The sequence below is a fragment of the Ambystoma mexicanum genome, chromosome 12 (assembly GCF_040938575.1).
Source record: "Ambystoma mexicanum isolate Mex_15411 chromosome 12, UKY_AmexF1_1, whole genome shotgun sequence".
Classification (NCBI taxonomy): Eukaryota; Metazoa; Chordata; class Amphibia; order Caudata; family Ambystomatidae; genus Ambystoma; species Ambystoma mexicanum.
The window spans coordinates 675,304,761-675,448,939 of record NC_090936.1 but is presented as its reverse complement, the minus strand read 5'-3'; the positions used below and the strand labels follow the sequence as shown (position 1 = coordinate 675,448,939).

General features: G+C 46.3%; 1 long non-coding RNA gene across 1 annotated transcript; it reads right to left on the bottom strand.

Annotated features, from left to right (window-relative positions):
- Positions 1–59,454: 59,454 nt before the first annotated feature.
- Positions 59,455–140,130, bottom strand: LOC138513042 (uncharacterized). Its single transcript, XR_011281667.1, has 3 exons — positions 140,041–140,130; positions 106,057–106,198; positions 59,455–61,508 (listed from the first exon to the last, which is right to left on the bottom strand). It is a non-coding gene; the product is annotated as an uncharacterized lncRNA (long non-coding RNA).
- Between the last annotated feature and the right edge of the window lie 4,049 nt (positions 140,131–144,179).

Below are 144,179 nucleotides of genomic sequence, written 5' to 3'. Positions count from 1 at the left end.
ATGGATTATGAATGTGTAAAGCTAGCCTTAATAGCTAGATTTGGGAAGACTCCTTCCCAGTACCTTAAGAGGTTTAGGACCCTCAAAAAGCATGATAGTTCCCCTTGGGCTACTTCGGGGAATGAATGTTTGAAGAACTTAGAGGGATGGATTAAGGGTTATAGAGTTAACACTTATGAAGGAATGAGAAGTCTTGTTATGATGGAGTCTATCTATGATGCCTGCTCTCCTGAGCTCAGACAGCACTTGGCTGATTCAAAGGAATTAGATTCCAAGAAACTAGCTAAGGCTGCTGACTTGTGGGTTGCCAACAGGGCCAATCACAAGGATTCAGGGGTAACTCAGAAAAAGGATGAGAGAAAGTAGCCTAAGAAAGACACCAAGGAGAATTCAAATAATTCCAATTCCAAAGAGGGCCACAAACAGAATCCTAAGGATAAGCCACAGGAGAAACCAAATCAGGCTAGTGTACCTTCTGGTCCCAGACCAGAAGGAGGTCAGAACAAGCCACCATTCATAAAGACATTTGGGAAATGTTATGTTTATGGCTCTACTGATCATGTGAAAGGGGATCCCAGATGTAAGGGTAAACCTTCAGGGGTCCACACTGTCTCCTTAGCCTTCGCTCCAGAGGAGGAAGTACATGTGGTCAGTGGAAACTTTCAACTACTGGCTGATGACCCCATTGGAGTCTCAGCTAGTGTATCTTTAGTATCTCTTGGGTTGTGGGAACAATAGAATTTAGATGTGTATAATTCTATCCCTCCTAATACTAAAGAGTATTTTAAAGACAGTGTCATAGTCAATGGTCGGGAGACCCCTGCCATTAGAGACTCTGGGGCCAGTATAACTGTGGTGGACAAATCTTTTTTCAAGGTGGAGGATGTTGCTAAGGCATCCACACACCTCACCAAGTTAGCTGGAGGGCCTGTGCAGATGCTTCCCCAATTACCAGCTCTCATCCAGTGCAATGAAATGACTGTCAGGATACCTGTGAGTGTATAATCTGAAGTACCAGGAAGGGTGCTGTTGGGCAATGAAAGATCTGGGAATAGTGTCAAGTACCCCCAGACCTCCTAGTAAGAGATTACAAGAGCTTACCAGACCTGCCAGGGAGAGGACCTTAAGAGGCTCTCCTGAGGAGATGATGGAAATCACTCCTTCCCCACTGGAGTTACTAACTGATATTTCCAAGCAAACTGAAGCAAAGGGGAAACCTAAGACTTCAAAGAAAAAGACAACAGAAAGCACTCCAGTGCTGCCAACCAGGAAATCTCCTAGGTTAGCAAAAATCACACCTGTGATTCCTTCGCCAGCTGAGGCTGAGAGTGAGGTGCAACCCTGTGTGGTTGAACTAGAGCCTGAGGACACAGATCTAGTAGGAGGCCGGGAACTCATTGGAGATCTTGACCCTGTGGACCATCCTGAGCTGCAGGATTTACTGGCAGAAGGGGGACCCCAAAGGGCAGACTTCAGTAAGGGCCAAAGAGAATGTCCAACTCTGGAAGGTCTTCACCACCAGGCAGCTTCTCAGCTTGAAGGGCAAGAGCCTGGGAGGTATAGGTTACACTGGGAAAATGGCCTCTTCTACAGTGAACCGACAGAGTCAACCCCTGGAGACTACAAGAGGCTTGTAGTGCCCCAAGCAAACAGACTCCAATTCTTGCAACTAGCCCATGAGATACCTTTGGCTGGTCACTTGAGCTTCAAGAAGACCAAGGAAAGGCTCTCTCTCTACTTTTATTGGCCTAAAATGGGGGCTGGGGTAGAGAAGTATTGCAAGAGTTGCCACACTTGTCAAACTTCTGGTAAAAGTGGCTCCAAGAACGTGGCACGTCTAGTGCCTCTCCCTGTGGTGGAAGTACCATTTGAGAGGGTAGGAATCGACATTGTTGGTCCCCTTGATCCTCCAACTTCTTCAGGCAACAGGTTTATCCTTGTTGTAGTAGACCATGCTACTAGGTTCCCTGAAGCAATTCCTAGGACGACTGTTACAGCTCTGGCTGTGGCTAAGGCCCTCCTTGGTATTTTTTACCAGGGTTGGGTTTCCTAAGGAGGTAATATCCGACAGGGAGTCAAATTTTATGTCCCACTACATGAAGGCCATGTGGAAAAACTGTGGAGTTACCTACAAGTTCTCAACCGCACACCACCCTCAGACAAATGGGTTGGTAGAAAGGTTTAACAGAACCATGAAGAGCATGATAGGAGCTTTAGAAGACCCTCTTAAAAAGAAGTGGGATCTTTTACTGCCATGCCTTCTCTTTGCATATAGGGAAGTTCCTCAGGAGGGAGTGGGTTACAGTCCCTTTGAACTTCTCTATGGCCATCTGGTTAGCGGTCCATTGACCCTGATCAAGGAAGGGTTGGAGAGTGCTCCTTCCCCCACCCCAGTCAGAGTCACTGACTATGTGATAGGACTCCGGAGGAGAATGTCACACATGATGGCTGAGGCAAGTGATAACTTGAAAGCAGGTCAGGCTCTGGTCAAACATTGGCATGAGCAGAAGGCCAACATGGTTGAGTTTGCTCAAGACCAGCTAGTTCTTGTTATGGTCCCCACAAGGCAGAGGGCCTTGCAGGACAAATGGATGGGACCCTTCAAGGTTGTGGGAAAACTTGGAGAGGTAAACTATCTGGTGGACTTAGGCAATCCTAAGGAGGCTCCTAGAGTCTTTCACATCAACTGTCTAAAAGCTTATGTCTCGAGACCAGAACTGGGAGAATTGCTTCTAGCTTCAGCTCAAGAGGAGGACGAGAGTGAACCTCTGCCTGACCTCATCAGAGGCAAAACTTTTGTCATGATTCCTGCACCTCATGTCCCCAGCCCTCCAAGATGTCATGCTGGAGCCAGGCCACGATCACCTACATGGCCCTCAAGGGGCTCTCCATCCCTCCAAAGACCTACTTGGAGTCAGACTTTGCGCTTGTGGCACCAGACTCACTCACTCCCATAGGATAACATTGGGGATTGGACTTGTAGTGCATTGATGGGGACAAGATGGATGCCCCCACATATTTCTGTTCCCAGAACTGCATGTGCGGTCTAGTCTTTTGGGTATGGTTCAGCCCAGAGACACCTGGGATACCCAGAGACTATTTAAGCCTCACCCAGGCTGAGAAACGTGCTTTGCGTTTTCTGCACCTGCAGCATGACACTCATCGTGTTTGGATCGGTCTCCAGTAGGCCTGCATCTTTCTTCTGCGCTCAGCTCCTGCAAGAACAAGAACACTGTTAGGAACAGCCTTACCTTGTGGCGCTTCTGCCCATCATTCATTGCTCCTTCTGTTCTACGGGCATCTTCGGCGGTGTCATTCCCATCCCGGCACGCCGCTTCCTAAGGAAAAGGGAAAAGAACAGAAAAAAGGCATTAGTAAGCATTCTGCAAATCTTCGCTTATTTTTAAATACTGTACGAGCTTCAAGCGCTTACCTGAATCCCAGCCGCTCTGGGGGAACTCTGTCTCCGGAACTTCTCATCCATCTGCAAGAGGGAAAAGACACTCCAGGTTAGCGTGGAAACATCTAGAGGCACCGCATACCGCGCTTTCCCACCGCATTTGTTCTTCACAACCGGCATCCACGCTGAAAACGTCGCAGCACCTAAAAGACATAGAAAAAGAACAATGCAAATACGAAAGGGGTGCATCGCGCATCGCGCTCTCACTCACCTTCAGCGCTACCCATCTCAGCAGCACGCCGCCATCCCCGGACGCCGGCCATCATCTAAGGAAGCAAAGGAACAAAGTTATAGAACTGTTCAAAAGACTCATTATACTTACCTGTCGGACTCTTGCCAGTGAAGTAACTAGGCAGCAATGAGCCTGCATCAATCAACGCACCCCTGCGCTGAAAGCAGGATGGAGAACACACTATCCAAGAAAACAAGGTGAGCTTTGGATCAAAGGGAAGGGTTTGACCCCAGGGAAGAAGGGTTCAAGCACACAAAGACAATAGGGAGTTAAACTCTACCAATCCTGTGTTTCAGGCCCAGTCTCCAGTCGAATAGCCTCCAGGGAAGGGTTTGAGGTCATAAGAGGTCAGAACGGACTGAGTGACGTCCCCGTGGATACCAGGTGAGCGTTACAGAACGCTAAGCATCACATCAAAATCCACTTGGGCGTCATGGAAACGTCAGAAACCGACCAGTTAGCCCACATGTTGGGGCAGCTACGTTCTGAAGTACATGCAGCCAGGCAGGAGACCAACACCCTGAGGAGAGAGCTGATAGTAGCCAAAGAACGCACTGATGATTTAAGCCGGCAACTTCTCCAGTCACAAGCAGGGCATGCACCATTGCCGGGAAGCTTGCCCTCGATGCCAGCGCCATCAGCCAATCCCATTCAGATAACCCTTCCTGTGGCAGTTCCCTTGTCCCCGCCTGAACGATTTACGGGGGATCCCAAGAGGTTTGCAATGTTCATGAACCAGTGCCGCCTGCATTTGTAGGCCGAATGACCAATCACAGGTCGCTTTTTTGCTATCCTACCTGAGTGGTAGCACCGCAGACTAGTCTGTACCCTTTGTGGCCCAAGACGATCCTTTGCTGCAGGACTTCAGGGGCTTTCAGAAGGAGATGGAAAAGCTGTTTGCCTGTCGTACTCATGGGCAGGCATTAGACAACGAAATTCTGTCCCTACGCCAAGGGAATCAAGACCTATTAACATACATAGCCACGTTCAATAGACTCGTAGTTGAAGCAGAATGGCCAGTGGAGAAGAGAACCACGTTATTTCATCAGGGGTTGCGGGGGGAGCTCAAGGATGTTCTCGCACAAGTAGTGAACCCCTGAAAGACTGCTCAGAATTCATTGACCTTGTTGTTCAACTGGATCATAGGTTGCACGACCGAAGAGCAGATCGAACCAGACCGGACCCTCGCTCTATGTATGTGCGTTCAAAGGACACTACTGTCCGAACAACGGAAGGTTCAGGAGAACCAATGCAAATCGGAGGGGTCAGAACCCCCTTGACTAAAGCGGAAAGGGATAAAAGGAGACAGCAGCAGTTATGTCTGTACTGTGGAAGGTCAGGTCATTTCCTTAAAGAGTGCCCTGTGAAGCCACCGAGGAGGACGGTAGGGGCCACGGACAAGGAAGATACCATCAAGGAATTGGAAAACTCCCCAGCCCGGCAAGTGTAGGGGTCCACTTGTCGAGCGAAGAAAGTGAACTACAGACCTCCCATTTTGCACTATCTGTGGTCTTGATCAATCACCAACAACTATCTCGGGTGCATGCAGTAGGAGCGTACATAGACAGTCGAGCCGTTGGGAATTACATCGACCAGGATCTTGCCGCAAAGATGGGGCTTCCGTTACGCCCTAAATCAACCACTGACACTGTTACCACTGTCGACGGTACAGAAATAGCTTCTGGTCCAGTATCCCAATGCACTGCAGCTTTAACCCTTCTGTGCCAGGATGGACACCAAGAATCTCTCGTTTTCGACCTCATTAAGGCACTACAGTTCCGGTTGATTTTGGGAATGCCATGGTTGGTAGCTCACAATCCTCGAATCAATTGGCGAGCAAAAGAATTGGCCTTTCCCGAGACTTGCGCCCACACATGTTATCGCCAAGAGAAACAACCAATAGACACCAGAACCTCCCTGCTTGCGACTGTGGCAATCGGCACCCTACCAAGTGAATACCAGGACTTTCAAGATGTCTTTCAGAAAGAACAGGCTAATACCCTGCCACCTCATAGACCATACGATTGCCAAATCAACCTGATACCCGGCGCACAAATCCCTTGTGGGCGAATTTACACACTCACGGAACCAGAAAACCAGCACCTGAAGGCCTATCTTGACCAATACCTGGCCAACGGGTTCATCCGTCCCTCGAAGTCTCCAGCAGCCAGTCCTCTATTCTTCGTACCGAAAAAGGAGGGGGACTTGAGAACGTGCATCAACGATCGCGCACTGAACCAGATTACCGTAAAACATTGCTACTCCCTGCCACTGATCCCTGAATTGCTTGATCAAGTAAAAGATGCCTACATCTACACAAAACTAGACCTGAGGGCGGCATATCACCTTGTTCGCGTAAAACAGGGGGACGAAAGGAAAACCGCTTTTCTCATCAAATATGGCTTGTACGAATATCAAGTAATGCCCTTTGGCCTTTGCAACGTGCCTGCTGCATTTCAATACTTCATGAACGATGTCCTACGGGAATTGATTGATGTCTGTGCTCTAGTGTACATCGACGATATCTTTGTATATTCCGCATCAAAGCAGGACCATGTTAAACACGTTCGATCCGTATTGGCGAGACTCCGTCAACACCAGCTCTACGCCAAGCTCGAAAAGTGCTCATTCCACGTCTCCAAGGTGGAATTCCTGGGCTTTATTCTCAGCCCGAATGGAATCCGAATGGATGTACACAAGGTAGATGCTATCCTGAACTGGCCATCCCAAATTCATTCAAGGGGGTTCAAAGTATGCTGGGTTTTGCAAACTTCTACCGCCGGTTCATCCCAGGATTTTCCCAAATCGTGCATCCCATCACGTCATTACTAAGAAAAAGCAACAGAAAGTTCCAGTGGACAACAGAAGCCGAGGAGGCTTTCCAGGAACTCAAAGCAAGATTCATATCTGCCCCAATCTTACTCCACCCTCACCCTGATCTCCCAAATCTGGTGGAAACGGACGCCTCAAGCATGGCTATGGGAGCTGTCCTCTCACAAAAGGACCCCAAAACAGGCCAGTTACACCCTGTTGCCTTCTGGTCGTGTAAATTCACACCCCCTGAACTCAATTACGCTATCATAAACAAAGAACTCCTGGCCATTAAGTCAGCCTTTAAGTTTTTCGCGGCACTACCTCTTCGGTGCCAGACACACAATCACCGTAATAACGGACCACCGGAACCTCCAGTACATAAAAACGGCAAAGGCCCAATCCTCACGACAACTACATTGGGCTCTTTTTTTTGCTGAATATGACTACGTGATTACATTTTGACCAGGGGTGAAAAACGGGAAGGCTGATGCCCTTTTCCGTATGGGGGTGGAAGAGCAAGGGTATCAGACCCCTGACCCAATAGCAATCATCCCGAGTGACAAGCTCCTAAGAATCACAGCAACCATAACTCAGAAAGAATTACATGAAGAAATCCAAAACCGGATGAGTCCGGAGCAATTACAAGCGTGGAGTGCACAAGGAGAACATTACATGATAAAAGATCAGTTACCCTACTTCAGGAATCGTTTATTCTTACCAAACCAAGAGCTACGAGAACAAGTCATGTCCGGTTATCATGATTCCTTGATCAAGGGGAACCCCGGAATTGCTAAAAGCCTAGCCAAGGTATAACGACATTATTGGTGGCCCACGTGGCGTAAAGACATTATCCAATTCATCCTATCTTGTGGAGTGTGTGCTCAAAACAAGTCATCCAAGCAGAAACTGGCTGGGTTATTACAACCATTGGAAATCCCACCAGAACCCTGGCAAACGTTGTCCCTCGATTTTATTACTGACTTACCACCCAGTCAAGGGTTTAACACTATTCTTATGGTCGTGGACCTATTTTCAAAAGTGGCACATTTCATTCCTGTGAAGGGGCTCCCAAATGCTTCCACGCTGGCAAAGGTATTTCTTGAAGGCGTTGTACGGCTCCATGGGTTTCCTTCAGTTTTGGTCTCAGACCGAGGTACTCAATTCATATCTAACTTTTGGAGAAATGCTGCTCTATGGCCCAGATCGACATCCGGCTATCCACCAGTCACCATCCCCAAACGGATGGTAAAACTGAGAGGACAAATCAGACGCCCGAGCAGTATCTGCGTTGCATGCTACACCAAGCTGAAGGAAGCTGGTTCAACCTATTATGGATAGCTGAATATGCTTATAATAATTCCCTACACACCAGCACTGGGCAGACACCCTTTTATACCATGTATGGCAGGCACCCACATACTTAGGAGTTGGACGTTCCTACAACCCTGGAAATGCCAGCAGTCAAAACCTTGCACCCGACCATTTCTCAAACCTTTAAAAGGGCAGCTGAACACCTACTTCAAGCTAAGAATCGCCAAAAGAAGTTTGCTGATCAACACCGAGCAAAGGCCCCCAACTACCAAGTGGGAGACAAAGTCTGGCTGGCATCTAAACAAGTGTCCATTAAAGGAGCCCGAACTTTCCGTCTAAAATACCTGGGTCCATTCACCGTCACCTCTGTGATAAATCCTGTGGCGGTCAGACTAGCTTTGCCTTCAAACATGCAGATTCATCCTGTGTTCCAAGTGTCTCTCTTGAAACCTGTTCAACCTGGGACCCGGGTAGCCACGCCACCGCAGCCAGTAGTAGTCGCTGACAAGCCAGAATTCGAAGTCAAGGACATTCTAGATTCAAAGTATGTCAGATCCAAATTATACTACTTAGTAGACTGGAAGAGGTATGGTCCACAAGACAGGACATGGGAGCCTTGTGAGTACATCCATGCACCTCGCTTGCTTAGACGATTTCATCAAAACCATCCAACCAAACCAGGACCAGACAGAAGAGCCACCTTGAGAGGGGCCTTGGGGGGGAGTGCTGTCATGATTCCTGCCCCTCATGTCCCCAGCCCTCCAAGATGAAAGGCTGGAGCCAGGCCACGATCACCTACATGGCCCTCAAGGGCCTCTCCATCCTTCCAAAGACCCACTTGGAATCAGGCTTGGCGCTTGTGGCACCAGACTCACTCAGTCCCATAGGATAACATTGGGGATTGGACTTGTAGTGCATTGATGGGGACAAGATGGATGCCCCCACATATTTTGGTTCCCAGAACTGCATGTGCGGTCTAGTCTTTTGGGTGTGGCTCAGGCCAGACACACCTGGGATACCCAGAGACCATTTAAGCCACACCCAGGCTGAGAAACATGTTTTGCGTTTTCTGCACCTGCACCGTGACACTCACTGTGTTCGGATCAGTCTCCAGTAGGCATGCATCTTTCTTCTGTGCTCAGCTCCTGCAAGAACAAGAACACTGTTAGGAATAGCCTTTTCTTGCGGCGCTTCTGCCCATCTTTCATCGCTCCTTCTGTTCTGCGGGCATCTTCGGCGGTGTCATTCCCATCTCGGCACGCCGCTTCCTAAGGAAAAGGGAAAAGAACAGAAAAAAGGCATTAGTAAGCATTCTGAAAATCTTCGCTTATTTTTAAATACTGTACGAGCTTCAAACGCTTACCTGAATCCCAGTCGCTCTGGGGGAACTCTGTCTCCGGAACTTCTCATCCATCTGCAAGAGGGAAAAGACACTCCAGGTTAGCGTGGATATATCTAGAGGCGCCGCATACCGCGCTTACCCACCGCATTTGTTCTTCATAACTGGCATCCACGCTGAAAACGTTGCGGCACCTAAAAGACACAGAAAAAGAACTCAGTTCAATGCAAATCCAAAAGGGGTGCATTGCGCATCGCGCTCTTACTCATCTTCAGCTCTACTCATCTCAGCAGCACGCCGCCATCCCCGGACGCAGGCCATCATCTAAGGAAGGAAAGGAACGAAGTTAGAGAACTGTCCAAAAGACTCATTATACTTACCTGTCGGACTCTTGCCAGTGAAGTAACTAGGCAGCAACAAGCCTGCATTAATCAACGCGCCCATGCGCTGAAAGCAGGACGGAGAGCACACTATCCAAGAAAACAAGGTGAGCTGTGGATCAAAGGGAAGGGTTGGACCCCGGGGAAGAGCACACAGAGACAATAGGGAGTTAAACTCTACCAATCCTGTGTTTCAGGCCCAGTCTCCAGTCGAATATCCTCCAGGGAAGGGTTCAAGGTCGTAAGAGGTCAGAACAGGCTGAGTGACGTCCCCGTGGATACCAGGTGAGTGTTACACCTTTAGATGAGAAAATAGAAGGAGTCAATCTCTCTTCTAATCTGACACCTGAGAAACAGGAGGAGTGCAAACTTTTGTTGAATCAATTTGCCCCCCTGTTCTGTCTGACACTAGGTTTGACCCCTTGGGGCCAGCATGATATCCAATCTGGTGACTGTTTACCTGTCTGTCAAAAGCAGGTGCTACAGGATGTCAGAAAATGTAAGAACCCACATCAAAGGAGAAGTCAATAAGATGCTTGATCTCAGGGTAATAGATCCCTCTACTAGTCCATGGTCTAGCCCAGTTGTGTTAGTACCAAAGGAAGGATCCAAAGAGTTGAGATTCTGTGTGGACTATAGAGCTCTAAATGCAGTCACTAAGACTGATGCCCATCCTTTGCCAAGGACAGATGAGCTGGTGGATAGGCTTGCTTCAGCCAAGTTCCTCAGCCATTTGATCTCACGTCAGGCTATTGGCAAATAGCCCTGACTGACCATGCCAAGGAGAAACCTGCATTCTCCACCCCATTGGCTTATACCAGTTTAAGGTTATGCCTTTTGGATTAAAGAATGCACCTGTTACATTCCAAAGGATGGTTAATCAGGTTCTGAATGGGATGGAGGACTTCTGCATGGCATTCTCATGATCTCTGCTTCCAAAAGGTCAGGACTTACCCAACTCCCTTGGAAGCAGACTCATAACCCAGGTTCTGAGTGCCAACCAGTCCCAATTGGGACCTTTTGGACCCTGTCCTGGCGCCAGTGGCACCAGGCTCATAAATATGCCCAGTCCCAGCACTGGAAGCGCCGGGCTCATAATGCTTGGGTGGACTTACCTGCAGCAGACCATGCTGCTTACTTACCTGCCAGTTGAGCCTCTAATCCTCTTCTGTGTGGGACTACTTTTCCTGTTGGGTGGGGCAGGAGCCACTCCCTAGGTTCAGAACACTGGAACTCTTCTGGAAAGCAGGAACTCTTTTCTTACCTAGGCGAGGCTGTGGAAGGAGACACCTAAGCACTACAGGAGGCTATTTAAACCACACCCGATGGATGAATCTTGCTTTGCGTTATTCTGCATCCCCTGCAGAAGAACGCTCATCGTGTCTTCTGCATCTGATCCTGGGCTTAAGGGAAAAGGCTTACCATCCTGAATCCAGTCTTCAGCAACACCTAAAAAGACAAGAAAGAACAGGTTAGCATTACGGTCTTCAGTGACAGCGTTTCTCTTACCTGGTCCATCGGCTGTCACCAACGCCTCGCGCTGCATTCCGGCATCAGAAAGACAAAGGCTTACCTACTCTTCGCGTGCTCCGGAGGTCTTCGCACTGCATTCCGGCATCTGAAAGACAAAAGCTTACCAACGCTTCGCACGCTCCGGAGGCCTTCGGCGCTCCGGAGGCCTTCGGCGCTGCATCCCGCATCTGAAAGACAAAGAAGGTGCGTTTAAAGACATTGGGTAATTTTATTACTCACGTGCCATTACTCTGTCCCACGCCGAACCCAGTGGGTATTCCGGCACTCTTCAGCAGCTCCGAACTTGTACCTGCAAGATAAAAGGACAGTTAGTGCGCATCGTGAAGCAGGCAACAAGCGCTTACTTACGTGCTTCCAGGCGCTTCTATTCCTCACACGGGTTCCATCCTCAACTCACTTCAGCCCGTCATCCGCCATCGCCGGAACCCTGCAAAACAAGAGACATCATTACAAAAGACTTTTAAAGACATTTGAAATACTCGGAACTTACCGTTCGTGCAGTAAATGACGGACAGCAGTCCTCTGAGGTCAAGAGGCCTGCACCCTTATCCAGTGAAGAAACTGGTTACGGCACCCTGCCCCGAGGCAGATGGAGAGCTCGGCGTTCACTTACCTAAGGTGAGAGCGTTAACCTTTGGGGTTCTACAGGAGAAGAGAAGGGGAAGAAGAGAGAGACACCCAATAACCCCAGTTCATTAATCCCATATTTTCTATCTGCAGACATCTTACTCTTCGAGTCAGACATACAGTGCACAGAGGTCCAGCCCAAAGAGCCAACCGTGTGTTACACATCACCTTTGAAGATACGGTACTCGCCCAGTCAAGACTGGTGCCTCTGCGGGAATCAGGTGAGCGTTACAGAACGCAAAGCCTACCGCAAAACTCCCGCCCAGGCGCTATGGAAACCTCGGATACCGACCAGCTAGCCCAGTTACTTGGGGAACTAAGAGCAGAAGTGCATGCGGCCCGTCAGGAAACGAACGCTCTAAGAAGGGAACTGATTATTTCCAAGGAGCGAACAGACGATCTCGCTAGACAATTGCTACAGTCACAAGCCGGACAGACCCCATTACCCGCATCAGGGGCAAATCTTCCTTCAACATCCTCTATGAATCCAGTGCAAATCAACCTACCTGGGAATGTACCTCTGGCTCCGCCCGAACGATTTTCTGGTGACCCAAGGAGGTTTGCAGTATTTATTAATCAGTGCCGGTTGCATTTCTTATGCCGGCCAGCAGCCTTTCCAACTGATCAAGCTAAAGTAGCATTCGTGCTTTCGTACCTTAGTGGCAATGCGGCAGACTGGTCGATCCCTCTAGTTAATCAAGATGATCCGGTTCTCCATGATTTACAAGCTTTTCAGCTCATTATGGAAAAACTGTTCGCAAGACATTCACAGGGGCAGGCCTTGGACAATGAGCTTCTTTCGTTGCGACAGGGTAATCAAAACCTTTTGGCTTATATTGCGTCTTTCAACAGACTGATAGTGGAAACTCAATGGCCTGAGGACAAAAGGATTACGCTGTTTTATAGAGGTCTACGTGGAGAGCTCAAAGATGTGTTAGCCCAAGTAGTGAATCCCCCGCAAGACTGTTCGGACTATATAGACTTAGTCGTTCAAATAGATCACAGACTGCAGAACAGGAAGGCCGATCGTTCCAAGTTTGATGCTCGAGTATTTTCCAAACCACCAACTCCTTCCAAAGGAGTAGACTCCGGGGAACCCATGCAAATAGGGGGCCTGAAAGGACCACTAACACAAAAGGAGCGGGAAAGGAGAAAACAGTTGCAATTATGCCTCTATTGCGGAAACTCAGGGCACTTTCTTCGAGACTGTCCGGTGAAACCAGCCAAGAAGGCAGTTGGAGCTGCAGTTACCAAGGTCACAAACTCTGAGCAGGGAAACGACCTCGCCCGACAAGAATAGAGGTCCTCTTGCCGAGCGTTAAAACCAGTTCCGTGACCTCGCATTTCGTGCTACCTATGGTCCTCATTAGCCCTGATCATCCGGATCGATTACATGCGATTGAAGCTTACGTCGACAGCGGTGCCATCGGTAATTATGTGGATCATGAAATGGTTTTGAGGATGAATCTAACTCTTTGTCCCAAGGCTGTAAAGGACGTCATTACTACGGTGGATGGTACGGAGATAGCCTCCGGACCAGTAACGCATACCACTCAAGAAGTGACGCTAGTAAGTCAAGATGGACACCATGAGAAGATCGTGTTCGACGTGATCAAGGCCCCTCAGTTCCAGATTATTCTAGGAATACCTTGGTTAGAGAAACACAATCCTCAGATCGATTGGCGAGCAAGAACGGTTCAGTTTCCAGAATGTGTCTCTACTTGTCACCCTCCACCTGGCATTGCACTGGCAGCAATTTCTTCGGAGACTCCCCAGTTACCTCCCGAATACCTAGAATTCCAAGATGTTTTCCGGAAGGATCAGGCTAACTCTCTACCTCCTCATAGGTCTTATGACTGCCAGATAGACCGGATACCTGGATCTACTCCTCCTTGTAGTAGAATTTATGCCCTCACCGAGCCTGAGAACCTTCACCTCCGACAATACCTGGATCAATACCTAGCGAATGGGTTTATTCGTCCTTCCAAGTCCCCTGCTTCTTCAGCTTTGTTCTTCGTTCCAAAAAAAGAAGGGGACCTTAGAACTTGTATAGATTATCGTGCCCTGAACCAGATCACCGTTAAGAATAGATATCCGTTACCTTTGATCCCTGAACTCCTGGACCAAGTCAGAAAAGCATGCATATATACAAAGCTGGATCTTAGAGGAGCCTACCACTTGGTACGAGTAAAAGAGGGCGATGAATGGAAGACGGCCTTCCGCACCAAGTATGGGCTATTTGAATATCAGGTCATGCCCTTCGGACTTTGCAATGCCCCGGCCGCCTTTCAATATTTTATGAACGATGTCCTTAGAGAGCTCATAGATGTGTGTGTTGTTGTTTACATTGACGACATCCTCGTTTATTCTTCATCGGAATCTGAACATCGGAAACACGTGAAAATGGTCCTCGAGAGATTGCGTCAACACAAACTTTTCGCCAAGTTGGAAAAATGTGTTTTCAACGTGACTGAAGTTGAGTTCTTGGGATTCATATTATCACCTAGCGGAGTGCGTATGGATTCAAAGAAGGTCGATGCAATTCTTAAATGGCCATCACCATCCTCCGTAAAAGGTGTTCAAAGCATGTTAGGCTTCGCTAAGTTTTACCGCAGGTTTATCCCCGAATTCTCTCGAATAGTCCAGCCCATCACCGCCTTGTTAAAGAAAAACAAACGTTTTGAATGGTCTACCGAGGCGGAGCAAGCTTTCCAGAATTTGAAGACTAAATTTATCTCTGCACCAATTTTAAAACATCCTCGCCCCGAACTCCCCTACATCGTTGAAACTGATGCTTCGAGCCTTGCCATGGGGGCAGTTCTATCACAAAAGGACCCAGTAACCAATCAGTTGCATCCCGTGGCATTTTGGTCCCGCAAATTCTCACCTCCTGAAATCAATTACACTATTACTGATAAGGAACTTCTGGCTATCAAGTCTGCCTTTAAGGCTTTGCGGCATTATCTTCTGGGGGCCCGACACACCGTTACTGTGATTACGGATCACCGAAACCTGCAATATTTGAAAACCGCAAAAGCCCAATCCCCTAGACAACTCCGCTGGGCACTATTCTTTGCTGAGTTTGACTTCATAATTACCTATCGACCTGGTACAAAAAACGGTAAAGCTGATGCCCTTTCTCGGATGGGAGTGGAAGAACACTTGATCAACCCTAAACCTGTACCTATCATTCCCGAACAAAGAATTCTGGGTGTAATTGCCACACAATCCATAGAGGAAGTTAAGGATAAAGCCAGGCAACTTGTAACTCCAGCAGACATACAAAATTGGCATCTGCAGGGAAAGGACTTTGCAGTGAAGGACGACTTATTGTATTTCCAAGAACGATTATACCTGCCCAGCACAGATTTACAGAAAAAGGTAATCTCTTGTTATCACGATTCCTTAATGGAAGGACATCCAGGTATGGCCAAAACCTCAGAAAAGATCAAGCGCTACTTCTGGTGGCCGTCTTGGAAAAAAGATATCAGAGACTTTATAATGTCCTGTGGAGTATGCGCCCAAAACAAGAGTCAAAAGGAAAAACCAGCCGGCCTCTTACGCCCTATTGACATCCCACCTCGCCCTTGGCATATGCTTTCTATGGACTTCATCACCGATCTACCTCCATGCTCCGGATACAATACGATCCTAGTAATCGTGGACTTATTCTCCAAGATGGCGCATTTCATTCCACTTAAAGGCTTGCCAACAGCAACAACTCTGGCCCGAGAATTTCTCGAAAACATCGTCCGACTGCACGGTTTTCCTTCAGTTCTAATTTCGGATCGAGGGAGTCAATTTATTTCTCATTTTTGGTGAAGTTGCTGTCGGTCGGCTCAAATTGATGTGAGGCTATCGACCAGTCACCACCCTCAAACCGACGGACAAACCGAGAGGACCAATCAAACTCTGGAACAGTATTTACGCTGCATGCTGCAACAAACTGAAAAAACTTGGAAAGATATCCTTTGGATAGCCGAATATGCCTACAATAACTCTGTCCACTCGGGAACTGGGAAAACCCCGTTTTTTCTTCTATACGGCAGTCACCCTCGAACCTCGGAGTTGGATCCACTCCAAGATCTTGGAACACCAGCAGTAGACTACCTGCATTCTACAATCACCCAAGCCTTTAAGGAAGCCGTTTCTCACCTTCAAAGGGCTAAGGAACAATACAAGAAAGGAGCAGATCAACATCGGAAGGAAGCCCCCCAATATCAAGTAGGAGATCAAGTCTGGTTATCCACCAAATATCTACCTCTAAAAGGACCACGCACATTCAACCCAAGATACCCTGGTCCCTATTCCATCACTACCATAGTAAACCCAGTAGCGGTCAAGTTGGACTTGCCCCCTCACATGAAGATACATCCGGTCTTCCACGTCTCTCTATTAAAACCCGTGCAACCTCAAACCCGACTAACTAAATCTCCAAAACCTATCCTAGTTGATGGAGAACTCGAGTTTGAAGTCAAAAGCATCCTGGACTCCAAGATCTCCAAATCTAAACTATTTTACCTAATTGACTGGAAAGGCTACAGCCCCCAAGAAAGATCCTGGGAACCTGCAGAATATGTCCACGGTCCTCGTCTAATCAAAAGATTCCATTGAACATTTCCTGACAAGCCCAAACCCCCGGAGAAGCCCGGTTTGGGAGGGGCCTTGAGGGGGGGGTGCTGTCATGATCTCTGCTTCCAAATGGTCAGGACTTACCCAACTCCCTTGGAAGCAGACCCATAACCCAGGTTCTGAGTGCCAACCAGTCCCAATTGGGACCTTTTGGACCCTGTCCTGGCGCCAGTGGCACCAGGCTCATAAATATGCCCAGTCCCAGCGCTGGAAGCGCCGGGCTCATAATTCTTGGGTGGACTTACCTGCAGCAGACCATGCTGCTTACTTACCTGCCAGTTGAGCCTCTAATCCTCTTCTGTTTGGGACTACTTTTCCTGTTGGGTGGGGCAGGAGCCACTCCCTAGGTTCGGAACACTGGAACTCTTCTGGAAAGCAGGAACTCTTTTCTTACCTAGGCGAGGCTGTGGAAGGAGACACCTAAGCACTACAGGAGGCTATTTAAACCACACCCGATGGATGAATCTTGCTTTGCGTTATTCTGCATCCTGTGCAGCAGAACGCTCATCGTGTCTTCTGCATCTGATCCTGGGCCTAAGGGAAAAGGCTTACCATCCTGAATCCAGTCTTCAGCAACACCTAAAAAGACAAGAAAGAACAGGTTAGCATTACGGTCTTCAGTGACAGCGCTTCTCTTACCTGGTCCATCGGCTGTCACCAACGCCACGCGCTGCATTCCGGCATCAGAAAGACAAAGGCCTACCTACTCTTTGCGTGCTCCGGAGGTCTTTGCACTGCATTCCGGCATCTGAAAGACAAAAGCTTACCAACGCTTCGCACGCTCCGGAGGCCTTCGGCGCTGCATCCCGCATCTGAAAGACAAAGAAGGTGTGTTTAAAGACATTGGGTAATTTTATTACTCACGTGCCATTACTCTGTCCCACGCCGAACCCAGTGGGTATTCCGGCACTCTTCAGCAGCTCCGAACTTGTACCTGCAAGATAAAAGGACAGTTAGTGCGCATCGTGAAGCAGGCAACAAGCGCTTACTTACGTGCTTCCAGGCGCTTCTATTCCTCACACGGGTTCCATCCTCAACTCACTTCAGCCCGTCATCCGTCATCGCCGGAACCCTGCAAAACAAGAGACATCATTACAAAAGACTTTTAAAGACATTTGAAATACTCGGAACTTACCGTTCGTGCAGTAAACGACGGACAGCAGTCCTCTGAGGTCAAGAGGCCTGCACCCTTATCCAGTGAAGAAACTGGTTACGGCACCCTGCCCCGAGGCAGATGGAGAGCTCGGCGTTCACTTACCTAAGGTGAGAGCGTTAACCTTTGGGATTCTACAGGAGAAGAGAAGGGGAAGAAGAGAGAGACACCCAATAACCCCAGTTCATTAATCCCATATTTTCTATCTGCAGACATCTTACTCTTCGAGTCAGACATACAGTGCACAGAGGTCCAGCCCAAAGAGCCAACCATGTGTTACACATCACCTTTGAAGATACGGTACTCGCCCAGTCAAGACTGGCGCCTCTGCGGGAATCTGGTGAGCGTTACAGGCATACTTGGGTGACATTGCAGTGTTCAGCCCTACTTGGAAAGAACATGTTGACCACTTACGATATGTTTTGCAGGCTGTGGAATAGGCCCATCTGACCATAAAGGCAAGCAAATGTCAAATTGGTCAGAGTAAAGTGGTCTACATTGGGCATGAGGTGGGAGGTGGTGAATCAGGCCTTTGCTCAGCAAGATTGAAGCTGTGCAAAATTGGACAACCCCTTCTACTCAAACCCAGGTGAGAGCCTTCCTAGGCCTCACTGGGTATTACAGGAATTTCATTGAGAACTATGGGTCCATAGCTTCTCCACTGAATGTAATCTCCTCTCCCAAATTCCCTAAAAAGATCAAATGGAATGAGGAGTGCAATCAGGCCTTTGAAAGCCTGAAGAAAGCCCTTTGCCAAGCTCCAGTTCTCAGAGCTCCTGACTACCACCAACCATTCATTGTACAGACAGATGCTTCCAATATAGGTATAGGTGCAGTACTCAGTCAACTGGATGAGAAAGGTAGGGAGCACCCCATTTGCTTCATCAGTAGGAAACTGAAGGAACCTGAGACAAGGTGGGCAACTATTGAGAGAGAATGTTTTGCCATTGTGTGGGCTTTGAAGAAGTTTAGACCATACATATATGGATCTACTTTCACCATTCAAACAGACCACCAACCCTTGAGATGGTTGATACAAATGAAAGGGGAAAACCCAAAACTGCTAAAATGGTCAATCTGCCTCCAAGGGTTTGATTTTACCGTTGAGCACAGGTCAGGATGTCACCACCAAAATGCTGATGGCCTCTCTAGGATGTTTATAACCGACTAGAGGTATGAAACTCATCCAGGAGTGGATTAGATCCTCCTATCCCTTAGTCTGGGGGCGGCGTGTGTTAGGGAGATTTCTCACTTATGGCTAATTTCCCTTACCTAAAGTCCCCCAGCAGCTTTGCTGGATTTGAAGGGTTTGTTTCTTTTTACTTAAGAGTGAGACTCTTTTTCCCACTCTTAGGCATCTTTGCTATGTGTGTTCTAGGCTATTTTTGTGTTTAATGCCTATGGGATCTTTTCTCTCACCCATAGGAACCATCTTTATACACATGTATTACACAGCACCCTCTGTGCTGTGACACAGGGGTGTCGTAGCGACCCCCAAACATAGACTCCATACCCTGGGACTGACTACTGTCTCCCGGGGCATGTAAAGTCCCCATTGACTTTACTAGTCGATCTCTATGAACTAAACCAGTACACCCCATCTTAATATGGAAGTACTGGAAGGGGTTAATAGTTTTTCCCCTATGTTCATTTTCGAGAGGGTACCTTAAAGTCCCCCTCTACAAAGTTTCTGGCTGGTGGCAGTGGTTACTACCTTTTATATTCGATCGCGAATATTTCCCTATAGGATTTTCCCATTGTTCAAGGCTAACACTTTTACTGACAGCCTCTAACATACCGCCAGTTTATTTTATTATTAACTTTACTCTGGTAGGTTTTATTTGCCAGAACTTTGATATAATTTGTTTCTCGTGTCTTACTCTAAACTCCTAACCCAGGTCGAGGATCCTTTGTTCGCTCTTTTGGCGGGCTTCTGCCAAGAAGCCCTCCTTTCGGCGCCTCTGAGTCTGGGGTGGGTCTGTTGTTTTGGAGGGGGAGTAGAACCCCTGGACAGAGTTGCCGCAGCAACTCAGGTTGCACTCAAACCTGATAGACTGGAGGGTCTCCCGCCAAGAAGACCACTCCACTGTGTGAGTGACAGCTAGGCTGTGTGAATGGGTCTCTTTCTGCATAAAAGCAGGGTCCTGAGGACTGGAAGAATAAGACGTCGCCAATGGAACTATGGAACCGAAGGGGAGAGAAGCCACAGACATCTTCAGCATCTACACCACCGGTGAAGCCCTGCCGGATCGTCTCACCACTTTTCTTCCACACGACGAGAGGAGATCTTCAGCGAAAGAGCCTCCTTCCCTTGTGCTGGCGGGGTCAATCAGTTCACCTATCGCTTTGTCGGACCTGTCTTGGTCGAATCGACAGTGCCCAGCACTTGAAGACCGGATAGCCAGGCAGGTATCGACCCGGACCGCGATTAAAAGGAGCAAACCTTTTTAACTTCGTTTGGCAGCACCGCGGTTGGTTTCATCCCTGGGTAGTGCAGCGACTCGAACCTTCCTCCATGACGAGAGCCTCTCTTCCTCTGCTGGACCCCTCGACCTGCAGGAACTACCAGGAACAACCGCAACCGCAGGAGCCACTTCTTCACGTTTAAGGTACATTGTTCCGCCAGGCCGCCCTTTCTCTGTGGTAGCCCTAAAGTTGTTTTAAATCCTTTATCTACTTGTGGGGTCGGCCGCCCTCTCTCTTAACATTGTCTTTCGCCTCGCATCTACCTCTTCAATATTTTTCTACTAAAGAATTGACTGCAGCTACAAGAACATTTTTGCTCCTAAGCTCTTGGTCCTTTACCACTGACTCTGGCTCAGGCCTATTAACTCTGGCTGATTTGTTAGATCTGCTCTCACTAGATTGGTTTTCAATGAGAAATGTGTTGATGCACCTACATCTTCTAAACCCCTCTTCCTTCCTACTGTTTTAACTTGTGGAGTGCCATTTTGCTCAGTTTTCATTCACTTATCTTTCTGCTAAAGTGTTACTGTGCATTAATTGTTCACACAACTTCAGGGAAGTGTTGCTAGGGGGTGCCTGAAGATATTTCGGTTTAACTTGTGCTTTCCCTCCCTTTCGTTAAATTGTTAGAGTGCCATTTGTAGTTGGTTTTCACTGTGCCGTTTTGCTCAGTTTTCACTCTACCGCAAACTTGTCTGCAATTGAATAGGGAGCTGTATTTACTTTTCCTTGACTGAATTTTAACTTACTTTACCAATTGTGATTATGTGTTGACTTAGAAGTGTATAAAATAAATATATATTCTCTTTTTGATACAAAGCTTTGGTCAGTGTTTCCTTGCTCCATAATACTGTACTACCTATTGTGTAAACCCTGAATACTGCTCATCTCCCTCTTGAGATAAGTCTGACTGCTCAGCAACAGCTACCAACTAAATCTTTGTGGTGCGGACTGATACCAAAGGGGATTTATTGCTCTCACCTGTAGTCCTAATCTGGTGTATTGCTCCCTAAGGGAACTGCACTAGATTCTGCCTAACACTGGTGTACAGCGGTGAGGATCAAAGTATTGGATTTACATTTTAGTGTGCTACTAGTACCTTGGTGCAACTAACCACAAGGTTAGCAATCACAAAAAGTTATTTTAACAAAGTCAAGAATGGAAAGTTATAGTCAGGAGACCCTCCTTGCAAAAACTGCTTATTATCTTAAAGATTTGTGCAGACAGAAAGGTCTTCCTGTCAAAGGCAAGAAAACAGAAATGATTGATAGACTGTTAGAGAAACAAAGTCTGGATAGTGGTGCTGTAGGCCCCACTACTCCAGCAAATGTGGCAAACAGTAATGAGGATAATGTTGAAAATGTTATTGTTGAGTCAGATGAGGAAGATGAGGATAACAATGTCGTCACCCCCTCTAGTCCTCTGCCTGCTCAAGGACCTCAACCTGTAGCTACTGGACCCTTACCAGCTCCCACATTAAGTCCTGAATTTATATCTCTAGAAAAAATGAGACTTGAACTTGAATTCAAAAGAATTAGTGCCCAAACTGAACAGAGACATCAAGAACTAAGGCTCAAAGAAATGGAGCTCAACCATGAGCTAGAGATGAAGAAATTGTCTTTGGAAAATGCTTCTCTCCCCGAATCCTCTAGATCTTCCAGTCCAAAAAGACCTTGGATGCCTAAAGAGATTGTGGGTATGTGTGAACCTAAGTTGGATGTATTAGATTGGCTTTCTATGTTTGAATACAATCATGGGCTCCAGGATATCACAGGGAATCAGTTGATCCCCTGGTTATTCTCTAGGCTCCCTCCTGTTGCATCTGATGTGGTAATGGAGTTGGGGGAGGTGGATAGGACGGATTATGAATGTGTAAAGCTAGCCTTAATAGCTAGATTTGGGAAGACTCCTTCCCAGTACCTTAAGAGGTTTAGGACCCTCAAAAAGCATGATAGTACCCCTTGGGCTACTTGGGGGAATGAATGTTTGAAGATGGATGGATTAAGGGTTACAGAGTTAACACTTATGAAGGAATGAGAAATCTTGTTATGATGGAGTCTATCTATGATGCCTGCTCTCCTGAGCTCAGACAGCACTTGGCTGATTCAAAGGAATTAGATTCCAAGAAACTAGCTAAGGCTGCTGACTTTTGGGTTGCCAACAGGGCCACTCACAAGGATTCAGGGGTAACTCAGAAAAAGGATGAGGGAAAGTAGCCTAAGAAAGACACCAAAGAGAATTCAAATAATTCCAATTCCAAAGAGGGCCACAAACAGAATCCTAAGGGTAAGCCACAAGGGAAACCAAATCAGGCTAGTGTACCTTCTGGTCCCAGACCAGAAGGAGGTCAGAACAAGCCACCATTCATAAAGACATTTGGGAAATGTTATGTTTATGGCTCTACTGATCATGTGAAAGGGGATCCCAGATGTAAGAGTAAACCTTCAGGGGTCCACACTGTCTCCTTAGCCTAAGCTCCAGAGGAGGAAGTACATGTGGTCAGTGGAAACTTTCAACTACTGGGTGATGACCACATTGGAGTCTCAGCTAGTGTATCTTTAGTATCCCTTGGGTTGTGGGAACAATATCATTTAGATGTGTATAATTCTATCCCTCCTAATACTAAAGAGTATTATAAAGACAGTGTCATAGTCAATGGTCAGGAGACCCCTGCCATTAGAGACACTGGGGCCAGTGTAACTGTGGTGGACAAATCTTTTTTCAAGGTGGAAGATGTTGCTAAGGCATCCAAACACCTCACCAAGTTAGCTGGAGGGCCTGTGCAGATGCTTCCCCAATTACCAGCTCTCATCCAGTGCAATGAAATGACTGTCAGGATACCTGTGAGTGTACAATCTGAAGTACCAGGAAGGGTGCTGTTGGGCAATGAAAGATCTGGGAGTAGTGTCAAGTACCCCCAGACCTCCTAGTAAGAGATTACAAGAGCTTACCAGGCCTGCCAGGGAGAGGACCTTAAGAGGCTCTCCTGAGGAGATGATGGAAATCACTCCTACCCCACTGGAGTTACTAACTGATATTTCCAAGCTAACTGAAGCAAAGGGGAAACCTAAGACTTCAAAGAAAAAGACAGCAGAAAGCACTCCAGTGCTGCCAACCAGGAAATCTCCTAGGTTAGCAAAAATCACACCTGTGATTCCTTCTCCAGCTGAGGCTGAGAGTGAGGTACAACCCTGTGTGGTTGAACTAGAGCCTGAGGACACAGATCTAGTAGGAGGCCAGGAACTCATTGGAGATCTTGACCCTGTGGACCATCCTGAGCTGCAGGATTTACTGGCAGAAGGGGGACCCCAAAGGGCAGACTTCAGTAAGGGACAAAGAGAATGTCCAACTATGGAAGGTCTTCACCACCAGGCAGCTTCTCAGCTTGAAGGGCAAGAGCCTTGGAAGTATAGGTTACACTTGGAAAATGGCCTCTTCTATAGTGAACTGACAGAGTCAACCCCTGGAGACTACAAGAGGCGTGTATTGCCCCAAGCAAACAGACTCCAATTCTTGCAACTAGCCCATGAGATACCTTTGGCTGGTCACTTGAGCTTCAAGAAGACCAAGGAAAGGCTCTCTCTCTACTTTTATTGGCCTAAAATGGGGGCTGAGGTAGAGAAGTATTGCAAGAGTTGCCACACTTGTCAAACTTCTGGTAAAAGTGGCTCCAAGAACGTGGCACCTCTAGTGCCTCTCCCTGTGGTGGGAGTACCATTTGAGAGGGTAGGAATCGACATTGTTGGTCCCCTTGATCCTCCAACTTCTTCAGGCAACAGGTTTATCCTTGTTGTAGTAGACCATGCTACTAGGTTCCCTGAAGCAATTCATATGACGACTGTTACAGCTCCGGCTGTGGCTAAGGCCCTCCTTGGTATTTTTACCAGGGTTGGGTTTCCTAAGGAGGTAATATCCGACAGGGAGTCAAATTTTATGTCCCACTACATGAAGGCCATGTGGAAAAACTGTGGAGTTACCTACAAGTTCTCAACCGCACACCACCCTCAGACAAATGGGTTGGTAGAAAGGTTTAACAGAACCATGAAGAGCATGATAGGAGCTTTAGAAGACCCTCTTAAAAAGAAGTGGGATCTTTTACTGCCATGCCTTCTCTTTGCATATAGGGAAGTTCCTCAGGAGAGAGTGGGTTACAGTCCCTTTGAACTTCTCTATGGCCATCTGATTAGCGGTCCATTGACCCTGATCAAGGAAGGGTTGGAGAGTGCTCCTTCCCCCATCCCAGTCAGAGTCACTGACTATGTGATAGGACACCGGAGGAGAATGTCACACATGATGGCTGAGGCAAGTGATAACTTGAAAGCAGGTCAGGCTCTGGTCAAACATTGGCATGAGCAGAAGGCCAACATGGGTGAGTTTGCTCAAGACCAGCTAGTTCTTGTTATGGTCCCCACAAGGCAGAGGGCCTTGCAGGACAAATGGATGGGACCCTTCAAGGTTGTGGGAAAACTTGGAGAGGTAAACTATCTGGTGGTTTTAGACAATCCTAAGGAGGCTCCTAGAGTCTTTCACATCAACCGTCTAAAAGCTTATGTCCCGAGACCAGAACTGGAAGCATTGCTTCTAGCTTCAGCTCAAGAGGAGGACGAGAGTAAACCTCCTCAGAGGCAAACCTTTTGTCATGATTCCTGCACCTCATGTCCCCAGCCCTCCAAGATGTCATACTGGAGCCAGGCCACGATCACCTACATGGCCCTCAAGGGCCTCTCCATCCCTCCAAAGACCTACTTGGAGTCAGACTTTGCGCTTGTGGCACCAGACTCACTCACTCCCATAGGATAACATTGGGGATTGGACTTGTAGTGCATTGATGGGGACAAGATGGATGCCCCCACATATTTCGGTTCCCAGAACTGCATGTGCGGTCTAGTCTTTTGGGTGTGGTTCAGCCCAGAGACACCTGGGATACCCAGAGACTATTTGAGCCTCACCCAGGCTGAGAAACGTGCTTTGCGTTTTCTGCACCTGCAGCGTGACACTCATCGTGTTCGGATCGGTCTCCAGTAGGCCTGCATCTTTCTTCTGCGCTCAGCTCCTGCAAGAACAAGAACACTGTTAGGAACAGCCTTACCTTGTGGCGCTTCTGCCCATCATTCATTGCTCCTTCTGTTCTGCGGGCATTCCCATCCCGACACGCCGCTTCCTAAGGAAAAGGGAAAAGAGCAGAAAAAAGGCATTAGTAATCATTCTGCAAATCTTCGCTTATTTTTAAATACTGTACGAGCTTCAAACGCTTACCTGAATACCAGCCGCTCTGGGGTAACTCTGTCTCTGGAACTTCTCATCCATCTGCAAGAGGGAAAAGACACTCCAGGTTAGCGTGGAAACATCTAGAGGCACCGCATACCGCGCTTACCCACCGCATTTGTTCTTCACAACCGGCATCCACGCTGAAAACGTTGCAGCACCTAAAAGACATAGAAAAAGAACAATGCAAATACGAAAGAGGTGCATCGCGCATCGCGCTCTCACTCACCTTCAGCGCTACCCATCTCAGCAGCACGCCGCCATCCCCGGACGCCGGCCATCATCTAAGGAAGCAAAGGAACAAAGTTAGAGAACTGTTCAAAAGACTCATTATACTTACCTGTCGGACTCTTGCCAGTGAAGTAACTAGGCAGCAATGAGCCCGCATCAATCAACGCACCCCTGCGCTGAAAGCAGGATGAAGAGCACACTATCCAAGAAAACAAGGTGAGCTGTGGATCAAAGGGAAGGGTTTGACCCCAGGGAAGAAGGGGTTCAAGCACACAGAGACAATAAGGAGTTAAACTCTACCAATCCTGTGTTTCAGGCCCAGTCTCCAGTCGAATAGCCTCCATGGAAGGGTTCGAGGTCATAAGAGGTCAGAACAGACTGAGTGACGTCCCCGTGGATACCAGGTGAGCGTTACAGAACGCAAAGCCTCACATCAAAATCCACCTGGGCGTCATGGAAACGTCAGAAACCGACCAGTTAGCCCACATTTTGGGGCAGCTACGTTCTGAAGTAGATGCAGCCAGGCAGGAGACCAACATCCTGAGGAGAGAGCTGATAGTAGCCAAAGAACGCACTGATGATTTAAGCCGGCAACTTCTCCAGTCACAAGCAGGGCATGCACCATTGCCGGGAAGCTTGCCCTCGATGCCAGTGCCATCAGCCAATCCCGTTCAGATAACCCTTCTTGGGGCAGTTCCCTTGGCCCCGCCTGAACGATTTACGGGGGATCCCAAGAGGTTTGCAATGTTCATGAACCAGTGCCGCCTGCATTTGTAGGCCGAATGACCAATCACAGGTCGCTTTTTTGCTATCCTACCTGAGTGGACTGGTCTGTACCCCTTGTGGCCCAAGACGATCCTTTGCTGCATGACTTCAGGGGCTTTCAGAAGGAGATGGAAAAGCTGTTCGCCCGTCGTACTCATGGGCAGGCATTAGACAACGAACTTCTGTCCCTACACCAAGGTAATGACGACCTATTAACATACATAGCCACGTTCAATAGACTCGTAGTTGAAGCAGAATGGCCAGTGGAGAAGAGAACCACGTTATTTCATCAGGGGTTGCGGGGGGAGCTCAAGGATGTTCTCACACAAGTAGTGAACCCCTGAAAGACTGCTCAGAATTCATTGACCTTGTTGTTCAACTGGATCATAGGTTGCACGACCGAAGAGCAGATCGAACCAGACCGGACCCTCGCCCTATGTATGTGCGTGCAAAGGACAATAGTGTCCGAACAACGGAAGGTTCAGGAGAACCAATGCAAATCGGGGGGGTCAGAACCCCCTTGACTAAAGCGGAAAGGGATAAAAGGAGACAGCAGCAGTTATGTCTGTACTGTGGAAGGTCAGGTCATTTCCTTAAAAGGTGCCCTGTGAAGCCACCGAGGAGGACGGTAGGGGCCACGGACAAGGAAGATACCATCAAGGAATCGGAAAACTCCCCAGCCCGGTAAGTGTAGGGGTCCACTTGTCGAGCGAAGAAAGTGAACTACAGACCTCCCATTTTGCACTATCTGTGGTCTTGATCAATCACCAACAACCATCTCGGATGCATGCAGTAGGAGCATACATAGACAGTGGAGCCGTTGGGAATTACATCGACCAGGATCTTGCCGCAAAGATGGGGCTTCCGTTACGCCCTAAATCAACCACTGACACTGTTACCACTGTCGACGGCACAGAAATAGCTTCTGGTCCAGTATCCCAATGCAGTGCAGCTTTAAACCTTCTGTGCCAGGATGGACACCAAGAATCTATCGTTTTCGACCTCATTAAGGCACCACAGTTCCGGTTGATTTTGGGAATGCCATGGTTGTAGCTCACAATCCTCGAATCAATTGGCGAGCAAAAGAATTGGCCTTTCCCGAGACTTGCGCCCACACATGTTATCGCCAAGAGAAACAACCAATAGACACCAGAACCTCCATGCTTGCAACTGTGGCAATCGGCACCCTACCAAGTGAATACCAGGACTTTCAAGATGTCTTTCAGAAAGAACAGGCTAATACCCTGCCACCTCATAGACCATATGATTGCCAAATCAACCTGATACCCGGCGCACAAATCCCTTGTGGGCGAATTTACACACTCACGGAACCAGAAAACCAGCACCTGAAGGCCTATCTTGACCAATACCTGGCCAACGGGTTAATCCGTCCCTCGAAGTCTCCAGCAGCCAGTCCTCTATTCTTCGTACCGAAAAAGGAGGGGGACTTGAGAACGTGCATCGACGATCGCGCACTGAACCAGATTACCGTAAAACATTGCTACCCCCTGCCACTGATCCCTGAATTGCTTGATCAAGTAAAAGATGCCTACATCTACACAAAACTAGACCTGAGGGGGGCATATCACCTTGTTCGCGTAAAGCAGGGGGACGAAAGGAAAACCGCTTTTCTCATCAAATATGGCTTGTACGAATATCAAGTAATGCCCTTTGGCCTTTGCAACGTGCCTGCTGCATTTCAATACTTCATGAACGATGTCCTACGGGAATTGATTGATGTCTGTGCTCTAGTGTACATCGACGATATCCTTGTATATTCCGCATCAAAGCAGGACCATGTTAAACACGTCCGATCCGTATTGGCGAAACTCCGTCAACACCAGCTCTACCCCAAGCTCGAAAAGTGCTCATTCCACGTCTCCGAGGTGGAATTCCTGGGCTTTATTCTCAGCCCGAATGGAATCCGAATGGATGTACACAAGGTAGATGCTATCCTGAACTGGCCATCCCAAATTCATTCAAGGGGGTTCAAAGTATGCTGGATTTTGCAAACTTCTACCGCCGGTTCATCCCAGGATTTTCCCAAATCGTGCATCCCATCACGTCATTACTAAGAAAAAGCAACAGAAAGTTCCAGTGAACAACAGAAGCCGAGGAGGCTTTCCAGGAACACAAAGCAAGATTCACATCTGCCCCAATCTTACTCCACCCTCACCCTGATCTCCCAAATCTGGTGGAAACGGGCGCCTCAAGCACGGCTATGGGAGCTGTCCGCTCACAAAAGGACCCCAAAACGGGCCAGTTACACCCTGTTGCCTTCTGGTCGTGTAAATTCACATCCCCTGAACTCAATTATGTTATCATAAACAAAGAACTCCTGGCCATTAAGTCAGCCTTTTAAGGTTTTCCCGGCACTACCTCTTGGGGGCCAGACACACAATCACTGTAATAACTGACCACCGGAACCTCCAGTACCTAAAAACGGCAAAGGCCCAATCCTCACGACAACTACGTTGGACTCTTTTTTTTGCTGAATATGACTACGTGATTACATTTTGACCAGGGGTGAAAAACGGGAAGGCTGATGCCCTTTTCCGTATGGGGGTGGAAGAGCAAGGGTATCAGACCCCTGACCCAATAGCAATCATCCCGAGTGACAAGCTCCTAAGAATCACAGCAACCATAACTCAGAAAGAATTACATGAAGAAATCCAAAACCTGATGAGTCCGGAGCAATTACAAGCGTAGAGTGCACAAGGAGAACATTACATGATAAAAGATCAGTTGCCCTACTTCAGGAATCGTTTATTCTTACCAAACCAAGAACTACGAGAACAAGTCATGTCCGGTTATCATGATTCCTTGATCAAGGGGCACCCCAGAATCGCTAAAACCCTAGCCAAGGTATAACGACATTATTGGTGGCCCACGTGGCGTAAAGACATTATCCAATTCATCCTATCTTGTGGAGTGTGTGCTCAAAACAAGTCATCCAAGCAGAAACTGGCTGGGTTATTACAACCATTGGAAATCCCACCAGCACCCTGGCAAACGTTGTCCCTCGATTTTATTACTGACTTACCACCCAGTCAAGGGTTTAACACTATTCTTGTGGTCGTGGACCTATTTTCAAAAATGGCACATTTCATTCCTCTTAAGGGGCTCCCAAATGCTTCCACTCTGGCAAAGGTATTTCTTGAAGGCATTGTACGGCTCCATGGGTTTCCTTCAATTTTGGTCTCAGACCGAGGTACTCAATTCATATCTAACTTTTGGAGAAATGCTGCTCTATGGCCCAGATCGACATCCGGCTATCCACCAGTCACCATCCCCAAACGGATGGTAAAACTGAGAGGACAAATCAGACGCCCGAGCAGTATCTGCGTTGCATGCTACACCAAGCTGAAGGAAGCTGGTTCAACCTATTATGAATAGCTGAATATGCTTATAATAATTCCCTACACACCAGCACTGGGCAGACACCCTTTTATACCATGTATGGCAGGCACCCACGTACTTCTGAGTTGGACGTTCCTACAACCCTGAAAATGCCAGCAGTCAAAACCTTGCACCCGACCATTTCTCAAACCTTTAAAAGGGCAGCTGAACACCTACTTCAAGCTAAGAATCGCCAAAAGAAGTTTGCTGATCAACACCGAGCAAAGGCCCCCAACTACCAAGTGGGAGACAAAGTCTGGCTGGCATCTAAACACGTGTCCATTTAAGGAGCCCAAACTTTCCGTCTAAGATACCTGGGTCCATTCACCGTCACCTCCGTGATAAACCCTGTGGCGGTCAGACTAGCTTTGCCGTCAAACATGCAGATTCATCCTGTGTTCCAAGTGTCTCTCTTGAAACCTGTTCAACCTGGGACCCGGGTAGCAACGCCACCGCAGCCAGTAGTAGTCGCCGTGGAGCCAGAATTCGAAGTCAAGGACATCCTAGATTCAAAGTATGTCAGATCCAAATTATACTACTTAGTAGACTGGAAGGGTTATGGTCCACAAGACAGGACATGGGAGCCTTGTGAGTACATCCATGCACCTCGCTTGCTTAGACGATTTCATCAAAACCATCCAACCAAACCAGGACCAGACAGAAGAGCCACCTTGAGAGGGGCCTTGGGGGGGGAGTGCTGTCATGATTCCTGCCCCTCATGTCCCCAGCCCTCCAAGATGTCAGGCTGGAGCCAGGCCACGATCACCTACATGGCCCTCAAGGGCCTCTCCATCCTTCCAAAGACCCACTTGGAGTCAGGCTTGGCGTTTGTGGCACCAGACTCACTCACTCCCATAGGATAACATTGGGGATTGGACTTGTAGTGCATTGATGGGGACAAGATGGATGCCCCCACATATTTCGGTTCCCAGAACTGCATGTGCGGTCTAGTCTTTTGGGTGTGGTTCAGCCCAGACACACCTGGGATACCCAGAGACTATTTAAGCCACACCCAGGCTGAGAAACATGCTTTGTGTTTTCTGCACCTGCAGCGTGACACTCACTGTGTTCGGATCGGTCTCCAGTAGGCCTGCATCTTTCTTCTGTGCTCAGCTCCTGCAAGAACAAGAACAGCGTTAGGAACAGCCTTTTCTTGCGGCGCTTCTGCCCATCTTTCATTGCTCCTTCTGTTCTGCGGGCATCTTCGGCGGTGTCATTCCCATCCCGGCACGCTGCTTCCTAAGGAAAAGGGAAAAGAACAGAAAAAAGGCATTAGTAAGCATTCTGAAAATCTTCGCTTATTTTTAAATACTGTACGAGCTTCAAACGCTTACCTGAATCCCAGTCGCTCTGGGGGAACGCTGTCTCCGGAACTTCTCATCCATTTGCAAGAGGGAAAAGACACTCCAGGTTAGCGTGGATATATCTAGAGGCGCCGCATACCGCGCTTACCCACCGCATTTGTTCTTCATAACTGGCATCCACGCTGCAAACGTTGCGGCACCTAAAAGACTCCGAAAAATAACTCAGTTCAATGCAAATACAAAAGGGGTGCATTGCGCATCGCGCTCTTACTCATCTTCAGCGCTACTCATCTCAGCAGCACGCCGCCATCCCCGGACGCTGGCCATCATCTAAGGAAGGAAAGGAACGAAGTTAGAGAACTGTCCAAAAGACTCATTATACTTACCTGTCGGACTCTTGCCAGTGAAGTAACTAGGCAGCAACAAGCCTGCATTAATCAACGCGCCCATGCGCTGAAAGCAGGACGGAGAGCACACTATCCAAGAAAACAAGGTGAGCTGTGGATCAAAGGGAAGGGTTGGACCCCGGGGAAGAGCACACAGAGACAATAGGGAGTTAAACTCTACCAATCCTGTGTTTCAGGCCCAGTCTCCAGTCGAATAGCCTCCAGGGAAGGGTTCAAGGTCGTAAGAGGTCAGAACAGGCTGAGTGACATCCCCGTGGATACCAGGTGAGTGTTACACCTTTAGATGAGAAAATAGAAGGAGTCAATCTCTCTTCTAATCTGACACCTGAGAAACAGGAGGAGTGCAAACTTTTGTTAAATCAATTTGCCCCCCTGTTCTGTCTGACACTAGGTTTGACCCCTTGGGGCCAGCATGATATCCAATCTGGTGAATGTTTACCTGTCAAAAGCAGGTGCTACAGGATGTCAGAAAATTTAAGAACCCACATCAAGGGAGAGGTCAATAAGATGCTTGATCTCAGGGTAATAGATCCCTCTACTAGTCCATGGTCTAGCCCAGTTGTGTTAGTACCAAAGGCAGGATCCAAAGAGTTGATATTCTGTGTGGACTATAGAGCTCTAAATGCAGTCACTAAGACTGATGCCCATCCTTTGCCAAGGACAGATGAGCTGGTGGATAGGCTTGCTTCAGCCAAGTTCCTCAGCACATTTGATCTCACGTCAGGCTATTGGCAAATACCCCTGACTGACCATGCCAAGGAGAAACCTGCATTCTCCACCCCATTGGCTTATACCAGTTTAAGGTTATGCCTTTTGGATTAAAGAATGCACCTGCTACATTCCAAAGGATGGTTAATCAGGTTCTGAATAAGATGGAGGACTTCTGCATGGCATACTTGGATGACATTGCAGTGTTCAGCCCTACTTGGAAAGAACATGTTGACCACTTAGGATATGTTTTGAAGGCTCTGGAATAGGCCCATCTGACCATAAAGGCAAGCAAATGTCAAATTGGTCAGAGTAAAGTGGTCTACATTGGGCATGAGGTAGGAGGTAGTGAATCAGGCCTTTGCTCAGCAAGATTGAAGCTGTGCAAAATTGGACAACCCCTTCTACTCAAACCCAGGTGAGAGCCTTCCTAGGCCTCACTGGGTATTACAGGAATTTAATTGAGAACTATGGGTCCATAGCTTCTCCACTGAATGTAATCTCCTCTCCTAAATTCCCTAAAAATATCAAATGGAATGAGGAGTACAATCAGGCCTTTGAAAGCCTGAAGAAAGCCATTTGCCAAGCCCCAGTTCTCAGAGCTCCTGACTACCACCAACCATTCATTGTACAGACAGATGCTTCCAATATAGGTATAGGTGCAGTACTCAGTCAACTGGATGAGAAAGGTAGGGAGCACCCCATTTGCTTCATCAGTAGGAAACTGAAGGAACCTGAGACAAGGTGGGCAACTATTGAGAGAGAATGTTTTGCCATTGTGTGGGCTTTGAAGAAGTTTAGACCATACGTATATGGATCTACTTTCAGCATTCAAACAGACCACCAACCCTTGAGATGGTTGATACAAATGAAAGGGGAAAACCCAAAACTGCTAAAATGGTCAATCTGCCTCCAAGGGTATGATTTTACCATTGAGCACAGGTCAGGATGTCACCACGAAAATGCTGATGGCCTCTATAGGATGTTTATAACCGACTAGAGGTATGAAACTCATCCAGGAGTGGATTAGATCCTCCTGTCCCTTAGTCTGGGGGCGGCGAGTGTTAGGGAGATTTCTCACTTATGGCTAATTTCCCTTACCTAAAGTCCCCCAGCAGCTTTGCTGGATTTGAAGGGTTTGTTTCTTTTTACTTAAGAGTGAGACTCTTTTTCCCACTCTTAGGCATCTTTGCTATGCGTGTTCTAGGCTATTTTTGTGTTTAATTCCTATGGGATCTTTTCTCTCACCCATAGGAACCATCTTTATGCACATGTATTACACAGCACCCTCTGTGCCGTGACACAGGGGTGTCGTAGCGACCCCCAAACATAGACTCCATACCCTGGGACTGACTACTGTCTCCCAGAGCATGTAAAGTCCCCATTGACTTTTCTAGTCGATCTCTATGAACTAAACCAGTACACCCCATCTTAATATGGAAGTACTGGAAGGGGTTAATAGTTTTTCCCCTATGTTCATTTTCGAGAGGGTACCTTAAAGTCCCGCTCTACAAAGTTTCTGGCTGGTGGCAGTGGTTACTACCTTTTATATTCGATCACGAATATTTCCCTATGGGATTTTCCCATTGTTCGAGGCTAACACTTTTACTGACAGCCTCTAACATACCGCCAGTTTATTTTATTATTAACTTTACTCCGGTAGGTTTTATTTGCCAGAACTTTGATATAATTTGTTTCTCGTGTCTTACTCTAAACTCCTAACCCAGGTCGAGGTTCCTTTGTTTGCTCTTTTGGCGTGCTTCTGCCAAGAAGCCCTCCTTTCGGCGCCTCTGAGTCTGGGGTGGGTCTGTTGTTTTGGAGGGGGAGTAGAACCCCTGGACAGAGTTGCCGCAGCAACTCAGGTTGCACTCAAACCTGATAGACTGGAGGGTCTCCCGCCAAGAAGACCACTCCACTGTGAGTGACAGCTAGGCTGTATGAATGGGTCTCTTTCTGCATAAAAGCAGCGTCCTGAGGACTGGAAGAATAAGACGTCGCCACTGGAACTATGGAAACAAAGGGGAGAGAAGCCACAGACATCTTCAGCATCTACACCACCAGTGAAGCCCTGCCGGATCGTCTCACCACTTTTCTTCCACACGACGAGAGGAGATCTTCAGCGAAAGAGCCTCCTTCCCTTGAGCTGGTGGGGTCAATCAGTTCACCTATCGTTTCCTCGGACCTGTCTTGGTCGAATCGACAGTGCCCAGCACTTGAAGACCGGATAACCAGGCAGGTATCGACCCGGACCGCGATTAAAAGGAGCAAACCTTTTTAACTTCGTTTGGCAGCACCGCGGCTGGTTTCATCCCTGGGTACTGCAGCGACTCGAACCTTCCTCCATGACGAGAGCCTCTCTTCCTCTGCTGGACCCCTCGACCTGCAGGAACTACCAGGAACAACCGCAACCGCAGGAGCCACTTCTTCACGTTTAAGGTACATTGTTCCGCCAGGCCGCCCTTTCTCTGTGGTAGCCCCAAAGGTGTTTTAAATCCTTTATCTACTTGTGGGGTCGGCCGTCCTCTCTCTTAACATTGTCTTTCGCCTCGCATCTACCTCTTCAATATTTTTCTACTAAAGACTTGACTGCAGCTACAAGAACATTTTTGCTCCTAAGCTCTTGGTCCTGTACCACTGACTCTGGCTCAGGTCTATTGACTCTGGCTGATTTGTTAGATCTGCTCTCACTAGATTGGTTTTCAATGAGAAATGTGTTGATGCACCTAAATCTTCTAAACCCCTCTTCCTTCCTACTGTTTTAACCTGTGGAGTGCCATTTTGCTCAGTTTTCATTCACTTATCTTTCTGCTAAAGTGTTACTGTGCATTAATTGTTCACACAACTTCAGGGAAGTGTTGCTAGGGGGTGCCTGAAGATATTTCGGTTTAACTTGTGCTTTCCCTCCCTTTCGTTAAATTGTTAGAGTGCCATTTGTAGTTGGTTTTCACTGTGCCGTTTTGCTCAGTTTTCACTCTACCGCAAACTTGTCTGCAATTGAATAGGGAGTTGTATTTACTTTCCCTCGACTGAATTTTAACTAACTTTACCAATTGTGATTATGTGTTGACTTAGAAGTGTATAAAATAAATATATATTCTCTTTTTGCGACAAAGCTTTGGTCAGTGTTTCCTTGCTCCATAATACTGTACTACCTATTGTGTAAACCCTGAATACTGCTCATCTCCCTCTTGAGATAAGTCTGACTGCTCAGCCACAGCTACCAACTAAATCTTTGTGGTGCGGACGGATAACAAAGGGTATTTATTGCTCTCACCTGTAGTCCTAATCTGGTGTAGTGCTCCCTAAGGGAATTATATGATATGATATGATATGGCATTTGTAACGCGCCTATAAACAAGTGTTTCAAGGCGCAACGAGGCGGGGGGGGGACAAGGGGAGACAGACAACGATCCTACTAGGCCAGGTGTCATTCAGATCGCGCAAGTAAAAGGGTAGGGGGACTGGGAAAAGTGCAGGGGAAGGGGATAGGGGAAAGTTCAGTACATGGTTAGTAGAATACAAAATAAATAATAGGGCCAGCTGGTGGCAAGTGCAAGGAAAGTGCAGTACATGGTTAGTAGAATACAAGATAAATAATAGGGACAGCTGGTGGCAAGTGCAAGGTAAGTGCCGGGAGAAGGGGCTGTAGGATACAGAGACAGTCCCGTAGTGCAGGTAGGCAGTGCAGGGAAGAGTGGCTGGGCCAAGGACCGAGATCGGTGAGTGGCCCAGTTGCAGATTCAGTGCAGGTTCAGTGATTTTAGCAGGGGAGAGAGGGAGAGAAAGCGGAGGCAAAGAGGAAGGTTTTGAGGTGCTTCCGGAACCGGAGATGGTTCTCCTCAAGCTTCAGGGAGGCAGGAAGGCTGTTCCAGAGGGAGAACCCTGATGCGGAGAGAGATCTACCCCCAGCTTGTTGTTTGGAGAAGCGGCTGACCCTGAGGTAGTTGGAGGTGGATGAGCAAAGAGTTCGAGAAGGAAGATATTTAGGAAGAGAGAGTTGAAGGTATTTTGGCCCAAGGCCCCAGAAGGCCTTGTGGACAATGCAGAGGGTTTTGAACTTAATCCTTGCAGCCACTGGGAGCCAGTGTAATGATTTCAGTCCTGGAGAGATACGGTCCCTGGGCTTGAGGCTAGAGCTTGACCAGTGATACCCAGGTTATCACGGAGACGGTTGAGCAGGATGGTGTGGTTGACAGTGTCAAAGGCAGAAGAGAGGTCGAGCAAAATGAGAACACAAGGGGTGTTAGAGTCAAGGTTTGAGAGCAGGTCCTCACGGATGTTCAGGAGAGCAGTTTCCGTGCTTCTGGCAGCTCTGAAGCCAGACTGATGGTCATGAAGACTACCAACAGATTCAGCATGGAGATTAAGCTGGGAGATGGCCAGTTTCTCCAGGAGCTTGCCCAGGAAGGGAGTGATAGAGATTGGGCGATAGTTAGCTGGGCAGGAGGGATCGGAGGAGGGTTTCTTAAGAAGGGGGTGCACAAGGGAGTGCTTGAGGGGGGATGGGAAGACTCCAGAGGTGAAGGAGCGATTGCAGAAGTCAGACCGGGCAGCCGCCAGGGAGTCGATGTGGTCCTTGATAGTTTTGGAGGAACAGGGGTGGACCTGTTTTGACGAGACTTTCATAGATCGGACTTGTCTCGAAACCTCGTCAGCAGAAAAAAGGGGAAAGGCAGAGAAGGAGGGAGGAGGGGTGGCTGCAGAAGGGCCAGAGGGAGAGCAGGGAATAGAGAGGGGAGGTGATAGGAGGAGAGTGAGGACACAATGTCCTGAGTTTTTGAAATGAAGTGAGAGGCCAGTGCCGTGCAGAGGGCCTGGGAGGGGACAGGAGAGGTGGAGACTGCAGCAGGGTTGGCCAGCTCCTTGCAGATTTTAAACAGTTCGGCCGAATTGTTAGATGCCGCAGAGATGCAGGCTTGAATAAGGGCTCTCTTCTTAGTGAGAACGGAGAGCCGGTATTGCCTTTGGAGAAGGCGGCAGGCCAGTTTGTCAGAGGATGAACATGAAGGACGCCATTTCCTCTCTGCCACCCTGCACTTGCCTTTAAGGGTGACGAGATCCGATTCATACCAGGAGTTACATTTGGCTTTGGGCTTCAGGCAGATTCTCATGACAGGGGCAAGGATATCCAGGGTATCAGATATAGCAGAGTGGAGAGTGGAGAGGGCTGTGTCAGGGTGGGAGTCAGCCGAATGGGGAGGGGGGGCGAGAAGGTGGTAGCGAAAGCCTCAACTGACACGCCCTTCATGGGTTGGATGACCGTGAAGGTGGGTGGCAGTGATGAGGGTGGCTTTGCCTGTGGAGTAGGGAAGGTGAGGTGGGAGGATAGGAGAAAGTGATCACTCCAGGAGAGAGGAGTGGAGAGAGGGACAGAGAGGGGAAGGTCAGAAGAGATCAGAGCATCAAGAGTGTGCCCTTCAGAATGGGTCGGTGCAGACGGGAGAATAGAGAGTGAGAGAGAGTCGCAGAGGTCGCAAAAAAGTCCAGAGGGAGGACAGGAGGCATCGAGGTGGATATTGAAGTCTCCAAGAAAGAGGAGTTGAGTGGTTGAGGACAGGAGTGAGGAGGAGAGGTCAGCCCACTCAGAGAGGAAGGAGGAAATTTGATATCAGAGGAATGTTTGACGGCAGAGCGAGAGTTGAGAGTGGCAATGTGGAGAAGGTTGCCATCCTTGAAGGACTTCCGGGGAGGGATACAGATCAGAGGTACGACCTGTGGAGGTGAAGAAGAAGGAGCCAGAGAGAGGGCAGGGTGAGAGGGTGGAGGCAAGGTAGCCGAGGACAGAGAAGAGAGGACAGCAGGAGAGGAAAGGAAGTTGATGAGGCGCGGGATGCGTCTATCAAAGAGGTGGAGGTTGGCCTGAGGGCCTTGGACCAAGACGGTCCCATTAGCGTAGACATTAATGATGGCCTTAGAGGAGCGGAAGGGGGCCAAGAGGACATCCCAACGGGTGCCACCATTAATGGGAGAAGAGGAAAAGGGAGAGAGCACAGAGACCATATGAAGGGTCCATTGGTCAGGGGAAGGCACGAAAAAGAGGATGTCAGTAAGAGTTTCCTTGGAGGAGGCATTAGTGTAGGTTTCAGCGATAGGGAGGCCTGGGTTGGAGACCAGGATATCCTTTTTAAACTTTTTCCTACCAGATTTAGCGAGGAGAGCAGGATAGTCAATGGAGAAGCAGTTAGAGAAGGTAGGAGAGATAGAGAGCACCATGGAATAAGGAGGGAGTGGGGGGGGGACAGACGAGAGCAAGCAGACAGGAATGAAGCGGCAAGCCCTAGTTTACCACATTTCAGAGCAACAGTAACACAGTAAATACGAATTAGGTTCCCAGTGTAGAGGCCACCTAAGTTTGAGAGTCCTGCAAGGGGAGAAAAAGCCCTAGTTTACCACAATTACAGAGCAACAGTAACACAGTAAATACGAATTAGGTACCCAGTGTAGAGGCCACCTAAGTTTGAGAGTCCTGCGAGGGGAGAAAAAGCCCTAGTTTACCACAATTACAACTGCACTGGATTCTGCCTAACAGGAAGTATGGCCCTGAAGTCAGCAAATGCCACGTACACCTTGGCTAAGTTGACTTATACCCTTTGAGAGTGTATATCTATGGCAGCTGACAATATCCCCGAAGGGGAAGAACGAGACAGGTTTTTGGGCATAGTCAAGGATGGAAAGGATGCTATGTGTAAATCCCTCCAGACTGGTCTCGACTCTGCTGACAGTATCAGCAGAGCAGTGGTGGCTAGTACAGTTATGCACAGGTTTGTCTGGTTGAGGAAGTCAGGATTTGCTCCAGATGTACAATCCAGACGGCTTAACATGCCCTTTGACGGCACTCATTTGTCTGGTAGCAAGGCTGATGAAAGTCTGGAGAAACTTCAAAGGCAGCAGCCAAATCCCTTGGTGCTGCGATTAGACAACCCCCAAATTGCCCCACAGGTACGCCCTGGAGGGGTAGGTCCTTTCGTGACTACTCCACATTTGGAAGAGGCAGAGGACAGCCAGTTCAATGAGGCCAAAGAAGATTCCCCTGTGGTGGACGGGGAATAGGAACTAAAACCGCCTCAGCATCGTCTACTTTGCCATCATCCACTGCGTCAACCACCCCAAAACCTCTCTGAGGACTTAGTTCACAAGACTGCAGTGGAAGGCAGACTATCACAGCATCTGACAGAATGGCAGGCTATTACGTCAGATGCATGGGCATTGAAAACAGTTGCCCAAGGTTGCTGCCTTCCTTTTCTAACAAAAAACCTCAGAGTCATCCACCGGGGAACAGCTCTTTCAAAGTTCCAGATCCGCTCCTCATGCAGGAAATATTAACCCTGCTAGAGAAAGGTGCTATAGAACCAGTACATGTAAAAGGAGGAACAGGGTTGGTACTCCCGGTACTTTTCTTTTTTTTACTTTATTTAATACTGGCAAATCATATCACAGGAATCATCACAGTATCACCAAGACACAGAACATGTATGAATGAAGCAGGTATAGATTTGATTATGGCTTGCTAATCACAGGGTATGGAAAAGAAGGGAGGAGGAGAGAAACACAACATAGAGGGTTAATTAGACATTGGTTCGACTGCTTCTTTCTTTTTGTGCATCTTCTGTGTTCTGTAGGTATGCTCTGAGGGGGCCCCATAAGTCATTGGGTCTAGAAGTGGTTTGGATACCCCGTATATAGGTCTCTTCACATTCCTGGGCGTTTATCAAGTCTCGGAGCCAGCCTTTGTGTCTGGGATGGGTTTTGGATTTCCATCTCTTGAGAATGTTCCGCTTGGCCACGGCTCCCCCCACTGCAAATAGTCTGCGGGTCCTTACAGATGCTTTCCCAACATCCCCCAGTTAGTATTTCAGCGGCGTAACCAGAATATGGGTATTCAATATGTCGTTCATAGTTTCTGTTACTTCCTCCCAGAACTGCCTAATTGATGGGCACTTCCAGTACATATGAAACGCGTTTGCAGCAGTTGTGCTGCACTTGGGGCATGCTGTTTGCTTAGAGGGGTCAAATTTGGAGATCTTGCTAGGAGTGACATGCAGGTGGTTTAAGATTTTGAAGTGGATAAGCCTTAAGTTAGCGCATTGGGAGATAGATTTGGTGTATTTGCAGTAGGATTGTCCAGTGTTGCTCATCGATCTCAATGTTCAGATCTTTCTCCCATTTGCTTTTCATCCCATTCTTAGATGGGGTGTTGCCTTGTACTATTCTGTATAATGTAAAGACGCTGTTGGTGAAGCCATCTTGTGTCCGGATGTCGGATAGGAATTTGTGCACAGGCTGTGCCATCGGGAAAGATGGCCATTTCTTCATGCAGGCTGCCTTTAGACGCTGGTGTTGTAGTGTTGTGAATAGTCCGGCTCCCGCCCTGTTCTGGATCTCTGCAGCTGTAAAAAATCGTCCCTCTAGGAAGAGGTCCCCCACCCTGGCCTGCTTTTCCAGAACCCACCTCATTTGTATCGTTCGGTCCATAGTAGGTTCAAGTTCGGGTAGTGCCATAGAGGTAGATCTGGCCAATACGGCATGTCACATCCCACTCTCTTTAGGATCTGTGCCCATGCCCGCACTGTCCATGACATCAGATCCGCCAGTGTCCTTTCTTCTGCTACCATGGCAAATATCATACTCTTAAGGTTCAGGGGAGATGCCGCAAACCCTTCCGCACGTATGTGTGCGAATTGTTCTGCAATATTGTTCCAGTACTTCGCCAAGTGTGCAGAGTGATAGTATAGAAGAAAGTCAGGAGCTGCTAGTCCACCAGTATCAGAACTTTCGCATAGTTTAGGCCAACTAATTCTGGCCGTGCATCCTCCCCAGACAAATCGAGAGGTCAGCTTCTGTAGTGTGTCAAAAATGTTTCCACCTGGCCAGATCGGAATGCTGCTGAATAGATATAGTAGTTTCGGTACCATCAGCATTTTCAGCAGGGAAATACGCCCATACAGGGATAGTGGTAATTCAACCCATGAGTTAAGCTTGTATTCCAGATATAACAAGAATGGATCGTAGTTATTGGCGTATAAAGTACGCTTATCTGGTGCCATTATGATGCCCAGGTATCGAGCTGTGGTGGGGGACCAACGAAAGCCATTCATTGCTGCAGTTTGGATTGTGGAGCCGGTCAGAGGTATTATTTCGGACTTGGCCTCGTTTATCTTGTATCCTTAGTGTTTTGTGAATTCCACAATGTCCCGCATCACAGGTGGTAAGTGAGCATCCGGGTCTCTGATGTATAGCATTGTGTCATCCGCATAGAGAGAGAGGAACTGCTGGAATCCCATGATACGAATCCCTCTCCAGGCATGTCTGCAACGCAGGTATGCTGCCATTCCTTCTATCGTTAGTGCAATAATTAGATGGGAAAGTGGGCACCCTTTCCTAGTGTGTCTCTGTGGATTGAAGCAGGGTGACGGAGTCCTGTTGGTCTGTACTCTGGCAACAGGATTATGGTACAGTAGTCTTATGAGTCGGAGAAATCCTAGGCAGAATCCCATTTTTTCTTGTATTGCGTACATGAACTTCCATGAGATGGAATCAAACGCTTTCTCAGCGTCTAAAATAACTGCCACCGTCTTTGCCCGGGGGTCCAACTGGAAGGCAATGGCAAAGAATCGTTGCAGATTCAGGGCGGTGGAATGGCCTGGAATAAAGCCGGATTGATCCGGGTGCACAAGTTTGGACATATATGGGTTCAGCTTGTTGACTATGGGTTTAGCGAAGATTTTGCTGTCGACATTGATAATAGACAATGGTCTATACGAGGAAGCATCGTAAGGAGGTTTGTGCGGTTTCAATAAGACAGTGATAATGGCTTCTCTCATTGATGGCGGCAGCATTTCCCTCTCCATGGATTCCTCCCACACTTCCAGCAGCTGTGTGGCAAGCTCTTCGATGAGGATTTTGTAGAGGTCTGCAGACAGACCGTCCGAACATGGTGCCTTGCCCGCTTTGAGGTCTTTGATTGCTTGTGTTAAGTCTTCTAGGTTCAGAGGGAGGTCGATGACAGTTCTTTCCTCCGGCGTCAGTGCGGGGAGTGGAAAGGAGTCCAGATAGCTTTGTAACTCTTCTGTTGTCACCTGATCTGTATTCGTGTAGGGCTTGGTGTTAAAACTCAGGAACACCTCATTCACTTTCAGGTGGTCTTCATGTGTTATGTCCAGCTCATCAGTGATACTGGTAATTTGTCGAGGCTCTGTTCAGACTTGATTAGATTGGCCAGCATCTTGCCAGATTTATAACACTCTCCATATTTTCTGGCTTTGGTCGGTTGCGTCACGTACCAGACCTTCCATTCTGCCAGTGTCGTAAATTCAGCCAGGGCGCTATGTAGCGGGGTCAGAGTTCTTGGCCCTGGTGATTCTGTGTATGCTTCTTCTGCTTCTTTGATGCAACCCTCGACCAGGGCTAATTGGGTACGTATTTGGACCTTGGATATCAGGTGTCCTCTCAGCCACACTTTGAAGGTTTCCCAGATCGTGATGTGTGAACTGACTGTGTCTGGGTTATGCTCGAAGAACTCAGCCACCTCAATCCGGAGCGGCTCCAGGAGCGAGTCATCTCGCAGGAGGTCTGGGGGCATTCTCCATAGGCAGTGGTCTGGCAAGGGTGTCCCTATCTGGATATCCAGTACAACCGGGGAGTGATCCGAAAGGGTTCGGGGTAGTATAGTGCATTCACTCAAGTCTGGAATACAGTCGGTGGAGCAGAGCCAGAAGTCGATTCGGGAGCTTGACCCATGAACATATGAGTGAAATGTGTAGTCTCTGGCAAGGGGGTGTAGTTCCCTCCATGCATCGGAGAGTGGTAGTAAGGACATGGCCTATTTTATGGTGAGTGCTGCCTTTGAGTCTGTCCATTGAGCCGTGGATGTTCTGTCGAGTGAAGGGTCCAGGATGGTGTTAAAATCTCCCCCCCCCCATATCACTCTTGCTTCACCTGCTGGCATTATTAGTGTGATGATCTGTTGATAGAATTCTGGCGTATCGATGTTGGGTCTGTAAGTATTGACGGTAATTATGTCTTGTCCTTTTATTGACCCCCATAATATTACGTATCTGCCATCTGTGTCCACTTTGGTTCTAGTCACCAGGAACCCAAGTCGGCGGGGGACCAACGTCAGTACCCCCCTCGACTGTGATGAGTAGTTAGTAGCAACCCCAGGAGCGTCCAAATGAGCCAGAAATGTGTTTAGTGGTGTGAGTCTCCTGTAGCCGAAGAATATCAATTCTGTGCCTATTGGCATAGGCTAGAATTTTTCTGACTTTGATTGGGTTGATCAACCCCCTGACATTCCAGGAGAGGAGTCTAGTGCTTTTAGTTACTTGCTGTGATGCCATTTATTGTACTTGTTAGCAAGGAAACTGCGCCTTTGGTGCTGTAATGCTCTTCTTCCCACTGTGTTGATGCCAGATTTTTCTTATTATAACAACAACCATTAACTGTAAAAACTCCCCCAAACGTGATACTTTGCCAGTAATTATGGATGCATATATATATGAGTCTTAGTGGTCTCAGTTCTATTCAGGCAACTGGCCTACATCCCCTCCCACCACACACCCTCACCATCCCCCCAAACGGGTGGTGTCCCTCCCTCACCATCCCCCCAATCGGGTGGTGTGTCCCTCATAACCAACTGCAACTTTGTAACAATGGGGGCTGTTGGGCCGAGCCCTCCTTCCGGAGCGGTAGCCTCCATAGCGGTTGGAGTTGGCGCAATGTCCTCTCATTCTTGACGTAATGTATAAGTATCTGTCAAACATTTTTTGGCCGCCATCATGGGAGCCGCCAGTCAGGTATCACCCGGGACTGCAGGGATGTGTTGTTCGATGCATGTCATGGCTTCCTCGGGTGTTTCAAAAAATGGGTCTGCCGGCATGCAGGATACGTAGTTTAGATGGAAATAGCATAGCACAAAGTATCTTTCTTTCTCTCAGTGCCCTCTTCACATGATCAAATGAAAGTCTGGCACGTCTGGACTCCAGTGGAGAAGTCTGGATATATGTGGATTCGATTGGAGTCGTAGGATAAGGAGCCTTTTTCACATGCTAGGCGTAGGATGACGTCACGGTCTCGGTAGCTGCGCAGGCGAGCTATAATTGTGCGGGAGGATCCCCAGGTTTGGGCGGGGGAACCAGTGATCTATGTGCTCTTTCCACTAGGAATTGATTCAAAAATTGTGTGTCCGGGAATAATGAGCAGAGGATTTCTTTGAGGAACTGTTCCATGGGGATGTTTGGTTTGCTCTCGGCCACCCCGACCACTCTTATGTTGTTGCGCTGTGATCGGGATTATAGATCTTCACATTTGTCACATAGGGTCTTGATGTTTTTATGTATCTCTTCAATAGCTTTGCCCTGCATGGTGGACGCATCCTCCAGGGTACTCACACTTTCTTCCTCCTCAGAGACCCTGGCATTCACTTTTTTAATATCTGCTCGTATGGAGGCTATATTGTATCCTATGTCATCAAGTTTATTATTGATCGCAGCAAATCCTTTTTCCATAGCCGCCATGTAGGGGGAAATAAATTGCTCCGACTGCGCCGGCGTGGGTCCTGAGGGAGAGCAGGTCGGGTCAGTTGCGGTCTCCATATTGGTCGTGTTGGCAAATGCGTCCATCGGCCCCCTTTTTTTGCCCTTAGCACTTCCTGTCATAGCTGAGTAATGCCGGTAGGTTATTCTGTGTTGAGACCAGGTGTGTGATCCTTAACATGCTTAGACTGTGACTGCGTACAGGATGTGCACACCTGCTGGCCGTGGTCGAGGGGCCCGCAAGCGAGTGCAACGAGGAGTTGTAGGTCGAGGAGATAGGATGTCTAACAGATATGTGTTGATCCTCCCGGGCCAAATTCGTCCCAGTCGGTTATGGGTATGTCCTCTGACAGCTATACAAACTTTTATTAACCACTCCCAGGCGTGATAGCTTTGTTGCGATCCCTGTTGATTCTGACTGCTGTGTTTATCCAGTTATGTGCCCAGGGATGCGGGATCCAAGGTGCCAGTTGAAAGGTATCCTAGATGTATTTCATTGTCTGTATGGGCCCCTACAGCCAGCCACGATGATTGGAGTGTGCTCTGAATGTTTACAATGGTGCAGAGGGTTAGCAGCTGCCCCCAGGGCCTCCCCTGTAGCAGCGTCAGGACGCTGCTCCCCCAGGTGCGGCCTCGCAGGGTAGGGATACCGCTGCGACAGCAGGGCTTCAATTGCAGTTAGAGGGCAGCCGGAGCTATGCCTTTGTGTGTCCCGTCGAGGGGTCAATGGGCAGGAAGTACAGTGTTGGGGTAAGATGTAGGTTGTCACGACTGCCAGCCTGCATGTTGTCTGGGCCCACGCAGCTTGGTGCTGGGCGTACGCACCTTTGTGGTGTTGCGTTCCTTCACGGGCAGCACGGTCCCTCGCTGGTGGGGCAGCCGGCCTGCCCGATGTCTCGTGTCCCCAGGGGCCTCAGGGTCTCCCTGTCCTTAAGCCGACAAGTGATTTGGCCGTAGCCAGGGAGTGGGATGGGCCGAGCACAGCCGATGCGCCCCAACTCTTCAGATGCCCGCTGCAACCCGGATCAGGTGTCCGCGGCAGTGCCAGTTGATTTTGCCATCAGTTGTAGTGGCCGTTCTCCTCTCCTCCCGGGGTTCTGGTTATGCAGCTCCGGGAGTGCGAAGTGTAGATAGACCCTGATCGGATGAAGCTTGGGGTGATTCTATGCGACCCCTCTACCTCCGGCACCACAGCCCACCGTCCTACAGGTATGGATGGTGGAATGTTATTCAGCTGCTGCCTCTTCTACATCCAATCAGAATTTTACAGCAGCAGGGACAGTTTTGGTGCGCAGTGCGCCCGCCACTGTTCCAAGCGTATTATGTCTATGGTAGTTTCTTGCTGGGAACGGTGGCACGGTTTCTCCCCAAAATCACTCAGCCTGATTCCGGGAGAATCACCTCATTGATTTCATGCTCAAATCTGCTGGTGACATCGCTGATCCGCAGGAGTTATTGAAACAGAATCTTGTGAGCCACAGAGCTCTCCGATTAGGCGGTCATCTTTGTCAGCGCACAACAGCGCCCCTCCTCCCCGTACTTTCTAATTCCAAAAAAGGACAGAGGATTGAGGCCCATGTTGGACTTAAGAAACTTGAACAAGTTACTCAAGAAGGACAAGTTCAAGATGGTTACCCTTTCTCATATCCTTCATGCCCTCCGGCTTCAGGACTGGATGGTATCATTGGACCTTCAGGGTGCTTACTTTCATGTGCCAATCCATCACAAGCACAGACAGTACCTGGGTTCACCGTTGGTGGTTCTCATTATCAGTTTTGAGTTCTGTCATTTGGGCTGACCTCCGCCTGAGGGTTTTCACCAAGTTAATGGCAGTGGTGGTAGCGAGTCTCAGGAGAGAGGGGATTCACATCCACCCCTACCTGGACGATTGGCTGATCAGGGCCAGTTCTCCCGAACAGGCCCTGGATCATCTCAGCTCCACCTGTCACTGCCTTCACAGACTGGGCTTCTCCCTTAACTTTAAGAAGTCTCACATGATACCATCTCAAAGGCTCCAATTCATTGCAGCAGTCCTGGATGCATCCCTGGGAAAAGCCTCGCCACCAGAGGTGAGGGCTCAAGACATTCTGCAGATTATCACCAAATTCCAGAGTACCCAACATCTCCCAGCCTTCGAATTTCTAAGGTTTCTCTGCCTCATGGCATCCTGCATTCTTCTGGTGCCAGAGGCTCACCTGAGAATGAGATCTCTCCAGTGGGCTCTCAGGACTCAGTGGTCCCAATTCTCAGGAAGGATGTCAGACCTCCCTCAGATTCCGAGCAGAGTCTCACAGGACCTTCGGTGGCGGGCCTGCCAGTAGAACATTCTGAAAGGAGAACCTTTTTGGCAAGCATGGCTGGAGATAACAGTAGTGACGGATGCCTCACTCATGGGTTGGGGAGCCCACGCCAACGATCTGACAATCAGCGGTCGTTGCTCTCCATTGGAGTCCAAACTACACATCAACCTTTTGGAGCTGCGGGCAATCAGACTAGTGCTGAAGGCCTTTCTGCCCTCTGTACGAGGAAAGAAGGCCCTGATAACAACAGACAACAAAGTGGCCATGTACTACCTCAACAAAAGAGGAGGTGTAGGGTCACTACCACTGTGCAGAGAGGCAATGCAGCTCTGGTACTGGACAATCCAAGAAGGGATCTCCCTATCACCAGTTCACCTAGCCGGAGTGGAGAATATAGTGGCGGACGCTCTGAGCACACAGAGCACAGCCTCCCATGAGTGGGAACAAGCTCAGGAAGTCGATTGGGCCAGAAGGACGTGGTACCCGGACCTTCTGGACATGTCCATCTGCCCTCCAATTTGTCTTCCACAAAGAGAGGACCTACTCTCGCGAGAGGAGGGTCGGGTTCTCCGTCCAGAGATCAAGACACTCAGCCTTCACACATGGTTTCTGAGAGGCTGAGATACAAGGATTGGGACCTCCCGGATGATGCAAGGAAGATTTTGCTTTCGGCCAGAAGGCCAGCAACTAAGTCTTTGAACCACTGCCATTGGAACAAATTCTGCAGCTGGTGTAGAGATAAGAATGTTGATCCATTTAAATGTAATAAATCTATGGAGTTATCCTTTTTGCTACACCTTGCTAAATTGGGGCTCTGGATTGGTACTATTAAAGGATATCTTGCGGCGCTTTCTATATTTAAGCGCACTCTGAAGAAGGTATCTTACTTCAAAATCCCTCTAATAATACAATTCTTAAAAGGATTGACAAATGTTTTCCCTCCGATCCCTTTTCTAGTCCCGGGTTTGGGATCTGAACTTGGTGTTGAAATTCATGATGTGTGCTCCTTTCGAGCCTATACGCTCCTGTCCTTTGAGGCTGCTAACGCTAAAACCCATCTTCTTAGTAGCCATTACATCTGGCTGAAGGGGGAGTGAGCTTCAGGCTTTATCCTGCAAGCCTCCATACACTGTTTTTTTATAAGGAAGGTGAAACCCACCTTTTTACCCAAAATTGTATCTGAATTCCATCTGACTCCGAAAATAACATTACCATCATTTTACCCTCCTCCTGTACGCTGGGAAGGAAGAGGAGAGGGTACACAGGCTTGATCCTAAACGTGCACTTAGCTTTTATATCACCAGAATGGCAAAAATAAGACAAGATGACCAACTGTTTGTTGGCTACTCAGGCCACAAGTTGGGTATGGCTATCACTAAACAGACATTATCCAGATGGATAATACTAGCAATATCTGAATGCTAAAAATTGGTGGGAAAAGATCCTCCAGAAGGCCTTCGGACTCAATCGACCAGAGGCATGGCGACTTCATCTGCATTACATAGGGGAGTTCCAGTAAAAGAAATGTGTGTGGCTGCCACATGATCCTCCATACATACTTTCACCAAACATTACAGCTTGGACTCTTCTTCAAGCTGGGAAGGCTTATTTGGTAAGATAGTGTTGTATTCTGTGCACACAGACCCATGAGAAGTGCTAAATTGTCATAGAAATTCTGACTCTTCTCCAGAGATACTAGAAACTGCTTTGGGATTCTATCATAATATAAGGAATACGTGGGAGGACACAATCCATTCGAAGAACAAGTTACTTACCCCTGGTAACATTCTTTCGACTGGATGTTACTCCCACGTATTCCTTATCGCCCCCCCCAACCTACCCTGCAGTAGAATTTCCTTTGCTATTGCAATCTGCGCTCTCTCAGGAGGAGTAACTGTCCATTATGGGATAGATCCTACATTTGTAAAAATGGAACTGAAGCAAGCGAACGCTGCGCAGGCTATATATACCTTCGGTGACATCGAGACGGAGGCCTCTGAGGGACATCGAGTCGACAGCCATCAATGTGCAGCGCCCTCTGCTGAAAAAAGAATTCCGAAGCAGCTAAGCTGGATATTGGAAATATCATAAAATAAGGAATATGTGGGAGGAACATCCAGTTGAAAGAACGTTACCAGGGGTAAGTAACTTGTTCATCTAACTTGGTTAGTGTTAAGGGTTTTCAGATCCTACTTTGGTGAGAGTTTCTGAGAAGCCAACTTAGTGGACCAGGCAAGGTTTACACTAAAGTCCAGCCAGACTCTCAATGATAGCATGGCAGTGCAATAGGGGCAAGCCTGTGGAGGAGGTGGGCATGGTGCAGAGTACAATTATTTTATTTCTTTATTTATATACAGCGAGGAACAATGCTCTTTTGCTCACAAAATAATGTAGAATATATTAGAAATCAGATTTGACAGAAAGCAGTGAGCTTCTTACAGTGGGTGAGTTTGAGTGACATTCTGACCAGGTTGTGCATGGAAGTAAATGGAACGGTCATCGGGGACAATACATAGGTGAACTTGCATAGATTAAGGACAATCAACATTGGACATTTTTAAGTGCAGGTAGGCGGTATGGCCAACTGTGCTAGGGATGTGACCATGATGGATGAAATACTAGAGTGAAGCCAGAGAAATTGAGGGACAGAGGCAGTTTAGAGATGAGGGAAACGTTTTAGCTAGAAGGCAGATGAGAGGTAGGTAAAGATGGTAACACAGGTGAGGGGGTAGGGTTTTAGTTTGGTTTTGAACAAATCGGTGTGGACTGTGTCTTGGATGTCTGGATGAAGATAATTTCTTGCAAGTGGAGAAAGAAGAGAGAAAGAGCAGAAGTGAGAGGAAGTTAAGGGAGGGCAATGTGCCACAAGGGTAGTCGAGGAGGCAGAGTAGAGATTACAAGAAGGCTGGTAGAGTTGATAGAAGACAATAGATATGGTGGTACCTTACCATGGATAGATTTGTGAACCAGAAGAAGACATTTAAATCTGGCCCTGTTTTGCATCGTCAGCCATCCAGCCTGGTGACGGTGCGAGGAAGTAGGTGTGAAGTGAGGGAGTTCAAAGAAAGTCCTGGTAGTGAAGTTAATAATGTTGTCGAGAGGACAGAAAGCATAGTTGGGGAGACCAAAGAGAATACTGGCATAGTAGTCCAGTTTAGAGAAGACAAGGGTGGTTAAGAGATTCTTGGTGGTGTTAAAAGGAAGGAGCTGCCTGATTTTCTAAATATTTAGGAGGTTGAGGCGAGTTACCATTGCAGTTTTGGAGATTAAAGTAGAAAAGGTGTGAGAAGAGTCATAGAGGATGCTGAGGTTTCCAGCTGGAGAAGAGTAAGGGAGAGTGTCAGTTGGGAACTGGATAGGCAGGGGAAGAGATGAGAGAGAGTATTTGGCAGGGAAGAAGACCACCTCTGTTTTGGTAGAGTTTAACAGCAGAGAGTGCAAAGCCATCCAATATTTAATAGCAGAGATATATTAGAATTTTTTTTCTTTTAAATAAATTATTTTTATTGATTATAACAACAAAGGACAGGCATACCCATTGCACCAACACAGAAGCAACAAAATATTATTCAGTAGGTCAGAGCCAAACAAGGAGCAGACATTAAATTAAGTGCAAGTATTAATTAAGTGCAATTGAACAAATAAGGCCAAGTGAAGTACATTACATTACTTTACATATCTTGTGGGCGTTCTCAGTCCATGACAGGAAGAAGAAGCAGGGAGCACCGTAAGAGGTAGGGTCTGGGGCGCAAGCAGCTAAGTCCAGTCTCCTACCCATGGTTGCTCTGACTATGCCGTGCTTGTCCATTTACCCCATACCTTGAATGTTTTTTTAGGGCAGCCCCTGGCAGTGTATATGCCTTTTTCCAGCGACGCACACCTGTCCATCTCATTGTTCAACCTACTCAGGGCTGGACCTTCAGACACCCCCCACCATGGTGGCCACAAGTCTTTTGGTTAGACCCAATGCGACAGCTAGGAATGTTTTTTCGGCACGTGTATGGTCCCCATCCCCCACATCCCCAACAGAGCGGCCTTAGGTTCCAGCTGAAGCAGAGTGTTCGGGAACACGTAGATTTCGTGAATACACTTACCCCAGAATTCCTTTATGACCTTGCACTCCCATAGCATATGGTAGTAAAATGTGCCCGGAACCCTTCGGCATTTTAAACATTCAGCGTCCTCCGCCAGCACCCCATTTAGCCATTGCGGGCCGGGAATGATAGGACTGGTGAAGTATTCTGACTTGAATAAGCCTAAGTTTAGCATCTAGGCCTGTTTTGCGTGGGAACATTAGTGCCTCCACTCACTCCTCCGATTCCAGGGGACCCACCAAAGTCTCCCATTTCTCCAGCAGGCGGGTTAAGTCCCGGGCCCCGAATCCAGTGATCACTTGGTACAGTGCTGACGTGGGTTTTACCAGGATCCTCGCGTGAAGGACATTCACCTCAAGGGGGGAGCTTTTTGGGACATCTGGGACCACAGGGAATTGGGCACGTAGGGCATGTGTCAGTTGTATGTATCTGTATATGTCTCCGGGAGGGAGACCAAACTCCTCTTGTATTGCCGCAAACTACTTCAGGTGTCCATCCTGTAGGACCTGCGTTAAGGTCTGTATCCCCCGCTCCTCCCAGCCAGGAAAACGGCCCATTGTCAGGACCTCCGGTATATACCGATTATCCCATATAGGTTGACCCAAGGTCAGCCTCACCCTCCACCCGATGTGCTGGAGCACCTCCTCCCACACCATGCGGATCTGCCGTATCATCCCTGGGAGGTCAGCAACTACAGTGTCCGGTCCGTACAATACCCAGAGGAGCGTTTTTCTCACCCATGTATCTGGTCACATTCACAATATGTGGGAGTGTCGGGTCTGTGTGGAGCCAGTCATTCAAGACCCCCAGCTGAGCTGCCCAATAATATGCTCTGAGACTGGGTATGCCCAGACCCCCCTCCCAGACTGACCGCTGTTACATGGTCAGGGCGATACAGGGTTTATTCCCCCCCATAGGAGTTTTCGGAGGGTAGAGTCTATGGTCAAAAGGGTTGTGTGGGGACGGTGGGTGGGGGCGTTCTGAAGGACGTAAAGGAACCTCGGGAGGAAGAGCATTTTGAAGAGGGCAGCCCTCACCAGCAAACCTAGCGGGAGGGATTGCCAGTGAGTAACATCTGCCTCAAATCTTCTGACCACAGTGGAGGTTAAGCCGGAGGAAGTCATCAAGTTTGGGGGAACTCTAATGCCAAGGTAGTCATGGAGACCGGGTAGGGTCAGTGCTACGGGATTGCGTTGTCTCCAGCCTGAAGTGGAAAGAAAATTGTCTTGAGCCCACAGAACTCCTGGTATTCTGTAAGGATTCTGATGATTTCAGGGCACGAGATTCTAGGGTTACTCATGCAGATGAGCAGGTCATCCGCGTATAGTGAGACCCGGTCCTCCTCCCCCCAAGGCCACACAAACCCAGACCACCCGCGAGCCGTCTTGAGCCGGATTGCAAGGGAATCTATGGCCAATATGAGTAGAAGGGGGGAGAAGGCGCACCCCTGCCTGGTTCCCCTGCTCAGTGGGAAGGGTCTAGATGAGGTCCCGTTCACCCACACTACCCCTTTGGGGGCGGTGTATAGTATCTTAACCCACGACATAAAGTTGTGCCCAAACCCCATGCGGTCCACGATATCCCATAGGGCAATCCACCCGACGGAGTCGAAAGCTTTTCCGAAGTCTACTGCGAGTAGGGCAGGTGGCTCCTTGATCATTGAGGCTTGGCTAATTGCAAAGTGGACCCTCCGCAGGTTCATCCTGGTGGACTTCGCCGGTATGAACCCACATTGGTCCAGGTGGACTAAGGAACAAATGACTTCCAGCATTCTGTTGGCCAGGACCCAGGCTAGGATTTTGGCCTCCCCGTTGATGAGTGAGATAGGCCTGTACGAGGCACAGAGGTCCGGGGTCTTCCCAGGGTTGGGGATTACAACTATGGTAGCCTGCCTAAGGTTGTGTGGGAGCATTCCATCTGTCCGGGATTGCAGTAGCATGCTGTGCATATGTCCCACCACAGAGTCGCCCATTCGCCTCCAGGTTTCCACTGAGAAGCCATTCGGACCCAGGGTTTTCCCAGACTGGAGCTGGGACGGAGCCGTGGCCACCTCCTCCTCGGTGACCTCTGCCTCCCGCTTTTCAGTTGTTAAGGAGCTTGTCGGTTAGTGGGGTGGGGGTAAGCTGCCACGATACCCCAGGAGACCCTCCCGATATCACAGGTGATCACCACAAAGCGCCCCATACTGTCCGTGTGGAGCCCTTTCAGTTGGAATGCGACCCACATTTGCAGGAGGATCATGGTGCCCCGAGACCTGCTGGAGAACCCTGCATGAAAGGTGGTTGCGTAATTGGACCTCTTGAAGAATTTATACTCCGTGCCCATGAGGTGTGTCTCGGTCAAGAGAGCAATGTCAGGTGAGTGTTTATTCAATTGTTGGAGGACTAGTTGCCTCTTCACCCCAGAGCCCAGCCCATTCACGTTCCACGTGAGTATTGTTAGTTGGCTATTCTGTGCCATCGGTATATGTGTGGTGGTTGTGTTTACCTCGGAGGTGGAGTTCATCCCCCTGTCGTGTTCTGGGACTGCGGTTGCCCCAAAGAGCGGTGTCCGCCCGCTTCGATCACATTCCTTACCCTGTTGTACCTTGATCTGACCGCACGTAAGCCAGACGCACCCATGTTCCTGAGTGGTAAGAACGATTGCTTTGAAAACCTTAGAGAAAACATCTTCCCTATCCCCCCACCCCGTACTTCCCCCCAACCAGAAGCACCTGTAACCCGAACCAAGAGCCAACTGGGCCCATAACACAAACATAAACCATTATGGGGTTGTTCTCCCGGCTGTAGGGGTGAAGGTCACCTCTTGTAGGCGGAGGCCACCAGTGTCAATCCTCTTTGGTTAGTTGGTCCATCTCAGTGCGCGGGTTGTGGAGTGATTGTGTTCACCCATTCTCTGTGGTTTTCTCCCCGGAATGTACTGCGGTCTCTGTTTCAGGGTCCGCAGGAGTCGAGAACAGTGGGGACCGTTCCGACCTTGGCCTCTATCCAGTTGGTCCCTGTGGAGATCAACGAGACACATTTTGATTGACGATTTGAGTTTCCAGCCATTCCCATGCTTCCTTAGCTGTATAGAACAGATGAGGGGCCCCACCATGGTGGACTTTCAGCAGCGCCGGGAAGAAGAGCGCATATTTAATCGACAGCGGGTGCAGTTTCTTCTTCATGGAGTCAAAGAATTGTCGGGCCTTCTGCACCTCTTTAGTGTAGTCTGGATAAAAGCCGATACGGTAGCCATTGTAAGTGACAGTGCCAGTGGCGCTGGCCTTCTGGAGGATAGCGTCTCTGTCTCGGAAATTTAGGAGACCTGCAATGATTGTCCGTGGTGGTGCCCCAGGGACAGGGCATCCTGTAGGGACCCTGTGCGCACGTTCTATAGAAAAGAACTTGGAGAGTTTTTTAGGAGCGAAGAGATGTGCAAGCCAGTCCTCGAGGAAAAGTTCAACACTGGGGCCATCTTCTTTTTCCGGGATCCCAAGAATCCTTCGGTTGTTCCATTGCCCTTCTCTATCTTCAGTGCGATAATAAAGTTGGTCGACCTTTTTTGAAATTGCGGCTAGTTGCTTCTCCATCTGTCGGACTGTGTCCTCAGTGTTAGAGATCCTTTGCTCAGTCTCGCCCAACCTGGACGGCAAGTTGTGGAGGTCCTGATGGATAAAGAACACTTCTGCAGATAAGCCCCCAATCTTCAATTCCAGCGACATCCTCGAGTCCCCAATCGCCTTCATAACATCCATGAGAGAGAGAGACGGGTCCTGGGATTAATCGTTCTGTTCTTCGCCGCCCAGGGTTTGTGTCGTGGATCTGGGGGATGCAGAAACCGTGAATAGGTCCATCTTACGTTGGAAGGCCTGCTGTTCAGCTTTGTCTTTGACCATCGTGATTATCTGCGTGATTCGGCAGTGGGACTCCTAATTATGGTGGCAAAATCCCAGTTGATTTAGTTGCTAGAGTTGATCAAGACCCATCCCCTGTCCTGTGAGCTATCTGCGTTGCAGGGTGTAAGAGTCCCCGTAGTCGCGTTGTTGGCTGCAGCCAAGCGATAATTCTAGCGCCTCGTGCACCTCGTTTCTTGAAAGTCAAGGTTTTCCCAAAGATGTTGTGGCGTTAAACAATGTTAGTTTTCTTAGGGTTAGACTGTATGTCTAGAGGGCCAAAATGCTCTCCCCTCTCAGGTCGTACCTGACCCCCTCTGGTGCCACTGTAGCACGGTGGGCCTGTGCCGAGTTTGCCCCCTCACTTTGCAGGTCTGAGTCTCCTGGGGGATGGGGGGGTGACAGTTGTGTCCTCGTGGGATAGGGTCAGCAGACCTGTGCAGGTGGGGCAAGGTCTCTCACACAGCCTGTGTTTCTTGGCAACAGGCATTTACCATGCCTCAGCTTGTATTATGATGGGAGGCCTGCAGAGGGGCCAGGAGCGAGGTGCCAAGTGTGGTGGGTCGATCTGAATAGTGCATTTGCAGGGGCCAGACTTCTCCTGGACCGGCTCTGCTCCCCTCCGGTAGTGCAGTATCCCTGCCCAGGGCCTGTGGTAACATGGGGTGTATAATCTATAGACCGGGAGCGGGTCCTGCGTGTTTGACGACCTATATCGTCCGCGAGGGGTGGCCCTCCTACGGTGCAGGGGCCATTCACTTGTCTGGTCAAGACCATAGTATGAGCGGTGGGCCTTGTACCTTGTCGCGTATCCACGTAGTGCAGGGACAACCCTGCTTGCTCTGGGCCTCTTTCTGGTCTGGTCCACTTTGGCTGATCCAATCTTCACTCGTTGCCTGTGTTGTCCGGGGTTTAAGGGCGTGCCTTATCTGGAGGACAGGCCCCAGTCTGGTCCCAGACCCTGGGCAGGATAGTGTCCTATGATGGAAGCTAGGCCAGGGACCGTTTAGTCGCTGCAATCCTGGATTTATGCACCTCAAGAGATGGTGTGTGCGGAAGGGCCGCACGCGTTGGCGTGTCACACTACAGGTATGGGGGGTGTCCAATGACCACTGGGCCGTCACCAGTATAGCAGCGGTAAAATATTTGAGGGTGTAGCAGCATCTCTCTGGGGCTGCCAGCGGGGGGAGGAAAGTTGCAATTTCTCCCGCAAAGTTCAGGGCCGTTGAGGGTGGGGGATCACCAGTGCCAGTGGAGTGGGTGTATGCACCGCAGTTGTCGGTGCTCCGGGAGAGGGATCCTTCAGCTGGCACTCCATCGCTCACCGAGGTCCCTCCCGGCAGTAGAAGGGATCCGTATTGGCCTCGTCCTATTCTGTCACCGCTATGAGTCCAGGGTGGGGGGAGGCGAAGTCTCTGCTTGTCTGCCCCAGCCAGTTAGGCTGCCTCTGAGGCAAACGCTGCAGCGCTGGCGAGATGGCGCCCAGCACTCCCCGGCAGGTCGCTCCGCTGTTTACGTTCTTCTCCGGCTCCGATTACAGTCGGAAATGGCTTCAGTCCGTGGAGCACAGCTTCCTCCAGCACTGGATGGGGTTTACGCCGCAAAATAAAGCGGTGGGTGGGAGGGGTTCAGGATATATGCCCAGGATATTGGCGGCCCCTGGGTGCTAACGTTCTTAGGACCTCATCCGACTTCGCGCATGCGCGGCCTTATATTAGAAATGTTGATTGAGAGATAGAGGAGAGTTAGGAAAAGAGAAGAAACATTTAGTGCCATCTGTGTTTTGTGGAGAGTCTGAGGTGCTGTCTTTGACTCCAGCTCCAACTACCTCATGGCGCCCCCTACCTTCAAAGAGAACACGGGCATGGAGCTATCATACACATGTCTTTATTCCTCCTCTCTTCTCTCCCTACTCCCCTTTTCTGCCTTGCCCCCATCACTTGCCCTTCTCACAGGCTCCCCGTTGATAATCCCACTCTCCCACATAACAATGTCACCGGGTACAACACTACAACCTGCCCCTCATTTCAACAGCAGATATACTCTTAACCCATTTCTTCAATATTTTGCTGAAGTCGAGTCTTGCTCGTTGAGGTCGCTCCTTTCAGTCACTTCCTGACAGCCCTAATGACTTGACTTTGTGTGTCTCCTGAGAGCCACTTTCCCATTCTTCACTATCCCCTTGATAGGTGACATCTGGTTCACCCAGATCAATGTTACTATCCCTTGCTACTCTCACTATGTTCACTTTCATTGCCTTGAAATGCGAAGAGTTCTGAGTGACTTCACAGCAGTTATCATGGGCTCTTTCTTCTGAGTAATCATCATTAGGTCAGGCTGGAATGCGGAGGAGTGTTTGTGCAACCTGGGTTGTCACCACATCTCCCACTGTAAAACTAGATGTCCTAGCATGCCGTTTAGCATCTGCATATGTCATCTTTTCATTGTCCTTCTCATCTCGATGTTTCATGCTTCCGTCACATTGATAAAACTCGTCCGGCTTGGTGAAGAGGAGTATTCTTGTTCGTACATTGCGCCCTAACATTAATTCAGATGGGGCCTTCCGCGTGGTGCTATTAGGCGTGATCCTTTAGTCCCTCAGTAAATGGTATTATAGCAAGTGTTCAAATGGCTTCCCTGTCAGGTGTGGTATTTGTAGCGCTCTTAAGTTGCACATGAATCATTCCGCTATTACGTTGGCCTGAGGCCACAATGGAGTAACTCGTCTGTGTTTGAAACCCATGTATTCAGCAAATGTTCTGAACTCTTGACTGGGAAAATGGGGTCCATGCTCTGACTTAACCACCCAGGGAATTCTGTTCGCCGTGAACATCTTGTCTATGGCTGGAATGACGCGGTGTGCAGCGGTGGAACCTACTAGGTGGGCTTCAGGAAATGAATATCAATCTACTGCCACCAACATATTGTGCCCTGTCGATTGGGCCAAAAAAAGTCAATGGCCACCTCGCTCCATACCCTTTCAGGCAGTCATCTGTAGCGGCTCGGGTGGGTGTATGCTGTGTTGATGCTACAGGTGGCACACAATTTCAGTAATCCTTCTACCTGGCTATTGTGAGGAACCAGGATTGAGACACGGACACAAGTTAGACATGGTTTTGGCTAAAGACTTTTATTTAAAATAAAAGGGGTTGAAAGAATGCCTCACTATCTCTAATCTAAGAGGAGTTTCCCATCCTCAACAAAAAGCTAATGGGTCTGTCAATGTCAAGATGTCCAAATAAAAGTAAATCCTGTGTCCATAATCCTATTCTGGCCCTCACACTCTAAAATAACTCTAAGGTGCAAAGGGTAATGTTCCTTGTCTTCCTCAAGTGTTAAAAAATGGTCAAAGGTCAACAGAAGTGTTCAAAAACAAAAAGATTTTCCCTTATGGAAAAAAATGCACAGCACTAGAAAGAACCTCGTTCCGTAGGTGCTTTGTATTTATCTTCCAGTTTCACAAGAATCACCAAGTTTCCAAGAGGACTTCCTTTCTCCCCAGGGACCTTTCCTTCTCTTTATACACTTTAGTTCGCAGTTCACAATGTTACTGTTTTCCTTTAACCTCTTCTGTTAATATGTCACAACCATAGCTCAAGGTCTCTAAGACATGATTTTCCCTTGAACCACATCATTAAAGTTCATAAATGGCTTTTCCTTTTCACAGTTTATACAACAGACACATTTCTATTTTCCTGGTATCTTGACAGGACCTCTATATCTAAAACTTTCAACGGTTCAGTATCAGGGGGAAACGACTCCCTTCCCCATAAGTTTGACAGGATGAGTTTACTAACCTGTCCAACACCATCACTTGTCTTGACAAAAGTTCACAAGGCCAAACAGGATATTTTCTTCCCTTGGCCTCTCACAGGCTTTGTCATCCCCTTCATGTATTTTGTGTTTTTCACAAGCTTCCCTTGTGTATATTTCTTTCCTTTTGTTCTATTTATAAGTATCGGCATCAGTGCACCGGCCACCCGGTAACCCATTCACTTTTCGTGGGTTTACCGGTTGCCTTTGGCATCGCCTCTTCTCTGTATGCTGCATAGAACTGGCTTGTTTGTGCCCTGCTAAGCGCAGTCTTGCCACCGTGCCTCTCTCCTCTATGTGCGGTTACCGCAGCATTTTTCTTGCTCCCGTTAAACTGCTAGCACCTCCTCCTCGCCTTGGTGAGGTTGGGTTGGCCTTCGTGCTGTCGGCCACAGCGTTCTTCCCCCATCATGGTGTTCAGCTGTGTTACCGACTGGCAGAAAGACCTGCGACTGCAGCTTTCTCCCTTCCTGCTGCTTCTCCCTCTCCTTCTCTCTGTTGACTCTAATGAGCCTGACCCCTGCAGGGTAAGGCAACAAACTCTCCTTCCAGTCTGGCGAACTCAATAGACTGGGAACCCCAGCTTTCCTCCTGTTAAGGATTTCAATCTGACGACACACACCTTGGTCTCGGCCGAGTATGTAGCGCACAAAGAGATGCCTTTCTCCTTATTTTATGCAGATTCAATTTGAGATGGTACACAACTCGTATCACACCCCCTTTTTCAAATACCCCAGGTCACAATGGACCATGAACCAGGCCGGTTGGTGAAAAGGCAATATTTTATTTATTTTTAAAATTCAAAAGAAATCAGACAATTTTAATATGGGGCAGCAATCACCAATGGGGTGATAATTACAATCAGAATGAAAGCAATGCACTTGGTTAACCTTCCCCTATAACATACACGCAGAAAAATTGAATAGGAGCATTTTTTAATTTAGCAAAGATAGCACCCAAGTTAAGGTTTCCCCTTGCAATGTTCCCTCAACCCACAAATAATCGAATTCTGAGTGGATAGAAAGAAGCAGCAGGTAATCCGGAATAAGAGGCAGAAGACAGAACCTTCCCTCACAGAAGAAGAGGCAAAAACGGACTTTAAACCCTTAGCAAAGGCCTAAAATAACACTCAAATTTTACAAAGAATTAATTAATGTGTGGTTAAATTATAATATACATATGTTTTATCACAATAGCATGTATGTTATATCACTGCCAATCACAAGGCAATGGATCAGGAAAAGGCAGACAATTCGAAAATGAGTGGAAAGTTTAGAGTATGCTGCAGCCGAATGACACAGGGGAAAACTTGCAATTTTCTCAATTCCCGCTTTAAATTACCCAAAAATTACCCAAACGGTTTTTAATAAAAATACTAATTTGGAGTGTGGTTTTGGGGCTGGGGGATAGGTATATATATCACAGGTAAAATACAGAGGTGACAATAGGTCTCTAGCTATGAAACTGGATGAGATATGCAAGAAATAAAAAGGCTCGATTTGTGTAAAATGAAGCCGTGAAATAGGAAAGGAAATCAGTTGTGACAAGAACGGTTTATCTTTAAACTAGAGTATTCAGACTAGACCACCAAAGATGGACACAGTAAGATCAAGGTTGATTCGCAAGTTCAACCCTGTCACCCCAGCGTCCAACCCTGGCGGAAACCAGTCCGATCACTCAAAATATGACTAATGGTTTAGGATTACACAAGACAAAATTGAAAAGAGATGGCGCTAGCACTTAAACATTAAGGACAGGATACGGGGCTAATTCTAACAGTTTCAACAAGTTACCAGGGTAAAAATAGGATTGCTTAGGTAGTGGGATAGAGAAAAAGGCAAGACAATGTAGGCTATGTATTTCTATGGGGTAGGGATTATACTCACAGTCCACTTTTGAGTTTTGGGATTTTTGGACAGTCAACAGGGTCTGGTCACCTCACGGCTGCGCACCTGGCAAACGTCAGCTGGGCAAAAGACAGCTGGGCAAGGTTTGGGCACCGGGTAGCTGGATGGCACAGGTACCGCTGGATACAGTTAGTGGGCAAGCAGTTAGTGGGCAGCAAGCCAAGCTGGTTCAGGATGCTTCCCCAAAAGACTACCACAGCTTTCCCCTTTGGTTATTTGGGATATTAGTGGGATTTCAGAATTGAGGCCTTGCTGGGATAGGATCAGGAATACCTAGGCCTTGTATTTGGGATCAGCAAGATGGATGGAGCAGATCAGGAACGCAGCGCAGGAACTTCAGGAAGAGTGTCTGTCTGGAGTCTTGTCAGGGACTCTTATTTATAATGCATAGTGACATCATCAAAGTATGTGGCTGGGCAGGCTTAACTAAGCCCACCTCTAACTGACTGGATTGGCCAGGGGTGCTAGTCCTCTCCTCGCTCTCAACTGGTTGAATTGCAAGGCAGAATGTCAGATTTATGATGCGAGTTTTACAATCTTCAAAAACCTCCCACAGTTACTTTAGCTAAAATCTGATTTTTCCACAAAAGGTACGTTTATACAGTTGAAGTCTCTTAGCAATTTACATAAACAAGTTACATATTTTATGCAGACCATTCCACTCCAACTCTGAACTATGTGAGACATTGTGTCGCCCTTCTAATACTTTTTGGTAATTTTGAGTATAAAAGATTTGGCCTAAAGTTCTGTAATTTTATACACGTGTGTGGATTATCATAAGGGATGTAAGTATTAAAATTTGCAATGGCATCATGGATACTTTCCTTATAATCCCCAATTTTTTGCCATTTCTGTCTCCAAGGTGTCAGTGAATTTTTTGTTGTGCCGCATTCTTGCAACCCTGAATCAAGCCTTCATCCATGTCCTTTCACAGCGCCTCGATGCCCAAGGGCTGTAGTGCGCTCTATAAATTTAAATAAATAAAAAAATAAAAAATCACAAACCACAAAATCACTTTTAGAATGAGATATTCACATTTTTACAGAGTCCTACTGCAAAGATAAAAGTATTTGCATTTTTATCAATAAATAGTCTTTCGAAACAAATGTCAGTATTGTCTCCATGTATGGGCATGCCTTTCCAAGGCTAACCCCCTTCAGGGGCAGGGTCCTCATGGAGATTCCCTTGAAGCTTCCTGTAGAAATCACAAGGGAGTGTGACTTTCTTTTTACATGTCCTGGAAGTTCCATTGCCAGAGGGTTTAGCCCAGACCAGATCCTGTCCAACCCAGTAATTATCACAGAGGTGTTAGTATCTACTGAGAGACCCTTTTGTTTCAGTCATCCTCTCAGCAGAAACCTGAACGTTTATTGTGGTTACCTTTCTTTTGGGGAAGCCTTAGCTCTGCCAACTGGAATAACCTGTTTTTGGTAGCTTGCAAAATCTGTCCAAATCAGTTTAAAACCTTTATTTTCTTTTATTTGGTCCTGAATAAAAAAAACAAGCCTGTTGAATAAACACCCGATATGTGTTTCCCAGCAGCCAACCCCTTCACATTGCTAGGCACAGACAAGCTTTCATTCAACAATTTACTTTTTAAAATGGGTATTTTTTTTCTTTAGTTTGCACAAGCCCATTTTGACACATGGGGTGAAAGCTGGTATTTCTTTTTAAGTTCGGTTTTTGCATCTGCCTTTCCAATATGGTTCTGTAGCTGTAGCCAGCTTGTTTTACACACCAGTCTGTACAAGGCAAAGGTCTCCATGAAATTGAAATGTGCACAGAAAGCTATGATTTCTTTTCAAACAGTGATTTTGATGCTTGATAGCAAATGTTAAGCGCTTTTCCGTGCTGCTGAAATAAAGCTTTTGTGGATTTTTCTTAGATTTGGTTTGACAGGGCCTGTCATTCAGAAGTCATGCTTGTCTGCTGGAGCGCAATGTGAATGTGAACAAGCATAGCTGGGTCTTATTAATAACATGTTGTGATAAGGAATCAGAGGAAAAGAGCAGCAGAGCGGCATCATTTTTAAATGTGAATAATTCCCTTTTTCTATGGAACTTTGGGCTGGCAGCAAAACAGTTCTGCTTTTTCACTCTATTTCCTTTGTATATGTAAGAACACACTCTCATGCTCCCTCAGTGTGCCCCCTTGTTCCACCCGGCCCAATGTGTGCTTGGCAAGATGGTGCAGCCATCTTTTTGTTGCTGCAAAACGCAGTTTTGGTGCAATGGTGCTTACTGGAGCCAGCACAGCCATTTTGTTGTGTCTGGAGAGCTCAGTACACTGTGAGCCCCAGCTTTGGGCAAAGACTATACAGCTGATAGTGGTTGTCATTAGGAGTGAGCATCATTGCTCCTCGCCTCTTTCGCGTCCCAGTTGTTAGAAAGAGACTAGACTGCTGACAGTGGTTCCCAATAGGAGCGATCATCATTCCTCCATTCCTATCCCTTGTCACAGTACTGAGAAAGTGATCTTCATTGGAGTGACTCTTATTCTTCCTCGTTCCAGTACTTTTTAGGGGAATGATAAGAGGGGTACAATTTATGAGTCTATTAGGGGAGGGACTGTTTGTAGGGTTATAGGGCAGTGGTTTTAGGTTTTTTGACTAGCGGGAATACAGTCTTCCATCTAGCAAGTCCAGTTTACTCCTATTAGGAGGGTCTCCCCCACATGGTCCTCCCTCAACCAGCCACTCCCAGGGTCTGGATCAGGTATTGGCTTCCCTTCCCTGGCCATGTGGGGAGAGACTTTCCCTGGGCAAATAGTGGTAACGACCCTAGATTCAGCACACTGTCTATCTGTGAGAACCACACTTTCTGTCTTAGCAGGCGCTTGGTTGATAAAAGGCCCGTGCCAGTTTGACCACTCAGCGTCTTAAGGTGTCTGGATGATGAGCTTATTTCCTTTTAGCAGTAAGCTATCTTTTGACCGTGATAGCTCTTCTTTCACGAACAACAGACTCCGGATATCATTATGAACCTCTTGGGAGGCCTCTTCCATCACTTTTGCGTGTTTCCAGCGGCCTGTCTTTAGAGAGACTCCTTCTTGTACAGGACACAATGGGCCTCATTATGAGTTGGGCGGTGCAGTAGAAACATGTGGTGGTCACACCATTACTGTTTCATTACTGCACTGCCCAAATTTGAGTTTGCCGGTAAGTGGAGTCCTATGGAAAGGCTTGAATTGGGCCATAGGGCACCCATGGCCGAACCAAAAACTGAAAATGCTGGTTTTGGCCTGTTTTTGTGGTCAAAGTGGGCCACTTTTTTGGCCAATGTGGGCCAGTTTGATGAGCTACTTCACTATGCAGCTAGTAGTTTTGTCCAGTGTTGTTGAACAAATCTTCTTTAAAATACACAATTTACATCACATTGCATCAAGAAACTCCACCTTGGGTACTATTCGAACAGTGTCACTCATAAAATGAATGGCCATTTGCAGCTGTGGGCCCCTTTTTCATTGGTGCCCGAGACAATTTTATGACCCAGTTCGACTCTGCCTATGGACTACAATTAAATGGGGACTAACACCGGTACCACCACTTGCAATCTGGCAGTAATACTCCCGGACCAAGTGGCGCTAACAGTATTTCAGTTGGGTGGTATATGATACTACTGAACTTTTAATGAGCCCCGCAGTGTCTCTTTTGGGATGCATCTTCATCGATTTGCACAAGGATGTCACCCATCCCCACTGGGATGGCATCTACCGTCAGTTCCGTGTATCTGGCTGCATCATAGTAGCCCATGGTTTCTGCTGGTGAAATTTACCTCCTGATAAGCTCAAAGGAGTCCTGAAAGTCCTTCGACCATTGGAACGAGACCTGCTGCTTCATCAAGGCTCTCAAGGGCTCCCTTCCTGATGCAAAGTCTTGGATGTATCTGGTGAAATAGCTGGCTAGTCATAAAAATGACTGCAGCTCTGACACATTTGTGGGCGGGGGTGTGTTGTTGACAGCTACCACTTTTTCCGTGTTTAGGGTCATCCCTTATGCCGAGAATATGTGTAAAAGAAACCTGAGCATGCCTTTCAGAAACACACATTTGTCCTTATTGTGCATAAGGTGAGCCACCTCCAGCGCCATGCACACTCTTGCTAGGGTATTATCATGTTGTTCCGTGTCTTTGCTGAAGACCAGGATGTCATAACCGTAGTTAAGACAGTGTGGGGCGTGCTTTATTACATTGTGAATCTCGGCCTGAAATATTTCAAATGCTGACGTAATACCAAAGCTGAGCCGTTTGTATCTCTATAAGCCCAGGTGAGTCACAAGCGTGGTGATATATCGCAATTTTGGACTCAGCTCCAGCTAATTATATCCCTTATTGGGATCTAGTTTTGAAAGGACTTGGCCCCTTTGAGTAGGTGTATCATGTCCGTAATCCATTGGGCCTGATATCCTTCCCTCAGGATGGCCTGATTTGTTCACCTCATGTCCACGCAAAGCCTGATGGTGCCGGATCCTTTCTGCGGCACAGGTACAATAGGTGATACCCATGGTGTGGGGCCCGTTGTAGGCTCTTTTATGTCATGCTCCAGCAGGCTGTGTAGCTCTTCGACTTCGCACTGTATGTTCATTGGTATGTCTTGATAGTGTTAGGCCACCGGCTGAACGGATGGATCAATGTGCATGTGGATCGGCTTGTGTTACAGTTTTCCGAGCCGCTTGAACAATGGCGGGAACAGCTGTTCCCTCCCCTCCACTGTATCTATATACTTATGAGCCAGCAAGCAAAATAGCACGTGTATGAGTCTCATGTCTAAGGCTGCCTTGAAGCTCAGGATGCATCCACTTTCTGCAGCTGCCTCCAGAACATGCATAGCTAGTTTTCTGGACTGCGCCATGTTTGGCAGGTGGCTTTAAAGTATCCATTGTATAGTAGGGGCATTTTGGATTCTTAGGGATATATATCTACATCAAATGGCCGTAGACATGGAGCTTTGGGTATGTTCCTATAGATTTCCTCACTAATTACATTGACTGTGGCCCTTGTGTCTACCAGGAATTTGGCTTGTATGTCCTTTACTTGTAGCAGTAGGGTCGGCCTTTGGTCTTTCAATTGTTGGTTTCCTAGCCCGTAAGTTTAACCCTTGCGTCGTAGTTCTTCTGTGGACGATCTCGACCCACTGTCAGAGGGTGGCTGCTGGATGAGGTATCTTATGTGGCGTTGCACCCTTCGAGTGTGTCGAACCTTCGGATCGAGCCATTTGCCATTGTGGCGTTTTCATTTCTTTCGGTGACTTCTCTTCGCTCTGTGTGCATTCTTTGTAATGTCCCGCTGTGTTCTAGCGAAAGAGCGCCACTGCTGTCAGAGTTGTAGCCGGCCATTTCTTTCATTCTGGGTGCCAAGAAACCCATTCCCTCACCTCTTGTGGCACTGCGTGACATGCAAGATACTGCGTTGGAGTGATTTCCCCCTCCGCAAGATGAACCTAGTTGTCCCATTACCAGGCATGTTCCTTCGTGTGGGAATTCATAGCTGCAGCTGAAGCAGAATTGATCTGTCTGGCCAAATGGGTGCACTGCTGTCAGCATCTTGTTTGCCTGGGGAGGGGGTGCTGATCCTGCCATTTTCAGCTTGTTCATCACTTCTGCTTGGTTTTCCACTGCCTTTTCCGAGCGTGCTAGTATCAGGATCTCTTTCAGCGATCTGCGTTTTTGAAGCAACTGCTTCCTGAATTGCATTGGCTCACACTGCACGATTATCCGGGTTCCCAAAGCTTATTTGTTGGAATAATTATTGAACCCACAATGTTTCATACTTATTTTCAGACGCATCACAAATGCATCCATGATGTTCCCTTTGTTTTGCGTCGTTATGTGGAAGACATGCCTTACATAGACCACGTTGGTGTGTGGAGTGAAGTATTCAATCAGCGCCATCCTGAGGCCTCTATGGGCCTGATCACGAGCTGGCCGTTAGACCTTAAATGCGGCGGTAACAGTGTTACCGCCGTATTTAAGGGCTGCCCTATCACAAGTCGGGTGTGTTTAGTCAGAGCTGGGGGTAACACGCTGAGAAAATGCCAATTTTCGGCAAAATTACCGCTGACGGTATTACTGCGCGGTAATTGCACCAAAAATGGACCGAATGGGGATTTACAGTTAGCACCCAACCCGTGATCCGGTGGTAAAACCACTGGACGGGTGGGTGCTAACGCTAATAAAGTTGGCCGGTATCCCATCCGGGATACCGCCTAACTCGTGATCAGACCCTATATATGTCCAGTGTGTTTTCGGGTAATTCATCCATGATGTCCCTCGTGGCCAGTCTTACTGCCAAAGTGAGCGGGCATTTCTTTCTGTGTTCGTCTAGAGGGCCCATCGCCTCGATGGACATGTCGAAATCTCTCACCCATCATGACTATCAAAGGTCCTAAGTTGCTTGTTTATGTGAGATCGAATGCCCCTGGTAATTGATTGGACAGAGCCTCCTGTAACTGCACCTGGAACACGGTTAGTGGGGTGGCTGCCACCGTGGCCAGAATTACCTCCTGTGACATGGTTGTTTGTCACAAATGGAGCGCCCTGTTGCCTGGCTCGTGGTCTGTGTGCAGTTGGAGGTGATGGGCTGTCTTGTGGTGCTGCTGGTGACTAACTTTGTGGTAGATTCCCCTCGTGATGCCTTATCTCTATTGACTTTGTGCGTGTCAGGGTGGTACACTTTGCAGGGCCTCTTCTCCTCACCACGTGGTGTCTGCCTCCATGTACTTGGCTGCTGAAGCCTTCCGGGCCTCTTTGCCTTCTGGGCGTGCCCCTTGCACTCAGCGTCAGACCGTCAGGTCATGAGGGTGCTTGTGCCTTTCTTCAGGGTCTGTGATCCAACTTTTCACTGCTGCCCCCGCTGCACCTGTGCTAACCTTATTGGTGGCCTGCTTGGCGCTGCAGCCCTCCACAGTGTAAACACGCTGTGACACTGCTTCATGGCTGTCTACGGGTGTGAACCGCAGCATCGATAATGTTGTGTGGGGAGACCGATGGCTGCCACTGACTGCATCTCCAACTAACTCACAACACCCCACTTTCTTCAAAGAGGACACAGAGCTATTTTATGCACATCTGTATTCCTCCTTTCTCCTCTTCGTACACCCAGTTTCCTCCTTCCCTCCATCACTTCCCCTTCTCACAGGCTCCCCCTCCATAATTCCACCGTGCCAAATAACGATATCGTCGGGTACTGCGCTACAGTCTGAAAAGAGTTTGTATGAGAAACCAAAGGAGGAGATTAGTACTCCAAGAGCGAGCAGAGGTGTAGAGTGTAAATAGGAGAGGACCCAAGACAAAGGGCCTCATTACATCTCTGCGGGCTGGAATGAACATACCGGTAATTCCATTTACTGATGCCGGTGATTCCATTTACCAGCACGTTTAAGGACTGGCAAAGTGCAAGTTTCCCGGTGGGGTAGCCTGATTTAGCTCCAGCAAAAAGCTGGAGGTAACTCAGGCATCCCACTGGCAAAAAACAGCTGGTATTGCCAGCACGGTATTACCGGTGCCGGTGATACTGACAATCCCCACATGGACTCCATGGAACGGGGATTAACCTACTGTTGCCGGCATCTGTAATATGCCAGTAATTCCGGCATATCAGGTGCCGGTAACGGTAGGTCCATTTGCCAGTACCCCTCCAGAATTACCGGCGAGATACCAGCAAACGTGTAATGAGGGCTAGAGTCTTGTGGAACACCAACAGTTAGAGGAGTGGGTTCAGATGTATTGTTCCAGGAGACAGAGAATTGGTGAGGTGCCAAGTAGGATTCAATCCAGGCATGAGCTCAATATCGAAGCCCAAGAAAAGAGAGAATATTAATGAGAACAGAGTGATCAACAATGCCAAAGTCAGTGAACAGGTTAAGGAGAAATAGGATAGAGGATAGGTTGGAGTGCTTAGCAGAGGCAATGAATTTGGAGACATTCATGAGAGTAGTTCCTATGGAGTGACAGGAGCGTAAACCTTCTTGTATCGGTTCTCGATTGCTGTGGATGTCTACAAAATTTGTAACACAGTTGAACACAACCCTTTTTAGCACTTTACAGTAGTGCAGGAGAGACAATGGGTGAAAGTTAGCTGGTAGGTTCAGGTCAGTCCCTTGATTTCTTAGGAGAGGGATGATCGTGGCTGTTTTGAAAATAGAGGGAAAGCAAGGGGAGTAGAAATACAGGTTGAACAGTTCAGCAAGGTGAGAGGCCACTAAAGGGGCAATAGGCTTGACTAGCTGAGGATCACAAGGGTCTGATGGGGCACTAGAGGGGTTAGCCTTCATCAGTAGAGCTAGCCCATAAAGAGATTTAAAGACTAGACAGAGGAAATGAAATTTAAATTGGGAATTAAAAGGTAAGCATCCAAGAGATGCAAGTGAAGCTGAAATGGAATCACGAAAGGAGAGTAGACAAAGTACAGGAATAGAAGAATGGTAAATGGATTTCAGAAGAGCAAGACGAGAAGAAGGGAGGCCAAAGAGCATAACAGAACAATAGAAGAGTCAGGAAAAATAAGAAGAAATAAGCAGTCGCATGAAAAGTGAGAGAAGAACAAAGTTTGCGAATATTATACAAGTGAAAGCAACAAGAACGGGTTGTGATGGGTAAATGAAAGATTAGAGTTAAAATGAAGACTGAGATCATGAGCAGTGGGAGAAATGGAAAGAGTTGACGGTCGAAAGGAGATAGGCGGTGGTGGAGAAAGTGTGTTGGCAGGGAAAAATAGGACCTCAGTTTTCCCAGCATTCAGAGTAAAGAAGTGCAATGCCATCCAAGATTTAATGGCTGAGAGACAAGAAGTAAGAGTGTGTTGAATTTCAGGTGTGACAGAAGAAAAGGATGGAAAAAGTTGTGTGTCATCGGCATAAAAGTGATCAGAGATTCCAAAGGAAGAAATCACAAGAGCAAGTAAAGAAGTATAGACTGAAAAAAGAAACAGGCCCAAGACTGACCCTTAGGGAACACCGTGCTTAAGAGGGAAAGCTGAGGAAGTATTTCCACCCCAAGAGACAGAAAAGGTTCTATTAGATAGATAAGAGGAAAACCAAGAAAGAACAGAACCCCCTAAAACCAAAAGAAGAAAGAGAATCCAAGAGCAAAGAGCGGTCAACAGTGTGGAAAACAGCGGATAGATCGAGAATAATAAGAAAGGAAGAGTGTTTAGAATAACAAGCTGATAGAAGAGAGTTGAGTACACACATTAAAGCAGTCTCAGTAGAGTGAGAGTAAGTAGGCAGAGTGTAGAATGTAGGAGGAGGGAGTGTGAGGATGGTCAGGAAAGGGTCTCTAATTTGGAAACGTTTGCATTCAAGTATTCAGCTAGGTCATTAGCTGTGAGACTGGGGTTGATAGCCATAGGTTTTGGAGGAGTGAATTCCGGGTGCCCTGTAGTCAGCAAGGAGGGTTGGACTGAGAGTCAATGAGGGTAAGGTAGAACTATGTTTTCGCTCTATCAAGTGAGGACTTGCTAGAGTTCAGGGCAGAGAGGTATACAGGCAGGTACTCTTGCGAGTTGGTACACCTCCACTTGCGCAGCAGCTGATCTGCAAAGACAGTGTATGAATGGGGTGACCCATAATTGAGGATGCTGTGACTTAGGGGTGAAAGTTTGCAGTGGGAAGTGGGTGGAAAATTAATCATATTGTTGGGATTGGAAGTTGGAGAAGGCAGTGTTAGTGGAAGAGGCATGAGGTGTGAAGGAGCAGAGTGAAAACTGTAGGGCCGAGAGAAAAGGAGCAATGGCAGAAGGTTTAAATAATATTCACAAAGACTTCTAAGTAACAAAGGTCCTCACAAGTAAGTGCAAAAATATTCTATTTAACAACAGGTGTATTCAAGCTGAACATACCACTAAAGATAAGTAAACACTTTTAACATGTAAGTAGAAGGGGTTGGGCACCCGATTTTGACTCAACTTGTGCAGCACTGGGATCATTTTGATGTGGTTTTATAATTTTGCTGCAAGGTCACGGGAGGGGGAGGTGTTGTCCACACCTTTTGTATTGACTCGAGGGTAGCTGAGCCCAGGTACCTTGTGCTCTAATAAATGCCATTCAGATTTTGGTTTTCAGTGTTCCTTATTCAGGTGATACAGGTGGTCAGCTGACACGTGTTTTGACCTCAAGGCTGAATAAATACATTTGTGTTTATTGGTGCACCATAGTGTGATACATAATTTCTGTGGTTATTACATCAGTCATTATTGTATATGTTTGAGCACAGTTACAATCATAATCATTACATTTCCAATTATTTACAAGAGCATAGTGATTATATACATCATTTTTGCATGGCGGAGAAGGAGAGATGGAGGGGGAAGAGAGAAGGTAATATATTTAGTTAGTACAGAATAATAATCCTGTATTTTTAGTTTTTTACTTGTGGTGCCTTATATAAAGGCTGGAGAGTTGCTTAGCCTGACGCGGACTGCCTTTACTAATTTGGTGGATTATCAAGGCCATATGGTTATTCTTTATAGGTTGAAATTCATCTATTTGGAGTCTGGCTGGTGGGTTCACTTGTCTTCTTACTGTGTTAAATAGATATGGACAAAGGTGGGCAGTGGATTTATGGAATTTAAAAGTGAGGTGCGGATCAGCATGGGTGTGGAGGCAGCTCCAAGGTAGAGGTGTGCAGTGCGAAGCACCATCCGGCATGCAATTGCGCTTATCTATATTGCTGTGTTGGACCTCCGGCATCAGGAGGACCTTGCGGTGGTCACTGTTTAAGGTGAAAGGTGGAGGCATCAGGAGTAAATGAAAGAAAAATATTCTCAGTGAGGGGGTGCTTTTAAGCAGCTTCCGCTGTATTATTTACAAGCATGGGTGTGGAGTCAAGTCAAGGGTGGAGTGGGTCTTGGCAAGTATTTGGCATGCAAAGTGCACTTGGAGCATTAATGTGATGGTGCTGGCACATGGAGAGACTATGGGTTGTTCACTAATTACAGTTTGTGGGGGCTGTGAGGGCATCAGGAGTGGTCATGATTAGGTCAGACACAGTAATGGGCATTTGTTTCAGGTCTTTAAAGCTTCTCTGGTCTTTCTTTCCCCAGATAAGCTTTTGTGGTTGGGAATTATTTAACTTATCTGTGAGACTGGAGGCTAGGGTGGAATAGTTAGGAATCAATCGTCAGCAATATCCTGTCAGTCGTAGCAAGGTTCAAAGATCCTGTTTTGTCTTGGGAATTGGTGTTGACTGGACTGCTTTGACCTTTTCTAATTGGGGCTGGATTAACCCCTTTCCCACAAAGTATCCTAGATACTTCACTGCTGATTGCACAAGGTGACTCTTTGGGGGTTATTATGTATGGCTATATTGTCAGGATAGGCCCCTACATGATCAGAGTAAGGTCTAAGCACTATGTCCATTAATGCATGGAACATGGCGGGATCCCGTGTAACCCAAAGGAACATTTTTTAAAATGGAAGAGCCGCTGGGGTGTAGAAAAAACAGCTTTCTCCCTATCAGCTGGATTCAGGGGGACTTGCCAGTATCCCTTTGTTAAATCTAACATAGATATCTATCGGATTGGCCCTAGATTTTCGATGAACAAATCTATTCTCAACATAGAATAATGATAGTAACTCGAGATTGAAATGAGGTTTCGAAAATCTACACAGAACCTCCAGCTTCCATCCGGTTTTGCTACCAAAACTACAGAGAGGACCACAGACTCTCAGAGAGTTCTATTATATCCACCTTCAGCATGGATGAGAGCTCTTCCTTGGTGATCATTCTTCGAGCTTCCAGAATTCTATATGGCTTTAAATTTACCGTTTGTCCAGGTGGAGTATGAATAAAATGGAAGAAGTTGTGTACTCGACCAGGTTGTTCAGAGAAGACTTTCAGAAATTGCTCTGATAGATCACAGAGGTCTTCATGTTGCTGAAGAGGTAGGATCTTGGGAATTAATTGAACCTCTCGCCCTTGTTCACTTATGAGAGTGGCCATGGTAGCAGTACTGTTCTCTATTCATCTATTTATTTAATTGTTTTTTTATAACGTGCCTAATACCGTACCTGAGTTTGATTTCTAAGCACGCACCTGGGATTCAAACCTCTGTTGCAATGCGTGGTCTTGCTTCCATGACCAGCATGTTGCCCCTATGCTATCCTCCGTTCACAAGGGGATCAATCTTCCACCCCTTAAAGAGGTTGATGTGGTAGATCTGAGGGTTTTTTTTTACGTCGAACTGGCTGATTGACCTCGTAGTTTAGGGGACCTTTTTTTCTAAGATCTAATAAGGGCCATACCATTTTGTTTTCCGATGTTGGTAACAATACTAAAACACAATCTTCTAGGAAAAAGAACCGGGCCACAGCCTGTTTATAACATAAAGTTTTTTGGTGTTCCTGGGCTCTACTAAGATGATGTTTTACAATTTCTCGGACTGAGTCTCAAGATTCTGGGCTGTCTGGGAGATGGGTAAGGAGCCTCTTCCCTTTCATCTCAAGTTTCCTTCAGCATGTCTACGATGTCTTGTGGTTCACGTCCATACAATAGTTTTGAATTAGGAATATCCCAAGTATTCCTGGGGTGGTTTTTTAACTGTAAAAAGAGCCCAGGGAATCATCACATCTCAATTACGGCAATCAGTCTCTACTAATTTGTGGAGGATCCTCTTGAGAGTCTGATTAATTTGCTCCACAAGCCCATCGGTTTGAGGGTGGAATACTGAGGTTCGTAAGGTCTTGATTTGTAGGATTTCTTTTACCTCCTGCATGAGTTTGAACATGATTTGTAAGGATCTCTTAAGGAAAGCCCACCATTTAGAGAAAGGGAAGTAGGTGTTTGAAAATGTGTTGATTGGTGTTGTTCACTTTGGGGGTACTGAGTAGCATAGTCAACTATGACTAATATAAATGTATTCCCCAATTTAGATGTTTCTAATGGCCCTACAACGTCCATAGCTATGCAGGAGAATGGACCCTCAAAAATCAGGAGTGGTTGTAATGGGGCATGTGGTACTGGAGTAGTTGCCGCTTTCTGACAAATGTAACATGCAGCAACATATTTCTTTTCATACAATTACACCCCAGGAAAATCGAGGCACCACCTGACTTTGGGTCTTCCATATACCCTGATGAGGTGCTATAAGGTGTGAATGGGCTAGCTATAAGACTATTTGCAGATGACTCCCTGGGATTGCTAGTTGGTTTCTGGGAACACTGTATCTCTCAGAATCCCTTGATAGATTAAGCCCATTTTGATGAAAAAGAAGAGTCCTGCCTGGCTGCGACCCTGATCTTCTCAGATGACTCTCCCAAAAGCTTCCATAAGAACCGGGTAATTTCTTTGGGCAAAAGCCAGGTCAGGTAAAGGAGTGGGGACTCTTCGGAATCTCATCTAACAGTGTTAACACAGCAAATGTTGGCCTCTCTGTATCCTAGAGATCCTCTTATAGTCCCTGTTAATCAGTAGTTGAAGTGAGCGGGAGCAGTTGGGAGCAGTGCTCCTCTACTTTTTATTTGTACGTTTTATTATTCCTATACTTTTATTTTAAAAAGAAACTGTTCCGGAATGGTTTAATTTTAAAATAAAAGTGTAGGAAGAAGTTGAAATGTGCACTTCATGCACTGCACTGAACATTCCCTTAAACAGCAGATGTCTTTGTTTGGGGCTTTGGATTGCACGTGGGAGGGAGTATGGCGATGGGGTTTGTGGGGAACGGGGACAGTCCAACATTTTGTTTTTGCTGGACCATAGTTCGACTACATCTTTGCCTACACTTTGACCACTGCCATTAATTCCTCAACCTTTTGGGAAACCGGAATTTAGGCTTGTTCTAATATCCCTTGTGCCACTGCACCTCCGACTTTGAACACAAAGGGGTTGAATCCATGATTATGCAGCATAACTTTGATCTCCCCTCTATAGTCAGAATCTACCACTACCACTGCGATAGATAGGGAATGTCGCCATGCAAGCCCAGATTTGGTTGCCAGATGAATATATGTCTCCGTAGGTGGGGAAATGCTAATGGCTCTGGGTATTAGGCACCTTTCCCTAAGGGGTATTGTAGCTCATCAGTGCATAACAGGTCGAACCCTATACATGGTCTGCTAGCCTGATTGGGAATGTGTGCGAGCGTAATCATCAAACTAGCATGGGTCCTATCCTTGTATCAGGTGGTACAGATGCCACTTCTGACACAATATGTGGCAAGCCAGAAGAAGGACTTGGACCAGAGGACATAGGTTTCAAGTAACTTTATTAAACTTAAAAGAAAAACTCCTCACTAACCTTATTGCTAAAGGGGAGTTCCCTTCCTAAACTAAACTAAGTTACAGTGCTCATCGATAGTCCAAAATCAAAGGTAGTCCTCAGTGTAAACCTATCCACTTAACTGGCGCTACCACTTAGTAAAATGCCAACCAAGAATTTGAAGTGATTTTTCAATAGGTTACCTCCAGTATCTCTAATCTTAAACCGGTCAAAACCATGACTTGACCTTGTGGAGGAAGGCAGATTTCTTCATCCCTATGTTGGTCCCATCCAGGCTGGTTGCATGTGTTAAAATTGCGGCAAAAATGCCAGTGGACACAAAATATTGTGGCAAAAAAAGCTGTGGTTTTGCCACTGCAATCCATGTAAAGGATGCGGAGGACAACCCCGCAACCCCTTGACCCATTATACCATTTAAGAGGAGCGGGGATACCCCGCAACCCCTGCTACCCTTAAATGGTATAATGGGGTACACCTTTACCGGGTTAAACCACAGCATTTTTGCTGCGATTTTTTTGTACAGGTGACATTTTTGCCGCAATTTTATCACAGCATACCTCCAGGCTGTGTTTGTCATTCTTACTAACTTCAACATTTGGTATGGTAAAAAGTGACCTCTGTGTTAGGATCTACATAATTCCACAATGACACAATTGGGCCTCATTACGAGTGTGACGGCCCGGAAAAAAGGGTGCCGGTAAGCTTATCGGCACCCCTATTTCCAGGCCGCCACACTACAAATCTGCCTGCAGGGGCGGTTGCGCCCAGCAGGTCTGACCCTACTGGACGCAACGGCCCCGGTAGGCAGTGTTGTCACGGAAGCACGGGCACTGTTAGCAACGGTGCCGGTGCTTCAGAGTCCCCATTCCAGTGAGTCCTATTGGACTCCACGGGAATGGGAAGTTACCAAATCCGACGTCTGACTTCCCGCGCCACTGGGACTTGTATGTTCCGGTGGCACCAGAAAAGCAGGCGCCGGAAACTGTGTTTCGGTTACCGCCAACCTCGTAATGAGGCCAAATGTGTTACTTATGACACAAAAATAACTCCAAGGGAGTTGCAGGTGTCACTGCAGCACCTCTTTATTACTTTTCTAGTTTGTATACCCTTGATGGGTCTAATATAAACACAGGGTACTAGTACGTATGTAGGCTGGCCTATAGGAAGATGTGAATGCATTAAGGTCCTGCCCCTGGTCCAAACCTAAGTACCCCATTTGGGGTAATAGCATCTACATATAATTGGTATCCAACATAATACAACACATCAAAAATAGTCATGCAAATTATTGTAAGTTAAAGACAAGACTTTATGTGCAAACATCTGTGCAAATACAATCAATAAAACATTTACGAGGTTACATACATATAAAAAAACATTCCTTCTTGACATAAATCAGAATGCAAAATTGCTAAACAGAAATCCTGAATATTAGTTAAAAAGGAAAGAAGAAAAAAAAATGGAAAAAACGCATGAGGGGGAAGAAAAGGAAATAAGAACAATGCTGATATGACAAAAAATGAATCAGGCTAATTCAATAAACAGTGATCTCCGAAAACCAACTGAGATACTGAACAAAAGTTTCTGTAGATCCTGGCTAACTGAAGGAACAACAAAACATGTATTGTTATAGACAGGAGGTCCGATGTAGATCAGATGTTATTCTGAGGGACCTTCAATCCCCTCTAGACAATATTGCGTTTCGGCAGTACCAGCTCTGCCTTCATCAGGGCAGTAATAGCAAGACCCTTGAGCGTGGTACTATGCTGCGCTCAACGAGAAAGGTGAGCCCATTGTTGCTCGTTGGAAAGTGGCTAAATCCTGTATGGTGACAATCGAGTGGGCGGCTGCCTCCCAGAGGAGATTATATCACCAGATATATATGAGGTCTGTTGAAGAAGCCAACTTGTATATTCAGAGGGTTCTGGTTGCGGTTTGCAGTTTTTCACAGTTTCACGATTCCACGCATCTTCCGGTTTGGTGAGAGGTCACCGTCCTTCTCCCCCGACTCCAACAGACCACAAGAGACCGCTTTCCTCCCCACTTGCTTCCCTCGCCACGCTCCGTACTGGAAAGGGAATTATTTAGAAAAGCACGGAAAGATGGGTCCACAACAGCGTGCTTATGTTCTCAATCTAATGGTTGTACTGCTGAGGATCCCTGGGCCCTTTTGGACATTGATCTAGAGGGAATTCTGGTAGCGATCAATAGGGCAAAGTCTTCTAACGCCCCATGGCCTGATGGCTTGTCCAATTTGACGCTTAAATCGGATCCACCTTTGTGGGCAGCTGTTCCACTACAGCTTTTTCACAATGTGGTGGGTCGGCTCTGTGCCTGGACACGTGGAGAGAGGCTATTGTTATATTAATATATATGAAGGGGGACAGGCAAGATCCATTGAATTATCGCCCCATCTCCCTGCTGGATGCCTCATACAAAATCTTCTCTGGCCTTCTACTCCGTGCTTTGGAAAGATGGGCGACCTCTGCCAATAAGTTGGACTGTAATCAGTCCGGCTTCCGCAAAGAGATGAATACTTAATTGCCTGATTCTTCAGCTTTTGAAGAATCAGACTTTTCAAACAAAAAGGACGATCATCCCCTCTTTCCTTGACATATCCAAGGCTTTTGATTGCATGGATTGCAACAGCCGGTGGGGGATGTTGAGGTTGTAGGGTTTCCCTGATGCCCTGGTCTCTATGTTGGAATCTTTGCATAGGGATTTGAAGATTAAGGGCAAGATGGACAAGCGAGCGAGGTACCTATTCAAGATGGATTTCTGCTGACCGCGGTTTGCACCAAGGTTGTGTTTTGGCCCTGTTTCTTTTTAATCTTTATATTTTGGGTATTAAGGCTGCATTCGAGGGCCCAGTGGTTAAACCTCAGAGGTTGGGCCAGGTGGTCATCAAAAATCTTCTTTATGTAGATGACCTTGTTTTGCTTGACTACATGGCAGTTGGTTTGCAGAAGTACCTCTTGCGGGCTGAGAATTATTTTAGAGATTTGGGACTCTCTTTCAATGTCCCAAAATCTAAAATTCCGATTTTTAATCACAGAAAGATCTTATTGGGGTGACACAATTTTGATTGGCACATCAATGGTACCATATTACAAATAGTGGCTGAATTTAAATATTTTGCTGTTACAATTAGTTTAAAAAAAGCTTTGTCACCTGCAAATGATGAACTCGGACTTGGAGCTATCTCATCAGCTGCCCAACTTAGTGTAATAGATAAGAAATATGGCTGCTTTTCAATGTTACCAGCCTTAAAACTGTATAACCAGGTGAATTTGCCGAAACTTTCTTACAGGGCTGAGGTAAAGGAGGTCAACCTTGATTGGGCCCTGCAGGAGGCTTTTGTGTGGAAAACATTTCTGAAGCTTCCCTGTGGCACTCCTTTGCTCCGGTAAAGCACATCCTGGGTCTCACCTCACTGGGTACGAGGGTCAATTGGAGAAGAGCACTTCTCCTTCGCTCGATATTGTTTCCTACAAAGTTTACCCTGTTTGTTTAACTTAACCATCTGCTTAAGCAAGGTAATTGTGTAAGACTTGCAAATTGGGTCAATCCAGTGCTGTCAACAATGGCTGACAAATTTATTTCTCTGGAGGAGCTTGAGCATAATCCAGGTAATGTGAAGAAGTTACTTTACGAGGTTGATTGGATTAATAATAGGCAGATGCTTTGTTCCTATAAAGTCATCAAACATTCTTCTATGGATATTAAGCCCTTGAATGTTTTGCAGAAATACTTAAGTAGGCATGCTTCTCATTTTCTCAGAACATTTTGGCTATGTATCAAAATAAATCTCCTTCCTAATACCGATGTCACAGGTGGTCGCGCTGGAACGCCTTTAAGTGAACGTCAATGTCGCTGTTGTAATCTTTATGTGGAAACATTGAAGCACCTTATTTGTGATTGCCCAATTTTAGCAGTCCACCAGGTAGAGATTTTTAATGCTTATTTTACTATTCGTCCATTTTTAACCTGGGAAGATTTGTGGTGGACTCCAATCCTAATGATAGGCTGCTAATTACAGTAATGCCTTTTTTGAAATTTCTCTTAACATTGTATGATATTAATCTGTGATAGCTATGTTTTTTTTAATTCTGTATTCTGATTGACTGTGTATCTGTGTGTAAAGTTTGATTTAACTGATTCTCATAATAAATAAATAAAAACATTAAAAAATGAAAATCGCTCCAAGACACAGAAACAATTCAAGAGTTTTTGTTGAGTAATTACTGGGCTCCATGGCCGTCCCTCTCTCTCATCTTCAAACACATCCTCCCTAGCCCAGGTGTCCCTACCACTAGTTAATAGATACTGATTGGTTCACCCTCACAATGCTGGCAGGCTAAATACGTTCAAGTGTCAGTCTAAAGGTATGCATCCTTATCTAACAAAAACTTTGACAGGGACTTTCCGTCGGTCCCTACTCTATCCAGTTACTGTTCTAACGGATATGGTGATATGTCTTGCAGACACCCTGCTTGATCCAGTGTTTCTGATGTCACACACTCTTTCTCATCTCCCTTGCCTCCCATCTCTTTCTACACTCCTTCTCCTAATCTGCCCATCTCTACTTTCTTCCCTCTTCTCTTCTGTCCCTCCAATGTCCACTTCACCTCCACCCTTGGATGTTACTTCATCCTCCTCTTTACTACAACTCCCGCTTTCACTCTACTACTCCCGCCTCTGCTCTACTACTACTCACCCAAACAACCCAAACATCCTGCTTCCTGTTGGTTTTCTGCCTCATCCTCAGAACTGTGAAATAGCAGGCTAAGCACACCCCTTTTCTCTGTGTGGGTCTGCTGCTGAAGAATAATGGCGGCCCAAGGTGCTCAGTGTTCCTGTCACTGTTAGAGGGCTTGTTCCAGTGCTACCCGTGGATAAGTACAGTCTGTTTGGGCCCCACAGCCCCATTGTTAAGTCCCTTGTGGTCTAGGTGATTAACTGCTGAAGTGTATCGTTGCCAGTGCTGAAGAGCATTCTGTCGCTTTGCACGCCATCAGTGCTAACGAGTATTGTTCAGCTTTGTTTGCTGCTGCATAGTTATTTCCCTGCCAGTTTTCTCTCTGTGCCGGATCAGTGGTGAAACGCATGTTGCGCTGGCTGCTGGAGCATTGCTTTTATCTCTTTAGGTCCAAGTCTCTACTTTCAAGTTGCAGGCCTCATCTGACACTGGGGGGCTTCTTTCCCTTTGGTGCTGCATGCACTGGCTCATCTCAAGTTTGTTGACTCTACAAAAAAAAATGAAAGCCTGGCAAGCCTTTTTGTACAGGTGGGATGGTATGAGACACATGGGTACTGCATAAGAACGGGAGATAGGAACTGGGACTCTTTGAACAGCAACCATTCACCTCAGGGCAAAGACTGGCTCTTGATTTCTCAAATGGCAGGCCTCCCACTCCCAGCTGAAAGGAGTTCCCATTCTCTCTTTTAGGATGATTTAGTCGGGTGACATCTAGTGCAAGTGATTTTTCCACCTACCCCAAATCAGGCACGCACAATTGTATTCCTTAAACAAAGTTCTTTCATCAATGAACCTCGGACACAGCAGTTTAAGAGTATCGATTCCATACTGCCTCCCTCCCCATTCAGAACAAGAAAAACACAGGTCTACACAGAAGGTCTATTTATTTTAAAAAAAAATACAAATAAATCAGCTTAAAATATAAACAAATTATATATCTTTATCATTCTCTTTGAAATCCTGATGTCAATGATTGCTACAAAGATGAATGATCAATGCACTGGTCAATTTAATTGTCAAAGCTGCATTTTACTTGGATATAGACTTTTTAAAAGCACACACGTCACCATATGTACATTTCACTTAACCTGAGTGCACATTCACCATGGGTTGAATTGGAAATGAGGGTTCAGGACGAATCTTTCATTTTATAGAAACAAACTTAAATCAGAACATACCTTCCTATCTAAATTTCTCTACTTTTAATTTATTAAAAATATATACCTACTTTTTTCCCAATGGATATGTCAGTGATTTAACAGCATTTTAGAAAACCCCATTTAAACATGAGCTACTTGACATTGCTGTTTGGTAATCGCTTGCAGAAAAAACAACATTTTAAAAGGTGTCTGCTAGATTCCCTTTAATTATCTTTCTATTACATTCATGTATAGAAATTGAGCATTTGTCATTTTTCAATAGGCCATTTAAAGTGGGAAAACAGGATGCAGTTAACCCTTTCCCTTTTTCCTTAAGTGGTTCAGAGCCAATAACAGGACTCTGGTGATATAACCAGAGAATGACGGCAATTATATTATTTAACCAGGCATGTGCAAAATGAGATATTATTTGGCTCCCAGTCTGTACTTGGCCATTGCAACAAACGGGAGTCAGGGATCTCCCAATATACACACTATTTGGGTCTATTTTACCAAATCTAAATTTTCCAGAAGCACTTACAATTCTAAAATATTTATTATTTTCCCAGGTTGTATTGTCAATTGATATACCCCCCTCAGTACATTCAAAAATAATAGGGGCTTGGATTGAATCTACTCCCCTTTAGAGTATTCCTCCACTCAGAATTCTATTTTCCCATGGCATTATACTCGCTTGGGAATTTCTTTTAGCTGTCTCGCAGACAGGTGGGTACCCTATCCAGGACTTGTTCAATTCTCCTCCTCTAGTAACAGGTGGGCATCAGTCAGAAAAATGAGTTAGCTTTCCTCAGAAGCCTGGTTTCTTTCCTTCTGTATTGAACATTACTGCTTCCTTTTCCACTGTCAAAGGCCTGGGGTTGCAGTTCAGGTGAGTGTCTCTCACATTGGTATTCCAGCAAATAAAGAATCCAAGGGAAATCAAGTCTATCTATTCTCCTTTCTGTTGTGGTCAACTCATTTTTCCATTGTCTGCCTTCATATGTATAGGTTTGGATATTTATAGATTAGAAACAACTCCCTTTTGAGGTGTGTGTAATTTCTCTATTTTAACTAGTCAGCCAATGTGATAGAGTATTTTCGAAACGTTACATCACACTAAACCATTCACTTTGTGCTAATTGGGCATATAACAATATTACCTGGGACGAAGAAGCCATCCTGATCCCTCAGTGCCCATGGGCATCTCTAATTAGTGCCACAAGTGGCTCAATCGTGAGCGCAAACAGCAGGGGGGAGAGCAGGCATCCCTGTCAGGTGGCCCTCCCCAATTGAAATAGGGCAGATATCATATTACTGGTATGGACTCTGGTTGTCGGACCTGAATACAATCATTGGACACATTGAGAGAAATAAGGGCCAAATCTAAATTGTCTTAATACCTGAAACAAAAACAGCATTGAGACAGAATCAAATGCCCTTTCAACGTCTAATGAAGTGTTTTCCTTCTTTCTATGTAACTCATTATTAAATAGTAGTTCCATTGCCTGGCCCGGCAACAGACCTAATGATGTCTGTCCTTTGAGGCTTTGGAAAAGGGCCATTTATGAACTCTGAGAGGCATGGTTGTTGTGGAACTATTGTCAGACGGTTCTGTGAAATTAGGCTGCTCAGAGCCAAATGTTGATGAGTTCTCAACCTCTTAAGTGGTTATACCAGGTAGCGGTAACAGACACCCACCAACATGTCTCTGCAAGCGTGAAAGGTCTCTCATAATGGAAAGCGTGTTTGATGAGAGCTCCTGATAACATGGGCAACTGCACTGCGAGCCCAGGTTTCAGAATATATTTACGTATTTGTAGGGAATTCTTTGATAGACCTAGTGACACATGGAAACTGTTGATGGGCATCATTTGTTTTATTACCAATACCAGCTTTTCAGAACAAATTGAGCATTTGATCCTTTGGTGCAAGGACTCTGCCATGAAGTTTATAGCCCAGGCCCCAGCCCATGGTTTAATTTCTTTTGGGAAAGCATCTCAGCACGGTTTATTTTTAGCCAATGTTACTGGTCACATGTACAAATGTAACATATGAAGTCACTTTTCTTCCCCCCCTTTTCCACATCATAATTTGTGTCTGCAGGTTTCATTGTCAAATTAGTCAAATAAGGCTAACAACCCTACTGCACCTTCTAAATCCATCAGGGAGAAGTCGAAGGCTTCAACCTTCGCGCCCAAGAGCCTGGGTCTGAGATGCCTACTCGAGTGGCGCTGACCTTATCATATGCTACAGAAGCATCGAAGCCAAAGGCTTCCACATCTTCATTGGCGAAGGACTCTGAAAGACCACCATATAGTATGAGACGAGCAGCAGCAAAATGAAAATCAAGATGGTGGCCAACCCTCCTGAGTGTTTGGTCCATATAGGCACATCTGGAGACGCAGAGTGAATCAAAACTTCTATGAAAGAAAATTCAAAGGTTTGATAGCCAATAGCCACCCTCAGCAGCAACAGCCCACAGCTGAGTGGGGTTGGGAGACAGCAGCCCAGAGGGGCTGCACCAAAGTGGTATAAATTCAGCTGCTTGACAATTCTAGTTATAGGCGTTAGAAGGTAGGCAGTAATAAGTTGGAGCAAAGATAAAGGGCAAGTGGAAAGAGGCAAAGAGAGAGCAGGATGGAGAAGCAGTCAGTGGTGCAGGAGCTGAACGACTAGGGAGTGAGGAGAAAGTGGAAGGCGGGAAAGTAAATAAGAGAAGACCTGGAGCAAGGAGTTAGGCGTGGAGTGGGCAACATGAAAAGATCAGAGCAGAATGAGACGAGAGAGAAGAGAAAGATCAGTTAGTTGCTTGAGAAAAGATTCAGTGGAAGAGTTACCCGCCCACCCAGTAATGGCAGACATTGTGGAAGAGTGGAACTTCAGTATTCTGGAGCTCACACCAGAAGCTCACTGCAGCCGGTAACTATGATCCAAGTGTGGCACTCTCTCAATCGATCCTGGGCCCCACAAGAGTGGCTGGTGGATGACAACAGAGAAGAATGTTTACTAAACCAAGAAATAAGTGCTGTGGCACTTGAAACCACATTTTCTGTGAGTGACTTTAATTTATCTGCCACAAGGTGGAACCCCATGGAAGTGAATGACTCAATGACCTAACACGGTCCTTAAGCAAGCTGAAATTGCCACCTTTGATTTTTTGGAAAACTCCTTTAGCCTTTACAGAGTCCAACCAAAGACATGGGTTTATATGCGTTGTAAAACTAATCTGGTTATATCCCACTTTCTGTGTCCTGAGTTATCTGTTGATACCTCTGCTGTGCCTGGACTTTGATTTTCTATTTTATTTTGTACTTTAAGTTTGTAGTACTTTTTTCCTTACCTTTTTTAATGTTGGCGATAATTTTTGTATGGCTTTTTTGTCTTATTCTGAAGTTTATATTTTTAGAAAGTCTTGCATGTGAAAAGCAAATTGTGTACATATTTACAGTATTTTTTTTTGGTTAAATTGTATTGGCACCTTCCTAGATATTTTTGCAGTACCATGGATTGTGTGTTTGGCATTTTTAGTCATGCAAGCGAGGGAGCAGATTCTGAGTAGTTGTTTCTTTCTCTGTTTTTGAGGTGTTAATAATGCTGTTTTGTAAAAAGTTAATAGTTGTAACTTGGAATATTTTTATATTTTTCATTTTTTGTGCTGGTGGTTACCTGTAGGATTGGGGTATGTTGTCATATGTTGGATGTATTTTGTGTCCTTGTGTTGTTTAGCGGATTGGTGATGGATAGTTGCCCATATTGCATATGAAATCTGGTTACACATTATTGTGTTTGCCTAGGGTGTGAGTGGATGCTAGAGAACTATAATTAGATGCAAACTGAAAATCACAACACTTTTTGTTTCAACACACTGTGAAACTGTAACATGGTTGTTGTTAGTTTTTTTGCTTGTGTAGATGTTTAGATTGCAAGCTGTATATTTGGGATGGAGTGCATACTTGAGGTCATTTGAAGTTGTCTTTTGTCCAAGCTTTCTGTACATGTGGTTTTGTTTGTGGTTTGGTGAATGCATGATGTCCTTGCAATGGAGTTTTGGGCCTGTATATTTGTATCTTCTGTTTTGGGTGAGAAGAAGGAGTTGGACTATTTCACCCTATAACCCTACCTAACCAAATTAAATGAAAGTTGCTTGTCTGTCGTCATAAAGTCCAAACTCAAAATGTCCTCAGTTCAAACCTAAATCTGCCTGACCCTACCACCAACTGTAACAACTAAATGTGACCGAAAGAAGGTTTCTCTTCCGGCTGTCTGCCCTTGGCCATTTGTCTTTAGGATTTCTCTCAGGGTCTTCTTGGTCTACACCGACCTTCAATATTAAAATGTCTCTTTTTTTTAATTTTTTAAATTTATTTGTATATAATCTTTTTAGATTTTTAGACGTTTTCATAGGTAGAGAGAAGAAAAGTTTGTGAAGTTTCTGAGGGTGTGAAGTGTTAACTGCTTCTACTATTCGTGGCCGGCGAGATTAGCGAAGGTGCTATAAATGGATAAAGTCCCAAGATCTTCTAACTTGATTTATTTTCCTGTTGAGGTTGGTTGGCCTTGTCCATGGCAATATTTAGGAGTTTTGCCGTCGCTATTAGCCATCGGGTTTGGGCTGCTGTGATGAGATGGTTCCACCATGTGTCTTAGTCGTCGACAAAAGAGTTTATGAGCAGTGGACCGAAAAAGGCATTCCTTTCTTGTTCTATTGCTGGAAAGGCCATCAGGAGGTGCTTTCTGTTTGGTGCCTGGCCTAATTGCTAGAACTTCCTGAGTAGGTAGGCGTGCTTTCAGTAGGGTTTTCATTAAAGGTTTGCTCGGGTATTTTGTGCAGTACCCCAAGGGCTCTTTAAGTTTGTTGAATACCGGTGGCAGATGGCTTAGCAGTTTGTTTGAGACTGCTTTCTCGTTGGTGTTTATCCAGTCTAACCATTCCATTTTTGATTTAATTCTTAGTGGGTTTTGGAGTAGTTCTTCTTCTGAACAGGCTATCTCCTGTAGTGTTAGTTTTTGAGTGTTGACGCAGTCATTTAGGAACTGGTTGCTTCCTTTGGCGATTTCCTCGGCGATCAAACGATAAATTCTGATGCTCTCAGGGTGTTGGATTTTCCTGAAGAATTCCATTGTACTTTGGGCCACAACTGCGTTTAGGGAAAGTAGACCTAATTTGCGTCTTATTGCTGCAGAAGATGTAGATTTGGGAAGTCCTAGTACTGCTCTCCAGATGAAACCTTCCAATTTTGTCCACAGCATGGACGGAATTGCTGGTGTTGCGTCCATGCCATAAGTCAATGACGGGATCACTTTTGCCTTATAGAACTGGATGGCCGGTAGCAGGCCAAATTTACCGTATTTCCTGTCAACTGCTCGTAGTTGGGCAGTTAAGTTCTTGGTCTTTGTCCATAATGTTTGCTGCATAATCAGTGCTTTCTTAGAGCTGTCGATTTCGACTCCCAGGTACTTGAACGTTGAGACAATTTCTATTTTCGACTGGTGTAAGAACCACTGTAAGCGCTCTTTCTTTTTGTTCCCCTGTTTTTGAAAAATCAAGATTTTGGTTTTCGATTTGTTAATCTCAAGGTTATCATCTTTGGTGTATTGCGCGAGGTTATTGAGTTGGCATTGGAGACCCACCTGTGTATGATCCAGTATCATCAGGCCATCAGTGTATAAAAGTCTGGCGACCCTTAATTTTCCGACTTTGGGTGGAAAGGACCTGATCATGTCTTGGGAGTCTTTAAAGTCGCCAAGGAAGTATGTGAAAAGAGCCAGAGCCAACGGGCAGCCCTGCTTCACTCCACAGTGGGAAGGTATGTGGTCAGAGAGTAGACCTTGATAGTTCAAGCGGACAGAGATGCTGGTATTAGAGTGGAGTGCGATTATAAGGTCGAGAATATCTTCAGGACAGTTCCACGCCTTTAGTTTGTCCCACAGTTTTAGCCTATCGACTCTGTCGAAGGCCTGGGATAGGTCGACGAATGCTAGGAAGACTTGCGGTGCTCCTGACAGAACTTTTTCTTTGATAATGGCCAGGATCATTATGTTGGCTCTTGTGCTGGTGTTCTTCTGGAATCCCGTTTGAAGTGGGTCAGCGCATGGTGATGACCGTGCCCATTTCTGAAAGTGGTTCAAAAGGATTGTTGCAAAGACCTTACCGATGACGTCGAGCAGGGCTATAGGCCGGTAGTTGGAAGGACCTTCTCTGATACCCTTTTTGAAGATCGGGACGATGACTGCTTGGGTCCAGGAATCAGGGAGTATCTTCTGTTCTTTGCGGTCCTTAAAGATCATACTCATTACAGCTGACCAGTCGTCTGGATGTTGCTTTAGGTCCGAGTTAGCTAGCCCATACGGTCCTGGTGCTCTCGACAGCTTCAGCCTTATGATAACTTTTTCATTTCATCTTCGTCTGAAAGGTCCACCCAGCTTCCGTCTGCCAGTCGGTTAGTTAGGTCGGCGGTCGTTATGGGAGACTCGAACAGTTGAGAAAAATGCTTGGCTTAGCTTAGCTTCTGAGACTGAGCTGATCATTTGAATGTTGGGATGGTGATTTGTTTTGATTTGTTGACGAGTGACCAGAAATCCCGAGGTAAAATGTCTCTTTCAGAAAATCTGTTCCTTATGGAAATTTCTTCTGATACTTTTCTCAAGTTGTATTCATTAGCTCTTGTAGCACCTCCCAACTGTTCACAAATCTGGTCTTCCTGACAATATGACAATTAGCATTGCTTTTTTTGAGATACTCTCCTAGACACCTCCCTTTTATTTTATGTATTTTCTTTTTTTCTCAGGTTTAAAAGTTCTCCACTCTTGGTGTCTGTAACATCCACTTTCTCCTTAATTGCTTCACTCTTAGCATATAATACTTTCGACAGATCTCATTAAGAGGTCTTCCCACTCTTCAATAATCATCTCTCGTCAAATTATCTCTTGTGGCATTCTCTATCTCGCCCAGGATATTTGTTTCGACTTTCTTAATGATTCACAATCATTCTTATTCTCTGGGTTTTTGAATAGTATCTCAGATATCAGGCTATATTGGTTCAATGTTCTGTTATCGCCCTTTCGGAATCATAGTCCCTTCTCTTTCTTACAACTTGACCTGGCAGGCTGTCACTGCTGCAGTTCACCCCTGTACCTTTGTTTGCCGTGGGTGACCTTGCAGGGCTCGGCACTCTCTTGGGTACGTTGATTTGCTTTCTCACTTCTTCTTTTCTGGCTTCACACGTTTACTGGTCTCTGTGTCTGCAGCTGGCCCTGTTCAGCGAACAACGGCAGACAGGAGCTGTCAACACTCCCTGTCGTCCAGGTTTTGGAATTATTAGACGGTGCTTGGCCCACCATGGTACTTCCATGGTCACGCCAGCACGTCAGGCAGTTCCTCGAACTCTGTCCTGATAACAGCTTTGCTGTTGTCTACTTCACCGGGCCACCGGTGTCTGTGCTTGGCGTTCTCGGTTTCTCACAGTTCTGCGGGTCCTGCGGTTCAACTCTGCTCTGAATCTACATGGATTCTGACGTCAAGGGGTTTCCCCTTTGCACTGTTCCTTCTCCTCCTTTCTGGTCTACATGTCCCACTTTCATACGTGTTTCTTCTTAAAGGGGTATTCCTTGTTCTTTTTCCAATGGTGTGCTGGATTCAGCATTGTCTATAGCCAAACAGAAGGATGACACAATGTTTTTAATGGAAGGCAGTCCCATATAGACAGATAAAGTGTCCTGCATATGGAGTTCCTTTTGGGAATGTGGGTCCCTGTGCCTTACGGGGGAGTCACTCCCAGCAAGGTCCCACTTGCCCAGACCCCAGGGGAGAGTCTTGCAGAGCGGGCTCACCTCCTTAGCCAGTAAGGGGGTGACTCCCACTTGACGAGAAGGGACGAATACTCCCAAATCATCACGCGTCCTAGATGTTTGCCTGATGTTTAGAGCATGTACTTCTCATACCAGCTTGATTGTTGTTATCAGAATAAGGGATCAGGCTCCACATGGTAGACATCTTGTTACAGAAATGGAGACAAGAGTATGTTTTAATGTGGGTTTTTGCGTGTTTGATCTAAAGGAGGGTGCCTGTGTGTGTGTGCAAGTTTGTTTTTATTATGAAGTGAAAATGTACCTACACTCAGTAGTCCATGCAGGTGTAATTGAGACATGCCAACTTCGAGGAGGCGTGTGGAACGATTGTGCAGTTTGAGGTAGGCGTGCGATAGCTTGTGGAGTTTGAAGGAGGGTTGAATGATCGTAAAGGTGAAAGTGACACCGTTTGGGTGTGGCTGTCACATTTGCATCATTACACAGGCGCTTGTCTATGATTGAGGATTGCATTGCTGATCTGTGAAACATGTTGCTTACTGTTTTTTAACTGGCTAGTGTGTACTTCATAAATGTCTGCATTTGCTAAAGAATGCTTTCCATTTACGGGAAGGATGTGTGGTCAAAGTACTGCTGCAAGCTTTGGATCCTTCTCTGTTTTATTAAAGGGTGTTTCTATAAAGTCATATTGGTGCCTTGTTTTTTTATTGTTTTAAGGTTGTAGATACTTCTCGCAGCTTGTGGATAGTTAAAGACTCCTAGTTCCTCTGGCTGCATTAATTTATGTTAAGTATAGGTGTGGAGTTGGCCAAATGCCTTGGCTGCAACATCATCGGAATTGACATTGATGGGCTAAGTGTGTTAATGTAACAGCCTATTTGAGATTCTATCATCTTTCATCATAGTCGCTTCCTCTCTGGCTCTTTATTTTATTTATTTGTTTGTTTATTTATTTATTTATTATGCCTTGGAGCCCGCATGCATCAGGGTGCACGAAAACAGGAATAAACTACTGAAAAATAACACAGGAATAGTTTCAATTGAACAGAGTGGGTTTCAAGTGTTTTTACGAAAAATTAAGAAATTCTTTTCCCTTTGTAGGTCAACAGGCAGCTTATTCCAGGCCAAAGCTGCTTGGACTGGGAAATAACAGCCTTTTCCTCTGGCGCACTTACTTCAAGGGCAAGTGAGAAGCATGGTATCGCCTGACTGAGTGTCTCGCATTGTTCTATGTTGAACAAGACTCTTACAAAGATAGGACAGTGCCTGTCGATATAGGCATGTATGCGTCAGGGTATTCACATTGAAACAAATTCTGGCCTCAACTAGTAGCCAATGCAAATCTCTCCTATGTATAGAGATGTATTCCTTACTGGATCCATTCTTTACAATGCGAACTGCGTCATTCTGCAAGATCTGTAGTTTTTAATGCAATTTTTAATAGAGATGTATGGCTTGACTAGACGCAACAGTTTAGATGATATTGCGTTTTTTTTCACCAGATTATTCACCTGGCCATCCGCCCCCAACAGAGCTTCAAAAATGACTCCCAGGATTTTGACCTTGTTTGATACATTGATGCGATGATGATCAATGGAGAACCCTGTGTACTGAGCTCCCAATTTAGCTCTTTCATGGGCTGAGCAAAGACTCTTTATCTGAGTTTTTCATTCAGAAGGTTCTTACTATCAGGATTAACATTCCTGCTCCTGAACGGGAGCTGTTGGTTACCCTCAACCATATACCCCCTCTCAAGGAGGCTTCTTTTGCAACTTTTCATCCAGTTACTCAGGAGCAACTCCTCAAAGTTATAACCCTGTTAAAATCTTGCTCTCCACTAAATCCTACCCCTTTCAATCTACAGAAAAAATGAGTGCGGATATAGCCCTAATCTTGGTCTAAACATAAATTCTTCATTGTGTCAAGGTTATATTCCTGCAGTTCTTAAACATGCTTTGGTCACTTAAAAAAGCCCACTTTAGACCCGGCACTTCCAGCTAATTTTCATCCCATTTCGCTTCTCATGTTTTTCATTAAGGTTCTGGAACTAAGGACCTTTCTGGAAGTGGCTTCTATTTTATACCCCTTTCAGTCTGATTTTCGGCGAATCCCTGGGCACAGAGTCAATGTTAGTATCGGTCATTGATGATCCTACCAGGATGCAATGCCTGGGTGTAGTGAGTTTTCTGATTCTGCTGGACTTGTCTGCAGCTTAGCTTTTAATATGGTTGTCCACTCCATTCTCTGTCATTGCTTATAGGAAGTTGGGGTAGCTGATTGGGGGGTACATTTAAGGCCTAAGGCAGAACCCCCCTACAACAAAAACTGCATTTCAGCAATCACCCAAAAATGGCTGTGCTTTTTTCTGCTGAGCACATATGGGGCGAGAGTTGAACACAGCCACCCCAAGAATAGCTGCATTTTGTTGTCATTTACGTAAATCCAGAGAAAACAACTCAAATGCAGATTGGATGTGTCTTGCTGTGCTGTCATTTAAACATTCAGGGTTGCACAGGAAAATTACCTACATTTAAAACGGCATTGCACTGGTGCTACTTTCATTCCAAACATCACACAGTTGGTCCTATTAAACACAGCCCTGTCTGTGTATTTCATTTTGAACACCATCAAATAAGGCCATCCCTGCGAGAACAGCATTGTTTCATTATTGAAGTCCATGAAAAGCAAAAGAATTCTACTTCAAGTCCGCACGGCTTGGATTTACTTTTTGAAATAAACCAACACACGCAAAGTACTTCAAAGAAAAGATGCTCTCTCCTGCCTCGTGTCAATTACCAAGAAACCATTTAATAAAATATCTCCGCGTCCAGAAACTGACCAGATCTATAAAAAGCCTTTCAGAAAGGAAATGCAAAGGAAGCTGTGTGCGGCAAAAAACACATTTTGTGAAATGAGTATAAGAGAAAAAGAACATGGGTAAATCTGCTTTTGCAAAACAGAAAATGACATTGGGAAAACTAAATGTGAAATAATACTGTAACTCGCACAGAAGCACAATTGTACATGCGGGGAGAGGGGCTGCAAAGATATGTATATTGTGCTCTGTTTTTCCCCCCAAAAGACAAATCATCCTGGCTGAGGCCCATTAATTTCTGTCAAACCAGTCTGGCAGAAAGGCTAATTTCGCACCTACCAGTACTAATGCTGCAAGGGCAGGTGTGCTGTTCTTATGGACCTGAAAGTGTGTAAATTACAGGTTCTCCTGGACTGCCATGCAGAACTGCTCCCAAGGACAAAGGATGGGGGTGAAACCATGTGTTTTGCCTCAGAGGTGTGATTTCCTCTACATTAATTCCCGGTATCCACTGGAGGACCTCAAAGGGGAGTCATGGAAACCCTTGTGCGAACTGACCCTGGGGAGACAATTTGGATTGTGGGGGTGGCTGCACCACCCACATCTTTGGCAAATCCACCTCATTGACAATGCAGGACATTTATACTTTAAGACATTTTTCCCCGCAATCTGAATAAGCAGTAATGTGATATTATGACAGTTTTAATGTGATTTTTGGACAAGCACAATAAGACTATGTGCATCTGTCTGGCCCGTGGTGAACTGAAATGGCGGGAAAAAGGCAGTGCTGGGGGAAGCATAAGTGGCATCGATATTAAACTTGGGGAAAATATGGCAAATACTATTATGCATATGTCGAGCCATTTGCAGAATTTTAGATAATGTTTCTCCTGAAAACGGCAAAATTTTGCCAGAGAACGAGGCAACATCTTGCAGAATTGGCGTTCGAACCTGCATATTCCTTGTGAAATATGGGATCTGCCTATCTGAATTTTATGATGGTGACTATTGAAAATATGAGGCTTTGTTCCATAGCCCACTTTTGTGAAAAATAGGCTTGTGAGACAAAGGGAGTCATAAAAGTACAGAGACGAGTCCTTGGTCGTGAAGCCAACGGTGTGGGCTGCACTCCCAAAAACCACATTAATGTGGTGTGTTTATCTAATGTTGCATTCAATAAACAATCAGTACAAATAATGTTGGTTGTATATTAGAATCTTAATTCATTCCTTCAACTAGTATTTAGTGATTAGTAACCAATGGTTGCAGATGCATCAGAAAAAGGGCATATGCATTTCGGACCGAATTGTCCTTCATCAGGGCCAGTATTTGCAATTGCTATCCTGGTGTACCAATATATTAGTAATCCACTTGCAGAGTTATTGTATTGCATAGAGTCACCAGGAATTGCCATTCAATTGAATGAGTGGCACGAGAGATGGTAAAAAAGAAGAATTCAAATATTTGCCCCAATTATAATGAATTGGAGATCCCATCAGTGCCTTTGAGCCTTTACTGTGCATTATCTCTTGTTCCCTCACTTATCGATTGCCGATCAATGCCGATCAATGCCTTTCAGTGTAATTACTGAACAGTGAAATAGCGAATTGTATTAATCACAGCCCCAATTGCATGCAAAATCATTTGAGTGTTCTTGCTTTTAGCTCATTGCATACCAATCATTCTACTGAAAACTGAGTAGTTTAATTAGGAATTGTAAGATTCGCAGTAAGTAAAACCAGTTGTACGGATTGACAAAAGCGGGATGTAGCTCCATCTACAAGTAGATGCAGTTGAAATTATGGACCAAGGTTGGGTTAATACTTGTCACCATAATCCCATGTACAAGTAGATACAATTGAACTTATGGGCAAATGTTTGGTTAGTACTTGTCACTGGTCCTCCTTTATAGGCCGCTTCACACTAATATCATTAGCAATCTCAGACAATTGTTATGACACGATCACCGCAAGTATATCATTACATTTGTTATTTATCTACAGCACCCCACGATTTTCACTAAGTTTGGGAACGTCATATTAGATTACTTTCATTTTTCTGTTTTGTAATATGTAACCTCCTGTCAACACGTAGTTACTTACAGTCGTGATACATTTACTTCATCATATCTCCCCGTTCAAGCCTAATTCACTGAGCATCTTTATCGCAGTTAGCATTCTATGTAACACATGCTAGTTCAGCGAGAGATAATGACCATTCTAAGAAGGCCGCCCTTTCTAACGCTACATCACTGACGGTTTCCATAACAACCGCCATAACAAATATATGTTACCTAGCAATACGCACGTTCACGCGGCTTCTGATTTACTCAGTCACCATGCGATTAGGGTAAGACTCTACACGAGCATATTCTATCTGTTACTATTGTCAGTATGATTGTGATCCTCATTGCAGATATACGTTTCTCTACAGTAAATCTAATCGAGGTAATCAATGCCTCCTCTCTTAGAACACCGAGCCATCCACGCGGCATCTGCACATCGCATACAGAATAGGTAAGATACACACTCTTGTGCTTACCATTCTTTCAGTAACACCACACATACTTATACACAATTCCACAATGTATCTTTTACTCTCCCCAGATTCTTGTATCAATCTACTAGCATCAGGTTAGTCACTCACAGACATTTTACATGCAAATGTACGGCCGTCACGTTGCTTTAACAACTGACTGATAAAGCTTTTTCTGTTTTTCGCTCCCATACTGTTTTGATTTCGTCAAAATATCACATACGAACAAATGTCGTAATAATGTCTCTTTATGCAATGCTATTCAATGATCTAATTTGTTTGATGGTTATACTTTAAAATCTGAACAACCTCAAAAAATGATGGTTACTTTGACGTCTCTTACACAAATATGTGGGTCACATTGTTTGATAATTAATTCTGGAAACTCTGCTTTACTTGAACTTTGCTAGACATAATGACATTGCACTGATGTGATCTCCAATTCATTATATTTGGGATAAATATTTGAATTCTTCTTTTTTACAATGTTTCGTACAACTCATTCAATTGAATGGCAATCCTTGGTGACTATATGCAATACAATAACTCTGCATGTGGATTACTAATGTACTGGTATGATTGCAATAGGAAATACTGGCCCTGATGAAGGACGATTAGGTCCAAAATGCATAGGCCTCTTTTCTGATGCAACTGCAACCATTAGTTACTAATCACTAAATACTAGTTGAAATAATAAATTATGATTCTAATATGCAAGCAACATTATTTGCACTGATTGTTTATTGAACGCAACATTGGATAAACACACCACATGAATGTGGTTTTTGGGAGTGCAGTCCACACTGCTGGCTTCATGGCCAAGGTTTCTTCTCTGTTCACATTTGTAGTGCCCTTTTTACAGAGGCAACTCGCCAGTGGGTTTGCACCCCATGCAGATTAATTAAGATATCAGAACTTGAAGAATTACGAACTTGAAGTTTAGGTTGTGCACACTCACCTCTTTTCAGTCAGAACAAGTACACACACATAAGGTGAGGTAACTTCCCTGGAACCAATCAGCCCGCAGGGAGGAGGGGACACCCGCAGTCTGGCCTATCCCATGCAAGGGGTAAGTCCAGAGTAATTCCGCCCAGAATTGTAAAATTCTATGATGTCACTCTGCCTATGTAAGGGGTAGACAGGGAGACACAGGGAGATTCAACATTCAAAATTCACCCTGCAATATTCCAAGACTCCAGCACCAGGTCCAGAGGCAGCTGCACCCATCCAGCCAGAACCACCCATCCAGAACCACATTCATCCCAATAATCCAGGGAGAAAGGAAGGAAGGCAACTGATCCCTTTAGGAGAATCCAGTGACCAGACTCTCTGCCCAGCTGACCCATCCCGCTGTCCACGGTGACCAGACCATGCCCATCTATTCCCATCCAGGAGAGCCCAGCTGACCCAGTAACCAGAACTCTTGCCCCTGCTGCCCGTGACTACATTCTTGGCCCTGCTGTCCATAGACCCTTCTGGCTATCCAAATTAACAAACCCAAGCTTGCCTTGTAAGTATCCTATCACCCAGTACCCAAAACCTGCTTATCCCGCTATTTTACCTTGCATCCTGTTCAAACCATTTTCAAATCCCATAAAAACCATAGTCAGTTCTCAAATTGCCAATATCCTCTGTTCACTCTTTTCCGTAGAGGAAACTGTGTTAGTCTATGGGCCTCATTACACGGTAGGCGGTAACCATGGCGCTATTAGCGCCATGGTTGCCGCCGGTATTTTACCGTGTCCGCCTTGGTGGATGGTGGAATTACCGCCCTACTTCAAGGTGAGCAGGGGCGGTAATTCCCCATTCACCAAGGTCCTTCCCCATTCCCATTTTTGCCCCCATAGGGCATAATGGGAACGGGGAAGGCGCTAATTACGGTACCGCAAATTGCGGTACCGTAATTAGCACCAAGGTCCCTTTGCGGGTTCGTTTTTTAACGCCTGCTTAAAGCAGGCGTTAAAGTACCAACCCGCAAAGGAACCTCGTAATAAGGCGGTATGGGTTAACGTTCACCGGTAGCATTACCGATGACCGTTAACCCTTACCGCCTTCCGTGTAATGAGGCCCTATATCTGTTAGCATATTTGTTCTTTATTTCCTTCAGTTACCTGTGTAAGTCCCTAGTATCATTTGAAATAAATCAATTGATTTCCCTATACAGAGATTCACGGTGAGTTGGTTGTAATTCGAACTCAGATATCAAGGGGGGTCCTGGGAGACTCTCTGCCAGAGATGAGTCTTGGTTACAAGAGCCTTACCCAGAGTCTTTAGCTCACTATCTTTCACAGAGAAGAAATATCCCAAACATATCAGTCTTTGTCCTGCCCTGGGGCAGTCCAGCACCGAAATGCTAGGCAATTCTCCTCTGAACAAGAGTACTAACAGCAACCCCAGACACGTGTTTTGGTTGGTTGAACCTCATCAGTAGGGTGCAGCTGTGCCTCTCTAGGAATAGTGAGCAAGGGGTCCACGTCTGGATTCCCCTAGTAACTTAGGGTGAGACCCAACTGTACTTCAAATATGCAGATAACAAGGGGGGGTCCTGGTAGACTCTCTGCCAGACATAAATCCTGGTTACAAGAGCCTTACCCAGAGTCTTTAGCTCACTATCTTTCACAGAGAAGACATATCCCAAACATATCAGTCTTTGTCCTGCCCTGGGGCAGTCCAGCACCAAAATGCTAGGTAATTCTCCTCTGAACAAGAGTTCCAACAGCAACCCCAGACACGTGTTTCGGTCTGGTTGAACCTCATCAGTAGGGTGTAGCTGTGCCTCTCTAAGAATAGTAAGAAAGGGGACCACCTCTGGATTCCCCCAGTAACTTAGGCTGAGACCCAAAGTTACTTGAAATATGCAGATAACAAGGGGGGTCCTGGGAGACTCTCTGCAAGACATGAGTCCTGGTTACAAGAGCCTTACCCAGCGTCTTTAGCTCACTATCTTTCACAGAGAAGAAATATCCCAAACATATCAGTCTTTGTCCTGCCCTGGGGCAGTCCAGCACTGAAATGCTAGGCAATTCTCCTCTGAACAAGAGTACCAACAGCAACCCCAGACACGTGTTTCAGTCTGTTTCGATCTGGTTGAACCCCGTCAGTAGGGTGTAGCTGTGCCTCTCTCAAACTCAACCTCTTCATTACAAGTGTATTCTTTAACAATTATAGTCTTTAAAATATAGTCTCTGTAGAACTAATCATTGTGCCAACAAAACCGATTGTGCCCGTGTATTTTGCTTTTCTTAAAATCCGACTTGTATTTCCCATAACAAAAAAACATATCACCATCCTATAAAGAGTCATCCCTTCCCCTTAGTATCCCATCTGCTCTGTGTCTTTGTCTCCCATTCTCAAACCGATTTCCGATTTTGACTGCTAAGCTGTTTGCCAGTTTGAAGCCTGTGTGAAATAAGAAATAGCAATTCTGCCGCGTGTGATTTTTGTTGAATTGTTTTCCTCCCGAAATCAATTTTCTCACCTGTGTTCACATTGCTTTAGTGTCCTGCTCAGTAGCCTATAAGCTTCCTTGTCTCTTTAGTGTAGCCACACAAATTTTTGTTCTATCTATCCTACCGCAGATGTTAACTGATCTACAAGTAACAAGTGAAATACGAGTATGCTATTTTGCCCATTTTGAAGGTTTTCATTTTTAGTTTTTTGGCCTTCCATTCGGGGTGGTGGGTCGAATTTAAAAACCGATTTTTCCCTCTTCTTGCTGACTCCTTGCCACTTCTTCCATGCAGAACTTAGTTAGCAGATGTTTGGGGCAAGTGCTGCAGGGCGAGTGCCTAACCTATGTACCATATATGCTTCTGAAGAAAAGTGATTTTATTTCCATTTCTATTTAAGGTTTATGTAGATGATGTCAGAAAGTTGAATTAATTTCATTATAACATTTTGCATTATATTGTCACCACACTGGTGATTGCTGCCCTAAATTTTGTTTTGCTCTGATTTTTCATTTGAATCATAAAAAGAAATAAATATTTCTGTGTTACGCATCGGCCTGGTTCATGGTCCATTGCGACACGGGTATTTGTTAAGGTGGATGTGGGATGGGTTGGGTGTCTCTTCAAGAAAGAATCCAGGGTTGAAACAAAAATGAAAAAGGCGTGTTTTATGGTGCACCACCTTCAGTGTCAGTGGAAGAAGTCTCTGGCTGGAGTGTGACATGTCATAAAATCGGTTACACATTGGGTTGTGATTGAAGTAGGTGTTTCCAGCCATAACAGCTAGACACAGCAGGCTAACTCAGCAAAGGTAGTGATATTTTTGGTGGTTAGAAAACTGTGTTAGCCTGTAAAAGCACCAACCCAAAATATACCCAGGTATCAGGCCCGTGTGCAAAAATAAAGTAAAATTAACCCTAAACTAGACAAAAGCAGAGTATAGATCTGTCCTTGCATAGATAATTAAATAAAGGAAGAACACTCTTCATAATGAGCACCGTAGAGATTAAATAAAGCTAGGCAGCACCTTCCGTCCAAACTATTTGTTAGATGGGAATGGGCAGAACAGGAGCAGGGAGCCTGGCTAGCCAACATGATGCAACAGGTCACCTCCATGAACATGCATGTGTGACAGGACAGTGGTCTGTTACATCAAGCCTTGACTGAGTTGTTTATGACTTTGAATATTAAAGGGAAGCAGCTTAAAATGGTCCGGCTCACTGCCTACATACACCCCCACATGGTGGTTATGGAAGAGAAATACCAAGAAAGTATAACCCTTGCGCAAAACCAGTCTGAGCTCTTAAACCAAACCCAGAGTGAATTAAAACAGGTAGAAGAAAAATTACAAAAGAGCCAACATTCTGAGGTAGAATTTGAAAACCACATCAAACAGATAAAAGAGGAGTTGGCAGTACAGCAACAAACCAACTGAGAACAAGAGGCCAGATTAGCTACATTAAAAGAAGAGTGTCAGGAAAAGGTTGAATCCCTGAAAGAGAATCAGCTCAAACTAAACCAACAGGTATTGTAAAATAGAACCTGCTTAGGGGACATGATGGCATTAAAAAATCAGATCAAAAAGTTGGAAGAGGAGAATAATAAGTGAATCATTAAAGAACTCCACTCTCAAACAGAATTTGATCAAGAACGCCAGACATTAAGTGCTATCAAACAACAGAGGGATGACCTGGCTGAACAGAGGGGAACTCTGTATCAGGAAAAGGATGCCCTATGTCAGGAAGTGTGCAAATTAAACACAGGCTTACAGAAAAGAAAGTTAGACCTCCAGGAACTGAATGAACTAAAAGTAGAATATGAAAAATTATTGGGGCACACAAGACAAGAAGAAGGTGATCTAGAAGAGACCACCCAAGCCAAAAATGTGCAAAGTCAGGAGATGTATCTCCTGCAACAGAAATGGTCTGAGTGTTCCCAGACAATACAGGCAGCACAAAAATACAATGAGGCCCTCTGTGATGAGAACAGGGGACTCCCGAGCCAGGTAGCAGCCCAAGGGAAGGTAATAGAGGCAAGGCAAGCCCTGATAGCAGAGAAAAAGGCTCCGACCTTTGCCTACTATCAAGAGGTAGGGACGGAGAAGGAGAAACCTGGGAAGTTAGAAAAAGAGTGTGCTAGGCTGAATCAAAACTTGAGGGACTCCAAACAAGTAGAGAGTGGCAGGGCAACCCCTGAGCACAGCATGATGCCCTCTGTACCAAGGGAAACCCATTTACCACTTTGTATGCACAGGGCACTGCGCACTTCATGCCGACAGGTTAACATGAACCCAAAACATGAAGCAACCAGACTTAAATAGACCTAGCATGATTGAGCTGACAGGTCAGCGTCCATCAGAGACTGATGGACGGGCGTCCCTGTTCAGGTACAAAAATATTATGGTGGATCTGCGTGAGCTGCCCGCGGCTGCATTTCTGGCGATGGAAATGTTAGCATGGGAAATGCACGAAAACAAAATATTCGCACATTTCCCATGTGAACATGCAGGGGTTTCCCTGCAACCCCCACTCACTATACTGTGTAGTATATTGAGTGGGATGTTGCGAGGGACACCCCCGCAGCCCCTGTTTTTTTTTCCTGTTCTGTTGGGAAAGCTAGGGGGTGTCCCCCGCAACGCCCGATCACTGTAGTGAGTGGGGTGTTGCGGGGCACACCCCTAACCCCCTGCAGCATTTTTTTTTAATTATATTTTCATACCGACCCCACCAAAACACCTAAACACATACCACGAAAAGTTCAAACTTTTGGTATTTAGAACTTTTCGTGCTGTGTGTTTTAGGTTTTTTGGTGGGGGTCAGTCATTTGTATTCTGACATTTCGTCCTTGTTAGGCAGAAACCTGTGCAGTCCCCTCTGGGACCACTGCAAAAGATTTAAGACTACAGGTGTTTGGGAGTAAACCCACTTGGTAGCAGTCTGTACCACACAGATTCACTTGGTAGCTGTGGCTGAGCAGTCAGACTTCCCTCAAGAAGAGTTAGGCAGTATACAGAGTATTCACAATAGGTCAAAAGAACACAGTAGAACAAGCAAACACTGACCAGAGCTTGGTGTAAAAGAGATATAATTATTTATTTAAAACCACATCTAATAAAACACAGAGGCACTAATATTAAGCAGTTCAAAAACACGGTCACTAAAAGATATACACTCCCTTAAAAGAATATTAGACAAGTCTTAAGTAAAGCTCCACTTATTTTCAGACAGCGGTGAGCGCTTAACGCATATGGCACTCTAATAATTCGTTTTAAACGGGAGAGAAAAGCATGATGTAAATTGAAACACATCCCAACACTTTCACAAGAACACAGCAAGAGAGGAAGGCAGAGTCAAACCGTGAAGTTAGAGTTCAGAAAGCCGGATCCACTTTAAGAGGATCAGAACGAAATGTGTCCAAGGTCACACGGTTAAAAAGTGCACAAAAGTCTCGAAAATGTTCAGAAAGAGTTGGACCAAAAGAAAGGGGGACCAGTTAGATGGTCAAGGCTGCCAGCCCAGTCCAGAAGGTTAAGGGATAATTATTACCTTGTAGCAATCTTTAGAAAGGGAGGCCTGGCAGACACAGTACCTTAAAGTGGTGAGAATACTCCAGCGGGGGCAGTTGTTCCTGGCAGCGGATGCAAGTCGGTGCTTCGTCCGGGGGAAGAGAGGATCTCGTCGGGGAGGAAGACAGGAGTCCGTTGCACTGCCAGGGAAGAAACCAGCCGCGGAGTTCTCAGTTAAAAGGAACGGTCCTTTGGTTTGCAGTCCAGTGGTAAGTGGCTATCTGGTTGCCGGGGTGGTTGGCACGGGCAATTCGACCACAAGACGTCCTGGGATGCGAGGAAAAGAAGGTAAACTGGTTGTGCCCACCAGTCAGGGGAAGAAGACTCTCCAGCAGGGAGATCTTCTCTGTCGTCGGGAAGTGGTGAGTCGGTTCCGCAGGGCTCCACCGGTGGTGTCGTCATAGCAGGTCGGCTCAGCTTCTCCCTCGTCGGATTCTTAGGTCCTGTGGCGACTTCTGAAGTTCCAGTCCCCAAAGCCCTGCTTTTATGCAGCACACCCCCATTCACTCAGCCTAGCTGTCAATCAAACATGCTAAGTGGTGAGCCGGCCGGCTCACCACTTGGGCCAATCACACAAGAGTGCGACTTGAGTTACTAAGGTAACTCAGTCCAGGGTGCCTAAACCCCCTCCCACACTCTCTGTGGTACCCAGACAGAGTGGCACCACTTTTGGAGGCTTCTGTGGAGAAGCCCGCCAAAAGTGGAACAAAGGGCTCGACCGGGGTTGGAGTCACAGAAGCGAACACAAACGCCATTTTAGAATTGAGTCCTGGCAAAAAATACCAACCGGCAAGTTAATATTAAATAAATAAATCGGCGGTATGCTCGAGGCTATGAGAATTAAATAATTGAAGTTGGTAGCCTCGAACAATGGGAAAATCCCATAGGGATATATTTGCGGTCGAATATAAAAAGTAGTATCCACTGCCACCAGCCAAAACTCGATCAGGGGGGATGGAGACGTGTCCCCTCGACTAACAGAATTGCCCCGACCAGTACATCCACAATATGATTGTTTGTACTGGTTTCTGTTCATAATTTGGGACTAGTAAAGCCAAAGGTGACTTTACATGCCCTGAGAGACAGTAGTCAGTCCCAGGGTATGGAGTCTATGGTGGGGTGTCACTATGACACCCCTGTGTCACTGCACGGAGGGTGCTGTGTAGCACACATAGTAAAAACACATGAGACCCTATGGAGTAAAGGACCCCTTCGCCAATAAAACACATTAACAGTCAAAGAAACACCATAAATGATGTCCAGGAGTGGGAGAAAAAGAGTCTCACTCTTGGCAGGAGAAAAAAAAACTCCAGAAATCCAGCAAAGCTGCTGGGGGACTCACTAGGTTAGGAAATTCAGCCTAAACAGAGAATTCTCCCTAACAGTCCTATTCCTATTATGGCTGAGGGATTTGACCAGGATAGCTCCTATGACGAGAACATCAAATGGCAGCAGCTCTGAGTCTGAGGGCGAATGGACTCAGGTGAAGCTGCAAAAGAAGGCTAACAAGCAAAAGATTAAAGCTATTAGGAGTTTCATGACCTTGTACCACAAGAATGTCAAATATTCTGTCTGGGAGCATGAGGACCTCTTTTGACATTAAAAATAATCAGAATTGTATAGAATGTGCCAAATGGATGTTCTCTCCAGAGTTCTCCAGCTTCTTTGCTGGGCTGGAAGACCAGAACCATTCAATGTGGTCCACCTACAAGGCGGCCATCTTGAAGCACTTCTCCACACACAGAAACCCCCAGAAGGCCCACAATCTGTAGTGTGAAGAGGATTGGGCCCCAAGAGAATTTGTTCAGGAGCTAAAACGCGCATTTGCGCAAACTACTAGGCAGTTGCGCACGAATAGTAGGGAATTCATAAATACCTATTTTCCTGCACTCCCAAAATACATCATGACCCAGTTGGTAAGAGATTGTTATGATGACAGGACCCTGGACTGGGTAATAGAGCAAGCTACCCGGATTGACAAGGTCCAGAAACCTGTAGAAAACAGAAATCCAACCAAAAATACCAAACCAACCAACACCCCTGCTGCTGCCACGGTGGCGGAGGTGAAGGTTGCCCCCATTTTTGACCTGGAAATGGGAGGGGGCCTAAAAATACACCTTCCAAAACCAACCAAATCAAAGGCAAAGAAGACCCTCTGATCAATCACAAGCAGGTGGTAGTCAGGTAGGGTACCCCACAAATGTGCCCCCTAACTGTACCAATAACATCAGCACTCAGTATAAGGGAAACAGACCCATCTTGGGGTACATCTGGACTCCCCCGGCTCAGGGGGGGATCCTATCAGGCGAGTACGGCCCCAGGGAACTTCCCTCCTAACTTCCCTCAGGAGGGCAGTAATCTCCCAAATCCTAGTTTAAGCTTCTTCCCCCGGCACCCTCAAAACCCCAACATCCAGTACAACCCTCCTTACTCTCCCCGCTTTCAGGAGTCCAGACCACCAAATCCGGGAGAGGGGAGGCCAAGGGTGGAGGGCTAGCAGGGGAATCCCCAGTACCCAGGTTACTCCGGGAGAAGGGATAGTTACCCTTCCCGTGAGCAACCCAGAGTTCACCTAAGACACCCGTACCAGCCAGAGCGAGTGTCCCAACTGGAGCACCAAGTCCAGAACCTGACTCTATAACTTAGTTGCATGTTGAGGGCTCAGCAGAACCCTCAGATGAACATGACGGCTCAGAATAACTCCATCCAAGGGTCTGGCACCCTGGAAAAATGACGGGCTCCACAGGAGGAGGCACGGGAGGAAGGGGGGTGTAAATCACTAGAGCAGTGGTCTTCAAACATTTTTGGCCTGGGCCCCCCGGAGCACCATTTGGGCAGGCTGCTCCCAACCCCAAAATGCCAAATGGACAGTATGTATTGCACGCCGTCACTGCACCCTACTTCCAGTATAGTCCCTGGGCTTCCCCACCTGCTCCCATCACAGTCGCTGGGCACCCTCATCCCACTCCTACCCAGTCCCTGGGCTTCCCCACCTGCTCCCATCACAGTCGCTGGGCACCCTCATCCCACTCCTACCCAGTCCCTGGGCTCTCCCCACCACATCACACACCCTGGGCTCTCCCCACCCTGCTCCCACCACTATCCCATGGTTCCCGCCCATTCTGCTCCAACCACAGTCCCTGGGCTCCCCCCATCCCGTTTCCAACACAGTCCTAGGGCCAGTGGCGGATGGTGACTTTTTTTAAGTGGAGGGGCATAACTATTGCATAGCGACCGAGCGCAGTGAGGGAGCCCGAACCAATCAACGGGGGTTCTGGGTTTTTCCCCTGTTAATTTAAAAAAAAATGTTTTTTGATGGGTTAAAATGTAAAGCATACTTTAAAAAGAAATGGGTAACCTGGGACCCGGGCATGGAGATGAAAATAGGTGACATGTACATAAAGGGGAAGTTTGCGACCCTTGCGGAGTTCAATAGAGGCATGGGAGGTGGGCAGCTCAAGATATTGCAGTATTATCGAATGAGATCTGCATATCAAAGGCGCTGGCCATCATTTCCAGACGAACCCCCTTCTCACCCGTGCTTGCGGCTGGCCACTACACGGGGCGGGTTGGGAATTTCCAAACTTTATAAGGCAATACAGACTCACTCCGCTGTGGTAAACCAGGTGAGGGAGAAATGGGAAACTGATATGAAAATGCCAATACCAGAAGAAAAGTGGGCAAGATACTGTGCACTCACGAAAAGAGTCTCCTTTAATGCCGGGCTTCGTCAAATAAAGTTGAAAATTCTAAACAGGCTGCACTATACCCCTGCTAGGATAGCTACATTCACGCCGGACGACCCAGGCAAGTGTCCCAAGTGTGGGTCCCCGGCAGCGGGGTCTTATCATATGTACTGGGAGTGTCCAGCCATGGCGCGGTTCTGGGGTGGGGTTGCGAATATGCTAAATGAAATCACACAGATCCCCCCGCACTTGACCCCACAAAAATACCTATTCGGTGATATTGGTAAATGTTCCGAAAAACTCAGTAGGCTGTTTAATGTGTCATGTGTCATAGCTAAACGATGTATATTGAAGGCATGGAAGAGCCAGGCCGCCCCCACAATGAACGCCTTCCTACGGGAGTTAACCTACATAAACGAATGCCAGGAGCAATATGTACTGACCCAACCGAGCATGAGTAGGCCAAAAGACATCTGGGGCCCATTCAGGGCATACCTCTGTGATATGCTTTCAGATACTGAAACGACTATTTAAATGACAACTGTTAATCATTTAACGAAGATATTGTTATGTATGCGATTGTATATTGTGTTCACTGTGCGCCAATGCAACTGTTGAGACCATCAATAAAAATATGTTTAAAAAAAAAAAAAAGAAATGGGTAAATAGCCAAACAGTTTGCAATCGTTGCTGGGGGGCTCAGGTGGCCGGCATGACATTTTTTACTGGACATCTATGATACCATCGCTGTCCCCTGGGCTCCACAGCGCCTCAGAAGGAGAGCTGATTTTGGCAGGTGGGTAGGGGGATTGTGCAACAAAGGCATTTAGGCCTTTTTAACACACACACATGCACAGGCACGCACACGCACACACCAATCACTATCATTCACTCGAGCATCCATTACCATTCACTCACTCATAACACAAGCATATACGCATCCATACAAATGTTTAAATAAAAAAATGAACATAAATGTACCTTCTGCATTGGCCTGCATGTGGGTGCGGAAACGCCCTGCTCCAGGCTGCTCTGTCCGTATGTGCGAGGAGGCGCAGGAGCTCCCCCTCGCACATATAGACATGCAGTGCCCCAGCCAGCATTTCCAATGAGCTATGCAATGCCAGTGAAGCAAAACGCCACAGGACTCGCATGGCTCAGTGAGCATGTGCGGCTGGGGAACTAAACTGAACTGTCAAAGGGAAATAGTGTTTCCCTTTGACAGTTCAACCAGCCCAGGGCACTCCCTCAGCTAGAAAAAGCAGCTGAGGGAGTGCTCATTGTTTCACTGGGCGTCTCCATAATGGTTGAGGGGGCCACTGGGTAGGCGCCCACTCGCCATTTTGGATGAGCCTCCAGGCTCGAACTGGCCTATAGGGCAATAGTGCAATAGGGCAATGCCTGTACCAAAATTGCAAGTGTGGGCCAGTCAAAATGGCCCACCTTTTTGGCCAATGTGGGCCAGTTTGATGAATTACTTCACTATGCAGTTAGTAATTTTGACCATTGTTGCTGAATAAATATTCTTTAAATATCACAATTTACTTACATTTTAACACAAAGCATCCCCTTGGGTCCTATTCAGACAGTCTGTGAGTAAAGGAATCAATATTCATTTACAACTGCGGCCACTTTTTCATTGGTGCCTGAGACAGTTTCTTTCTTCAGTATGAGCTGCCATTTCTTCCAACCTAAAAAAAAAAAAAGAAAACTTTTTTTTTTTTACATTTCATGCTGGGCTCTCACGGCCCCCCAGGCATGCGGCCACGGCCCCCTATGGGGGCGCACCCAACAGTTTGGATACCGCGGCCCTAGAGGAAGCTTCCTTCCTCACCCATAACAGCCCGGAACTAACATTTCCTGCCCCCGAAAATCTGCAACCAAGGGAACAGAGGGTGGGTAGGAGAAACAAAGAGACCAAAAAGGCCCATTTTGTGGAGGAAGTCAGTGTTCTCTGGTTTGAAGGGGAAGAATCCTTGGAGGATTCTGGGAAAAAAGTATTTTCCTTCAAGGATGGGGGAATTCCTCCAAAAGAAAAATGGGTCCCAAAACACCACAACCAAGACTGGGTAGGTGTGGGGACTGATTCAGAATCGCCCATCCCTGAACCCCAGAAATGTCATCCTGTGAATGTAACAGTAACTGATGGGTCCTCCCCACCAACCGGTTCTAGTGACTGTCTCCAGGTAAGGGTGGACAGCACAGAGCTAAGGGAAAATGGGATACCATCCTAGGACGGACCTGACAATTCCCATTTGACTTAAAAAGTAAGAGATGACAGAAACTTCAAAATCCAGACACTTATGTACACCTCAATGCCCATCTCCAACGGCAGTGGTTGGGGTTAAACCCAACACCATTAGTTAACTTAGAACACAACACCATTCCAATATATTTGTGGATGACAGCGAACCTAGGAGTATCACGCTCGGTGCAGGCACCATTATTGGCATGGCAGTTGATGACCAGCATTTTTCCATGGAATGAAATTATAGGACCAATCCCCAATGACTGCCATGACTGTGACGATGGGATACCGCCAGAAAGGATCTTCACCCGGCAATGGGGGAATTTCCTGGTGTACTCTTCCTGCCCTTACGGGGGGAAGAGGTGACCTGTGACATCAGGAAGGATGTGGTGATATTCCAGGTGCACAATGACTGCCTCTCCTACCTGAAACCTTCTGTCCTGGTCAACACTCTCACCAGAGATCTCTCCATACAGCTGGAGGAGGCTGCTGAGATCGTGAAACCCAAGGTCTTTCCAGGCTTCAGACAGATGGTTGAAGAATGGGTCAACCTCACTGATGCCTGTGAGACTGAGGAACAAAAGCAAAAGTTGAAACAGGTGTTTTTAGATTTTCAAGATATCTTTGCTGTGGACTCGTATGACTGTGGTCGCACCGTGATACATACTACCTCAATTCCCACAGATCCTGGAATGCTCCTGTATTCGTGAAGCAATATTGCTTGCCTCTCGCCTCTATGGAGTCTCTTACAGAAATGATAAAAATCCTAGAGTCCCGTGGGATAATTCGTCCAGTCTACAGTACCTTTAATAATCCGGTACTGGGGATTTTAAAACAAATGGCCAATGGAGACTTTACGCAGACATTAGGGAGCTGAACAAACCAGTCCACGTGTCCCGATGGCCTCTTCCCTACCTTGACCAGGCAATGGCCCAGATCCAGGGGTCAAAGGTGTACACCACCATTGACCTACCAACGGATACTGGACAGTACCCGTCAGTAGGGAGGACCAGTACAAGTTGGCCTTTACCTTTGGGGGGCAGCAGTACACATGATCCGGACTCCCTCCGGATACATAAACTTCGGAAATGAATTCAACATCTTCCTACACAAGGCCATGCCCGCCTTGGGTGAAAGGGATAACCTGGCCTATGTGGATGATGTCCTGATTAAAAGCTCAACTGTGGAGGAACACATAACCGAAATCCGCTATGTTCTGACCCAGTTGAGGGTTGCCGGAGCAAAACTGTCATTCCAGAAGGCACAGTGGTGTAGAACCCGTGTACACTTCTTGGGACATAAAATAACCCCTGAAGGTCTTTGTTCCAGGCGAAAAAAGTGGAAGCCCTATCAAAACTGAAAGACCCCACAACTCTGCATGAACTAAGGAGCCTTCTTGGACTGACTAATTACAGAAGCAAGTTCATTGAGGATTATGCAGAGGTCACAAAACCCCTGGTCCATCTGTTGGGGGAGGGGGATCAAGTGGGAGTGGGGTCCAGAACTAGCCGAGGCAGTAAAACAACTCAAAAGAAGTCTCTCACAAGCTTAACCCATCAAAAATAAGGAGTTCTTCTTGGAGACGGAGTTCTCGAATACATGCTTAACAACAGTATTATATCAAAAGCATGACAGGGTCAATAAAGTCATCTCCTATGCAAGTAAGACTTTATCTTCTGTGGAGGAAAAATTCAACGATTGTGAGAAGGCACTCCTGGTAACGGTGTGGGCATTGAAAAATTACAGATCGTTCATCCCTAGGGAGCACATCATTGTGGAAACTCTGCACCAGCCTTTGCAATACCTCCAAGGTGACAGAATACGGGCAGGAAATGTAAGTAATTCCAGAATTACTTCCTGGATTCTGTCCATGCAAGGCTTTCCTGTGGAGGTCAGATATGGCCACAACAAGAAGAGTCCCTCTCGCGCAAGGATTGGCTGACTTGCATGATTGTGCCTGAGTAAACTGTCTCAAGGACGAAAGTCTCAAAACCCAAGACAACATGGAGGCGTACCTGAATTCCCAGCACAAGATCTATGAAGAAGACACGTGCAAGGGGATGCCCACTGTTTATGTGGACATATGCTCCTACCATGATGACAACAATGTGGAAAAGGAACGGGTGGCTCGTTTTGGGAATGCCTGGTGAATGATGCCCCAGAGCCCTCCGCAGGGTACACGATTGGTTACTGTAGTAGTCAGGTGGTGGAGTTGGTGGCAGTTCACTAGGCCATCCTCAATGCCGTGCAACACCGACTCCACGAACTGGTCATAATCACTAATTCAGATTATGTCCGGAACGGATTTATGGTGCACCTGATCAACTGGACAACCAGAGGCATGCTGTGTGCAAATAATAAACTATGTGGAGACCCCTGCCTCACTCACACATGTGATGCAGTTCTCAGGCGTTGACAAAATGGCACCCATTCCCGCACGAACTGCGACGGCCATTTTGGACTCTTCCCTTACATCTACGCCATCGGCGTTGGGTGCTGGCAGCATTTTTTCAGGTGAACAGCATTTTCCTTGTGCACCTTTTCGTCCAGTTTATGACTGGAATGCACAGATGCCATTACAGCACTCGGTCTCGCTCCCTGCGGCGTCTGCACCATTGATTTATGTCAACTCGGCTGGTGAAGGGCCCTCTTGCATCCCTCTCCCTTGCGGCCCTGGAGCTATTCCTCTCATGAGAGGCTTCCGCCTGCCACAGTGTCTAAGCCTTCATCAGAGGATGCCTTCTTCGGAAAATTTCAAAAGCTAATGCACTCCGACCCCATGAAGGAATATTTAGAGGTCTTTTTAAGGAAATCTGCCCTCCTGGGCCGAATTCTGTACCGACAGTTCCTGTCGCAGCACTGGTTGTTCCGACAGTTGTCCTACCTCTACCAGTTGGCCCACCTCCAGCCCTTCCAACTCCACCGCCTTTGTCTCCAATAGACAAGCCCTCGGCAAAGCCAGACATTACGCAGGTCGATCCGGACGTGTCGGATGACATGCAGGGGGATCAGGATGGCGATGACCAGCCCCGCTCTGTTAGGGCGTTCCATGACCGGTTACTGGACATAATGACTCTTCTGGATGTTCCAGTAACTGAGACACCCCCTGCGCAAGAAGGGGTGCTTTTGGGGGCGTTCACCGTGTCTCCTCAGGAGCGCACCGGCTTGTTCTTCCAGAAGGACATTTTGGCTGAGGTCTGCAAAGTCTGGGATAAGCCACACTCTGGACTGCACGTTAACAAAAAGATTAGCGCTCGTTATAGGCTTCATACTTCAGAGTAGGTAGCCTTAGTGTCTTGCCCGCTTCCTTCCTCCACAGTGGTGGTGGTGGTGGCGGCCGCCATGCTTCAATCCAGACCGGCTTCAGCGTCATCTACAGCAGCGGCTCAGGTTCTGGCCAAAGAGGACCAGCTGTTTGACTTTTTGGGGAGGAAGATCTTTGCTATCTCGGCCCTGCAGTTGCACCAGGCGAACACAGAGCTCAGTTTAGCAAGGGCAAATATGAACATGTGGAAAGGTCTATCGGAATTTGAGGAGTTCATTTCTGCAGACAAGTAGGACGATTTTAAGGCTGGCTTGTCAGATGCCAGAGTCCTGCTGCAGGATATGCTTGAGGCTGCGGCGCATCATGTCGACACCTCGACTCGGGGCCTCATGCTTGCCGTGGATACCTCTCATCAGGCTTGGTTTCATGCCACAACGTTTTCCAAGGAGGTTCAGGATAAAGTTCTGGACCTGCCTTTTGACGGCAAAGAACTGTTTCATTCGTCAACGGACATAGAGCTGACTAAAACTAAGGACAGCACTCAGACAGCCAAATCTTTGTCCGTTTTGGTAAAACTACCTTTTAGGGCTCAGAGAACGCCTTTGCTGCCTCAGTCTTCCTCTGGTTTTCTGGGGATTCTAGATCGAAATACACAGAGAGTCGATCCTCCAGCTGGAAACTCCCATCGGCGTCAGCAGCGAGGCTGGTTTTTCTCTCGGTCCGTGGCCTCCTCCTCAGGATCTGGGGGTCTCGCCTCTGAGAAGCCTGCTAAATGAGGGTTTTCGTGCTTGAACGAGACCCAGGTGAGAGGGCGCATTGCGTCTCACTGGGAGGCATGGCTGACTATCACGGAGGACCGGTGGGTCTTGTCAGTAGCTCGGGGGCTTCCGCTTGCCCCTTCCCTCTACCCCACCCATCAATCCTCCCTTCCAGCAGTCGGTGATGCCCTCCCTCAGAGACGAAGTCCACAAGCTTCTGGATCTCAAGGCGGTGGAACCCGTTCCTCTAGGGGAGCGAGGGGAGGGCTTCTTCGCAGTCCTTGTCCACTGAAAGCCTCGAGCAACCTTCAGTCTCTCCTCCAGCTCCTGTTCCACCCTGGGCTGTCGGTGAACTGGCGGAAACCCTCCATGACGGTCTCTCAGGACTTGATTTTCCTGGGTTTTCTTTGGAACACGATCGATTGCAGAGTGTACCTGACTGGGGACAGAATGGCGGATCTGTTCGCCACTTGTCAGGTGTTTATGCAGTCAGAGAGCATGTCGGCCTGGTGTTTCCAGAGGCTTCTGGGCCTCATGGCTTCGTGTGTGCTGGCTCTTCCTCTTGCTCGTCTCAAGATGAGGCGGACACAAATGGCTCTTCGGAGCTCATGGCTTCAAGCAGTGAATCCAGATTCCAAAATGATACTCATTCCACCTTTCATGAGGGCCAACCTCTTGTGGTGGTCATCTCTTAGCAATCTGTCGGTTTGCGCTCCGTTTCAGGACCCTTGCCCACTATTGACTGTTACAACGGATTCCTCCCTTCTGGTTTGGGGTGCAACACTGGATCATCTTCAGGTTTCAGATCTTTGGTTGCCACAGGACATACAGCTTCACATAAATTATCTGGAGCTCCTGGTGATATTCCTGGCGCTGAAAGCGTTCAAACCAGGCATTGTCAACAAGGTGATCCGTGTCTGCACGGACAATGCTGTGTCCATGTTCTACATCAACAAGCAGGAGGGTAACAGGTCTCCTCCTCTTGTGGATCTTGCCATTCAGATCTGGGAATGGGCTATTCAGCATGCTATCTGGCTGGTAGCAGTACACATCCCTGGGTAGCTGAATGTCACTGCAGATGCCCTCAGCCGACGAGCAATTGTCAGCTATGAGTGGGAACTGAACACGGAGATCCTCTTGGATATTTTTCGCTGTTGGGGCACTCCAGAAGTGGACCTCTTTGCGACATCTACAAACAGGAAGCTTCCCCTGTATGCCTCCAGGAACGGGCTCAGAGCCTCCTCACTGGGGGATGCTCTTGAAATTTCATGGCACAACATGAAGGCCTATGCTTTTCCGCCTCTTCCTCTGATCCATCGGGCGCTTTGCAAGCTAAGGAACACAGTGAATTACTCCCGGCTGTTCATAGCCCTTTGGTGGCCAGGTTTTAGTTTTCGGGGGAACTCCAGAAGTGGACCTCTTTGCGACATCTACAAACAGGAAGCTTCCCCTGTATGCCTCCAGGAACGGGCTCGGAGCCTCCTCACTGGGGGATGCTCTTGAAATTGCATGGCACAACATGAAGGCCTATGCTTTTCCGCCTCTTCCTCTGATCCATCGGGCGCTTTGCAAGCTAAGGAACACAGTGAATTGCTCCATGCTGTTCAGAGCCCCTTGGTGGCCAGGTTTTGGTTTTCGAAGCTTCAGCATCTATCAGTGTGCCCACCGCTCATGCTTCTTCTGGTCCCCGACCTGCTTCACCAGAGCGATCAACAGCTGTGGCACCCCTCCCCACAATTGTTCAGCTTGGCGGCTTGGTGCCCGAGTTCAGATCTTTAGGGCGCTTCAATTTGTCTGTGGATAACATGCGCATTATTCAAGCGGCAAGGAAGCCCTCAACAAGATCTCAGTATAAAAGCAAATGGCTACGGTTCTGTCACTGGTGTTTGGCCAGGCAGCTGGACCCCAGGGAGGCTACTATCGACATGGTCCTGTCTTTTGTTTCACATCTGGCAGAGTCTGGCATCCATGTCTTGTCCTTCATGCTTATCTGGTGCGGGTCAAGGCGGCTGCCGTTGCCTTCCAAAAATATGTTCGCTGGGAGACCATCGTGAGAGCGGCTAGGTAGGCCTCCCCATCGGCTTTTTGTAAGCATTACTGTCTGGACATGAGCTCCAGGGCTGATGCTCAGTTTGGTCAAGCTGTGCTTAGGAACCTGTTTCAGTAAGGAGTTTCCATCCACACGTAATTCCTGTGAGGAGTGCTTGGGAATCTCCCATAAGTATGGAGGAAAGGGGACGGTACAAAGGGGTATAATAAAGTTACTCACCGTAGTGACTACCTTACTCCTAGTCCAAAGTCCCCTTTCCTCCATACGCCCGCCCGCCGTCCCCTCTAAAGTTTCCTCTGTTATTGCTTAAAGGTCATAGACATGGTGATAGAAAAGGACTGATGGGCGATGCGCTGGGCAGAGCTAAGGAGGGCAGGGTTACGGCTGCGTGCGATACCCCACGTAAAAAGAGAAGAAGGACACATTTTTGAAAAATGTGATGCTTTTTACAAAGTGCTCCCGTCACGTCCCACAGGACGGAGGAATATCCCATAAGTATTTATTATAATTACAGGTTCTCCCAGACTGCTAGGCAGAACTGCTGCCAAGGACAAAGGATGGGGGTGAAGCCCTGTGTTTTGCCTCAGAGGTGTGATTTCCTCTACATTCATTCCCAGTACCCACTGGAGGACTTCAAAGGGGAGTCATGGAAACCCTTGTGCAATCTGACCCAGGGGAGACAATTTGGATTGTGGGGTGGCAGCGCCGCCCACATCTTTGGCAAATCCACCTCATTGACAATGCAGGACATCTATACTTTAAGACATTTTTCCCCGCAACATGAATAAGCAGTAATGTGATACTATGACAGTTTTAATGTGGTTTTTGGACAAGCACAATAAGACTGTGTGCATCTCTCTGGCACATGGTGAACTGAAATTGCGGGAAAAATGCATTGCTGGGGGAAGCATAAATGGCACCGATATTAAACTTGGGGAAAATATGCCAAATACTATTATGCACATGTGCAGCCATTTGTAGAATTTTAGATAATATGTTTCTCCTGAAAACGGCAAAATTTGGCCCAAGGACGAGGCATTATCGCACAGAATTGGCGTTCAAACCAGCATATTCCTTGTGAAATATGGGATCTGCCTATCTGATTTTTATGATGGTGACTGTTGTAAATTTGAACTTTTATCCCATAACCCACTTTTGTGAAAAATAGGCTTGTGAGACAAAGGGAGTCATAAATGTACACACAAATAAGGTGAGGTCACTTCCCTGGAACCAATCAGCCCACAGGGAGGAGGGGACACCCGTAGCCTGGCCTATCCTATGCAAGGGGTAAGTCCAGAGTACTTCCGCCCAGAATTGCACAATTCTATGATGTCACTCTGCCTATATAAGGGGTAGACAGGGAGAAACAGGGAGATTCAACATTCAACATTCACCCTGCAAGATTCCAAGACTCCAGAACCAGGTCCAGAGGCAGCTGATCCCATCCAGGCAGAGCCACCTATCCAGAACCACATTCATCCCAATAATTCAGGGAGAAAAGAGGAAAGGCAGCTGATCCCTTTAGGGGAATCCAGTGACCAGACTCTCTGCCCAGATGACCCATCCCACTGTCCACGGTGACCAGACCTTGCCCAGCTTTCCCCATCCAGGAGATCCTAGCTGACACAGTAACCAGATCTCTTGACCCTGCTGTTTGTGACCAGATTCTAGGTCCCACTGCCCAGAGACTCTGCTGGCTGTCCAAATTAACAAACCCAAGCTTGCCTTGTAAGTATTCTATCACCCAGTACCCAAAAACTGCATATCCCGCTATTTTACCTTGCATCCTATTCAAACCCTATTCAAATCCCATAAAAATCATCGTCATTTCCCAAATTGCCAATATCCTCTGTTCACCCTTTTCCCTAGAAGAATCTGTGGTAGTCTATATCTGTCAGCATATTTGTTCTTTATTTCCTTCAGTTACCTGTGTAAGTCCCTAGTATCATCTTGAATAAATCAATTAATTTCCCTATAAAGAGATTCACAGTGAGTTGGAACTCAACCTCCTCATGACAAGTGCCTTTCTTTAACAATTACATTTCTTTAACAAGTATAGTCTTTAAAATACAGTCTCAGTAGAACTAATCATTGTGCTAACAAAACCGATTTTGCCCGTGTATTTTGCTTTCTTTAAAATCCGACTTGCATTTCCCATAAAAAAACCATGTCACCATCCTATAAAGAGTCATACCTTCCCCTTAGTATCCTATCTGTTCTGTGTCTTTGTCTCCGATCACAAAACCTATTTCCGATTTTGACTGCTAAGCCCATTTTCTTAGCTGTTTGCCAGTTTAAAGCCTGTGTGAAATAAGAAATTGCAATTCTGCCGCGTTTGATTTTTGTTGCATTGTTTTCCTCCATTGTTTCTCACATGTGTTCACGTTGCTTTAGTGTCCTGCTCAGTAGCCTATAAGCTTCTTTGTCTCTTTAGTGTAGCCACACAAATTTGTGTTCTATTCTATCCTACCGCAAATGTAAACTGATCTACAAGTAACACGTGAAATCCGAGTATGCTATTTTGCTCATTTTGAAGGTTTTAATTTTTCATTTTTGGCCTCCCATTCTGCAGTGGTGGGTCAAATTTAAAAAACAATTTTTTCCCTCTTCTTACTGACTCCTTGCCACTGCAGGTGTTTGGGAGAAGTGCTGCAGGGTGAGTGCCTAACCTATGTAGCATCTATGCTTTTGAAGAAAAGTGATTTTATTTCCATTTCTATTTAAGGTTTATGTAGATGATGTCAAAAAGTTGAATTCATTGCATTATAACATTTTGGATTATATTGTCACCACAGTGGTGATTGCTACCTACATTTTGTTTTGCTCAGATTTTTCATTTGAATCATAAAAATAAATAAATATTTCGAAGGGATTGTGTCCTCCGACGAATTCCTTATCTTAGATATCTCTTTCCAGCTTTGCTGGCCTCGGAAATTTTCTCTCTCTAGAGGGCGCTGCGCGTCGACGTCCGCTGAGTCGATATCCCTCGACAGCCGCCGTATCGACGTCGACGTCATCCTGCCTATAAAGGCCACGCGCAGCGTCCGTTGTTCAGTTCCGTTTTTCCGCGCTTACTCAGTGCCTCGGAATATCGTTGCTCAGTTTCGTAGAGATATTATTCCATTTTCCTCGAGATATTCGAGCCATACTCGATGGCTTCCTCGTCTGAACCGACGACGCCTCGGTCCGGCTTTAAAAAATGCAGAGACTGTGGAAAAAAGATGTCGCTGACGGACCCTCACAGGGTCTGTCTGTGGTGTTTGGGAGCTGAACACCATTGTTCGGAGTGCGAGGACTGTATGTCCATGACAGCTAAGGCCCTGAAGGAGCGTAGGGGGAAGCTGGAAAAAGGTAAGACTTCTAAAGCTTCTTCTTCCTCGACAAAGTCTCCTCGTCACCATTCGCGCTCCAGGTCTCGAAGCGGGTCCCATCACTCCTTGAGATCGAAGCACTCGAAAAGGAGACGCCGAAGATCCCCTTCTTCGTCCTCCTCTTCCTCTGTTTCACCTAAGAGAATCCCTTGCCCCACGAAACATAGTTCCCGGGCTGAATGGGAGGAATTCCGAAAAAAAATGATGAGCGTCTTCGAGAAAGCGGCCTCGACCCCCTCGAAGAATGACGAGAGCGATGCTCTGGTCGAAAGACCCGAAGGTCCAAAACGCTGCGAGTCACAGCACCCGGCGAAGGAAGCTTCTCGAGCGCGTCACAAACCCTTGAGTAAAGCAAAGACCTCGAATCCTTCTTCGAAGGTTCGGTCGACGCCGTCGACGAAGGTTCCGTCGACGCCGAGGTCGGTGTCTTCGATGCCGTTGTCGAAGGGACCTTCGACACACGGGTCTGTCGACTCGACGACATCCTCAACACCGGCGTCGACGCCAAGGAAAGTCACAGTTGCGGCGCACCCAGTGGCTATTCCCAGGTCTTCGATGACGATGTCGTCGAGATTGTCGATATCCTCAAGCAGAATTCCGATTCTATCGAGGACCTCGAGGCCTCCACCTTTGTTTTCGACGCCATGTTCGAAGCCTTCGACGTCGACGACATCGATGTTTTCGAGGCCGATTACGACAAGTTTGGCACCCTCTGCGTTGGAGATGGGTTTTACACCTTTTGTGAGTTCAGACGAATTGAGAACAATGTCCTCAATTATGGAAGAGGGAGAACTGTCTGACCAAGAAGAGACATTTGAGTTGCAGGGATCTGCAACCCCAGTTCAAGAGGAGTTATCCTCAGAGGAACACAGATTAAAGGAACTGCATGATTCCTTACATGAGGCAAGTGGTTTAGACACTTCCCCAGAGGTGGAGTTCGCTAGGCCAGACCCGGGGGAGCATGTGGTCAACACCTTCACAGGCTTTCCAACAGGATGACCTCACGGATATTCTTGATAAAGGTCCACAGGAGGATCCTGTAGTACCTTTTCATAAAGCTCTTCAAAGAAAAATAATGACGAACTGGGAAACCCCAGATGTCGTCCCGGCAGTAAATAAAAAACTGTCTACTAAATACAAGGTATCTTCTGCAGACCCTGAGTTTTTGTCCAAACACCCATCCCCAGAAAGTCTGGTGGTACAGGCAGCATCTTACCTTCCCACAGGACAGGGACGATAAAGAATACGATGCTATGGCTAAGAAAGTCTTTTCGGCATGTAGCATGGCGTTAAAATCTATTAATGCTACTTGCACCCTTGCTAGATTTAGCCATACACTTTGGGAGTGTGCTTCTACAGCGGCTGACTGCATCCCGGAGGGAGAAGAAAGGGAGGCGTTCCTAAATATCATAAAGGACGGTAAAGACGCTATGTGCGAATCCCTCCAGACGGGCATTGATTCGGCTGACAGTATCTACAGAGCAATGGCGGCAAGTACAACAACCAGGAGATTTGCTTGGTTGAGAAAGTCTGGTTTTGCCCCAGATGTGCAAGCCAGGCTCTTGAACATGCCATTTGATGGCTCTTCTTTGTTTGGGAAAAAGGCGGAAGACAGTTTAGAAAAACTGCAAACATCAAAGGAAGCAGCAAAATCCCTAGGCGCTGCAATCCGTCAGACACCTTTTCGTCCCACAGGAACCTCTGCGAGAGGCAAGTCCTTTCACTTCTACTCCGCATTCGGAAGAGGTAGAGGACGACCTGCTCAAAGGGGACAAAGAAGAACTACCGGAGGTGGACGGGGTAGATATTCAAAAGCCGCAGCAACAGCAGGTGCCTCTTTACCATCGGCATCTGCATCAGCCACCCCAAAACCACTCTGAGGACTTCCCTCACAAGACACCTGTAGGAGGCAGGTTAACTCAACATCTGGCGGAATGGCAGGCTATCACGTCAGATGCTTGTGCATTGGAGACAGTTGCACAAGGTTACTGCCTGCCTCTCCAACGCATACCTCAGAGTCATCCACCGGGGATCAGCTCTCAAAAAGCTCCAGATCTGCTCCTCTTGCAGGAAATTTTAGACCTGCTAGAGAAAGGTGCCATAGAACCGGTACCTGTAGCGGAGAGGAACAAGGGCTGGTACTCCCCTTACTTTCTCATACCAAAGAAAGACGGAGGACTGAGACCCATCTTGGACTTGTGAGAATTGAATACATTCCTCAGGAAAGACAAATTCAAGATGGTAACTCTCTCTCAGATCCTTCAGGCCCTTCAGTTCCAGGACTGGTTGGTATCTCTGGACCTTCAGGACGCTTATTTCCATGTGCCAATCCATCTCAAACACAGGAAATACCTGAGGTTCGCAATTGGCAACTCTCATTATCAATTTCGAGTGCTGCCATTTGGGCTGACCTCCGCCCCGAGGGTCTTCACCAAGTTAATGTCGGTAGTGGCTGCAAGTCTAAGGAGGGAAGGGATTCACGTCTACCCCTACCTGGACGATTGGTTGATCAGAGCTGTATCTTCGGAACAAGCTCAGATCCAGCTAGATCATGTTTGCCACTCCCTTCAAAGACTGGGCTTCTCCCTCAATTTAAAGAAGTCACAAATGTTACCATCGCAGAGACTCCTGGGAAAAGCCTCGCCACCAGAGGTGAGGGCTCAAGATATTCTACAGATTGTCACCAAGTTTCAAAATGTCCAACGTCTCCCAGCCTTCAACTTTTTGAGGTTGCTAGGCCTCATGGCATCCTGCATTTTCCTAGTTCCAGAGGCTCGCCTGAGAATGAGATCTCTCCAGTGGGCACTGAGAACTCAGTGGTCACAATTCTCAGGGAGAATGACAGATCTTCTTCAGGTTCCCGACAGGGTGGCTCGAGACCTTCAGTGGTGGGCATGTCAGGAGAACATTCTGAAAGGAGAGCAGTTTTGGAAACCTTGGCCGGAGATAACAGTAGTCACGGATGCCTCACTTACGGGGTGGGGAGCCCACGCCAACGACTTGACCATCAGCGGTCGTTGGTCTCCATCGGAGTCCAGACTACATATCAACCTGTTAGAGCTGAGGGCCATCAGACTTGCGCTGAAGGCTTTTCTGCCATCTGTACAAGGAAAGAATGTCCTGATAATGATGGACAAAACAGTGGCCATGCATTACCTCAACAAAAGAGGAGGCGTAGGATCACTACCTCTGTGCAGAGAGGCGATGCAGCTCTGGTTTTGGGCAATCCAAGAAGGAATTTCTCTATCGGCAGTTCACCTAGCCGGAGAGAAGAACTTGACAGCGGACGCTCTGAGCAGGCAGAGCACAGTCTCCCACGAGTGAGAACTAGCTCAGGAAGTCCTTCAAGAGATCTTCGCCCTTTGGGGAACCCCTCAGGTGGATCTGTTCTGTTCAAGGGAATCTCCCCCGAGAGGAGCTCTGGGAGACGCGTTCATAGTGGACTGGGAGTTTCCACTCCTGTACGCGTTTCCACCGGTCCCTGTCATTACTCAAATGATCAGGAGGTTGAGAAGATTCCGGAAAACCATGATCCTAATTGCCCCGGATTGGGCCAGGAGAACGTGGTACCCGGACCTTCTAGACTTGTCCATCTGCCCTCCAATTCGACTTCCATTCAGAGAGAATCTGCTCTCACAGAAGGGAGGTCAGGTTCTCCATCCAGACATCAAAACCTCAACCTTCACGCTTGGCTTCTGAAAGGCTGAGGTACAAGGATTGGGACCTCCCGGATGACGTTATGGAGGTGTTGCTTTCGGCAAGAAGGCCAGCAACAAAATCTTTATACCGCTGCCGTTAGAACAGATTTTGCAGCTGGTGTCGGGAAAAGAATATCGATCCCTTTTCATGTGGTACACCAATGGTTTTGTCCTTCCTACTTTACTTAGCGAATTCAGGCCTTCAAGTTGGCACCATCAAGGGCTATCTCGCAGCGCTATCCATCATTAAGCGCACTGCGGAAGAACCATCCTATTTCAAGTTACCCTTGGTAATACAGTTTCTAAAGGGGTTAACTAACGTTTATCCCCCAAGACCATTCCAGGTTCCCCTATGGGATTTAAATTTAGTCCTAACTTTCCTGATGGGCACACCTTTCGAACCACTCCACTCTTGTTCGTTAAGATTTCTTACCCTTAAGACTGTTTTATTAGTAGCACTTACATCTGCTAGAAGGGTGAGCGAGTTACAAGCTCTTTCTTGTAAACCCCCTCATACAATCTTTCACAAAGACAAAGTTGTTCTGCAAGTGAAGCCTAATTTCCTCCCAAAGGTGGTTTCTGAATTTCATATCACACAGAAGATTACCCTTCCATCTTTCTATCCTCCTCCCCATCTGGGGAAAGAGTAAGAGAGGTTACACAGGCTGGACCCAAGAAGGGCTTTAAGTTTTTACATTAGTAGACTGGCTAGGATAAGACAAGCAGACCAGCTGTTTGTAGGCTACGCAGGTCACAAGCTGGGGCTACCGATAACTAAGCAGACCATTTCCAGATGGATTATTTTAGCCATTTTGGAATGTTATAAACTGGCAGGAAAAGAGCCCCCTCAAAATCTTAGGGCTCATTCGACCAGAGGTATCGCAGCTTCATCGGCCCTCAAAAGAGGAGTGCCGGTTCGAGACATTTGTGCGGCTGCCACATGGTCGTCCGTCCATACCTTTACACGGTTTTACAACTTGGATTCCTCCTCCAGTCAGGAAACTAGGTTTGGAAGGGCAGTATTGCACTCTATTCATCAATAAGAGGAAGCATGAAGTCAGTACTCCCGCCTTCAATAACAGAATACTGCTTTGGGAGCCTATCTACGATAAGGAATACGTCGGAGGACACAATCCCTTCGAAGAACAAGTTACTTCTTACCTTGTAACGTTCTTTCGATGGGATGTTCCTCCGACGTATTCCTTATCGACCCTCCCATCCATCCCCGCAGTACTACTTCCCTTGTTGTTGCAGCTTACGCTCCTTCAGGGTGATTAGTTGAGTCCAGAAAGAATTATTGTGGGCTACAAAACAGAACTGAGCAACGGAAGCTGCGCGCGGCCTTTATAGGCAGGATGACGTCGACGTCGATACGGCGGCTGTTGAGGGACATCGACTCGGTGGACGTCGACGCGCAGCGCCCTCTAGAGAGAAAAATTTTCCAAGGCCAGCAAAGCTGGAAAGAGATATCTAAGATAAGGAATACGTCGGAGGAACATCCCATCGAAAGAACGTTACAAGGTAAGAAGTAACTTGTTCTTCTGTGCTACACACTGGCCTGGATCATGGTCCATTGCAACACAGGATATTTGTTAAGGTGGATGTGAGACGGGTTGCGTGCCTCTTCAAGAAAGAATCAAGTGTTCAAATAAAAATAAAAAGGCGTTTTTATGGTGCGCCACTTTCAGTGTCAGTGGAAGAAGTCTCTGGCTGGAGTGTGCCGTGTCGTAAAATCTGTTACATGATGCAGCACTCTACTGGTTCAGGTAATTTCTTTCAGACTGTACTCAGACACTATCTCTCCCCCCTTTTAAGTCCGCTTCTTCTGCTCTTACCTGCGGGGTCCCGCAAGGATCAGCAATTCCCCCTCTCCTTTTTAATGTCTATATCCATCCTTTGGCTAGACTTATTCACTTCCATTGTTGCCATTTTTACTCATACGCAGATGACACTCCGCTGATTTTAAGAGTGAATCACAACTTGAAGGAAGAAGCTGCACATATAAAGGGTTGTCTGGCAGCCATCAGAGATTGGATGAGCAATAACTGGCTGAAACTAAATATAAGACTGAAATTCCGGTGATTGTTCCGCCAACTGCCCAGTCCCTCTGGTCCCCAGAGCATTGGCCCCCTTCAATCTGAATATTTCCTACTCGGGTGGATGCAGTAAAAACCCTGCGAGTGAAAATGTCAGCAATTATTTCCCCTGACCTTCACATCCGTGTGAGATGAAGCACAGGTCATCTTAAACTAAAAATACAAAGAAAAGTGATCCCCTTCATTCCTCATGCTTTAAGGAGGCCTCTGGTGACTTCCTCAGTGTTAGAAATTCTTGACTACTGTACCACCAACCTGTTGGTCCAGTATCACCATAACAGGCTGCAAATCCTGCAAAATTCTGCAGCTCTGCTAACTGTTTGTTTGACGAAGTAAGCATACACCTCAGCTGTACTACATCAATTACACTGATTTATGGTTGAAAGTAGAGTGAAATTGAAAGCCCTTTATCTGACTCATCACGCTCTATATGTTCAGGCTGCTTCTTACCTTTGCAATAAGATCATACCCTACAAACCTATTAGAGATCTTCGCTCTGCCAATCTTCACTCTTTCTGGGGTTCCAAGGTTTAAGAAGTTGTCTGTAGGTGGCAGGGTCTTTTCAGTAGCAGCCTCTTCACTTTGGAACACTCTTCCCTTAGCTCTCAGACTCATGGAAGATCATGCTAAATTTCAGAAAGCACTCAAGACCTTCCTCTATCCTTTTTAGCCGGAACAGCAGGACCTTGACCTCAGTATGCCATGCTCCCCCTAGGATCTTTAGCGGCAGGATACCCTGGGGTCACAGTGCGCTCTACAAGTACCTGGTAATATAACATAACATAACATATCATGTCAAACCTGATTGTGTGCTTGAAGTGCTTGTCTTAAGTGCTTGTTGTACTGACCTTCTGTGTTAACTGATGGCTCACCTGAACTGTTTATTCTGTCAGTTTCCATCATGCCATGTTGTTTTTTCGTGTTTCCCCTCCTCTAAATTGTTTGTCAGAGGCACAGCGGTACATCACAAGTTTGTAGCAGTGACCTCCCATTTTTTCTGTTGAGACAATATTGATTTTACCAAATATGGCAACTCTATTTTTATCATGTATTGTGGTGTGCTGGATATTGTTTATTCTGTGTTTAGTGTCTTGGAACATACTGTCAATACGTATTATTTAATACCATTTCCTTATTTCCTTGTTAAATGCTAGAGGATGGGTAGTTTTCAGGGTGAGGTGTGGTATGTGTCTGTGTGATGTAAGATTGGGTGAGATATGAAAAAAACAAAAGAAACAGAAGATGAAGAGAGGAGAGATGGAAGGAAAAAAGAAAGAAAGGCAGCCTTGAGGTTAAATGTGAATAGGTTTTTTTTTGGTTTTTCTACAGGATAGCAGATCCCCAAAATATGTCCAAAACCATTGCCACAAAAAGAGTGGCAGAAAGGGGGTTTAAGAAGTGGAATATTTCATTGGCATGCAAACTGGCAATGCTGTGGCATGAAATGTTAAATGTACTAAATGTGTGGTCTTTAGGGACTCTGTTCATTTGATTTAATAGGTTGGAACACGTGTGGTCATGCTCACTTATTTACTACTCAAATAGGAATTGTAATGCTGGGGTTGGAACGCTCTTCTCGTCATGCAAATGTACCAACAATTTCTTGCAAGACCCGGGCAAACTCTTTGCCCACTTTACAACCAATAAAAACAAGCAACATGAAAACCCAATTCTGACCAGCAGTGTTTGCTTGAGCCTACTCTCAGGCATTACAATAATACATGAAAACCGTCACATCCAGTGCCACTAAAGCCAGGGTTCCAACTCCAGCATTACAATTCTCACAAACATCAGGACTTCAGGACATCTGTCCTGCAGGAACCCTGGAAACGGCTGCAGGAAGAACAACACACACATTGATTTGTCAAGTAGATCAGCACAGGGGTCTTGCTTTTCCTATAAGCTCCTACCTTCCCCGTACTCAAATAGGAGGTTTAGAGAGACGTTTTCCAGGAGGTATGGTTAAGGGAATCTGCCCTTTTGGATTGGTATACCATGTTCCTTCAACCTGCCCAAAAGGTCCTAAATGGTCACCCATTCAAGGGACTTTTGACTGCCATTAAAAGTGAGTCGAGATAGTGGTGAAGAGCTGTAAAGTTTATTTTTTTGGTGCATTAGGGAGTTAAACTCTCTGTTCTCCATACAGTAGACATTTTACTTTTAAGTGTATATTGGTACCCATTGGCACCCAATATAGACCTCTTCCTTCAGATGATTTCTGATATATTAGGGACGTGGTTGGGCCCAAAACATCACACAACTTACCTATGGCAAGTGATTTAAACTGCTGATGTATTGATTTTCAACATAGAATTGCTTCTGGTAAGCAGTCTTCTGTTCTAAAGTGAGTTTTTTTTACTTCTCGTGCCCATGCCAGGTGGGAATAATGAGCATATGGGGCTTACATAGGTTGAATGGTAAATTTGAAGGAGATTGCCCTTCTCGACCTACATGGTCCCGGGGTCGTTCTTCTTCCACCCAGGATTATATTTGTTCTACCTTACCACGGTTCAGCCAATGAAAGGAGCTCTATGTAGTATCTAACCAGGTGAGTGATCACTCTATGCTCTTGGGGAATGTTGGCAACTTATTACCATCATCAAATGTATCCAAATTGAGTAAGGAAGTTCAACAAGTAGAAGCTATTTTTCTCTCATCTCTCAGAAAGAGGACTTCTTTAATCCCAATACTTTCACATTTGTCTTCAAGAAATATATTAACATCTGTGATTTGGATAAAAAAGGGAGTATTACAGGAACCTCATCAATCATACCTTAGAGCTATGATGTATCTATCCAAAGTAAAAATAAAAAGAGAGAGTGGCGGAGAAGAGCACTAAAGAAAAACCTGTTCATAGAAAATGTAAACATTTATAAACTTCAAAAGTAGAATTTTAAAAATGGGATGAAAGTTTGCAGAATCTAACTATTACATTAAGATAGTGAATTAATGTTGTTGTTATTGGCACAAAATTGCATAGTCGATTTTTGAACCCTCACTAGGGATTCTTTAAATATTCAATCTGCTCTGCAATTAAACCCTATATCGACTACACAATGGACAAGGCATTACCTTTCATTATATGCTGGTTGTGGTAATGAGCCAAGCATAACTATACCCATATCTTATCAAGATGGATGGAACCTTTAGTTTGATTATGAATACATTTTTAGTCTGATAATTAGGTTGAAAAAATGTGCAGGCAGCAGGTCCAGATGGGCTTGCTTATATAACTTTGAAAAGCTCAGCAGGTCTCTGGTCTACAATGTTTGTTTGTTTGTTTGTTTATTTATTGTGCGCGCCGGACCCTGAGGTATAAGGGCGCATGTGACAAGAAGGCTTACAGCTTGATTACAGAGGTTACAAGTTTACAGAGCATGGTAAAGCAATTTTCTTAGCTCCACAGGATGAAGGTAAAGCAGTGAAGTACATATGCAAACGGTATGCAGACAGCAGGTCATCATATAGCTGACGTTTACATAATATGTTTACATAATAGCAAATCTATATCAGGTACAATACATGTGGTAAGTATGTGGGGAGAATGCGGGTTACATAGCATTCTCAGTGAGCCATTTTATTGTATTCTTTCTGAATTTGTTGAACGTTTGGTCAGATCTAAGTGCATGAGGTAGGGAGTTCCACAATTGAGCTGCCCTAACTGGGAAGCTGGACCCTCCAATAGTGGTCAGTTTAAATATGGGCACTAGCAGGCAGTTGGGGCTAACTATTCTTGTTGGTCTAGTGGAGTTTTTTCTAGTAAATCATTCTGTGAGGTATTGAGGGGCTTTGTTGTTTAAGGATTTGTGGATGAGGGAGGGCGATTTGCGGTTGATTTTTTCCTCGGTAGAGAGCCATTTGTGTTTCCGTTTTATTTCAGAAATATGTGCTCTTCTGGGAATACTTAGGGCCACTCTAAGTGCATTATTTTGGAGCACTTGTATTCCGTTGATGGTTTGTTTGGTTGCCCCTATGTAGAGGGAATTACAATAATCTAGTTTTGATAGGATAGGGGCTCTGGATAGGATTAGGCAACTGTCATCTGATAGGAATTGTTTCCCGGCTCGTGTTAATTTACATGTATAGGCCGTGGATGAGACCAGTGAGTTTACCTGTTTGGTGAAGGATAGGGTCGAGTCGAGGTAGAAACCTAGGGTTTTTACTTCTCCTGTGACCTTGATAGTGCATCCATCAATGATAAATGCTGAGTAATTTGGGTTGAGTTTAGAGCTGCGAGCTGCGGTGCCCAGGATGATGAGCTCCGTTTTTTTGTCATCGTTCAAGCATAGGCCATGGTTGGCCATCCATGCCTGAACAATGCTGTAGACTCTGTTCACCAAAGCCAGATCTTCCCCATGATCCCCGGTAAGTGGTAGGAGAATCTGGGTATCGTCTGCGTAATTGGTATAGGTGATACCCAGATTGTCAAGATCGTCAAAGAGTAGCTTGGTGAAGATATTGTAGAGTGTTGGCGAGACACAAGATCCCTGGGGCACTCCACAAGTAATGGGTATCGGGTGTGCTGCCGCTCAGTGGGAGAACACCCTCATGGTCCTGTCACTGAAGAATGATTGTACCCAGACTATAGCCTCCCCTGAAAAGGGGGCCGCAAAGCCAATGAAGATCCAATGGTGCCTTTATGCTGTCAATCTAGTTTTCCCCGAATATAGAGGAGCCTAACTACAGTGACTCAATATGTGGAAGTCAATTACATGAACATTAATAGTAATAAAAGGAAAATGATGGTTTCCTCTAAAGCAATGAGACATATAAGCTATAGTTGGAAATTTAATAACGTCAAATTAGAAGTTGTGAAACATCTAATTTATTTGGGTTACTCCCTTTTGGGAAGACTGTCCAGTAGGCATATATTTAGCAGATTAAGCTTTAAAACTCTTGTCTTCTGCTGCCACATTTTGTGGTTAAACTATAAGTTTGGGCATTTTTCCTTGCTACCAATAATAAAGTATTACAAGTTGAAGGTTATTCCTGCTTCTTTTTCCTGGTGTGGAAATGTTTTATCTTGATCTGTTGGATTTCTAGGACAAGATTGAAGGGAAAATGTGAAGGAAGGTTTTGGGGTTGCTCGTCTGTGGGCCAATTTCGGTAATACGTATGAATTTGGACTTGTATCTGTTCAAGGTATAATTAAATGGAAGTTCCTATCATTATATAGGAAGATGTTGGTTCCTCCATCCCACTGTCTATTTGACAATTTGAAAAAAGCTCTGCAGGCCCATTACCAATAGAACTTAAACAGTGGTTGACAATATGTCAGTGATGTATGCATTTGGCTGATATCTCTGTAGATGTGCTTATTATGAAGCCAGATGCTGCTAAAATGAAACTCTGGCTGACCAAATGGCGTAATATGAAACTGCTCAGTTTTCAATATTCAATGTTTAAGCAGAAAAGAAATTGGGCATGACTCCTCCAAATTTATTGACATTTCCACACCCTTTTTGGAGGAGGAATTTCATGAGGCTGCATTTCAATTTTTTCCATACCCTTCATATTTTAGGCCCCTGTCAAAATATGCCAAGGTTGTATTGCACTGGCCCCTGGAAACACTAGAACATCTTGTATTACATTGCCCAAAATTGACAGGCTGAGATCACAATATCTTGACCACTTTGCTCACTACCTGGAGAGGATTTTAGGAACCTAGTGTCTGGTTCCAAATTTTAAGTGGAAGACAGATATCTTTGATTTTAGCAACATTACGTTGTGTATTGTTTTTCTTCCCAAGCAATGAAATAAGGAAGGGAGATGGAATGTAATGCACCTAAGTGGATTTTGCCAGGTTATTTTGTTGTGTCTATGTTTGTATTAGTGTTTGTATTCTGTAATACAATATAAAACATTAATTGGTATTTACTGGATGATTTTGTACTTGTACGTGTTATTTCTAATTATATTCTCAGAGTAATCCAATTAGGGCTTGTTTAGGTTTATTTTTCCCAATCAAAAGTTCTGAAACATGAAGCACAGTATCTGGGATTTCATGTACAGAGGGGTGTGTGCAGTGATCCTTCTATTGTCTTTTGTCTGGCATTGCAGAGACAGACCGCTGCACTCCCAGTCCCGGTACAGGTTGGGCCCTTCCAGTATCTTACTCTCCCCACTTACCCTGCATAAAAGCAGTAGCTATGTGATGTTTTGCAATTCGGCAGCCCTAATAAAACACTGGCTGGTCTAAATGTAGCCAACCCTCGCTCCATTCGCTCAGAGCAGAACCCTCCCTCTTTTCCTTTTGCAAATCACTCAAAACCACACTATTCACCTAACTCTCTTCATCTCTTCCACCTCACTTCACACCTAAGATTGACTGTATCATTTCATGCCTGTATCTATACTTCGACATGCAAAATTGTCCTGTAATGCTAATACCGATGTAACTACATTGCCCTCCACTGTAACCAGCAAGCTTGTCTTCTCTGTATCAGCGCCACAATGCCCTTGGGCTGCTGTGCGATTTAAAAATGTGAATAAATAAAGAAAGAAATAAATTAGTGATGCAAATCAGTACCTGCTAAATTATTTTGCTGTCTTCCTCAAGAGACCTGACACCTCAAGGCCTGCCATTCTCACTCTAGGCATTCTGAAAAGCAGTCGAGTGCTGACAGAGGCATAAGGCAATATCTTTTTCTTCTCCAGTATGGGGTCTGGCATGGATTCACATGCTCATGAATATTCCCTGTTGTCAGGCTGGGAATCCTCAGTAAAAGAAAAAACAGTTTCACTTTCACTTTAAAACTGTATTTCTCCTCTAAACCAACCACTGTCCTCTGGGTCATACTGCCTCCATCCAATGACAGTCCTCCCCCTAAGGCACTCCTCTGGCTGCCCTCTTTAGATTTTTACCGCATGCTTCAGTGTTGGGAGTCCTCGAGTTGCTCTCCCAGCTATTTGTATGTTTTTTTGTGTTTTTCGACGGTAAAAGTTCATTTATTTTGTTCAAAGAGCCTGTGTGCTCTTTTCTTCATCTGCCGACAGCAGGGATCCATTGTCAGTGAAGTTCTGCGCCCCTCAAGGGCAAAGGTCATCGAAGATTCTAGAAGGCCATTGTGGGCTTATCACGTGCCCTCCGGCCACTACAGAGGAGAAGAAGCAGGGAAGGTCCCTCTTCAGGCCCTGCACCAATTGTGGGCTACGAAATGTGTTTGTGAAGGACAAGCACTTACAATGCCTCCAGTGCCCACACCCGGATCATAAGGAGGTAGAGTGCGAGATATGCCTAGGTTTTTCTAAGACGACGAAAGACTGGCACAGTAGGCTGGCGGTATGGCTTAACCGAACGAGGCCTCTGGCCTGTGCTCTGAGCAGGGTCATGCCTCGTCCAGGACCGGTCGGTCCGAGGAGCGGTCTTCTAAGTCCTTTGAGGGCGCCTCATCTGTGGGAGTCCAAGATAAGGCCAAGATCTGCAAGTCTGAGTCCCCATTGCCAGCCTACCATCAAGCCCCTTTTCAAAGAGGAAGTCATCTACTGTCATGATTCCTGCCCCTCATGTCCCCAGCCCTCCAAGATGTCTGGCTGGAGCCAGGCCATGATCACCTACATGGCCCTCAAGGGCCTCTCCATCCCTCCAAAGACCCACTTGTAGTCAGACTTGGCGCTTGTGGCACCAGACTCACTCACTCCCATAGGATAACATTGGGGATTGGACTTGTAGTGCTTTGATGGGGACAAGATGGATACCCCCACATATTTCGGTTCCCAGAACTGCATGTGCAGTCTAGTCTTTTGGGTGTGGTTCAGCCCAGAGACACCTGGGATACCCAGAGGCTATTTAAGCTACGCCCAGGCTGAGAAACATGCTTTGTGTTTTCTGCACCTGCAGCGTGACACTCACCGTGTTCGGATCGGTCTGCAGTAGGCCAGCATCTTTCTTCTGCACTCAGCTCCTGCAAGAACAAGAACACCACTAGGAACAGCCTTACCTTGCGGCGCTTCTGCCCATCATTCATTGCTTCTTCTGTTCTGCGGGCATCTTCGGCGGTGTCATTCCCATCCCGGCATGCCGCTTCCTAAGGAAAAGGGAAAAGAACTGAAAAATGGCATTAGTAAACATTCAGCAAATCTTCGCTTATTTTTAAAGACTGTACAAGCTTCAAACGCTTACCTGAATCCCAGCAGCTCTGGGGGAACTCTGTCTCCGGAACTTCTCATCCATCTGCAAGAGGGAAAAGACACTCCAGGTTAGCGTGGAAACATCTAGAGGCGCCACATACCACGCTTACTCACCGCATTTCTTCTTCATAACCGGCATCCACGCTGAAAATGTCGCAGCACCTAAAAGACACAGAAAAAGAACTCAGTTCAATACAAATACGAAAGGGTTGCATCGCGCATCGCGCTCTCACTCACCTTCAGCACTACTCATCTCAGCAGCACGTCGCCACCCCCGGACGCCGGCCATCATCTAAGGAAGGAAAGGAACGAAGTTAGAGAACTGTTCAAAAGACTCATTATACTTACCTGTCGGACTCTTGCCAGTGAAGTAACTAGGCAGCAACAAGCCCACATCAATCAACGCGCCCCTGCGCTGAAAGCAGGATGGAGAGCACACTTTCCAAGGCCCAGTCTCCAGTCGAGTAGACTCCAGGGAAGGGTTCGAGGTCGTAAGAGGTCAGAACAGGCTGAGTGACGTCCCCGTGGATACCAGGTGAGTGTTACATCTACCCCAGATAAACTATCGGAGAAATCTGAGAAGCAGAGGACAGAGGAGAAGAAGGGCGTGCAGCCCAAACAGGCTGAACCGGAGCAGGCAAAGACCTCGTCGGCGACCCGGTCGATGGCTACTATAGCCAAGCCACAGCAGCTACGGGCACTGATCCTACGAGGCTTCCATGGTGCAGAAAGTGTCCTTGCCCCCACGGCGCAACACCACTGTCGAGACTTTGACAATGTCTGCAGGCACACCAGAAGGGGGAAAAATACTCAGGGAGAAAAAAAGGGGTAGGCAAGGAAGCCCCGAAACAGCCCTCCCAGGTTGTCGCCCAAGCTATAGAGGTCTCGTCCATGGACGACGAAGATCAGGAGCCCATGCATATGGTCCACGATGACGAGGAGAATGACGGCGAGGGCTTAGCTTTCCTGTTTTGCCTTCTCAGTCGAGGGACATTTTCTTGGATATTCTGTCAACTCTCCACACCTTGGTGTCAGAGATACAGATGAGAATGCCTATGACACCGGTACCTATGGTCCCCCAGGTTCCTGATCATCAGCCACTGAAGAAGAGGAAGCATCACCTGACGCCCCCATCAACCTCCTCCACCAAGTAGGGCCCAAACTCCCCCAGCAGACCCAGACACGGGTACAGGAATGGATACGGCCACAACGACGGATGATGATGAGGACATCTCCGCAGCGGACGGTGAGTCTCCATATTTGGAGGTGGGTTCGTTCCACTCCATAATCGCCAGGGCCTCTGAGCTATTCCAGCTGCCGCCCGAGGAGACCAAGAAGGAGGGCTTCTTTTATCAAAGGCGAGAGGCCAAGAGGAAGATGATCATGGCAGTGCCCTTTCTGGACAATGCTTGGGAAGAGGGCCTGGCCCTCATGAAGAACCCTTACACAGCTCCAGCCAAGCGGGATTGGCTGGAAAAGAAGTATAGGGTGCCGGTCTCTGCACCCAAGTGCCTGATGTCACAACCATCGCCAGACTTGGTGGTGTCTGCGACCACGAGGAAATGGTCAGCTAACCCATCCTTGTTGACTTAGATCCCTCCAGACAGCAAGGGGAAAAGGATGGACGCCATGGGAAAGAAGGTGATTTGCAATGCAGCGTCCACAGTCAACGCACTGGCGATCCTGGCCAGGTACGACAGGGAGTTGTGATACGAGCTTGGATCGATCCTTAAGTTCCTCCCAGACGATAAGAAGATGGAAGCCCTCGCCCTCTTCAAGGAAGGGGGAGGGGCATCGGACCATACCATCGGTGGCATTGGACATCGCCGGCACAGGGTTCCGGCAAATGGGGAATGGTGTTTGCCTTCGACGGCAGGGATGGATGAAGGCCACTAACTTCTGTCAGGAGGTCCAAGCGAAGGTGCTGGACATGCCCTTTGATGGGGAAAATCTGATTGGGAAGGCCATCAACGAGTCCCTACAGGCCTTCAAGATGGATACAAAGACGTCCCGTTCCCTCTGCATCCTCCAGCAGCACCGCTCTTCTTCTTTTCACCCCTCCAGGGGAAAATCGAGCAGGTTGTCAAAAGGGTTCTCCACATATTACAGATGCCGCTCCCAGGCATACGGTAGTGGAAGACAGCGTCATCGTCGCCAACAGGGTAGGACGCCAGTGCCCAAGCAAGCCTGAACCGGCCAAGATGTTGGACCTCCACTTGTGCACCCAGGTGGGAGGCTGGCAGACGAGGTTCGTCAGCGAGTGGAGAAAGATCACCACTGACGGATGGGTGCTGGTTAGGGGCACACCTTGGAGTTCCAACGCAGGTGTCCTCATATTCTGCCTCATATTCTGCCGGTTCCCCGTCAGGAGCAGCACACCCTGAGGGGGTCAGCACACGCTTCTGGAGGAGGTACGAGCCATGCTGGGAAAAGGGGGGATAGAGCTAGTTCCCCAATGGCTCCGGGGCTCTAGAGTCTATTCCAGATACTCTCTTTTTTTTTTTTTTAAATATATTTATTGATTTTTCAAAAAAAACTTATACAAACAGCATCATCCACATTCCAGATACTTTCTAGTCAGAAAGAAGACAGGGGGCTGGAGACCCATCCTGGACCTACAGCATCTGAACAAATTCTTTAAATCCCAAAAATTCAGGATGTTCATGTTGCAACACGTGCTCAGCCAACTGGAGGAAGGAGACTTCTTAACAGACACCTATTTCCACGTCCCCATTCACAAGAAACATCGGAAATTCCTACGTTTTGTGGTGCAAGACCAGCACTACCAGTTCAAGACCCTACCCTTCGGCTTGAAGTCGGCCCCAAGAGTGTTCACGTAATGCCTGGCACCAGTGGCGGCCCATGTACGTCTACAGGGCATACTCGTATACCCATACCTGGACGACTGGCTGATACGCGCCCGCTCACTGGTGCTGGCCGAGGAACACACGGAGACGACCGTCCGACTATTGACGGATCTGGGATTCTCTGCCAACTATCTGAAGTCCTGCTTAACACCATTGCAGAATGCGCTGTTCTTATGCGCCAGACTCAAACGGTGTCTCAGTGTCTTGCCTGGTGTCGCCCTCGGAGGAGAGGCTAGAAGCTATTCAAGGAAAGGTGCAAGTTGATGAAGACGGCCACAGTGCGGGCCATCAAGTCATTACTGGACATGATGTCATCCTGCATCTACCTTGTCCATCTCTGCAGGTTGCAGATGCAACTCCTACAGGAATTCCTGAACGCCCGTTGGATACAGGTGTCCGGAAGCTTCACAGACACGATACCTCTCAACAAAGAGTTCCGACAGGCGATTGAGTGGTGGGGCGTCTGCTCCAACATTGCCTAAGGCATGGGATTTTAAAACCCCCCATACCAGGAGATGGTCACCACGGACGCCTTCCTGGAAGGTTGGGGAGCGCACACCGGACGTCTGCACGCCAGAAGCCTGTGGTTGCCGGAGGAGAAAGATCTGCATATCAACATTCTGGAGCTACGGGCAGTGTTCTAGGTCCGCAAGTACTACCGTCTCTGAAAGGCAAGGTGGTGAGGATCTTCGAAGACAACACCACCACCATGTACTACATCAGGAAGTAGGGGGCAATTGATCCCTGATGCTCTCTGAGGAATCACAGGACTTGTGGCACTGGGCCGTCGGACAGGAGATGTTCCTCACCCTTCTTCACCTGGCAGGATTCAAAAACACCATTGCAGACTCCCTAAGCAGGGAACTGCACTGCTGCCACATGTGGGGGCTTCATCAGGATCAGGTGGTCCGCCTGTTCATCAAATGGGGCAGACCCCAGATCGATCTGTTTGCGACGACGGCAAACCCCAAATGCCGGAAGATTCCACTATCCGAGGAGCCTTGGGGACGCGTTCCCCTTTCCGTGGGGAGGGCTGTTTCTGTATGTGTTTCCTCCATTCCCTCTTCTGCTACCAGTCATCAACACACTCAAACAGTGTCAATGCAAGATGATACTCACCTACCCGGCGTGGCAGAGGCAAATTTGGTATCCGGACCTTCTCAGCCGGTCAGCTTCGCTCTAGTCAAGTTGATGGTGGTTCCGGATCTTCTCACCTGAAGGCTTGGCTCCTGCAGCCTTAGAGTTTGGAGGTTATGAGTTGCCAGCAGACTGCAGGGAGGTCCTCACCAAGGCCAGGACATCAGCAACTTTAAAGTGCTATAGCCATAAGTGGAAGAGTTTTGCTACAGTGTACCGGCTGCAATAATTACCCCTCTGAGGGTCCCGGCTGCATAGATCCATCAATACTTGCTAGCCTTGGCAAAGGCTGGTCTGGCGCACGTCTCCATCAAGTTGCATCTGGCGGCTATTTCCCACTACATCAGATCCTCAGGAATATCCTCGTTTTGGTCCCACAAACTCATCAAGAAGTTTCTCAAAGGACTTTTCCGATCTTTCCCACTGGTGAAGGCGCCTGCCCCGATATGGGAACTCAGCGTGGTTCTGAAGAGACTCATGGGGGGTCCCCTTCAAGCCTATGCATCAGGCCCCACTCAAGTTTCTCATGTGGAAGACGGCTTTCCTTGTGGCCATCACCTCCTCCAGACATGTAGGTGAGATCCAGACCCTATCCTGCAAGCAACCGTACCTGACTTTCCACAAATGAAGGGTGGTACTGCATATGCACCCCTTTTTCATGCCGAAGGTTCCGTTGGAATTCCACCTCCACGAGTCTTTGGTGTTACCTGTTTTCTTCCTGAAACCTTTGTCGCCAGTGGAAAGGGCCTTGCACTCGCTGGACGTTATTTGTGCCCTGAAGTTCGACGTGACACGCACAAATAGTTTTCGGAAGACTTCACAACTGTTCGTGAACTTTGTTCCTGTGAATCATGGGAAGGCTGTGTCCAATGCTTCAATTTCAAGGTGGCTCTCCGGCTGCATCACAAACTGTCATCGGTTGGTGAACCGACCGCTGCCCGGCCGTCCGAGAGCCCACTCCACCAGTGATCGATGTGACGACGACGTTCCTGTTTGGTGTGCCCTGCTGGACATCTACAGGGCTACTACATGGAGGTCCATGCACACCTTCACAAACTTCTACTGCATCGACAGGGATTCCAAGGAGGTGTCCAGAGTCAGCCAAGCAGTGCTAAGCAACCTGTTCGCTTGAGGTGAGTCTGTTCCAGAGGTAAGAATGAATTTCTTCTGTTGAGCCTTGCCACCTCCCGTGGTTGTGTAATGTTGTACTGCTATGTATTTGTTATGCATGAGCATGTGAATCCATGCCAGACCCCATGCTGGAGAAGGTTTAAGTTACTTAGATGTAACTATTGTTCTCCAGCATGGGTCTGGCATGGATTCACATGCAAACCCTCCCTCCGGCCCCTATGCAGCTCTTCTTGGTCATACTGCCACTTTACGTGCTTACCAAATCTGAAGATGGCTGCCAGAGGAGGGGCTTAGGGAGAGAACTGTCATTGGATGGGGGCAGTATGACCCACAGGACAGTGATTGTTTAGAGGATAAATACAGTTTTAAAGTGAAAGTGAAACCGTTTTTTCTTTACAGAGGATTCCCAGACTGACAACGGGGAATATTCATGAGCATATGAATCTATGCTGTAGAACAATAGTTACAGGTAAGTAACTTAAATCTTTTTCGGCTGCCTCCCTATCGGCTATCTCACCTCACCACACCCCCACTCCATCCCACCACTCCTGTATTGACACCTGCTCCACATTTACACCCAACATAGTGTGGAGAAGTAGTGGAAGATGAACTTCTTAAGAATCAAATAGAAAGCTCCGTGTAGCAGGACAATATACTTTTTATAGAGTTGTAGTTATCACAATTTCTGGTTAATTGTTTTGGCCAGCCCAGTTCATAAAATAAGAACATGGGCAATATTTTAAAGCCAGAGCTGGTCAGAACAATGACAGATTTTGGGCTATCCCAGAGGAAATGCAAATCTATTTATTCAGGAAGCACACTGCTACTCTCCACTGCCCTGTCTACTTCCCCAATACCTTAAAAGCATGGCAATCCATGAAGAAAACCCAAACCCTCGAGTTAGCACTTAGACTCGTAAATACGTTCAAACCGAGGAGATTCCATGACCCAGGGTATCACCATCCATGCCAGATCACCAATAGGGAACATAAACAGAGGGGATTGGGAGTTTCAGCGGTGACATGCATCCCAGGGTGACACAAGCAATGTTCTTTGGACATCATCAATAAACATTGCACATATCCTTCAAATTTGCCCATTGTACTGGTCTACCAGGATGATCTACTCCTCCTTGGAATTCAGAAGAAGAGCAAGCACAGTAAGGCAATGAGCAAGGTTTTGAGTGTCCTCAATTAATGCAGCAGAACGGTGTGGCAATACAGATGTTAGTTTAACACTTCCTAAGTGGAGCCCCTCGTCATGTCATTACCAGAGTGGGGGCAAGGTTTGTGAAGGGCAACTTCAAGCTGATAATCGGGCACCAACACTGAAGAAAAAGATGTCCTTTTTAGGTCTCTGCAATATCTAAACCGGATTAATTGCACATGTTGCAACAATAACCAAACCTTTCACAAGGATACTTAAAAAAGAGCTTCGTTTGTATGATACAAAAGAGCACGCTGATCATTTCAGACAAGTGAAGAAACTACTATCCAAAGCACCCTCTTTGCAATTATTTTGCAAACGTGGTCAGAAAATGCACATTGTGGATGTAGATATCCTGGGTCTTGGCGCAGCAGTTCTCATAAAACCAAAATATGTAAGAGAGAAGACCATTTTATTTGTATCAAGAGGCTTGTGTCTAGTGGAAGCTATTCAGTGAAAAGACGCACTGGCGTTTATAGAAAAAGAGGCAATGGCATTTACATGGGTGACCAGGTGTTTTCTCTAGGAAGAACCATAAGCCCCGACTGTACATTGTGAAAGAAGGTGGGTTGAACAAAGTCTTTCCTGGGTTACTTCGCATTGTGGCTAATATAAATGTTTTCAATTTCACAATAAGGCAAATACTAGAAAGCAGGCACAAAAGAGACTCCCTTTACGTCAACAAAAACACAAGGAGATATTCACAATGATGATTTCCAGAGATATTAAGGAGGAATGTTATAGAAGATGATTGTGAGTGGCAGTAAGTGATAAGTTGCGTAAAGAAAGGGTTGGCCTCAGGAGGTATGTGTTAGTGCCACTTTGCATCCATATGATCTTCTGAAGTATCATTACAGCAAGGAGTGTTGATTGTGCCAACAGAGGCAGGGAAAGAATAATGAATTTACCTCACTGAGGCCATTTGTGAAGCAAATTGATGAAGTGTGAGAGAAGTTCTGGGACCAAGACTGGTCAGAGAGATTGATGTCCAAGTAAAAAGTTGCAACGATTGCATGACTGGCGGTAAAGCCCTACAAACACTTTTTGCAACCCTTAGAATTACAGACATACTGTGGGGGTATATACCAATGGACATCAAAGGGCCATTATGCCTATTGGAAAATGTATTTCATTAAGTCATAGTTCAGACAAACTACTTTTCGGAATGGGTAGAAGTGGCCTTCATGGCCTATTCAACCATGAGCGACGCCATGCAAGATTTCTTGAGTGACCAGTTATAAGCACTGTCAAACGCCCCATCTAATGTACTATATACAACTAGTTGGTGGAGTTCTATAGTAGGATTTTGAGAAAAAGCATTCAGTGAGCAATTGCACCTGACGTGGTTTGAGCAGTCAAGTTTGATTTTGGCAGCAGCAATATGTAAAGAGTGCAGACATCAGAGTCGAGGATTTGAGAGGTTGAGGAAACCCGGTACTGTCAAGGAAGGAACATCGACATTTTCAGAGCCTGCTAGGATTGCTAAAATGGGTTGAAACAGTGTAAAAGTGAACAGTGGCAAAAAGTTAAATATGCATTGAGTGACTCAAGTGAGAAGTATGGCACAAAAGTCAAATGTAAGCAATGTAGCACGCAAAGATTTGGGTAAGATAAGTGCACTGGTGCAAATGAGTGCAAAGGTGGTTGTTGCATGGGCTAAAACAGAATGAGGTATTGCAAGAGTGCAATTCAAGAAAAAAAGGCGGGAAAAGGCAATGGAAGTAACCTCAAGAGAGACAATAAGGAGAGAAGAGTGGAACACTGACAAAGACGATTATAGTCCATTGCAGTGAGGCTGCGTTTGTGACTTAACCGTTGCTGAAGCAACCATGGATGAGATGTGTGCAAACAGGTAGGATGAATATGACGTTTTGTGTGTGAGGGGCAAACGTTAGGTCCGGAAGAGTGCTCCCAGTGGTTTAAAATAATTGTACTTGTTAAAATAACGTTGCTCGTGAGGGGAGATGATGCTCTGAAGACGTGTGTGTGTGTGCACGTGCGTGTGTGTTTATTTGGGTGCTGCTGATGACTGTATGAGTTGCACAGCATATCCTTTAATTCATTTCGTCCCTCCAAATGTACCACACATGCGTTCTGTGGCTATGCTGGTTGCTGATGTTGTTGCGGGTTAGGCAGTGCATATACTCCATTTTGTTCGTCCCTCCAAACCTACACCTACGTAAACTTAATCCTACTGTGTATGCATAGATGTAATTTTTGTTTACCTTAAAAAATAAGTATCTCCAGTTTGGCTGCTGCCATTTTCAAAATGTTCCCAGTGTGCACACCTTCTGTATATGTCCTATATGTGTGCCAGAAATCCCCAAAACACAAGCTGACAATTTCCAAGAAATAGTGGCCTAAAGCACGATTATTTTAAAGGTTTAGCCTCGTTTCGGTATATATGAATATATATTTAAAGCTATTACTGATTTTGAATACTAATGTATCAAATCCGTATATGTATGAAATCCGTATATATATAATTTAGCATTGTAACATATAAAATCCTGTTCGATTTTAAATATATGCACTTGATGACTAATCAGTAAAATAAAAATTGAGCAGATACAATGGTTCAAATTGCATGCTGTTATGTGCTGTAAATCAAATTAGTGCAACACAGACATTTGCTTTGTGCCCCTGTGATCTGAACTACCGGAGGATATCATGTAGAGGAGAATTGTAGTCGTAAGATGATTGATGCATTTGATGACGTCATGCTATTTATGTCAATTATGTACATTCCGACAGGTTGCAGGATAACCCCAGAGGGGGTAGAATATTGGGAGACATTTTTGTTGCTAAGTTTTTGTAGTAATAAAGAACCCTTTTAATGAATGCCAAATGTGAGCCTACCATTTGTTACTGAGAGGGTACCTTGAGATGCACTTTGGAGTGTGAGAACATGAAAACTGCAATGCTCTATTACTGACGATTCGCCACTTAGATACTCTAAAATTGCCTTTTGCCTGTGCTTCTGTCCATGCTGATAACTTTTTAAATAAATATATATTATAGGGTATCAACTTCATAGTTAAGGCTATATAAAGCACTTTACATAGGAAAATGAAAACGCATATTCCTCTGTTACTTTGGTTCTTATCGAGGAAAGTTGACCCAATTTGGCATCCAACTGATTTGTCCAGATCCGAACACTCATGGAAAATTTGGCACTTTTATTCCACCAGTAGGTTATCCCATCATATACCTTTTTCAAGGGATGATCACTGCTGACTTAAAGAAACTATCCTATGCACTACCGAAACAGAGTAACTTTCACAGAAAAGAACTTGACAATGTACAAAACATGTTCTCAGATGTAAGCCTCACGTTTAAACCAGCAGACAAAGGAGGAGGACTGATGATCCTCAACATCAAAGATTATGAAGAAGAATGTGCCAACCAACTAGCAGACGGACAAAAATACGCTCCAATAGACCCTTATCCAACACCAGAAATTCGGAAGAACCTAGAAAGTCTACTGATGGTAGCAGAAGAAAAAGGATGGATAACAGACAAAGCACGTCACTTCCTCGCAGCCCCATCCGAGAACACCAATATTTTATACGTTACCAAGGATCCACAAAAGATTGGTTAAACCTCCAGGAAGACCCGTTGTCTCAGCCATAAACAGCATTCTTCTATTTTTAGGTACTTATCTGGGCCCCTTTTTGCAGCCTATAATACAAACAACAGAAAAATATATTAAGGCTACAACACACGTTTTCAATATATTAGACAAACTACAGATACCAACCAATATAATCCTCTTCACAGCAGATGTATGAAGCTTATATTCCTCCATAACCCACAATTTGGGACAAAAAGCAGTAGAGTGGCTACTCCTACGTACAGAGAATATACAATCATCAAAAGAATTTCTAATGATACTGTTAGACTTCATTGCTCAAAATTCATACTTCAGATATAAAAACCAGAATTATAGTCAAGTATCTGGAACATCGATGGGGGCAACAATGGCCGTGTTATGCAAACATATTCATGTATAAATTTGAAACAGACCACATCATTAACCACCCCTTCTGACAGAAGCATTTACAATGCTGGGGCTGATACATCTATGATGTATTTGGCATATGGAAAGGCACAGAAGAAGAATTCAACACATTTGATAACTACCTTAACACCATAGATGACAGGATCCAATTTACAACAACCAGAAGTCATAACACATAACAAAGTAAACTTTCCAGATGTCACAATCAAAAAATATAGACTCCACATTGACAACAACCTTATATCAGAAACCAAGTGATTGCAACAATCTACTACATAGACTGAGTTTTCTACCACCAAATTCTATCAGAAGTCTACCATATAGTCAATTTCTTCGAGTCAAGAAAATTGTACAGGATGAAACTGAATGCACCAGATTACTTAATGAAATGGCAAAAATATTCATACAAAGAGGGTATCAAGATGAAGGAATCAGGAGTTTCCTACTCAAGATTGACAACATTAGCAGAAAAACCATACTAGAGGAAGAAAAAACCACTACACAACCCCCTCTAATATATGCAACTAAATACTCAACACAAAGCATTAAGATCAAACAATTGTAGAATAACATTGGCACTTCCTATCTGAAGATAGAACTCTGGGAAACCTAACCTCTACACTACACCACCAGTTGTATATACACACGCAGTAGAAACGTGAAGGACATGTTGGTAAGAAGTGGTACAAGGAAACCCTCTGAGAAACCAAGAAAGTGTGGAACATACTCATGTCTAAACTGCACAAACTGTAACATGGTACAAAAGGGAGACATAATATTTCATCCAAACACAGGCAAAAAAATATACTTGAAAAATATGCAACATGCGACACATCTAATGTCATTTACAGCATCAAATGTCGTGGTGGAAAATATTATGTTGGACAAACAATCAGAAAAGCCAAAATCCATTGGAATGAACATCGTTCAAATATACGCACAGGAAACCTCAAATCTCTAGTTGCACAACATTTTAAAGAGGCACAACATCACATCTCGCAAATGAAATTCCAAATAGTGGAGACCATAAAAAGGAGATACTAGTATCAATATCATCAAACTCTTAAAACAAAAAGAGACCTATTGGATAGATAAATTGAATTCCCTACATTCAGGGGGCATGAACGAAAAGTGAAACGGGAGGATAGCTCAGCAGCAACTTGCTCGTCTTTGAATCAAGACGACACGGAGCAACACAGGTTCAATCCCCGGGTCTGGGCTTAGAAACCACTGGATATTAAGCGTGTTATAAATAACATATATCAAACTATGCATGTTTTCTTTGAACCAGCTATGTCCATAGACAAGAATGTTACACCGTATAACACAGTTCCAAACTATTCTAAAACCGGCACACTGGTGACCAAGACTAAGAGAACAACAACTAGTGCTCAAAGTAGTCGAAAAGTAGGAATTATGTCCTATGAAAATCCTCAATGAACAAACAGACCAACAAAAACATATGAATGCAGTAGTCGCACAGAACATTCTGAGAAGGCACACAATTAATTTTTGATACTACCATCTTATTACAAACGTATTATTATATTTTTCCAGGAAATTAATTTCTGATCTTTTTTCTAAAATGACAAACTACAAAATACCTCCTATTTGCTTTATTTGAGCATACAAGATCCCACCTTCATTTAATTTCATTTTGAATATTTATGTAAAGTTCTGTCCATGTTTCACTGGACTATCACAAACTGAAATGAATTTGAAATGGCCGCTGGCACGCAGTGACGTCATCACGCTGCGCATGCGGCACCATTTTCCAAATAATACGAGCAAGGCACACAGGTTGTCGCATCCCAGCAAACCTGGTGTCCTGCCAAAGCTTGTATTAAGAAGAAGAAGGTAAGCTGATACTTTTTGTTAGCACTATGGCCAACATTTAAGCACCCCTGATAGAAATGATGTACTTTTAGGGAATTTGCCTAATTGGTGACATTTCAATATACAGGGCACCAGAGCAGAAACTCTTGGATAATACAGACAGAAAGCAATTAAGGCATTATGCATACCTAACTCTTTATACAATGTATATTATCTGTATTGGTAAAATCAAGAAATCCTTCAAAGTTGCAATATTTAGGGAAAACCCACAGCATTACAGAGACACCTAAGAGCCCCAGATCAGAGAAAGCAACAATATGGTCAATGCAAAGCTAAGAAACAGAAGCCTGGTAAATATGAGTGCACAACTATAAATGAGTTTACAACATTTTTTTAAATTTAAACAAATAACTTTAGAAACATTTTCATATTTAATATCATCATTTGTACATATCTTTTTCTGTTTAGAAATTGTCCCTGAAGATGGTCATAAGGACCGAAATGCATTGGACATACATTTCAACAGGCCTTCTCTTTACACTTTTTTGGAATAAAAACATTTTACAAACTTCTGAACTACTCTAAATCACAGTATTATTTTTCAACGTTGAAAGAAGAGAACACAACAGATCTAAATAATGAAAGAATTTAGAGTGGGAATCCACACAGGTCCTTCCAGCTGTTTGGGTTACCATAAAACATTCAGTAAATCAATTAGTGCAACGTAGACATTGGCTTTTTTTTTGGCCCACGGCTTCGCTTCCATTCCTACTTGTTTTATCATTTGTCTCTGTACTTCTTTCGGGCAATCCCTGACCCAGAATATGATAGAACAATGCCACTGTTTTTCCCATGGCTAACAAGTCTCAAGCTGCCATTGGCTTTTTGCCACTGTGATCTGAACTACAGGAGGACATCATTTGGAGGAGAACTGTAGTCGTAAGATGATTGATGGATTTGATTATGTCATAGTATTTATGTCAATTATGTACATTCCGATGGGTTGCAGGATAACCACAGAGGGGGTAAAATGTTGGGTGGCATTTTTTTTACTATGTTTTTGCAGAACCCTTTTAATGAATGCCAAATGTGAGCCTACCATTTGTTACTGAGAGGGTACCTTGAGATGCTCTTTGGAGTGTGAGAACATGAAAATTGCAATGCTCTATAACTAAGGATTCGCCACTTTGAGACTCTAAATTTGCCTATTGCCTGTGCTTCTGTCCACGCTGATAACTTTTTAAATAAATATATATTATAGGGTATGAACGTCATAGTTAAGGCTATGAAGAACTTAAGAACTTCATAGTTATAGCGCTTTACATAGGAAAATGAAAACACATATTCCTCTATTACTTTGGTTCTTATCCAGGAAAGTTCACCAAATTTGGCATCCAACTGATTTGGCCAGATCTGGACACTCCTGCAAAATTTGGCAAAGTTGCATCCATATTTTCATGCTAAAAATGATTGCTGAAAATTCATTTCATTGTGATTCCCATAGAGGCTGAAAAATTACGCTTTCCACCTGCACATCTCAAAATTGTCTGCTTCCATTTTTGAGATTTTTGGCACACACCAAGGCCTTAGCCTGCCCTTGTGCATGCTAAATATCAGATCTGCCAACCTACAGATATTAGCTGGGCTTGAAAACATGATTTTGTCCCGCACTGGATCTCCCAGCAGTCATATGACCGCTTCTTTGTGTCAGGAGCGGCTTGGTCTCTGACTTGCCAAACCAACAACAGGTGACCGACTGCTATAAGAAAATAAATTGAGTTTGAGAGGCGATTGCAGTGTCTGATGTGTGAAGGCCTTTTCAAACTCAATATCCCATCATGAGCTAACGCTCTCAATG